This window comes from Rhinolophus hipposideros (assembly GCF_964194185.1).
Source record: "Rhinolophus hipposideros genome assembly, chromosome: 1".
NCBI classification, from domain to species: domain Eukaryota; kingdom Metazoa; phylum Chordata; class Mammalia; order Chiroptera; family Rhinolophidae; genus Rhinolophus; species Rhinolophus hipposideros.
The window spans coordinates 18379898-18481608 of NC_138047.1; the positions used below are offsets into that span (position 1 = coordinate 18379898).

At 37.6% G+C, this 101711-nt stretch overlaps 1 protein-coding gene across 3 annotated transcripts; it reads right to left on the reverse strand.

Moving 5' to 3' along the window:
• Positions 1-21837: 21837 nt before the first annotated feature.
• On the reverse strand, positions 21838-94233 carry SLC39A12 (solute carrier family 39 member 12). 3 transcript variants are annotated; one of them, XM_081033778.1, is made up of 14 exons: positions 94126-94187; positions 93587-93629; positions 92919-93264; positions 83864-84145; positions 77689-77896; positions 72570-72742; positions 68370-68541; positions 62916-63088; positions 60029-60181; positions 55271-55378; positions 52621-52687; positions 48671-48829; positions 46931-47118; positions 21838-22423 (listed from the first exon to the last, which is right to left on the reverse strand). In XM_081033778.1, exons 2-14 carry the CDS (start codon positions 93625-93627, stop codon positions 22295-22297), a joined length of 2199 nt encoding a protein of 732 aa, XP_080889904.1. In that variant the 5' UTR covers positions 93628-93629; positions 94126-94187; the 3' UTR covers positions 21838-22294. The 3 variants fall into 3 exon arrangements, with proteins under 3 accessions (XP_080889904.1, XP_080889903.1, XP_080889905.1); XM_081033777.1 differs by having other exon boundaries at positions 55271-55381; XM_081033779.1 differs by lacking the exon at positions 93587-93629 and having other exon boundaries at positions 55271-55381; positions 94126-94233.
• Positions 94234-101711: the final 7478 nt, after the last annotated feature.

The following is a 101711-nucleotide window of genomic DNA, read 5'->3' on the forward strand; positions in this document are numbered from 1 at the left end:
GTAACATTTCATCTCACTAGAACGGCTATAATCAAGCAGAACAACGATAAGCAAAGATGTGGAGAAGTTGGAACTCTTGTGCATTCTTGATGGAAATTTAGGATTGTGCAGCCTCTTTGGAAAGCAGTTTGAAAGTTCCTCAAAAAGTTAAACAGAGAGTTATCATATGACCCAATAATTTGACTCTTACTTAGGTAGATACCCAAGATAATTGAAAATTATGTTTACTCAAAAACATGTGCATGAATGTTCATAGCAGCATTATTCATGATAATAAAAAGTGGAAACTCAAATATCTCTCAATTGATGAATGGATAGACACAATGTGGTATATCCATACAGTAGAATGTTATTTGGAAATAAAAACACTAAATACTTCTGATACAGATTACCACGTGGATGAACCTAAAAAACATTATGCTAAGTGAGAGAAGCCATTCACAAAAGATCGCTTATTATATGATTCCATTTAACTGAAATGTTCAGAACAAATAACTCATAGAGATGGAAAGTGGATTAATAGTTGCCTGGGGCTTGTGGAAAGGGAATTGGGGGAATTCACTGTTAGTAGGTACAAAGTTTCTTTTTGGGAGGATAAAAAGTTTCTGACTAGAGAGTGGTGATGATTACAAGTAACTACAGACCACTGCATTGTATATTTTAAAAGGGTACATTTTTGGTATGTAAATTATATCTTAATTACAAAAAGAAAATAAATAAATGAAGGCCCTTGAAAGTAAAGTTATTCTTAAAAGGAAATTTATGAGGACATGTATCAATTATTAAGACTTACCACAGTTACAGTAATAAAAATAGTATGGTCTGCAGAAAAATGAACCAATAGAACAAAAAACAGAGGTCAGAGGCAGATCCATGTATATAGGGGAAGTTAATATATAGTAAAATGGCACCAAAAATCAGTGGGAAAAGCATTGATTATTTCATAGCTAGTAGCAGGAAAACTGGACTGCTGTCAGAAGAAATATAAGCCTGAATTACTATCTAGCACCAGGTAGGTAGCTTTAATCAATTTAATCTATTTAACCAAATAGATTAAAGACCTCAAGTTATTAGAAAATGTAGAGGAATATTTTTTGTGACTCGCAATGAGGAAAATTCATAATCCAAACTTCAAAAGTACAAACAATGAAGCTAAAGCTTGAAGAGCTTGATTACATCAAAATTAAGGATGTCTGTTCAGCAAAGAACATGATGGGCAAAATTAATAGATTGAGAAGATAAAAAAGTTACTTGTAGTGCTTCATATCAACAGAGGATTAGTATCTGAGAATACAAGAGACATTTTCCTATCAGCCGAGAAAAAGATAATTTTAATAGAAAAGACAACAAAGGAGCAAAGGATACAAAGAAGCAATTTATAGCACAGAAAAGCCACGTGACTATAAGGCATAGGAAACAAAGATGACACCCAGCAGTAATCAGAGAAATACAAATTAAAAAGAGAAGAAGATAACGCCTAATAAGCAGTCGGCAAAATTAGAAAGTTGGGAAATGACAAATGTTGGCAAGGGTGTGAGGATATCTAAACCCTGGTGCATTGCTGGAGGAATGTAGACTAATGCCATCATTCTGGAGAGTGACAGGCATTTACACACATCGTATGACCCAGGAATCCCATGGGCCCATAAGGAAAGTATATTTCAGTATAATTATCGCAATAGTATTTTTTTCGGTATTGGGAAGCTATAGGCAATCTTACTATATATTACTTGGGAGAATGGATAAGTAAAATATATACTTTCTAAAATTCACATGCACACACACACACACACACACACACACACGTACACACGTCAGGTTGGGATAACACGATTTTCCAAAACCTGCTCTCACCTAAGACACATAGGTCAAAAGAACTGTGCTTTTGCATTTTTCCACATTCTGAATTTCTAGGGCAGGCACAAGCTGGTTCCTCTGGTTTTCCTGAGGGTTCTGAAGACACACTTGATTCTTCTCTATTTTCCTTCCAAGAGACGAGATCTCCCTCTAAATCAGAGCCTCAGTAGAAGCTCCAGTTCTCTTGAATAACTCTCGACAATGGCTGCCCACTTAAACTTCAGAGAGCCAGGCTTCTGGAGTCCTGCCTCCTTCCCTTTCACATTAAGCTCCTTGTCATTCTGCTTAGACTTCTTTCCAGCTCTTGACTTTGATCAGGATAGAGCCTGATGAGTTGTGTTAGACCTTGAATTTGGCCTGGTGCCATAGGACTTACTGGCACCTGGGCACACTCTTCTGTACCTTGCCTTGAGTGGTTCTCCTAGTGTCAGGTCCTGTACATGCCTATTTCCTTTTTATTCTTACTTAAAGAGTAAGTAGACTAAATAATGATCCCTGGGTTAAATCCTTGTCCTACTCCCTGGGACCTGAGAATACTGCCTTGTCTGGCAAAAAGGTACTTTCCAGATGTGGTGAAGGATCCGAAATGAGGGATATTATCCTGGATGATCCAAAGGGACCAGGATAATTACAACAGTCTTTGAAAGAGGGATGAAAGAGTTTGAGTGAGAGGAGAAAGTGATGTGATGATGGAAGCAGAGATTGGAGTGATATGCTTTGAAGATCAGGAAGAGGCCATAAGCCCAGACATACAGGCAGCCACCCAGAAGGTGAAAAATGTAAGAAAGCATTAGAGACTCCAGAAGGAGCCAGTTCTCCTGACATCTTGACTTTAGCTCAGTGAAACTGGCTTTGGAGTTTTGATCTCCAGAAGTGTAAGAGAATAAATCTGGTGTTCATTTAAGCCACTAAGTTTGTGGTGATTTCTTATAGCAGCAATAGGGAAATTAATACACCCAATAATTGCTTTTAAGATGTTACACTGAAGACCTCCTATTCATAAAACCCAATAATCTTTTCCTTTTCCTCTTCCTTTTTAGCTTCTCTTAGGAAGCTGCCAGATAGAGTGGTGGGAAGAACATGAGTTTTAAGGGGGAAAAACCCAGAACTGGTTCTAATTAGTGTTTCCACACAGGAATTTTTTCTTAGCATTTCTTAGGAAATGTATGTTTTCCCAGATCCTGAGAAAAATCAGCTGAGAAATTGGGGAAAGGGAAAATATATTATAATTTTCTAGTAACAATTAAAGCTTAGCAATCAAAACAGGAGAGGAGTATTCACTACCGTAGCTATTGCCATGTTATAAATATATGTGTTTCTGCCCTATCTGCTGCAACAGTGAGTCATTCTGGCACATAAAATAAATATTAATAAGTTTATAAACACTATGCTTTATTTAAATCCTATGAATGACGTTCTAAGAAATAACAAGGTTCAGAAGCAAATAAGTCCTTAAATTGGCAATTTGTCCACAAGATCTTTTGTAGTTCTGTTAACCTTGCTTGGAGATCCAAATATTACATTATTTGAATATTAGCCAGTACTGCTTGCCGGCATTTTCCAGTGTTTGACATTCACTATACTTTACAAATACTACTAAATCTAATATTTCTTATTTATTAAACAAAAATTTTACATAGCCAATAATAATGAATAGTGTATATGAAGAATGTGGGAAGTATTTTAAGAATAACATGATTTGAGAGAAATTCTATAAATTATGACACCTCATTCCTGAACCCCCAAATTAAAATCCATCAGGAATTTGGAAATGCTAGTTCAAATCTCTACCCTATGATTTTATTAGTTGCACGATCTTGGACAAATTACTTTTTTGAGCTTAAACGTCCTCATCAATCAAAAGGGGGCAAAAATATCACATACTTCTGATGCAAGGATTAAATAAGATTATATATGAGAACTGCCTGAAACATACTAAGTCTCAAAAAAAAAAAAAATCAAAGTTCAAGAAAACAGAGTGGTAAATGTTATAACCTAGAATTTGGCAATGGATTCCTGGCTAGACACCAAAATCATGAGCAACTAGATAAAATACATAAATTGGACTTCATCAAAATTTAAAAAAAACTTGCGTGCCTCAAGGGACTTTATCAAGAAAGTGAAAATACAATCAACAATGAGAGAAAATATTTGCAAATTGTATATCTGGTATATATCTAATCATATTTTCAGAGTATATAAAGAACTCTTAAATCTCAACAATAAAAATGCAAAAACTCCGATTTTTTTAAAGGCAAGGACTTGAATAGGTAATTGTACAAAGATACACATATGACCAAAACGCACATGAAAAGATGCTCAACATCCTTAGTAGGGAAATGCAAATCAAAACCACAATGAGATAACCATTTTACACCCACTAGGATGGCTATAATAATAAATAAGTAATAGTAAATGACGAATGTTGGTGAGGATGTTGAGAAACACAAACATTCATACATTGTTGGTAAAGATGTAAATGGTACAGCTGCTATGGAAAACTGTTTAGTGGTTCCTCAAAAAGCTGAAATAGAATTACCATACGACCCAGCAATTCTACTCCTAGGCATAGGCTCAAAGGACTCGACAGGGGTTCAAAGAGATTCTTGTGTGACAATTTTCCTTGCAGCATTATTCACGGTCGCCAAAAGGGTGAAGACGCCCAAGTGTCCATCAACGAGGACAGATGAACAACATGTGATACATACATGCAATGGAATATTATTCAGCCATGGAAAGGAATGAAGTTCTGACACATGCTATGACTAGGAGAACCTTGAAAACATTTGTGGGAAGTGAAATAAACCAGACAGAAAAGGACAAACATTGTATAAATTCATTTATGTGAAATAGCTAGAACAGACAAATTCATAGAGATGGAAAGTACATTAGAGGTGACTGGGGCTGGGGTCATGGCATGTTATTGCTTGACAGCGAGAGTTTCTGTTCAGGTGATGAAAAAAATTTGAAGTGTAAGTGATGATGGTAGCAGAAAACTGTAAATGTAATGAATGCCACCAAATTGTACACTTAAAGCTTAAAGTGGCAGATTTTATGTTAAATACATTTTACCAAAAAATAAAAAGAAAAGGATTTGGAAAACAAGGAAAACAACAAACAAAAACCTCACACAGTTCACTAGGCTAATGAATTTGAAATGCAGTTTGGAACCTTTTTATCAGCATTGCTCTAGGGCAGAGACACAAGTCCCAAGGGTCTTAGCCTGACTTTCGAAAGGAAAATAGACCTTGACATAAGGCCTTTCTCAAAGGTATTTATTTTGAGAAAGGGTTCCCAAGGAATAGGAGGGGAAGAGAGCCGAGAATGAAACAGAAAGTAAGGGCAGCAAGACCATAGTCCATTCCGGGCTCTGTCCTGCCGGGTGCTCGTAGGAGCTGTGCAGAACGCACCCCAGAAGGGCAGCACTTATCCCCCACTTCCCTCCCCACTGGGGATGGGTTGCCTTGTGGACTAACGTGCTGGCATGTCTGGGCTGGCAGGACCGAGTATCTGCCAGGCGCCTTCCCTCTTGTCTTGGCTGCAACATCAGAAGTCCCAGGCCAGAAAGTGGAAAAGTACCCCTGCAGCTGAAGCAAGTGCCATCAGGTGACATCGGAGCAGCAGAGGGTCATAGAAGAGTCTTGGTGCACACAGACATGGGATTATAATCCTTCCTATGCAGCAAAGCTCTTATCAGGAAAGCTTGAGCATGTAGAGCTTAGAAATCTCTACAGCTTGACACCATCTCTCAAATGAAGTTCAAAACTATTAACAGATTTCTGCAGCCTCCACAATTTAGCTCAACTTATGTGTCCAAAATGATCTTCTATGACTCACCTCTACGTACATCAGTTATTTAGCATTCCCCAAACCTGTGACAATTTCCTGTCTTTGCACCTTTGCTTGGCCCAGTCCCACCATTTAGATATCCCTTCTACCTTTTTTAATAGCATTGTATTTTAAAGGAACACATCAAATCTCTCCTCTCTCAGCAGGCTGCCTGGCAGGGCAGGCATGAATCAGTGCATGGCTAATGAATGACACAGGGTGTGGCTAGCCAGGCAGTTTCCTGGAACCTATGTTGACATGGTATGTGGAGCCAGAAGGCTAAGATGTCATGTCCTGAAGAAGCTCAAAGACAGACATGAGAAAGAGGGTTGAAAACTGGCTTTCTAATCCAAGAAGTTTAAATGGAGAGCAGAAATAAAAGCACAACTTTCAACAAGCTGGAGAAACCACAGCATATAAGCAAGGAACAGGAGTCCAAAGAACAGGTTCATGCCAGTGGGGTTGGTGGAACTGAGTCTCTGGCAGGAAGTTCCCTTTTCCTTCTCTGACGCCTGACTGCAGTCTACACTCCTCATATGCCACTCAAAAAACCTTGCAGTACAATGGTGGCTATTGGCACAATTGCTATATTTCCCCTAAAAGATGACAAATTCCTTGAAAACTAGGATCGTGCTTTTTATACTCCACACAGTAAAAGGCACAATGTCTATCAAAATGGAAGTTCAGTACCTACATATGTTTTGAATTGGGTTAGCATCACACACCAACATAATTGTGGCAAAACAAAATGTAGACTTATATTCACAATCTCTTTCCAGGTTTCAGTCAGAGAGGAAACACTATAAATAATAGCTGTGTGGGATATTCAGAAGAAAGTCAGACATTAATATGGCATGTATCACCTATATATCAAACTCTGTGCTATGTATATTCACATATATGTATTATTTCATTTAATCCTAATGGTTGTTCTGTTTGATAGATGGGGAAACTTGTGGTCTAGACAATATCCAAAGTGACACATGTCAAAAGTGGCCATCTGTCTCTAGAGTCTCCGATCTCATTAGCACCAACGTTATCTGGAAAATATGCTCTGGGAATTTGCCAGGCCAGCAGGACACTAAACGTGGGAGCAAGGTCAGAAATACCTTGGGAGCTAGAAATTTCACTTGCCAGCTCTATTGGTACGGAGATGTTCATTGTAGCACTATTCATAGCAGCAAAAACTTGGAGAGAATCTCATGCCATTATAGCAGTGATGACTATGGAGACAGAAAACTTAGAAAGATGTTCATGATAAAATAAGGCATAGAGCAAATGTCCCCCAGCTATGTAATAATCAAGCAGCTGAGTTAACTTTGAAACAGAAACAAAAACCAAAAATGTTGGTGTCTGTAACGTAAGGGTCAGATGATTGTAGATGATTTTTTCCCCCAATTAAAGTTTATTGGGGTGACAATTGTTAGTAAAGTTACATCGATTTCAGATGTACAATTCTATAATACATCATCTATATATCACATTGTGTGTTCACCACCCAGAGTCAGTTCTCCTTCCATCACCATATATTTGGTCCCCTTTACCCTCATCTACCATCCCCCACCTCCCCTTATCCCCTGGTAACCACCAAACTATTGTCTGTGTCTATGAGGTTTTGTTTCTCATTTGTCTGTCTGGTTCTTTTGTTGTTTTTGGTTTACATACCACATATCAGTGAAACCATAGGGTTCTCTGCTTAGCATTATAATCGTATTTCGCGTAGCACTATAATCTCAAGATCCATCCTGTTGTCACAAATGATCCTATTTTATCTTTTCTTACTACAGAATAGTATTCCATTGTGTATATATACCACTTCTTTATCCATTCATCTATCGAAGGACATTTTGGTTGTTTCCATGTCTTGGCCACTATAAATAAAGCTGCAGTGAACATTGGAGCACACTTGTGTTTACGTATAAATGTTTTCAGATTTTTGGGGTAGATACTCAGGAGAGGGATTGCTGGGTCATATGGTAATTCTATTCATAATTTTTTGAGGAACCTCTACACTGCCTTCCATAGTAGCTGCACCAATCTTCATTCCTACCAACAGTGTGTAGGTGATTCTTGAAAAATAAAATTTCTACATTTCCTGCAGTGTTCATGAATTTCTGGTACAATTCAATACAAAAAAAGAGGCCAAGGGCAATCATTTCCATTGAAAGTAAACACCTGATTCATGCTGTTGTACTTGAGTTTATCGGCCAAGCAACACCAGAAAAGTCTGTGTAGGACCTACGAACTTTCTTCCTCAAGGCTCTGCTTCTCCTGCTTTGGAGACCTGTTGCTGATGATGCAATCAGGTCCAGCCCAAACCCATTTTAAGAGGAATAGGGAGCAGCAGCATAAAGCGAGGTTAGAGTTAGAAAGCATCTTGGCGATCAGCAAACTCAGCTTCCTTATATTACAGACAGAAGGCCAGAGAGCCCAGTGAGGCAGGAACCTGGAGTGAATGATGGCCCCAGGCCAGGGATAACGGCTTCTGACATGCCTAAAGCATGCTTCAGCCTGGAGCAAAGGCGGCCCTGATGTTCCTCACTCGTCTGTGTCCCCAGCCTTAGACGCCAGCCACTTCTCCCAGCTTTCACAAACCACTGAGGCCTCACAGTCTCGAGCACACACAACTGCTTGGTTTGTATGAAAAGATAGAAAGGGAAATAAAGTATAGGGGAAGAGAAGATAAGCCACAGAAACTTAAACCTGAAAGGTCCATGGAGATCCCAGAGTGGGAAGAAAACAGGAAATGCCTGAGATTGGCTGACCTGCAATATACAGAGGGTCCCAAAAAAGTGTATACACATTTTGTTTAAACTTTTACTTATTTAAGTGTGTTTTTCCAGGACCCATCAGCCCCAAGTCAAGTAGTTATTTCAATCTAGTTGTGGAGGGCGCAGCTCATAGTGGCCCGTGTGGGGACAAACCTGCAACCTTGTTGTTAAGAGCACCGTGCTCTAACAAACTGAGCTAACCGGCCGCCCCAAAAAATGTATACACATTTTAAAAAAGGAAAAAGCTGTATTAAAATTGTAACACTCAATACATACCAATAACAAAAGATGAATACAAGTCATGTGTATATGATATTTTGGCACCCCCGGTATGAGCTCTCCCAGAGAACTCCCTCACCCCTTCTGCCATGTGAGGACACATAAAAAGGCTGTGTGTTGTCTGTAACCAGGAAGAGGGCCCTTTCCAGAACTTAATCGTGCTGGCACCTTAATCTCAGCATTCCAACCTCCAAAACTGTCAGGCATAAATTTCTGTTTTTGATAAGCCCCCAGACTCTGGTGTTTTGTTTTAGCAGCCTGAAAGCACTAAGACCCTGGGGGTGTGGAGTGACTCCAGCAGAATCGGTTCTCGGGTTGATCCCAAAGGATGTAAGAGCTGGGATGAGAGGAAGGGAATCACAGAAGTTGCGATGATGACGTCTCTGTCCCAACCCCCAGTATTCCCCTGCAAACTTAGTCAACCAGGAGGCTCTGTGACGAGTTAATTGATCACCACACACTATTCTCATCTGAACACATATTTACAGGAGACAATGCAAGCCCCAAAGTAGGAAATGACTTGCTCATCCCCATTCTAGTAGGTTCTAACAGACATGAAGCCAGAATCCCGGGCTGTGTGTCTCCTTGCATCCAGCTGTTTCCCCAGCTCTGCTCCTCAAAGTTCCAGGGGTGAACTAGGGGTGCCCTTCCTAGGTGCTCCAGGCCTCCCAACCACCTCCCTTAACCAGAACATTCTCTGTTTCAGTGGGGCTTCTCCTGAGACTTTGCTTGAGGAAAGGATTCCAAAGCTGGGAGACTCAGAAGGCACTTTCTTCCTGGGTGCTGCCCCTGAAGTTTGCAGTATTTCCTGTCTTAACAAAGACATATTTATTATTCCTTCACCCAGCGACATTTCTTTTATTGTTTCATTTTTCTCATAACAAAAGAAGACCTGCAAAAGGAACCTATAGAAAATCTCATCTGTTCAGGTCCACCAGCATCAGGAACTAACACTCCACTGGCAGAATGGAATAGGAAGTTGGCATGTGAGGTTTCTGACACCTGTGTGAGACCAGAATGGTATTCGCAGTCTTACTGGAAGTACCCCAGTTCCGCTTGGAGAAGTGGGAAACTGCCAGAAGCAAGATGCTGCTGCTCTCTGACTGTTCCCGATAACTGCAGAAATCTGTCAGGACCCCCGGGGTTGGGGGCAGGGGTGGGAAGGAGTGTGGTGGTTCTGATTTGGCCCTGACGAGGCCGAGGCCACAAGTCCCAGGCGCGAGGTGAAGTGTGGCCTCCCCGCTGGTTGTCTGTCTTGTTATCTTTTCCTCATAACAGATTCATTGCTGCAGGAGACCCTGAGCCAGCATATCTGTCACCATAAAACACTAACACGAGTCAGGGCCTACTGCAGAGTTAACCTTATCTGAAAGGCATTATGTGATCAAGGGACACTTGGCAACCTTCACGCGCCCTGCTCCGCGGGAAAGGCTGAAGTGCTGATTTTCGCTTCTCCAGCTCCTCTCGACCCAGCGCAACCAAGGAATAGCAAACAGCATGTCAGTGTGATGTCTGAAGGGACACAAACCAGATCCGGGCTTGCTAAGTTAAGTACATTCAAAGCAGAAATATTTATATTTTACATTTTAAATAGTCCCTCGGGGATGCGCAAGATGTTTTTCATCTCGCGTGTGTTTAAGAACGGATCGTACTTGGAAAGCAAAGCAGGCCCCGCAAGCTGCGGACTCAAATGATAGTGATTTTCTTATCGTGTAGATCAAAATAACAGGCTGTGCATACACACGAGATGTTCTGTGCAAACACACGCAACACAGGTTATTCTGAAGAAAAGGGAAATGAGTGGACCAATGACGCACGCGCCTCCTGTCACTCCCCTGGAGGTTTGGATGCAAGCCTCTAAAAGGTAACACATGTCCCCAGCGTGTCCTGGATGATTATGTAACACAAACGCCCCTTGTCGGAATGTGTGTCCTGGGACTCTGGGGGAACGATATACAGATTTGCACAAAGAGAGAATTAGAAACATTCTAGGAATACTCATGGGAGTGGGGCGAGGGCGAGGGGAGTAGATTTCTGATCTGGGTTCACCTGTAACATGCAGTGTAGGTGAAAATGGGGCTGTTTCACACTAGAAGTCTCTTGAGAGAGACTGGTGACTTTTTAAGGTACCCATGAGATCAGAAAGAGAAAGGGGAACTGTGTGGTTGAGTTGTTCTCTGATAGGCAAAAGACCACCCAAGTAGATGAAGAGAGTGAGAAAGAGACAGAGGGAGGGAAAGGGAGAGAGGAGAGAAAGGGAGGGAGAGAGGGAGAGAAGGAGGGAGGGAGGGAGGGAGGGAGGGAGACAGAGAGAGACAGAGAGAGAGCTGAATATTAGGGAATTCAAAGAAATTACTAAGGAAATGAGGGAAAGCAGGAGCACGCATGAAACCTCAAAGAATAAATCACTCCCCTCACTTCCATCAAGGGGTACACCTTCTACTTCTACTCTGTGGAAAATACCAGCATAATTCGCCATGTACTTCAGGGTGAGGCATGCAGGAATTGGCCAGCCAGGTTTGAGTCCCAGCTTCACCTCTTTCTGTGACTTTCTGTTCTGTAACTTTGGCCCAGTCAATTTCTGTGAGTCAGTTTCCCTATCTGATAAATGGGGGAAATAAAAGTACTTATCTTAAAATTTTTTAAAAATAAATACATATAGCATTTATTATATGCCAGAAACTATTCTAATTACTTATAAGTATTTACTCATTGATTCTCATAACGAAATTTAGATAAGTAGTAAAGGTTGTTGTGAGAATTAGATAACACAGATAATTATTTACAAAACAGTGTCTAAAACATAGAAAGTTCTTGGCAAATGTTGTTAATGTTATCATTATTGCTTTTGAATTTTAGCTTTACTCATTTTCTTGTAACTTGGCTGATAAAAAATATTATTAACAGAAATAACAATGCAATGATAGCTATCATTTATAGAATACTTATGACATGCCAGGAACTATGTTAGGTGGCTTACATGTACCATACCAAACTTGCAAGGCAGAAAGTGAGGAGCTTTCTGGGGTCCTTTTCATAAGAGCACTAATTCCATTCACGAGGACCCCACTCTCATAACCTAATCCTCCCCTAAAGGCCACACATCCTAATACCATGACATTGGCGGTTAGAACACAAACGACATTCAGTCTATAGCACAAGGTTAATAGTTTTTATTCACCCTGTAATACCATTAGAAAAATAACTAAAATATTTTTTAACAATTCACAAAAACACCAGACTAATGCTTGTACAACCACGAGTAAACACTTCAGGTATCTTATTTGTGATTCCATCCAAAAGGTGAGTCTGGCATTCCATTGGATTGGTTCTTTCTCTTTTACTCAGCGGGTTTCAGATATGGAGGGAGATGTATAAATTTTACCCCAGGAAAAGAATTTCAGTGATCAGAGATCAGAAACATGTCCTAATAATCCAAGCCTCCTAAAAGGTTTGCATTAAACCAATTTTGAGAAGAGAATTATATACCCTTTATTTAAAAACTTGCACAAAGTAGGTCTTTGTAGTTGAAAGATTTGCAAAACTCTTCCAGGGATTAACATTTTTCACCATGAAAAGCTCTTTAAAACAATGTAATACCATATTTCTAGACACATCACAGCAAATCAAAAATAACTCTGAATCATCTATGAAGTAACTAGACACTCATCTGGTATAAAGCAAACAGAGGTGGTTTCTACCTTTCACTGTCATTTAAGCAAATTAGATCTGTTCTTTTTTTGTGAAGACAAAGCAATTGGACATGTCTTTGAGGTTTTCCATTTATTTTCAAGTAGGCTATGAAAGAATTTAAAGTCATATTGGTTGAAAAACTATCAATGACAATTGTTAAAGCACTTTAATTGATTCAGCCATTCATCAAACTGTTACTGAATGCCTTCTATGGACCAGGTAAAGATCATGGTTCTGGAAACATCAAGGTGAACAAAACACAGTATCTGACCTCAGGGAAATTACTATCTGGTGGGAAAGAGGGCTGTCCAAACAGTGATTATCACCGAGCCATAGGTGCTCTGTGATAGAGGTTCAATGGGAGGATAAAAGATGGTGAGACAATACTACTGGGTTTGGTGAGACCTATGAGAATGAGGGAAGAATTTCTAGAGGAAGTCATGCCTGAGGCATGCCAGATAGAGGGAACAGGGAGGTAAGACACAGCAAGAGTACAAGGAAAATATACGAGCCGTCTGATTTGGTTGGAGCAATAAAAAAACACAATGAAGGAGGGGCTGAAAATGCAACAGGAGAAATAGAGGACAAATCATGGAGAGTCTTTATTTTATGTTAAGTAACTTGGACATTTTCCTGGAGGCAATAGGGAGAAACAAAATATTTTGAGTAGGGAACTGACATGATCTGATTTGCTTTTTCGACAGTTCATTTTAACACATTTTTATTTAGCACCTTCTAGGCAATATGCTGGGTTCCAAGAATACAAAAATGAATGAGATAGCATTTCTCCCTGAAAGAACACAAAGCCTAGTTCTAAAAGATAGACCAGGAAACAGTTAACTTCAAAACTTCTGCCAAGTGCTATGATAGTGACCTGGCTTTTTGAGAAAAGAACACAGCAGAGATAGTTGGCAAACCCAAAACAGCTCCAAAAATAGATGGGAAAGTGCTTCTCTTTCCTGACTTGTACAAAATCTGAGTCTTTGCAACACAAATACGTTCATTTTCCATTCCTTCCAACAAAATGCCTTCGCACAGGCATAAACTCCCAGACTTGGAGGCGGCCTGAGAAGTCACCTAGCTCCACTTCTCTTTAATAACAGCCTGCCCTGACTGGGGGACTTCCGCATTCCAAGGCAGCTCCGTGCACTGCGGGAAATCAATATGTTAGAAAGGTGATTCCTGCAGAGTATCTCAGGTGATGGATTTCCAGTTCCTTCACCTCTTGTCTGAGGCAGTGTGTGCAGTGGGAAAGTCCCAGGACCATGGATTCACAGTGGCTCTGCCATATACTAGCTGTGTGGTTCCGCATACGTTACTTAAACTTTTTATCTCAAGTCACTCATCTCTAAAATGGTTTAATATGGTTTAAGACTTAAATGACAAGAGAAATATTAAAGGTACAGCAATAAGCAAGTATTCTTGCGTAATGAAGTTCAACGAATAATAGCTATTACTATTATTATTAAAGCATAATATCTGGATATGTCTCCTCACTTCTTAAAAAAAAAAAGCAAACTTCCTTCTAGTATGAACTCTCCAAATGTTGGTCCTAATATTGAACTCATTATCTGGGTTCATCACAGGTGATACTATCACAGCATACTATCACTCTTGAGCAGAAAAATGTTTAGGCAATTTCTGATATCTACTCCCATCTATTTTTTTATTGTGATAGCTGAGCTGGGTGACTTAGTAGTCACAAGAGCATCCATCTTTTCCAGGTTGGCCTGATAGCCAGGTATTTTTACATTTGTTTTTAAAGGGCAATGTGTTTAAAACTCTACATGAGACCAGTTTCTTTATCCATAAAAATCATCCTAGGTGAACTTACACATCTAACATTTTGCAATTGCTCCCAACACTGGTCAAAAGCTCAAGATGAATAAACAGGTTCAGGTTCAAGATGGTGATGTAGGAGGATCCTGAACTCACCTTCTCCCATTGCACTCCGTATCAAAATTCCAGTGGCATTTTTCACAGAAATAGAACAAAGAATCCTAAAATTTGTGTGGAACCACAGTAGACCCCAAAGAACCAAAGCAATCTTGAGAAAGAAGAACAAAGCTGGAGGCATCGTACTCCCTGATTTCAAACTATATTACAAAGCTGTAGGAATCAAACCAGTGTGGTACTGGCATAAAAACACACATAGATCAATGGAGCAGAAAGACAGCCCAGAAATAAACCCATGCCTATATGGTTAATTTACTTATGACAAAGGAGCCAAGAATATCCAATGGGGAAAGATCATCTTTTTAATAAATGGTGTTGGAAAAAACTGGACAAATAACCTATGAAAGAAAGAAACTGGACCACTATCTTACACCATACACAAAAAAGTCACTTAAATGGATTAAAGACTTGAACATAGGACTTGAAATCATGAAACCCCTAACACAGGTGATAAACTCCTTGACATCAGTCTTGGTGATGATTTTTTAGGTTTGGCACAAAAAGCAAAGGTAATAAAAGCAAAAATAAACAAGTAGGACTACAATAAATTAAAAGGCTTCTGCACAATAAAGGAAATCATCAACAAAGAGAAAAGGCAACCTACCATATGGGAGAAAAATATTTGCGTATCAGAATCACAAAAATATTTTGCGTATCAAAATTTGTGAAGAACTCATACAACTCAATAGCAAAAAACAAAAATAAAACAGATGACCAAATAATCCAATTAAATAATGAGCAGAGAAACTAAATACACATTTTTCCAAAGAAGATATTTAAATGGCCAACAGGTACATGAAAAGGTGCTCAACATCACTGGTCATCAGGAAAATGCAAATCAAAACCACAATGAGATGTCACCTCACACCTGTTAGGATGGCTGTTATCAAAAAGACAAGAAATAAGTGTTGGTGAGGATGTGGAGAAAAGGGAACCCTCAAACACTGCTGGTGGGAATGTAAATCGGTACAGCCACTGTGGAAAACTGTTTGGCGTTTCCTCAAAAAATTAAATATAGAAGTGATATATTTAATGACCCAGCAATTCCACTTCTAGGTATTTATTCAAATAAATCGAAACACTAACTTGAAAAGGTATCTGTACCCCCATATTTATTGCGGCATTATTTATAAGAGCCAAGACACGAAAACAACCTCAAAGTCCATTGATAATGGTATGGATAAGGAAAAGGTGGTATACAGTTGACCCTTGAACAACGTGGGTTTGAACTGCATGGGTCCACTTACATATGCATATTTTTCAGAAAATATACAGTGAGCCCTCTATATCACTGGGTTTTACATTCACAGATACAACCAGTGTATTTGGTCAGCAGTTTGGATCCATGGATGGGGAAGGCTGATTCTATGCCTTGTTCTGCCTCATTTTGTGTAAGGTACTAGGAGCATCCACGGACATTGGTATTGTCAGGGAGTCCTAGAACCAGTTTCCCATGGCTACTGAGGGACGACTGTAGTTAAGTTTTTGGGGAGTCAAAAATTATTGTATTTTGCCATGTATAAATGTGTACTTTTTTGCCCAAATCTGTGAGGGAAAAATAAGGATGCGAATTATACATGGGTAGTAGTAATTCCATATCTATATAAGCATTTTTAATTCTTTTATTTATGCTTACGAGTTAAAAGTGTAACTCTAGAAATCCATAACAATATCTGTATGCAAAATAATATCCTGGAATATGATAATCGGTTATGTTGAACTTACGACAAACTTGCGATGAAGAGTTCTTGACCTTCTATGATGGGTAAATATCGTAAATTTGTTACCGGTAAAATTTCTTGTACCATAATATGTTAAAAAATAAATGCTAAAATTCCTTTATAATACAAAAACAAAGTACCTAAATGTAAACAAATAAAAATTTGAATTAAAAAATTAAAAGGAAAAAAATTTTTCCCTGAAAGTCTGGGCCAAAACCATGGGTGCACATTATACATGGGAGCGTATTATACATGGCAAAATACAGTAAACGTGCATTTTCAACTGCATGGGGGTCAGCATCCTAACCCCCACATTGTTCAAGGATAAAGATATATATATTTAAAATGTAGTATTATTCAGCCATATAAAAGAAGGAAATCTTTTCCTTCAACTTGGATGTACCTTGAGGTCATTATGCTAAGTGAAATACGTCAGACAGAAAAAGACAAATATCATATGATGTCCCTTATAGGTGGACCCAAAGCAAAAAAAAAAAACAACAAACAAAACTGAACTCATGGATACAGAGAAGAGACGTGTGGTTGCCAGAGACATGTGTGGAAGTGGAGGAGGAGAGAAAAGGGAGAAGGTGTTCAAAGGGTACAAACTTCCAGTTATCAAATAAATAAGTCATGGAATGGAATGTACAGCTTGGTGACTGTAGCTATATTGTACTGGATATTTGAAAATTGCTAATAGTAGATCTTAAAAGTTCTTATTACAAGAAAAGAAACTGTACCTATATGAGGTGATGCATAGTAACTAGACTTACGGTGAGAATCTCACAATATATACATATGTCATGTTGTACACCTGAAACTAATATAATGTTATGTGTAAATTATATCTCAATTAAAAAAACTTGCTGAATAGATTCTGGATACTCATGGGGGAGAATTTAATATGAACTGGAATAGCAAAAGCAACCACAAATGACTGAGACCTTATAGGTGAGAAGTTTTGACTGGGCAGGACCAGGGAGGATTATAAAGATTAATGTGATGCTGGACTGGAAGTCAGAGATCTGAATGAAGTCTTAGATCAACTCCTTTACAGAGATAAGAGCTTCGCAACCATTTAGACTCCCCAAACCTCGGTTTCCTCTCTGTAGAGGATATGTGATACAGGAATTAAGACCAGACATTGTGGAGCCAGCCTACCTTAGCTCCGTCATGCTGGGCAAGTTAACTGACCTCTCTGGGCCTCAGTTTCTTCATCTGGAAAAGCGGGGTGCAAACAATGTTAGATCTGCATTCTCAGGGTTCTCAACAGAAGCAAATGACTCTCGGAAAGCACTTTTTATGTATCTGACGTATAGTGAGTGCTATAAAAATATTTACTATGATATGGTTATTATAAAATTAAAGAGTTGTATTAAATCTCTGATTCCAGCACCAGCATTATGTGATGCTGTGGGCTGAGTCTACCAGCCCTCTGCAGAGATCCATCTTTAAAGGAAATGCTGAGATAATGAGACACACCTAATCCATAAACCAGAAATCCTAGATACTTTCCACAATTATGAGTGAAGCCACGGGTACAGTTGGGAATCAGTGGGAGTCCAGGTGGGTCACAGCTGGACAAAGCACCCCTCTTTGGACAAAAAAGGAAGAGGAAGGTCCTTTTTCGTAATGTTCATATGATTAGGGAGATAGAGGGTTATTCTGCAATGAAAGAAAGCTTCAGAGAAACAAGAGCCTTAACAAAGCTAATCAAGGAGTATGTGGGAGGTTGCGAGAGGCCCATTATGACAGAGACTCTGTCTTTGAGGCAGGAACATTGTGGCTGGGGGAGGGCGTGGAGTGGGGTGCAGGGCAAATACATTTCATAGGTCCTCCAAAGAAGCGATGGCGTGTGGGGTAAGATCACTTTGGATTTGGGAAATTCTCTTTAGCTTCTCAAATTTCCTATAATTTCAAAGGGGTTGTCAAAGATGCCTATGGAAGGAAGTAAAAGCGTGACAATGTGGGGTCCATCCCCGGACACCGTGGTGGCGGCGGAGTCGCTAGTGCAGGCCCGCGCAACCCCAGGGCAGGCGGAGCCCCGCCACCCATGGCGCCCAGGATCCAGGACAGACTCCGTGCACAGCCAGCAGAGGGCAGCTGTCTGTGTAAACAGGCCAGGCCTCCAGCAGACATGCGCCCTGTTTACCCTGATGGGCAAACACTGCACTCTTTTCAGAGCTGGTTTCATCCCCTGAGCAGGTGCACTGGCAACAGGGGAAATCAAATGAACAACCTGTTCCTCTCCCTGAGCTGAAATTACGTTGTGACAATAACCATGACCTCAGACAGGTTCCTCTTGGTCAGGTTCCATGATTCAACCTACACACCCTCAGACATGGGCTCGGAGTGGAACATAGTAGGTTTTCACTTATTATGAGAGAGAAAGAATAATAGAGAGGGGCTCACGCTCAGTGTAAGCATTATGTCACATGGGCAAAGCCTTCCCTGGGAGACGCACAGAGTGGGGTCAGCCAGAAGGGGCCACCACCATCTCTCAGGCTCTGGAGGTTGAGAGTCAAAGTGAAAAAACGTTAGGGACTTTGAAGGACTGGTGGGGGCTTCTTAGAGGCTCAGGAGAGGATTGCAGTTCCAGAAAAAGGCTTGATCTCCATTCTCCACCAAGACATTTCTGCGACCCAAGGTCCAGCCCTCAGAGGTAAACTGGGAAACTGCGATGAAAGCAAGGGATACTGGTGGTGATGATGATTTAATATGTATCGGACCATTAGGATTTTCCAGACACTGTGCTAATTGCTTCACTAGTATTTATCCTATATGGACTTCACCACAATCCTATGAGGCAGGGTCTGTTTTCAGCCTTATTTTACATGAGAAGAAATGATTGTTCAAAGAAGTTACAAGACTATTAGGTGGCATCCTGGATTTAAGTCAAGATTCTACCTTAGAGCCTGAATTCTTTATAATCTCTCAACAGCCTCAACCTGGCTAGTCCCTCGTGATGTCACCTTTCATTTCAGCTTGGAAGAAGAAAGTCGTAAACGTGCAGTATTCTGAGAGGTGAATGGTAGAGAGAGACACATTCTCTGAAGTCTGGGACCTGGGAGGGGTGTGCAGGGGTGGCATTGGCCACACTGTATAGGCACATTTATGTAACACTCTGGTCCTGGTCAGCACACAGCGGTGGAACCATCTTCCCAGGCCCTGCACTCGGCATCACAGTGACATAGTGCCAATTCCTCTTTCCCTAAAGAAACCTGTCAGTGGGTGATGGATGTTCAAATAAGATTTCTGTGTGATTTGCTCTTTGATTTTTCTCCAGGACCATTTCTAGCTCAGTGACTAACATAAAAATCAATCACCAAGTGGAAATATAAGGAATCCTAAATTTAGGCCTAGTAAACAGAAATACTCTATCTTTATTGAGAAATCTGGTTTCAAAGAAAACACCATTTACCCCAAAGATCAGTAACACACAACATAGATGATTTACTGGGATGACATGTGTAGCCACCCCAAATTTAGACTCTGTCCATATTTAGAAGGCATATAGTAGTCATAATATTTTTTTTCATTGCCACTCAGTTTTGAGGAAAGGAAAATTTCTAGCAATTCTAAGATTGTTGGTGGCTGGAGGTCCAGTTCAGGCTATTGGGTTGCTGACCTGGATTAGCAAATTAATCCACCTGATGTGGGTTAACAAAGAGCCAGTTACAAGGTAGTGTGGGGAGGAGTGGTGAGCGGAGAATGGTGCCCCCGGGAGCCACTATATCACACTGTTTTTAAGATGACCCTTGTAGTTGACCTCTGGTAGCCAGTTCTCTGCGTACTGGTGATAGGCTTGCAAAATGCTCACTGAGGATGTCCCCACAAATCCTTCAGACAACCTGCTGCCTTCAAGCCCCTCTGAACCCTGCCGACCACCTCATCCTAGGAGGCAAATTAAACTCATTCTAACTTGAAGGTTATGGAGTGAGCAGCTTACACCACAAATTTTAATTTAGCTAACCCCAGACTCCTCTAAACTGGAATTTGGAACAAAGCCACCCAGCAGAGCATTTCTAATTAAATTGGCTTACAGTAAAGCTTCATGTGAAAATCAAACCGTGGTCACAGACACCCAAACAAGAATGATGCCAGGTGCTACTTTATGCAACCTCCACACCGTGTTGACCTGTACAAAGGGGTTTCTGTTGAGCGATGAGTTATTCTCTAACAAAAGAAGGGCAAAGCTCCATGTGTCAGGTCTGCTTACCTTTCAAAGCAAATATGTGTGGACTCATCTAGTAACTCCTGTGACTGACCGGATACTCAAAGGCAGGGGGAAGGGGCTCAAGAGGAGGAGCTCTCAACCTGGGAACTCAGATCTAGTTTGTATAGTGTTAACCAAAGTAATGAAAATCACACAGCCCCTGGGCGACCATGTGCGCATGCTCTTTGGTGAAGCCGGGTGTGCCTCACTTCCATCGCACCTGTGGAGCTCAGCAGGCTGCCCAATGAGCAGCCTCAGCATTAATATTACCTGGAAGTAGTTCAAAATCAAGGTTTCAGTCCCACCCTGCTCCCCAATTTACAGAATCAGAATCTCTCGGGATGGAGGCCAACAGTCTGCCTGTTAATAAATCCACCAGTTAATCTTAACAATGTAAACCAATGTTTGAGAACTATTGCATTTGTCACGCTGCCCCTAAAATCAAGCTCTAAAGACAACTGAAGAAGAAACCCACCTCACTGTGAAATCAAATAAAGGTGGTTGAAAAAGACTGTGTGTGGGTGGGACATGGAAAAGAGTATGTATCTACTGGTGAGTACCAGGTAGGAGAGATATATTTGATTGAGTGTCGTGAGTCATTCAGGCAGTAAAATAGGCTTTTTCCCTTGTTAAGCTATATCATAAAAAATAAGAAAAATATTAGGCACCTGTTTTCCAAGAGAAATAACTAAAGCCAGGGTTATTTTGTATTTTAATAATTTTGCTAGGTTATCAGTTATATTGCTTGTATATTTCATGAGCTTAACTACTATAATACTGTTTAGGGGTCTGTTTCCTCAGAAAGAATATTATTCCCCTAAACATACTCTGTTAAATATGTGAGAGCTTCTGTATTCATCTATCACCTGGGTGGGGACAAAGCCCCAAAAACCAGTTTCCAGGCTCTTGGCCTCACAATAGAAAGGTGCTGGCTCGGGTAGTAAATGGCCATCAACTGTGATCAGATGGCCAGCAGCTGTGGCTAGTTGGCCGTCAGCTGTAACCCGTAAGCCATTGGCCACTAATATAATGGCTGTGGCTACGCTAGCAAAGGAAATGGGGGCTAGCAAGAAGATGGTGGCTGGCAAGTGCGGACTGCTGTTAAGCAGATTATGTAGATCCTGCTTCCTGTGTCTCCAGCCCAGCCGCCAGTAAGACTATAGTGGTTTGACTCCCCTACTTATGGTTCCGTGAGTGTTCCTTTTTGGCCTTACCGTGTCCTGCGTTCTTATGTGGGGAGTGGGACCTGAGACCCTGCATGACAGCCTGACTTAAGCTTTGCTATTTTTACAATTTTTGAATTTTATTTTTTGTTTCCAGTTCTCCTTGCCTAGAACAGATTTCACCTGGTGATTGTGTAGAAGAATGCTGACATATTGTCTTTTAGCTTCCCAAGTGTGGTTATTTATAAGCATTTATGAACCGATAGAAATGCTTCCTGGTGAACTATACTATACTGGTTTTGTGACAGTTGATTCAGAATCTGACATCCAATAAAAGAAGGTAATCCAAGCCATCACATTAAAATTGTACTTTATTGCATTTGTTTGTAATTTAGTTTGCTTATGGTGTATAATCTCACAGAAAAAAATATATTATTGACACCAAGGAAGTTGCTGTAAATTTTATCCCAACAGGCATCTGTCCACTTCAAATATTATAAACAAACATTCTTTATTAGGGAAATGATATTTTTTGAAAGCTTACCAGAATTAATTTAGAATTTACTAATGACTATAAAAGGTATGCTTTCCATCATGGTGTCGGAGACTAAAAACAAAATTTCAAGTAAGAACAACCTGACATTTACATACTACAAACACAATTTCACTAAAAAATTAATAAGTTAATGAACTAAAAGACACACATCACCTAACATGAAAAATACTTATTTTACATGACACTACAGAGTACAACAAAAGAAACAAAATGAGGCCATATAAATTCACTTTTGAAGGATTTTGAGAATCAACTTATATTTTAATATTTTGTTCATATATAGCCAAGAGTAACAGAGAAAGCCAACCTAGGGTCAATCCAAAATTCTGCAGGAGAAACATCAACCAGGGTCGTCGTGTTTGAACATGAGTCATTTCAGGAAGCTAAAAAAAGAATAAAAAACCAGAATAAGATCCAGATATATTCACTGCTGGGAAAACTTTGGTGGGAAAACATGAGAGACTGTTATTCAGAACTCAATAACCTTTAAAATTCCCCAAACAATTACAAAATGCTTAATACCTACTCTTACCAAAATTTTTAAAATGTAAGACACATTTAAGCCATTTGATTGTGATTAGAAGTGTCCTAGGGACCCAGAGGTCATAAAATGACATACTTATCAACTGAAAGCAAACCCAACTTTTCTTACTTTTGTGTTCAGAAAATGCTTCAATGTGACATAGGCAATAGATGAATGGTATAATTTTTGACTGTTGTGTTAAGGTTTATAAATCTGCTAAATGCACTGGGTATTACAAATATATATATTTAAATTAAAGTTTCTTGGGATGATAATTGTTAGTTGTTGATCTTTTCCAAAGAGATAACCCAAGGTCTTCCTGACCTTTAGAACAATAAAGGCATCATTTCCTAAGGCTATATTTTATTCTCAGAGACAAGTGGCCACCATTTTATATTTGTGAAATGCCGTAACACCATTTGGAAGGACATGGTCACTCAAGCATCTGTGTGAAGTACCTCAATGTGTTTTTGTCTCACATTCTTTTTAATCCCTTACCCTGAGAGTTCAGGATGAGCATCTCTTTCATATCATGGTCATTTCTACTGGAATACAGGTTCAGGTCAAGACACTTAATCTTGGTGTTATTGACATTTGGGGCCAGATAATTCTTTGATGTGGGGCCTCTCCTGTGCATTGTGGAATGTTTACCAGCATCCTGGGTTTCTACCCACTAAATGTCAGTTGTCCCTCTGCCCCTGGCCGTGACAACCAAAAATGTCTCCAGATATACGAAATGTCCCTCGGAGGATAAACATCACCTCTAACTGAGAACTACTGGATTATTTTATCTAGAAGGAAAAAGGTCAAACATATAAAATATGCAAGGGTTTTAGATTTATGGCAATATTGAGACAGGCTGACATACTTTTTAATGCATGTTCAGGATCATCCTGAATGTTCTGTTTTGAGATGGACATTTCGCCATTTTAATGAGCTCAGTTAGAAGGAGGATTAGGACTGTTGCCACCTGGTATCTCACACCGCAGCATGAAGCAGTGGACGAAGAGGCAAAGTAATGTCCAAAACTGCTCTTCTGGATGGACAGCCTTCAAATATGTGCCCTTGTGGTGTTTTTCTGCCATGTTTAAACATGAGGTTAATTAACCATGCTATCTTAGAGAAATCCTGTATAATGCATTATAAATTTTAAATGACATTTTGAAAATCCATAGAATGTAGTGTTTGTTCTCAAAGAGCTTGCAATTGATAGCATTTTTGAGGGATTAACAAAATACATACATTGGAGCTCCTCAACACGTCTGATTCTCAATAGTTTATAAGCAGTTTTTGATAGTTTATTCCAAGGCCAGACAATATAGGCAACTGGTTTCCTTCTGTTTTAGTAATTTGTATTTCACACTGTATCTGTGAGACACAATTATGCCATCTGTGGTCAAGGAAAGGCTCAAATTTGAGCCTTATTTCCAAATATTGGAATAAGACATTTTGTAGTTTCCTCTCCTTGTTTTCCACACAAAATAATTGATATTCACTTATAAGATGTGGCTGAAATAACCACTCCTCTTACTTCTACTGTCGCTAGTGCCACCTGGCTTTGTTCATCTTTGACAAAGTAATAGTAGTTTCTGGAAAGATTTTCTTGGCAAATATTAATAAAATATGGATCATTTACTGAACCATCATGATTGAATGATTGTTGTGGAGAAAAATATGTTAGAAAATATATAAGCATGATGGTGAAAATGGTTCTGGCTCAATACATAGAATTTGAGATGAATTTTCAACCATCAATATCTTAATGAATCCACATTTAGTAAGCCCATTTTCTAATTTCCATCTTTGCCTCCCACTTCCACTCAAAGTATCTGGCTGGGAAGAAGTAGGTCTTGATTAGGGTAGATTTAATAGCCAAAATTTTTAGATACAAAAACCACAGAGATGGAATTAGTGTCTTGAGAATTTCTGTAAATCTCAATCAGTTTCTGTCCTGAATAAATCCAAAAATGCCACAATATTTTTAAGAAATTGTTTGATCTATTATTTTTCTCATTAGCCTAAGCTTATAGACCTGCTGTTTGCTTGTAGTGTCTGCCACACAATAGAGCTAAATACACATGCTTGTAAGAGCTTCCAATCTCTGCCAATGGCCCCACTCTCAGTGAGAAAATCAATAATCTGTATTCTGAGTATGCAGATGGCATCACCCACAAGAAAACATCATGAGTATTTCACAGTTCCAGGAATTATCATTCACATGAAATAGAATGCTTTCTGAGGACTTTTGCAACAGGTTCCCTACTTTAAAAAAATTAATAAATAAAGATAATTGCCTCTATGATAATGTGCCATCCATTCAGGTGTGTCTTCTAGTAGCATCTTACATTTCCCTCAAGGTCTTTCAGAATTCCCAGACTAAAGGTCTTATGTAATGCTTACTTTCATTTACATTCATTTTATCATGCCCTTTCTTATATCTTTCCCCTCCCCTATTTTCTCCTCATTATCCCTAAAAGAGATAAAATTACTAACTCCTATTAGTTATGAGAAAACATTGGGGAGGAAAATGACATATCCAGTCACACAGATGTGATATTGGCACTAGGACAAGAAGCCAGGTCATCTCATTACTGTAGAAGACATACAAAGACCTGCAAAGACCAGCTCTCTATCTGAAATTCATCTCTATTTTGACCAATATGTTTCTACATAATTAGAAAAAAATGAAAATTGCCAACACTAAAAATGGCCAATTAGGCATAAAGCAGTTACTGCTTGTGATAAAAATATATAATACAATATATAGATATCATGTTGTCTTTGTCATAAAAGATACATTACTGATTCTGTTTTCAAGGCAGACAATACACAGTTGAGAAAAAGCTGTAACAGACTAACACTGTAAGCCTATAGAAGCATACAAACAATGAAAATTATCATTTTTTAAAAGTTTAAGAAGTTTTTCCTGATAAGGAAGCTTTCATCTTAATTTGGGTAGCCTATCTGAACTTTCCATGTCCACACATAAATGGGTTTGGCAAGAAAAGCTAGCTTAGTTTGCTCGCTTTTGAGACAATAGTTGGCTTTCTTTTAAATGATTATGAATGAACATATGAACCATAATATCTCTTGGATTCATACCAAAATACCAGAGAGTCCTACAAAAAATCTTTCCAAAAGATACAAATATAAAATGCCAGAGCTCAAACCACATCTTATTACAGCATTTCACTTGTTTTGAATCTGCCCATATATTTTTTAAACATTTCAGTCAATAAATTTTGAAGGAAAATACAGGTCTATATGAATTATTTTGCAAAAATGTGTATTTTGTGTTTCTCTTTTAAAAATTCCCAACAAGAGTTTAAGTGCCACCATTTTTCCTTGGCTCCCAAGAGAGAAAAGTCCGCTTTTCCTCCAGGGCCATTAAATTCTTTTATTGAACAATTTTACAGATCTTGATTTATACCCTAAGGCTGGAGGGGGTGAAAGATGGATAAAAGGATATTAATATTCAACTAAAAGGTCAGGAAAAAAGAGAAGAAATGTTATAAAAAAACAGCTTTGCCCAGAGATAGAGCTAAGAGAAATGTCCTTTAGATTTCTGCCAGCAACTTAGAAAATGTGAAGTAGAAAGTAACTTCTTTTTTTACCTCCGTGCTTAGCAAGTTCCCCAACTCTAATCAGTGGACGCCAAGCCCTGATAGTCAAGGAGTTGGAATTTTCTGGAAAAAACAATCTTTACTTAAAATGTAACACTTTAACATGCCATTGTTAAGTTCTTTTTTCAATTTTCAATGAGGCACAGGCAAGAAATTTCCTGAGATGCACAAAGTCCACACATTGACTGTGACTTGTCTACAGATAACGGCCCCTGCACGTTGTATTAACTAATTGAGACGTAGTTGTGATGGTCAACTGCTAATTAGGATTTCTGAACATATTAGAAAATTATGTTATGTAAATGTTTGAAACTGGAGTCAGTCCCTGTAATTGTATTCCTAGTCAAGCTGAAGCTGTAACATGAATGCTCACAGAGAATGTTAGAACACACCAGGAGAGAAAGTGGATAAATACTACCATTATGTACTGTGCAATAATTATATTCTAGGGAGGACTTGTCACAACGTAGGATGGTCTACAAAACAAGTTCTGAAACCAAGATTTTTGCCTCTCCTTGTCCATCTAAGCTTCACATTCCTGTGCCATGCAAAGCCTTCCCTGTCTGTAATTTGAAACTCGTTTGTTATTAGTGTCATTAAAGATCTATTACTAGATATGTCAAGGTAAACTTCAGCATGGTTCATAAATGTACATACTGAAAAAAGAAACCTCAGCATCCAAAGCTTCTAAAAATTTCAAAAGCCTGTCATTATTAAAAATTTACAATTCAAACATAGAAATTCAATATTCATTTGTTGAAGACAGTTGGTGATGTCTCTTATGAAGTAAAAATTGTAATTCAAATATTTTTCCTCTCTCAGGAATCTGTAGCTTTTGACATGATCATGTTTTAAGAGAAATAACTTGCTTTTCCATTCAAGCCTCTCAGTTGACAACTGATTTATGCCATCTTCTTTTCAGAGGAACCCTAAAACCCTTTGCACACACAGAATCAGGTATACATTTGCATTTGATAAGACCCATGCTTGTCCTAAAAAATATGATAAGGAAAAAAACACAGAAACTTATTTTGTAGGACAGCTTGATCATGCTTCATTGGGGGCACACATCCCATGAGCTGCTCTAACTCTGTCACATGTGTAAATTATGTCTTTGCAAAAGACACACAACTGGAGACTTGTTAGTGCGAGTCATCATTTGGCTTGCAAGTCTGTAATTATCTGTTTGTATGAGCAAACTTAAAAGTTGAATATTAAAGACTTCCAGTTTCAGGTGTGGCATATAAGGAGATTAGAATTCCACCAGTGTGTCCTAACAAGAAGTAAAAAGCTGGGGAAACTGAAAAAGTAATAACTCTTCTTAGATATGTCAGAGAAGTGAGGTCACAGGGCAAACTGCTGGCTCAAACATTGGCAAGAACGGCCGGCGATACAGAGAATACAAGTTACCAGAGCGAAAACCCACAAACAGTGGGAGCCAGTCCCAAGGCTGGGAAACCTGAACTGTACTTGAGGCATTGTTAGAGGCTCAGTGTAGATAGCCCAAGAGTTAACAATTCCAGGAGGGCCAGTCATAAGAGGCCCTCACATTTCTGGGAATTTTACTGCCAGGAGATCTACCAGATTCTCACAGTGAGTATTGAAGAATAATCCTCTCATGGTTTCTCAGAGCCATTTTGAAATATACCAAGACATTTTATTGTTCTTATCAAGGTTGGCCCTCAGGAGAAACAGTTTTATCAGAGCCTACCTGACCTGAGAAAGGAAAATGTCCACCTCCGTCTTCCTCTTGACATCCTGTCCCACCTAAGTGGGGAGGGGACAAGAAATTCACAATCCAGGAACTGGGGCTCACCGAAAGACTGAGACCTAATCATAGAACTATAGAATGCTTCCCCTCCCCCCCATGCTTTACCACTGTATTACTAAAGGCCTATTGACCACAGTTCTTTTTACCCAGTACTTCACATCATCCTTTCATAAACAAACAAACACACTAATAAGGAATAATAAAAGGCAAAAAACACACACCATGAAGAGACTGAATAAACATCAGACCTAAAGTCAGATGTGGCAGGAAGTTTGGCATTATCAGACCAGGAACTTTGATAAACTATGATTAAAATGCTAAGGGCCTTAAAGGGAAAAGTAGGCAACATATGTAATAACAGATGGATAATATTAAGTTGGTGTAAAAGTTATCGCGGTTTTTGCAATTATTTTTAACGTTTTCGACCGCAATTACTTTTGCACCAACCTAATATAAGCAGAGATGGAAATGAAACAAAAAAGAAATGTTAGAGATCAAAAACACTGTAACAGAACTGAAGAATGGTTTTTGATAGGCTCACTAATAGACTGGACATGACTGAAGAAAAGCTCTGAGCTTGAGAATATGACAGTAGAAACTTTCAAAACTAAAAATCAAAGAGAACAAAAACTAAAAACACACAACACAATATCTAAGAACCATGGGACAACTGCAAAAAGTGTAATGGGAAAACCAGAAAAAGAAAGAGAGAAGAACAGTAGCAAATTAAAAGCAATAATGGCTGAGAATTTTCCCCAAATTAATGTCAGACACCAAACCATGGATCCAGGAAGTTCAGAGAACACCAAGCTGTATAATGCTCCCCTCAGAAAAACTGCTTATAGGCATATCATTTTCAAACTTCAGAAAATCAAAGATTAAAAACAAATTTTTTTTTAAAGAAGCCAGAGGAAAAAACAAAATCACTACCTATAGAGGAGCAAGGATAAGATTTATATCTGAATTATTCTCAAAAACTATGCAAGCACAAAGATGGAAGTAAAATATTTAAAGTGTTGAGAGAGAAGAGCACCAACTTAGAACTCTGTGCCCTCCCCACAAATTTTGCTTCAAAAGTGAAAGGGAAATACTTTCTCAGACAAACAAAAATTGAGGGAATTTGTTTTCAGTAGACCATCCTTGTAAGAAATGTTAAAAGAAGTTCTTCAAAGAGAAGAAAATAATATAGGTCAGAAACTGGGATCTACATAAAGAAAGAAGAGCATCAGAGAATGAATAAATAAAGGTAATATAAAACATTTTATTTTCTTACTCTTAATTGATCTAACAAATTTGTTCAAAATAATAATAGCACCAATGCATTTGATTATTGATGTTTGTGTGTGTATGTGAGCACTTATGTATAGTGAAATAAATGACAGCAATGACACAAGGGACAGTAAGGATGAAGAATACTTTGTTATAATAAGGTATTATATTACCCAGGAAAAGGTATAGAGTTCTGTGAAGGTGATGTTATGTATATACTGAAAACTCTAGGGCAACCACTTAGAAAACTAAAAAGAGAAATATAATTAGTATGCTAAGAAAGGAGTCAAGTGGAATAATATAAAATGCTCAATTAAAACCACAAAGCAAAAAAAAAGAAAGTATGGAAGGTAAAAACAGCAATCAAGAACCAGGGCAACAATTTGAAAACAGTAACAAAGATGGTAGATATTTATCCAACTATATCAGTAATTGCTCTAAATGTCAATGGTCTAAATACACCAATTGAAAGACAGACATTTTCAGAATGGATCAAAAAATAAGAGCCAACTATATGTTGCCTACAAGAAACCCATTTTAAATATAAAGACACATATAGATTAAAAGTAAAGGGATGGAGGAAGATATGTCATGCTAATACTAATCAAAAGTAAGTAAGAATAGCTATATTAATTTCAAACAGAGCTGACTTTAGAGCAAGGAAAGCTACCAGGGATAAAGATGGACATTAGATAAGGAGAAAATAACTCAATACTCCAGTAATCTTTAATGTGTATGTTCCGAACAACAGCGTGTCAAAACACATAAGGCAAAACTAATAGAACTGCAAGGAGACTTTAACACCTTAGTTAGTTAGGGACTTTAACACCTCTCTTTTAGAAATGGACAGATTCAGAAGACAAAAAAAAATTAGTTAAGATCACAGTTGAACTGAAGGGCACCATCAATCAACTGGATATAATTAACATATAAACTATGTCAGCCAATAACAGCATAATTAACATTCTTCTCAAGCTCACATGAAACATTTACCTAGATACCACACTGTGGGCCATAAAGCACACCTTAATAAAATAAAAGAATAGAAATCACACAATGTCCTCTCACAGATAACAATGGAATTAAACTAGAAATCAAAGACAGAAAGACAGCTGGAAAATCCCAAATACACAGATATTAAATAACACACTCCTAAATAATACAAGGATCAAAGAAGAAATTTCAACATAAATTTAAAAATATTTGGAATGAAAATGAAAATGCAATTATCAAAGTTTATGGGATGCAGCAAAAGCTGTGCTTAGAGGAAAATAATAGAAAAGAAAAAAATCTCTAAGATCAATAATCTAAGTTTCTACCTTAGGAAACTAGAATAAAAAATTATATCCACAGTAAGAGGAAGAAAAAAATAATAAAACTCAAAGCAGAAATTAATGAAACTGATAACAGGAAACCAATAAGAAAAGCAACAAAACCAAAAGCAACAAAACCATAAAATCAATAAGCCTCTACCCAGGGTAACTAAGAAAAAAAAAAAGAGAAGACACAAATTAATAATATAAGAAATGAAAGAGGGAACATCACTACAGATCCCATTTAAATTAAAAGGATAATAAAGAAATACTAGGAACAACTCTATACCCACAAATTTGATAACCTAGATGAAATGCACCAATTCCTTGAAAGACACAATCTGCCCATACATGAGAATAAATAGGCAATCTGAATACGTCTATATCTACAAAATAAACCAAATCAATAATGAACAACCTTCCAAAACAGAAAGCAACAGGCCCAGAGGGGTTCACTGGTGAATTCTACCAAACATTTAAGGAAGAAATATGACAATTCTCATCAATCTCTTCCAGAAAATAAAAGCAGAGGAGAGACTTCCTAACTCATTTTATAAAGCCAGCATTGTCTTAATACCAAAACTAGACAAAGCCATTACAAGAAAAGAAAACTACAGACCAATATTTCTCATGAACAGAGATGCAAAAATCCTCACCAAAATAATAGCAAATTGAATCCAGTAATGTATAAAAAGAATTATACCCCACAAGGAGTAGGATTTATCCCAGGTATATAAGGTTGTTCACCATTCAAAAATTAATATAATCTACATTACAACATCAACAAACTAAAAAATAAAACTCATGTCATTATATCAATAAATGCATGAAAAGCACTGACAAAATCCAATACACATCATGATAAAAACTCCCAGCAAAGTAGGAACAGAGAGAAACATCTTCAGACTTATAATGAACATTTATAAAACAAACAAACAAAAACCCTACAGCTAACATCATAGTCAAAGAGAAAGAGATCATACTCACCTCACTTTGAGGCTGGGAGAGAAGAAATGAAAGCATCTTTATTTGTAGTTGACATGATTGTCTATGTAGAAACCCCAAAAGAATCAACAAAAAAGGTCCTGGAACTAGTAAGTATTGATGTCCAGTTTCCAAGAAATACAAGGTTAATATGCAAAAGTCAATCAGTTTCCTATATACCAGAAATGAACAGTAGAATTTAAATTAAAAACATATTACCATTGGCATTAGCACCAAAAAATAAAATATATATAAATGTAACAAATTGGGTACAAGATCTATATGAGAAAACTGCAAAACTTTAATGAAAACTATCAAGGAAAAACTAAATAAATGGAGAAAATTTCCATGTTCATAGATAGGATTACTCAATATTATCAAGATGTCAGTTCTTTCATAGCTTCAGTGCAATGCCAACAAAAATGCCAGCTAGTTTATTCTGTAGATGTTGAAAAGCTGATTCTAAAGTTTATATGGAAAGGCCAAAGACCAGAAAAAGCCAACATAATATTGAAGGAAAGGAACAAATTTGGAAAATTGACACACCCGACTTCAAGACTTAGTGTAAAGCTACAGTAATCAACAGTGTGGTACTGGTGAAAGAATAGACCGACAGATCAATGAAACAGAATAGAGAGGCCAGAAATAGAGCCACATAAATATAGTCAGCTAATCTTTGACAAAGGTGCAAAAAGTAATAAAATGAAACAAAGATAACAACAAATGGTGTTGAAACTACTGGACGTCCACATGCCAAAAAGAAAAAAGAATAAGGTCTATACACAGACCTTATACCCTTCACAAAAATTCAGTCAAGACAGATCATAGCTCTAAGTGGAAAATACAAAACTATGACACTCTAGAAGATAGTATAGGAGAACACCTAGATGACCTTGGGTACGCTGATGCCTTTTTAGATACAACACCAATGGCATGATCCATGAAAGAAATAATCAATAAGCTGAATTTCATTAAAAATTAAAAACTGCTCTGTAAAAAAACAACATCAAGAAAATGAAGAGACAAGCTAGAAGCTGGGAGATATATTCAAAAGACACATGTGACAAAAACTGTTATCCAAAACACATGAAAAACTCTTTAAACTTAACAATAAGAAAGTAAACAACACAATTTTTTTTAAATATTCAACAAAAGATCTGAGTGGACACGTCCCCAAAGATAGTATAAGGCAGTGGCAAGTAAGTGTGGAAAAGATGTTCAACATTATGTCATCATGGAATTTCACATTAAAATAGAAATGTGATATCACTGCACAACTACAGTTGACCCTTGAAGCGATCCACAGTTGGGAATCTGCATATGTGGAGGGAGGGATGTGGTTATTAGGTTGGTGCAAAAGTAACTGCGGTTTAAAAGGTTTAATTTGCAAAAACTGCAATTACTTTCGCACCAACCTAATATATGCGGATTTTCGACTGCATGGAGGTCTGCATCTCAAACGTTGAGTTGTTCAAGTGTCAACTGTGTTAGAAAGGCCAAAAATCAAACACACCACCAAGTGCTGGCGAGCATGTGGAGCTACAGGAACTCTCACTCATTGCTGGTGGGAATGCAAAATGGTGCTACTGCTTTGAAAGACATTGGCAGTTTTTTATAAAACAAAACATGTGATCCAGAATTCATACTCCTTGCTATTCTACCAAAATATATTGAAAACTTATGTTCATACAAAACCCACACACATATATTTATAGCAGCCTTAGTCAGATTTGCCAAAACTTGGAAATACCCAAGATGTCCTTCAGTAGATGATGGATAAATAAATGGTGGTACATCCAGACAATGGAATATTTTTCAGTAATAAAAAGAAATGAACTGTCAAGCCATGAAAAGACATGGAGGAAACTTAAATGCATATTACTAAGTGAAAGAAGCCAATCTCAAAAGGCTACATACTATATGATTCCAATTATGTAGCATTGTGGAAAAGGCAAAACTACAAAGATGACAAAAAATTAGTGATTGCCAGGGGTTAATGGAGAAAGAGGGATGAGTAGGCAAAACACATGGGATTTTTAGAGCAGCGAAACTATTCTGAATGATGTCCACAGAATGTACAACCCCAAGCATAAGCCCTAATGTAAACTATGGACTTTGGGTGATAATATGTCAGTGTATTTTTATCAATTGTAACAAATGTACCACTGTGGTGTGAAATGTCGGTGGTGGGGGAAGGTGTGCATGTGTGGGTCAGAAGTTATATGGGAATTCTTGGTTCTTTCCGCTCAGTTTTGCTGTGAACCTTAAACTTCTCTAAAAAATAAAGTTTATTAATTTTTTAAAAATCATTTCACAGTCACTCTCCACATTTCAAGTGCTCAGTAGAATAGCCACATGTAGATAGTAGCAACCATCGTAAACAGTACAGACAAAAATTTTTTTTAAAAATTTGTTATCTAAGCCTAGTATAAATTAAAGAAACACTCTTGTCTCAGTGGGAACTACACGCCTGCCAGGAGACAAATTATAATGGTTATGTATCATTCTATATTTCTCCTGTCCCACCCACACATGCCTATTATGCTAAAAATAAAAAAATAAAAAAAAAAAGAGGAGAAGAAGGAAAAACTAAAGCATATTTTGAGTTACTGGACAGTTTGGTGTCTAAAGCCAAACCAGATAAGAGCCATTTGAAAGCCTTCTATTTATACTCAAAAGAGGAGAGTTTTTCCAAGTATTTTCCATAGTCTTAAAGCATTAATTATACCTAGATTTTTTTTTCCTCAAATGACCATCACTGCTATGAAGAACCACCAGAACCTTTCTATATTTCCAAGCAGACAAGGGAAAAAAATTAATATTTTGAATATTCACTCATCCACATATTTAGAACAATGTTAATAAGGCATTTATTTATTTTTTCTCTTAATTTTTTGAAGGGTCAGGGTCATTTGATGATTATTCATTGACAACATGTTATCTAAAAATGATTGTAAAGAGACATGTAGGAGTCCTTGATAGGCAGATAGATTTATTATGGTTCTTAATACCCCAAAAGACACCCAAAAGTTTATCCAGTGTTTGCAAAACCTGATACTCAGTTAGTATAATCCTCTATCCATGCACTGTCTCCAAGAGAACTTTCTAAAGAAGTCTTCCATGAGATCACAGCTTGCTGGAAAATTGGTAAATGAGAAAGACTGGCCTTTATGAACCCCAAATATCAATGAACTGACTTTGTTTATCTTTTTTCTCCCATGCACTGGCTGACCAACGTACTTGTGTTAGTCAGTTCCATCACAGAGGCAATCACATGACCTTTTTGCTATTCTCCCAGATTAGTGACAACCTGAAGCCATGCACAGCCCGTCTCCTCATAGCAGTGAGCATCTTATACACTCAATAAACTTCAGATGAATTGAATTTGTAAATTACCTGTTAGTCCTATGAGCAATTAACATTGGATTTGGCATTCACTGTATCACAAACTTTATAAAAATACCAGGGAAGTTGCTCCAGTGAACGAAAAATCACACAAGGATCAAATTTGCCTTACAGTCCTCATTATGAATTTAAGGAAACACCATCCTTTTTAACTTTGAGAGAGAACAGAGGTTTCCTTTATGTACTTATTCTAATTGATGCATGTTCATGCATACAACTTAAAATTGAGGAAGAAGAGGAAAAAGAGGCAGTAGACAGAATTGCAGCAGATTTCTGTTTCTAGTGAGTTCAAAAAACAAAACAAGAGAAATAGGCTTATGCGATTAATAATGAAATCCTTTTGACTTGCAAATGTTTTTAATGAATATAATTTTATTCGCTGTAGGCTTATGTTAAAAAAATGCTATTTATAAAACATGTCTTTCTGTTAAATAAAAATTTGTTGCCCAGTACCAATACTCTTTTTCACCCTCAAGATGTTACAGTACAATACAATTTAAAAATTCAGCAAAGTTGTAAGATACAAAATCAACACATAAAAATCCATTGCACTTCTATACACAATCAATGATCAATCTGTAAAGGATATTAAGAAAATAATGCCATTTGCAACACCATCAAAAGAATAAAATACTTAGGAATAAACGTAACCAAGAAGGTGAATGACTTATACTCCGAAAACTATTAAAATGTTGCAAATAGAAATAAGAAACACAAAGAAAGGAAAAACACCTCATAATCATTGATTGGAAGACTTAATATTGTTAAGATATCAATAATAAGTAAAGTGATCTACAGATTTAATGTATCCACACCAAAATCCTAATGACCTTTTTTTGCAGAAATAAAAATTATCCATCTTAAAATTTCTATAGACTCGTGAGAGACCCTGAATAGCCAAAACAATCTTGAAAAAGAACGAAGTTGGAGGTCTCATGCTTTCTGATTTCAAAACTTATTACAAAGCTACAATAATCAAAATAGTGTGGTCCTGGAATAAAGACAGACTTACAGAACAATGGAATATCATAAGGAGCCAAGAAATAAATTCTTACATACACAGGCAACTGATTTTTGACAAGAGTGCCAAGAAAATTAAATGGGGGAAAATATCCTTTCAACAACTGGTGTTGGGAAAACTAGTTATCTACATGCAAAAGAATAACACTGGACTCTTTAACCACATACAAAAATAAACTGAAGATGCATCAAAGACGTAAATATAAGACTGAAAACCACAAAATGCCTATGATTATAGGGTAAATGCTTCATAACATTAGATTTTTGTGATAATTTCTTGAATATACCACTAAAAGGCAACAAAAGAAAATATAGATAAATTGTGCTTCATCAAAATTAAAACCTTCTATGTATCAAAGGACACGATAAACAGCGTGAAAGGCAACCCATGGAACAGGAGAAAACATTTGCAAATCATATATCTGACGAGGAGTTAATATTCAGAATATATAAAGAACGTACACAACTCACAACAATAACAAACAAAATACAATTAAAAATGAGCAAAGGACATGAATAGACATTTCTCCAAAGTGGATACACAAATGACCAATAAGCACACGAAAAGATGCTCAATATCACTAATCATTAGGGAAACACAAAACCACAATGAGTTATCACCTCACACCCATCATGATCACTATTTTCAAAATAACAGAAAGTAACAAGTATTGGCAGGGATGTGGAGGCAGTGGAATCCTTGAGCACTGTTGGTGGGGGTGTAAAAAGGTGCAGCCAGTCTGGAAAACAGTATGGCTTTTCTCAAATAATTAAAAATAGTATTACCATATGATTCAGCAACTCCACTACTGGATATATACATAAAATAATTGAAAGCAGGAACTTTGAGAGATGTGTGTACACCTGTGTTCACAGCAGCATTATTCACAATAGCCGCAAGGTGAAAGCACCCCAAGCGTTCATTGATAGATAAATGGATAAACAAAAATGGTGTGTGTTTGGGTGTGCATGTACACACACACATACAGACAATGGAACATTATTCAACTGTAAAAGGGAAGGAAATTCTGACACATGCTATGACCTGGATAAGCCTTGAGGAAGTTAAAATAAGCCACTCACAAAAGGACACATTATAGGATTCCACTTATATGAGGTACCTAGAATAGTCAAATTCACAGAGACAGAAAGTGGAAGGGTGGGTGCCAAGGAGTAGGGGGTGGGGGTGATGGGGAATTACTGTTTAATGGGTATGGTTTCAGTTTGGAAAAATGAAAAACCTTCCGGAGATGGACGGTGGTGATGGTTGCACAACAATGTGAATGTAGTTAATGCCATTGGACTGTACACCTGAAGATGTAAATTTCAGATGAAGATGTTAAGATGGTAAATTTTATGTTATGACTATTTTAAAATAAGGGTGCACATACATGTTCTCTCTCCAAGACTTCACAAGTTTTACTTTGATGAACTCTTTAGCTTATTATAGCATCACAATAAGCAGTGCTTAGATGACCTCTAAGAAACTGTGATAGGAAGCGTTGTCCTTTACTTCCTGGTAAGGATTCACTATAATCACTCAGCACTGAGAAACATGAAATTTTACATTATGTTTAGACCTCAAAGTCCCAGAGCATAAACGTTATGGACTGAATGTTTGTGTCCCCTCCAAATTCATATGCTGAAACCCTACCCTGTGTATTAGGAGGTGGGGCCTTTGGGAGGTGATGAGGATTAGAGGAGGTCATGAGGGTGGGGCCCCCATGAAGGGGTTAGTGCCCTTATACAAGTCCTGCGAGAGCTTGCTTCTCTCTGGAGCAATCTCTGTGAAGATACACGATTGCCATCTAGGAACTAGGAGGCACCAGACAAATTTGCCAGCACCTTGATCTTGGACTTCTTGCAGAACAGTGAGAACAGACGTTTGTTGTTTAAGCCATTCAACCTATGGATTTTTTTGTTTTTTGGTTACAGAAGCCTAAATGGAGGATCAGAATACCTTCTGTTGATAGTTGGCAGAGTGGACTCCTTTGGATTTCTTTGTGATGGTCTGCTAGAGATAAGACAGAGACAACATAAAGGGAAGTCTTGAGTCTCCTTTCCTTTAAGGAACCTGGCTGGCCCTTTGGATGGATCTGGCTGGGGAGAGTTGCCTATGCACTGAGATGAGGTTTCATCAGCTTCAAAATCTCAGGAGAGTTCTGCTGGATTTCTCTTTCTATAATATTCTGGAAAATTAAAGTTTTCTCTGGGATATTTGCTGAAAAATATTGTATCAATTCTTGCTTTTCACAATCTCCTAAGATTGTAATTCAGTAAATTTGGGTGTGGCTAAAACATAATCTATTCTTTTGTTTATTATATAAATTTCCCCCCTTTGTTTTATTCACTCATTTTCTTGGTTATCCCTTTTAACAGCAATGTCAAGGGGGATATTAGAGTGTGTTCTCTTTTAGCATCATATTTAATTATTAGCAGTAAGACCCTCAACACAGAGTACTATGTTGATACAATAATATCCTGAAATAGGAAGATTTGTTCCCATTGACACAGTTAGGTCCTGTTTTGAATTTAGGTCTTTTGAAATAAGCACCTATGTTCACAGAACAACCTACTACAGTAGTTTTAAGTTTTCTTATCAAGCAAAAAAGCAAGGACCACAGCTCTCAGTGTATCTGAAATCGCCAACTTGAAAGCTTATCTCAAGTTTACTTCTTAAAATTCAGCACTAGATATTTTACTCATTGAATATTTAAATACAGGATCTTATAGACTTCTTACTTCTCAATGGTATCTTCCCAAAGGAATTCATGAAGCAATTTGCAGAAGATAAATAAAATGTTCTGTTTTGAAACTGAGCTATAAGAGAAAGTCCACATCGTTGTCACACACAATTAGGAGAGACAAAAATGTTACTTGCTTTTCACTTGTATTCAACAATTTTAACTTGTTAATTGTTAACTTGTATTTAACAAATTTAACAATTTAACACTATTTTTTCTTTAGGAAAAGTGATTCACTTAGAAAAATTCTTATTGTATAGCTCAGCAAAGAGAACCATCAGCCAGCTTTGGCATTTTTCTAAGAAATGGATTACTTTGGAAGATATGTATATTTGTGTGTGTGTGTGTGTGTGTGTGTGGTGTCACACACATGTAATTTAAGAGACTAGCTAGAAGAAAAGTGGCACAAGTAGCAGAAAAGTACAAACATTTCTGGTGGTCAATTTTTGTAAATTACAGAGGTCAACATTCATCCAAGTTGGGTCTATTTAATCAATCATTTTCTCAGTAGGAAATATTGATGTGTAGGGTTTGACTGATTTTTAGAGAAAGAGAATAGAAATCTTTCAAAATTGTTGATAAGAATGATTCATCCTTTTTGCTCTTGTGAAGAAATAACTGTGAATGTTAAATTATATTATCTTGCTGCCTGAAATGGTTTTTAAATTCTTGTCATTTTTTTTCACAGCAAAAGAGTATTTGAAATGGTTTCAGTTGCATTCATTGATTTCAAGTACAATGTATGTTGAAAGCAAATATGTATATTGACTTTATTTTATATGACTTTTTCAAAGAAAATATCCATTTTCCATGTGTGGATGTCATTTAAAGGGCACTGTATCTAGATATTGCCAAAGTACAGAAAAAAGATAGCTTAGTAGTTTTTGGATGGAGAAAGGACTCATTAACCAGAGCCAACTTGGTGGTTGTAGATTGGCTGAATTGCACTGGACTTACCTAGACTTCTATGAGAAAGAAAGAATTAAACTCAATAAATTGAAAGATAAAGAATGATAGGGAAGAAGGAATGGGATCAATATCCTAAAAGTATATGATTCTGTTTTTGTTTAATTTTATAGTCGTGTGATTAAGAAGAAGGAGAAGCCTAGCTAGAGAAGTGGCTGTTTTGTCAATTTATGTTCTTTTCACCAAATTCACTATCTTGAAGCTGTAATATTTACTGAATGAATGCTCTTTGTCTGGACTACTGATAATCCTATTTATTGACTGGGATTAATACTCAAATCTTATTTTTGTGTTTTGAGTACATTTTACATTTGATCTTAGCCAAAAGACAGAGAAGGGACAAGTGAGTCCATTTTAAAAGCAGAGGATCTTAAGTTCAAATTCAAAATACTCTTTATCCTACCTTTCATACAAGAAAAAAAATCTGGAAATGGGAAAATGCTCCAGGCAAAGTGTGGCTGTGATTTTTTACCAGGAGGAGATACCTCCCAGAAGCAGGTAGATAAGCCAGTTGCTCTTCAATCTCTCTGTTTTCTTCCCCATTATTATATAAGTGAAATCAAGGTTAAAGGAACATTAGTAATAGTCTTGAGGAAGAGAAGTTTTGGAAGAGCATCCAAAAAAGAATACAGAGGGAATCGGGAAGAGATCAGGAAAACTGTGTAGTATGGGAGATGGGTGGAGGGAAGACGCTTGGAATAAGGTGTATTCTCAACTAATTTGTCTTGATGTTCATGTAGTGGGCACCTCGGTTTTGCTTTGTTTTGTCATGTTGATGAGGCTTCCTTCTCCACTACCTGCCTCTCAGACTTACGGCTTCCCTACTGTCAGCTTGGGTATCATTAACGTATTGGATCCTGGGCAGTTGTCCAGTTCCCCCAATTCTAGTGACATCTCCAGTTACATCCATAGTGACCGTCCCTTGAGGTTTCTTTTCTATGGGCCTGTTGCTATGGAAACAGTGTCACAGGATCTAAAATCTTAGGAAAAATGCCTAAAGGTTTGAAACTTATTCCAGATCCAAAATAAACCTTTATTTGGCATAACCTATTTATGATTTTTAAAATGAATTTATTTATTCTTTAAATAATAAATCATATTCATTAAAAATAAAATCTCTCTCATCCAAACTGCTGGAAAAAAAAGAAACAAGAAAAAACAAAACAAAAAACAATACTGCCAGGTCATGTCTTTTCTTCCTATTGACCAATTCTGTAAGTGTTAGAGAAGGTTGAGCCTAGAAATCTTCCAGAGTTTCAGTTGTGAGAATTCTTACAAGGAACTTTCGGTTCTCAGACAGAGTAAGATACTCCAATATGGCTGCCTCTGTTTCCAAGCACATGTAACCAAGATTAGTAGTGCAGGGATATGTTTGTCTTCAATGGCGGTCGTTAACAAATTATTACTACCCTGGTGGCTTAAAACAACACAAATTTATTATCTGACAGGGTCAGTGGGCTAAGACTAAGGTGTCAGCAGGGCTGCTCTCCATTCTGGAGACCTGGGGAGAATCTGTTTCCTAGCCTTTTCCAGTTTCTGGAGACTGCTCACATCCCTTAGCTTCTGAACCCCTTCCTCCATCTGCAATATCTGCAACACCAAACTTCTCTGACCCTCCTTCTATTTTTACATCTATTTTTCTGACCCCAGATGGTCAAGGTTTTCCACGTTTAAGAGAGTCATGTGATTAAATTGGAACCACCCAGGTAATCGAGGATAATCTCCCCCTCTCAAGGTCCTAAACTTAATCATATCTGTAAAGTGCCTTTAGACATATAAGATGATGTATTCATAGGTTCCCAAGATTAGAACACATATATCTTTGGCTTGGTGGTAAGCCATTATATCTACAGAGAACAAATCTCATGAAATCTTTGTAGCAAACACAGGACTGAAAAAGACAGCAAAACAATAGGTCTGGTTATAAATAAGATTTAGAGAAAGTGGATAAATGGATACTAATCCATTATATCAGATGTTTCTGTTATGTGACACTTCAAATATTCTATCGAAGTACCACCACTTACTTTCCACAGATAAGTGGAAGATAAAAGGATGGAAAAGATATCCCGTGCAGTAAGCAGAAAAGCAGATGTGTCTCCTTTAACATCAGACAAAGAAGACTTCAAGACAAGAGGTTGTCTTGAAGAGGGATTTTTTAGCATGATAATCGTATCAATTTATCAGGAAGACATAACAACCATAAATATACATGCATCTAATAACAGAAATTCAAACACATGAAGCAAAATTGATAAAACTAATAATAGGCAAACCCACAAATATAGGTTTACATTTTAACATCACTTTCTCAATAGTTACTGGAACAAGCAGAGAAAAAAATCAGCACAAAATTTGAAAATATGAATAACACTATCAACTCGTCCGACATTCACGAACCCCACACCCAACAACTGGCTTCGCTCATGTACTTTTGCCGCTATGGAAGGCAGTGTGGAGGTTCCTCAAGAAATTACGAATAGAATTACCATACGACCCAGCAATCGCTCTCCTGGGTATCTACCCAAAAAATCTGAAAGCATTTCTCTATAGAGACACGTGTACTCCAATGTTCATTGCAGCTTTGTTTACGGTGGCCAACACACGGAAACAACCAAAATGTCCTCCGATAGATGAATGGATAAAGAAGTTGTGGTATATATACACAATGGAATACTATTCGGCATTAAGGAAAGATGATATAGGAGCATTTGTGACAACACGGATGGATCTTGAGAGTATAATGCTAAGTGAAATAAGTCAGACAGAAAAAGCAGAGAACCCTATGATTTCACTGATATGTGGTATATAAACCAAAAACAACAAAATAACAAGACAAACAAATGAGAAACAAAAACTCATAGACACAGACAGTAATTTAGTGGTTACCAGAGGGTAAGGGGGGTGGGAGGTGATAGATGAGGGTAAGGGGGATCAAATATATGGTGATGGAAGGAGAACTGACTCTGGGTGGTGAACACACAATGGGATTTATAGATGATGTAATATAGAATTGTACACCTGAAATCTATGTAAATTTATTAACAATTGTCACCCCAATAAATTTAATTAAAAAAAAATAAAGCACATGGGGCCATTCATCAGATTAGATCATAAGCTGGGCCACAAAACAAGTTGCAAAATTTTCAAAGGACCAAAATAATATAGAGTATATTCTCTGACTATGAAGGAATTAAAGTCAATAGCTAAAAGGTATTTAGAAAAGTTCCTAATATTGAGAAATTAAGCAACATACTTTTATATAACATATGGCTTCAAAAAACTTATATGGGAAATTAAAAAAAAAGCATTTCAAAATGGTCAGTATTGAAAACACAACGTATTAAAATATATGGGATTCAGCTAAAGTAGTGCTAGAGGGAAATTTCTAACTTTAAATGCTTATGTTAGAAAAGAAGAAAGATTTCAAATCAATGATATATCATTCCACCTCATAAATAAAGAAAATAAACTGAAAATTAAGTGCAAAATGAAAACAAGGAAGGAAATAACAGAGATAAGAGCTGAAACAATAGAAAAAAATCATGAAGCAATGGAATTGAATCGTTGCCACTTGTGGAACTTGTGTTTCCTGTTCCTACATACTTTCACTCTATCAGACCACAGATCCTTATTCTTGAAGAGAATATACCAGAGAATATTTCTACTGAACTTGAAGCTGTTACTACCACCTGGTCATTTGAGCTCCTCAGGCCAATGGGTCAACCAGTGAGAAAGAGTTACAGTATTGGTAGGAGTAATTGTCACTGGTTACCACGGGGAGTTAGGGTCACTGCTACACAATGGAGTAAGAAAGGACCATATCCAGAAACCCGAGGATTCCTTGAAGCATCTCTTGGTGTTTCCAACAGTGAACAGGCAACTGACTACAGGAAACAGCCTGACAAGGTGAAAGCAGATCTCTCAGTGAAGACCTGGCTTGGTCTCCGAAGAAAGAAATCTAAGTCAGCCAAAGTGTTTCCTGAATGAAGGTGAGGAGAATCAAGACTGGAACACAGAGCTGATAAACATCAAATATGTCCTCAGGACCAGCAGGGTTTGGAGCTTGTTCTACAAATATTTTGTATTAAGTCTTTATGGAGCTTTTTGGCTGGCTACCATTTTGAAGGGACTCTGAGATAGATGAGACTTATAAGTAAAGGAGAGCGTGAGCTTATTTGAGTGGTGGAAGGGGCCAATTGCTCATGGACATCACTTGCATGCTGTTTCATGTTCTCTCAGTGCCATCTTTTACCCCAGCCACTGCTGCAGAGACAGGTCTGAAACAGTGTTGATTCATTTTGCACACAGCCCACACTGCCTTCCTCCTTCTCCTGCCCAGGGTTCTCTGACATGATGTTGTGAGACTGCCATGGGAACTACCTTGGCACTCAGGTAGGCAGAGTCTGAAAGTGTGAGGATAATGCTTGTGGGGCCAGCTCTGAACGATGGGGCAGGAGGCCCTGCAGTAGGTACTATGGTAGGGATCCCCCATAGTGGTGGTTAATTTAATAAAAACACATTGTTTGATATACTCTTCATCCTTCTCTCTTTTACCCGATCTGCTCTTCACCCCTGCTCCCTGGGATTACTCCCCAAATGAACTGCTTTCACTGGAGCCTTTGTCTCAGCCTCTGCTTGGGGGAAACCCCATCTATGACACTGGTCTTTATAACAGAGAATGAATTTCCGCTGGCCACCCAAAGCTACATTCTTAACTTTCTTTAGCAACCATTCAAAGCAACTGGGAGTTAGTGTGCTTGGATAAGGCAATACCACTCTGGACAATTTAGGCTGGCAGATTTCCCAAGAGAAGACTTTCTTCCTGGTTGACCTCATTGCTAATGGCTCCATTTTTGCCCCTAGTTTTTTTTTCTTTACAGAGTTTGAAATAACATACCCAATTTCTTTGAAACAAACAAGCAAAGCAAAAATCTAACGAATCTTTTCACAAGAACCCTGCTCATAAATAAAGGTTTAGTAAATGTGCCTGTATGAAAGTATTCCCCCTTAGTCTTTAGTTGTTGTCATTTATTTTCTTTGCTATTTACAGAGTCTTGAAACCTTGTTTTCTTCCCTTTAAATGACAAGAGACTATTTTCCTTGGCACTGCCCCAGAGCACAGCAATGGTTAAGCTTGCTGCTATGTGAGAGTCCTACTCAAAAGGCCATGAGAGCAAGTGACTTGGATGACAGAAAGTAGCCCCAGGAAGCGCAGAGTATTTTATTTCCTGTCTTTTGGCCAGGATACGGGTTTTTCCTTGGTCAGTAGTAATTTTCAATAAAGTCAAAGCCTTATTCTACTTGGAATCTCATAGGATATCAGCCACATTACTTTCTTACAAGCAATTGCTCACCCTTACAAGATCAGGAGGAGAAACATTGAGGGGGAAACTACGTATTTAGCTTAGGGTTCTATATGACAAATGATTCTTGATAATCTTCTCAGCTCAATTTTGGGAGAGTAGACTCCCTGAAAAAGAAAAATGATTGACTACATGCGAATAGATCCATCACACTTGAAGAGAGATTCAGAAAGTGTTTAAATAAACACCACCACCAACAACAAAAGAACACCCAGAATAAACTTCAAAAAAATGTAACAACTGCCCCCAACTGCTCAGGAAGACAAAAGAAATCAGAAATAGAAAGCTGAAAATCAGGAGCCTCAAGAATGAATTTGAAGACTAATACATAGACATCTTAAACAAAAGTAGCTAGTAACATTTACTGATGAATGACAGTATGCTTTTGAAGTCACAAAAGGCTAGAAATCAAGATTGCTCAAACTGGAAGGATAGAGGGTTCTGTACTTTGACTGTGGTCTGGGGATTGGGGTAGAATTCCTCCCACTTTTAGCTATCTTCACCATCTAGATTAGGCTATTTTCTGAGTATCATAAATAACATGTAAAAACATTTCTAAATTTGGAAGTATATTTTGGTAATTACCTCATCTATTTGAATCTCATGAGATTTAAGAAAAACAACCAGAAAGTCAGAAGACTTCTTTACAATGGAATTTAAAGCGGTGGTGTTCACCTGAAGAGTCCCCTTTTTGAATTCTCCTTCAAGAATAGGGAATATAGTCAATCATTTTGTAATAAGTATGTATGGTGCCAGGTGAGTACTAGACTTATCAGGGAGAATCACTTCGTAAGTTATGAATGTCTAACCACAATGCTGTACACCTGAAACTAATATAAAATTGAATGTCAACTGGAATTGAAAAATAAAGATGAAAAAAAATTCACTGTTATTCTGATTCTATCAGCACAGGTTCCTGCCTTCCAGAATTTTTTCCTTATGATCCGTTTTTCTTTATTTACTGCTGGGGCAATACCTAGATTCTGCCACAGCACTGGTCCATCCCAATGGTCCTGTTACATATATTACCTTAAGGTTGTTTATTGTATTTTTCTGCTCCAGGATACACGTAATCACAGATTTTACTTTTGTGCAGATTGGTTTTCTATTGATTCTCAGTCTTAAATATTTCTTTGGTTAATTCGTCATTTTTATTTGCCTTATTCCAACCCAGAAGAAAAGATCATCATTCTGACTTGCACCTTAAAATATTTAAGTTATAAAGAAATTTAATAGAAGGTGATCTTAAAAAGTGACTGATTCATCTTATGAAGACCACGATTTAAGTGACAAAAAATGGTATTTCCTAGGTTTAATTATTTCAATAAGATTACAAAGGATGAAAAGTGATGACTGAATTATCATTAGTGTCAATAAGGACCTCCTTAGAAAGAATATGTTGCAATTTTAGAGACTCAATATTATAACAATCTTCCTCATTTTACACATAATAACCCTTTGGTAATTAAAACTTATAGATTATATCATTATTTTTTATAGTACAGTGGGTTAAGTTAAACAGCTATTTAATTCAATGGCAAATTCAGTTAAACTATTTTCCAATGTGTAAACAAAAATAGCTGGCTGTTTAACAAAACTTTTCATTTTTTCAGCTGAAAATACAGGCATCACATATAGACGCAAAGTCAGAACAGAATCAACTGATGATCACTTTTTGACAATTATAAAGGTTTCATTCATCCCACTTAAATTCACTAAAAGAAAGTCAGATTTTGTTTTTTCTGCCTACAACTTACTTTCTTGGATTACACAGACTACTTCTTTAATCTTTTATAGTTACCTATATTCTTTTCTTCTACCCGTCGATCCTTTCATTTTATCGCTTTTTCTCTGTTTTGCACTTTCAGTGTTTAGAAAAACAAAATGGAAAAGACATCAAGCTTACCATTTCTACCAAGGATAAATATAAGAACATCCCAGCAGTAACTGTCAAGATCCAGTTTTGAACACATGGATCAGTTGATACTGAGAGGCCAGTGTACAGTCCTATGAAGGCAGTTAGAGCACTTAGGAAATTCATCAGGATGGCAATCTTAACTGGAAGTCCAGAGCTTAGGAGCACAGCAAAGTCTCCTGAAATTGAAGGAAAAAGGAAAATACAATTATCAGTTAACTGGTGATGCCTTTGGTAATGGGCTATCAGGTTGTTTCAAATTTCAGCAACTGGGACCAATTTTGTAAGATAAGCTGAATGATCAGTTATATATTTCCTTATATATTTGGAAATATATACCTATATTTCTCTAGGATTCGTAGCTAACTCATTACACCATTAGAAAATTACATTTCAAGAGCTCTATTCCTTTTACGGCTCCGAAAGATAGTACGTACAGAGAGAACGCTGACATACTCTCTAGTTACTGAGGTCCTGTGGTATTTGCAGGTTAGATAAATGCAAAATAAAGCACTTGCTATTCCCAGGTTTCTAAATCTTTTTGCCTGGAGACTTACCAGGCAAAATCGCAAGGTAGTACACATGTGGGCTTTTCTTATCGACTTATGTAGGAAATGCTTAGGGGAAAGAGAAAACTACTTAATATGAGATTTAAAAATCGTGGCAAAAGTTAATTAGAAAAACAAATTTTGCTTTTAGAAAATGTTTTAAGGCCTTAATGATTTTAGAAAAATCACATTCTCTCCTTTCGTCCAAAAAAAAAAAAAAAAAAAAAAAAAAAAAGAAGAAGAGGCTGAAATTCAATAAAGACAGACTGGGGACTGAGTTTCCTAGTGGCCGGCCTGCCGCATTTGTCACACTCCCCTGCGTTTTAGTTATAGGAGCTAAAAGTAGGACCATAAGATAGGACAGCCAGACCAAGCACATTTCAGTGGAGTCAGGAAGAACCTTGAATAAACTGTTTCAAGAGGTATGGGTCAATGATGAGTTGACAACTGGACTTCAAATAATAGACACTACACACCGGAGGGCAGAGGTAGCCCCAGGGGGCAACGTAGGTCTGAAAATAGTTGCATGAAGAGTAACTGCCAAAAGCCCTCTCACTAGGGCATGTGTGGGCCTGGGTCCAGCTTCTACTTTTTCTGGGTCTGTTTCATAAATGTTTCTATCTCATCCTGGTTCCTGGGAGGCAGGGTTTAAATTATAGCACTATTAAGATTATCCAGAAAAAGAGTCTTTTGCATATCTTCTACCATATGCCTGTCATTTCAATTTTACACTAGGCTTTAGATGTCTTGTATTAATAAGGTTGATGAAACCATGGTTTGGCTTTAATTTAAATGTTATTTTATCACGTTGGCCTATTTGCTGATATAATGGGTAAAGTTCCCCTCTTAATGTTTTTCCCACACTTACTATACAGATTTTAAAGTCCTTGCCAGAGTTCTTTAAAAGGCAGTTTCTCTGAATGACTTTCTCCCAGATAGAATTCTCTAGAATCCAAAGAGTCACTCTGGCCCTGGGAAATATCACAGGGTCTAAGTGAATTTTCTCCCAAGTTATAGGATTTTTTTTCCCTAGTTCTTTTCTGCTGATGTTTAAATAAATTGTGAAAGGAAAGCATTCATCTTTTCATCATATGCTGGAAAAGGAAGCCTAGGAAACCATAGCTAGAAATATATTATGATTTTCTCAACAAGCAAGAAACAATGATTCTACTGTCAGACTTACCCATTTCATGTGGAATTTCGTGACACAAAATAGCAATTGTCGTGGTCACTCCTGCCTCGGATGAAGATGAGAAAGCTGTTCCAATCACAAGGCCATCTGCAAAATTATGCAGGCTGTCCCCGACCAGTATCATTATTGCTAACAAGCTAATGGATTTGCCTAAAGAACCAAATAAAGGTGTGAGAAGCATTAACAGAGCACTGCATATTTCAGGAATCCTTCAGATATGACCACCTTTCCCATCCACCCTTGACCTTCTTAAATTGCATCAGATTAAGTAACCCCACTTCATTTCAGCTTTCACAATCAGCCAAGACTGGAGATGCAAATATGATAACCCACACGGCTTGGATGTTTGTTCACTGCTTTTCTAATGGGTCTAACTAATTATGAGATAAATTATGCACTGGCATTCACTATTCTATCACCTTGTCCAGCTGAATGAAGTGCCAAATGAAGAAAATAAATCTGGTTATAACCTCACAAAATACCAGCATGACCTTTCCAGGAGTGTTTTTCATAAAGCATTCTGAGATAATTTAAGAACTTACCTGCAGAATGTCATTAAAATTAAGTCTGTTTTCCAAAACTGTCCCCCTGAGTCAGACTGTCCCCAGTGTCAACCTGGGGGAGTGCATAGTCTGCCAGTGTGTGGTCATTGTGTTTTTTTGTCTAGTTGGTGCTAATGAGCTTTCCGAAGTGCTTCATTCAACTACTACCACGACAGAACCACTACCAACTCTGTTGATCCCAAAGTTAGCTTTGGAACAGTTACTTAATGTTGTTATCTTTCTGAAAATAACTTTTAGTACTAGACCAGCCTGATGTTGAACAAAACAAGGAGAAGCAGTTTGTGTGGGACTCTATTACATAATAAACATTATCTGATTGGTAGAGAGTCAATGCACTAATTTAGATCATAACAAGTTTAATTAATGGAATAATTTCGATCATAACTGGGTTCAAGTTTTTAATGCACAGAATTTCTGTTTTCAAAAACCTAACGTTGTGTATTAGTATAACACAATTATAGAGTTGGCTGACGAAGAAATATAAAAAGTATTTCAGAGATAATACTTACTCTGACAGTAAACAATCTAGGTATACCATTTGATAAGAAAATCAGTTACCATAGTCTAAAACTTCATTAATTACTCAGTTGCTGTATACTGTGTGACAGGTGTAAATAGTAGCTATTGTTACTGTTAGAAGTGAACACAGTATTCTAATAATAGTACACTCAAAAATAGGAAGAGGTTGCCTCCTGATTTCCATTATATGGTCTAAGACTGCAAGGGGACTGTATTATAATATGATTTGCTGTTTTATTTTGGAAATACAGTTGGACTCATTTCATATCCCACACCATGAAATAAGTAACTTCAGCCGAGCAAACAGCAGATATAGCCCAGACTATCAGCCAGGAGATAGTTGTTTTGACTATGTTACAAAGATGCCCCATGAATTTTGCTTCTGAAAAGCATGCTTTATTTACAATTATCACAGTGCGACTGACTTATAGCCTCTTTGTGGTTTACTAAGTCATTTTATTCCTTACTAAAAATGAGAGGATTCCAGGCAGCAGTCATAAAAACACAGACTACATATCAAATTACTGAATTCAGGGAGTTCTTATTGGCATTGCCTGGAAGCTCTCAGAATCGAATAACGCTACCAGGTCACTTGGCTGTTCCTGCCAATTTTCAGAAATAAAGCTCTTCTTTGTGAAAATATAATAAAATGAAATAATTTAAAGTAATACATTTGACAACATTGCAGCATAAAATAAATTGGATTTCCACATGCTTACATGTAGTATTGATATTAGTAACATATATTCAAATGGAAATTTTTTACTCAATTTATATTCTGCTAAGAAACAGTATTGCCTATTTTTGTTGCCTGTTATTTTATTATCACTGATTATGGGTTTCTAAATGTCAAATCATGGACATGTGACAAGCCACAAGGCAAATACACACTTTTGCATATAAGCCACTAGGAACACACTGTGCATATTAAGATAATTCAAACATTATTCAGCAGAAGAAACAACAAGCTTTCACTGGTAATTTATTCATCACAGAATTATTGATAATATTTTACCTTTCCTTATATACCTGGCAGGCGTATTGAGTTCCACGTTTCTGACTTACTAGAGATTTTTCCATGAAACATGGGCTGGACCTTGTATCATTTTGCTTTCTGTTTATTTAAATCAGACTGTGGATAGGATTTTCGCATCCTGTCTTTTGAAACACTAGCTGAGCTCCACCAATGAGGTAATATGAAACAAGTAATCAAATATTTGAAGCTAATTCAATATGTCCCTGGCAAAAGGGCAATTGAGTAATCGAATTTTGGTTTGTTCATTTTTCATTCTATATGCCAAGCTTGATATCTGAAGTCAAAAGATATGAGGCCTATAAAATATTTAAACAAGACCATGTTACTCCCTGATCTGGTATCCACTCCCTGCTCCTGTCTGTGCAGATCCTCCTTTCCTCTTTTTTCTTTCAAAAAACAAAGAAACAAACAAATGTTTATTGTAGGCCTACTAGGTGCCAGGCATTCTAAAATTTCTCATGAAACTGAAGATTTGGAAGGAACAATTGTGCTAACGATGTCCTGAAAGCAGAACTATATAGACTATATAATTACATATTTTGAATCAAATAAATTACAAGAGTTAATATATCTAACGCATTTAGAATGGTGATTGGTACAATCATGGGTGTTCTTATCAATATTCATAGCACCAACCACATTGCAAACTAGAGATAAAGACCATTCTTATTTTTATTCTCCATTGCATATACAGTGCCAGAAATATGGCACATCTTCAAACATTTCTTGAATGAATGAAAGAAGGTGAGAAAACATGGATGCATGCATAAATGAATGATCACAAAGAAGCTGTTGGTGAATTTGCATTTCCTTAGGTCCTCCATGTTGGAGCTTACTACCTATGTAATCTTGGGCAATGACTTATCCTAAAAATTGGTTTCTTCATTTGTATAATTTGGATAACATTCTTACTTCACTAAATGTAGAAGGATTAAATGAGGTAATCCACGTCTAGTTTTTAACACTGTGGCTGGCATATAATAACTGTTAAATGAATGGAAGCCATTTTTATTATTGGGTAATTAACTCATTATGATAGAATAGGAATAACTAATCATAGCTGTTTAACATTAAAACATTGGGAAATTGTGTCACAAAAGAGTAATATAAATCAGAAAAATGGGGCAAAGATTCAGGAGCAACTGATGAAAGCCAAAAGAGACCAAAGAAAACATTCCAAGAATTATTCAGAAACATAAGCAAGAAGGAATAAATTCCTATTGAAAATCAGTAAATTAAATTCAGAAATAGGGAAAGGCATAGAAATAAATTTATACAAATTAATTATACAAATTATACAAAATGAATTGTACCAATTAATTATAGATTAAAATGTTTATAATGAGGTATCATAGATTTGAACTCCATCATCTTAATGACAATATTACAAATGAGATAGACATTTGTGATCAATTTTTAGAAGACTGTAATAGAAGACAAAAAAAAAAAAAACAACAAAAAAAACCAATCATGTCTTCAGACTTCATAGGAAGTGAAAAGCTCAATCATCACGCAAACATGATTTTAAAGGAGCTCTGATAACCACTTATATATTTACATTACTTGAAGTTTTTAGATCAGTTTTAAGCAATTGTAGAATACAAAATTTTTAAAGAATGGAGTAAAATTGATATGAATGGTGTGTTTGAAAGACTGATAGGAATGAGTCTTTATTAAAAATTCTATTGTAAAGGTTGTAATAATGAAATACATACCCAGTATGAAATTTATATGGTTTTGACACATTTATTTTAAAGCAGACATCACTTTTTTCTATGGCATTTTCTAAATTTAATGTTTAGCTTTTTTTAGTGGGTACTCACCTTTTCTGTTGGAAGCTGTAATAGTGCCTATAGGAATTTCAGCTGCCTGGAAATCTTCTGGTCCTTTCTATTTTAAATTAAAAATAATAATAATAAATGATGAAAGATCTGCAATAGCCATCATTTTACTAGCAAATGAAACATCTGAAGTTATGTTGATTTTTAAAAGATATTGTAATACTTTTTGGAGAGAATATTGTAGAGATTGTAGAGAATATTACCATGTTTCCCCCAAAATAAGACCTAGCCGGACAATCAGCTCTAATGAGTCTTTTGGAGCAAAAATTCATATAAGACCTGGTATTATATTATATTATATTATATTAATTATATTATAAAGACCCAGTCCTATATTATAGTAAAATAAGACTGGGTCTTATATTAATTTTTGCTCCAAAAGAAGCATTAGAGCTGATGGTACGGCAAGATCTCATTTTCCAGGAAACAGGGTAGAACTTCTAGATAAACAAATATAGAAAGTAGGGCTGAGAGTGAGTCTGCAAGCATGCTTTTGTACTATGTGCATTGAGATAAAAATAGCACTCCTATGTAGATCAGTCTCTCATAGAGTGCTAGAAGCTACCGAGACAGTCTGTAATTCAGACTTCTAAATAATGTAAGCCTTCTGAAACCCAAAAATTGAAAAAGAAAAAAAAGATTCTTGATTCTTGACCTAATTTGGTCTTCTCCTGTATAGTGGGTTGTGACCTGATCTCTAAGCAGATCATGCATTGTGGATGGAGAAGTACCCCATGCCAACCCAGCACCTCATTTCACGCATCGTAGGATAATACTGTTTTTGTTGCTTTGCCAGTCAGTAAAAGAAGCTTGATGATTAAGAAAGATCAACAGACTTACAAGAGACAAATATACTAACAATTTTAAAGTCTTCTCATCCTTTCATATGACAGGAAAGTGAGATTTTGAAGTTGACATCTATAATATGAGTTAAGATTACGTGATTTATTTCAGAGACTGACTCACGGTTCAATTTCTGGGAAGTCACCTCCCCTCCTTATGCCTCAGATTCTTATTCTATTACATGAGAAGAATACTTTTTATCTGCCTTTTGAATATGTTCTTTTAAAAGCATGTTCATATAATTCTATCATCCAAAATTGTGGAGACACAAATTTAATGTGTAATGTAAACATCTTTTTTTTTTTAAATGTAAAACAGAGAAAGTAAACTTAAAGTGCACGTGTTGGAATAATAGCAGCTATTCAAAAGATGTAATGACAGGCTATTTTTGGAAAAAAGGATGCTGAGAAGGTAGGACCTGTCAGATATAGGATTAGAGGAAGAAGACAGCCTCTTGCCTGAAATTGGGGGATCTAGAAATAAACAAAAGTATGATCTTTTTACATTATATCAAAAGCCTGATTGTAATCAAAAAGCCCCAGAGTTCCATTAAAACACAGGAGTTCAAATATTTATTTTAGAATTTTTTTTCCCAAAAAGCTATATATTGTCACACTATGTAAAGTCTTTTAGAGGCAAACATCCATGATTCCTTGTTGATTGAAAGGAACTGTAAGTTCCCCTCCTTCCTGAAAAACCGGAAATTGAGCCAAATGGTCCTTAAAGTTCATATTATTTCTATTTGCTTAGGTTGATCTTGCATCTTAAATAACAAAAGAAAGAGTGACTATATTATTAATGAGCTAAAATATTCAAATACAACAAAACTCATTAAGTTAGCATCAGAGATTTGCTTCTGTGCATCTTGGTGTTATGGACCTGTCATTCAAATAGAAGGAACAAGGTCATCATTAGAGTGATTTTAAAACTAATCTCAGTCTGAAGTTAACTTTTTTCAAATTACATATGAAGAATCTAAACAATAAACACTACACGGCTTTCAAAATTGTGTTTTTAAAGGAAATTTTTTGGTTCTTATCGCTGAGTTATCTCTAGCTCTTCAGTCTACTGCCTTCTATTTCGCTGTGTTAATGTCTCAGAAGGAGCTTACTTATCTCTACTTAGTTAGGGACCTATCCACTGTAAACCCCTACCCCAAAGCCATGGTTATAAGGAGGCAAGTTTTCTCACTATCATATATTCCTTTCGTAGTTCTTCTGTCCCTTTATTTGTTACTTTGATAATTAGAATGGGAATATTGTTTGCAATCTGACTGGAGGTTGTGTTCGGAGAATTCATGTGGAACATTTTTGTCACGGAAAATTCAATGTAACAAAGGCCCTTAAGCTATGAGACATCTCATTGAATAGAATAGGTTCTCTCCTGCATTGTGACGTGAACACCCACTCCTGGATGCCCTAACTAATTCCTTGTTCAACATTTATTTGCACCCACCTAGCCATGGCTAAGGATTACTCAGAATGGAAAACTAAAGGTCAAGTGGTTTATAAAAACTGATAAACAGAAGGATCAAGTTGCTGCATATTTTGTCAATCTGAGTCATACGTGTTTCAAAGTAGTGCAGAAAGCAATGATTTAAGTCTGTGGAAAATGCTTTCTATTCTTTAAAACAGGTGTGTGGCAAAGTTTTCCAAACTATTTATTATAGTTGAGAATAGACAAATCACAAGTGGAATCTGTATCAACCCTACTGATTTTTATCTGTTCATCCAGGAATGAAAGAAAGAAGGTAATCAAACCAGTAAAATACTTCAGGTCAGTAACCTACCAACTGGATAGTTGAAGCAGATTTGCTTTTGCTTGACTGGTCACTTAAGTCAGAGTTGAGTGCAAGATGGTGGGAATGTCCCACAGGCCCATTAACCAATGACACGTCCTGCTGGATGAGGATGGTTGAAAATTAGTGCTGAATCCAGAAAAACACAGATGCAGCCTTTTGTCAGTTCCACGGTTCTGTTAACAGTTTGCATATTGGCCAGAGTGGTGGTGACACAAAAAGAGCAATGGGAGGATTTCATCATTAAAAAATTACTTGCTAAAATGTCTCCCCTCAAAAAAAGAACAGGACTGCTCTGAACCAACAACCATTCAAAGCATATTCAGAAAGCTTTAACAATGCAACTCAAAAAATGTCTGGTTATGATTTGAAAAGGCTTAAACAGTGGTGTTTTTATATTGTCTTTAATATTTTTTATTTTTCAATTACAGTTGGCATACAATATTATATTAGTTTCAGGTGTACAACATAGTGATTAGACAGACATCCACAGAACTCATGAAGTGATCACCCCAATAAATCTAGTACCTATCTGACACCATACATAGATATTACAATATTATTGACTATATTCTATATGCTGTACTTTACATCCCCATAACTGTTTTTATAACTGGCAATGTGCACATCTTAATCCTTTCCCTTTCTCACCCACCTCCTAAACCCCCTCGTATCTGACAACCATCAAAATATTCTCTGTATCTACAAGTTTGTTTCTGTTTTGTTTATTTTGTTTTTTAGATTTCACATTTATATTGTCTTTTTTATTTACTACAAAATTAAATTTTGAATTCTTTCTGATGACGGTATCAAAAGGATAATCATTGAAACTGTACTGCACCCTGTAACGACTAAATTATTAGGTTGGTGCAAAAGTAATTGAGGTTTAAAAGGTTAAAAGTAATGGCAAAAACTACAGCAATCAGACAAAAAAAAGAAATAAAAGGCATCCAAATTGGTAAGGAGGAAGTAAAATTATCATTATATGCAGATGATATGATACTATATAGAGAGAACCCTAAAGACTCCACCAACAAACTATTAGAGCTGATAGATGAATCTAGTAAAGTAGCAGGATACAAAATTAATATTCAGAAATCAGTTGCATTTGTATATACCAACAATAAAACATCAGAAGGAGAAATTAAAAAGCAATCTCATTTACAATTGCTTCAAAGACTATAAAATACCTGGGAATAAATTTAACCAAAGAAGTAAAAGATCTGTACTCAGAAAATTATAAGACACTGAAGAAAGAAATGAAAGAAGATACAAATAGATGGAAACACATACCATGTTCATGAATAGGAAGAATTAATATAGTTAAAATGTCCATACTGCCTAAGGCAATATACGTATTCAATGCAATTCCTAACAAACTACCAACAACGTTTTTCACAGAAATAGAACACATAATCCTAAAATTTATATGGGACCATAAAAGATGCCGGATAGCCTCAGCAATCTTGAGAAATAAGAACAAAGTAGGAGGTATAACAATACCTGACATCAAATTATACTACAAAGCTACAGTAATCAAAACAGCATGGTACTGGCACAAAAACAGACACTTAGGTCAATGGAACAGAATAGAGAGTCCAGAAATAAATCCATGCCTATATGGCCGTTTAATCTACGACAATGGAAGCAAGAATCTATAATGGGGTAAAGACAGTCTATTCAATAAATGGTGCTGAGAAACCTGGACAGACACATGCAAAAAAATGAAGCTGGACCACCTCCTTACACCATATACAAAAATAAATTCAAAATGGCTTAAAGACTTAAATGTAAGATATGAAACCATAAAATACCTAGAAGAAAATATAGAAAGAAACTTCACAGACATTACCCGGAGTAAGATTTTTACTGATATATCCCCTCGCGCGAGGGAAGAGAAAAAATAAACATGTGGGATTACATCAAACTAAAAAGTTATTCACAGCAAAGAAAACCATCAATAAAACAAAAAGGGATCCTACTGAATGGGAAAAGATATTTGCCAATGATATATCTGATAAGGGGTTAATATCACAAATCTATACAAAACTCACTCAACTCAACTCCAAAAAAACAAATAACCCAATTAAAAAATGGGCAGAGGACATGAAGAGACATTTTTCTTAAAAGGACTTACAGATGGCAAACAGACATATAAAGAAATGCTCAACCTCACTAACCATCAGAAAAATGCAAGTAAAAATCACCGTGAGATACCACCTCACCCCAGTCAAATGGCTATCATCAATAAATCAACAAACAACAGGTGCTGGCACGGATGTGGAGAAAAGGGAACGTTTGTGCACTGTTGGTGGGATTGCAGATTGGTGCAGCCACTATGGAAAACAGTATGGAGGTATCTCAGAAATCTGAAAATGGAACTACCTTATGATCCAGCAATTCCACTCCTAGGTATCTATCCGGAGAAATCCAAACCTCCAATTCAAAAATCTTTATGCACTCCTATGTTTATTGCAGCACTATACACAATAGCCAAGACATGGAAACAACCGAAATGCCCATCGGTAGATGACTGGATTAAGAAGCTGTGGTACATTTATACAATGGAGTATTACGCAGCCATAAAGAAGAAAGAAATCTTACCATTTGCAACAACATGGATGGACCTAGAGAACATTATGTCAAGTGAAATAAGTCAGACAGAGAAAGACAAATATCATATGATCTCACTTATATGCAGAATCTAAAGAAAAGAATAAGTGAATGAACTAATCAGAAACAGTTTTGGAGACAAAGAGGAAAAACTGAGGGTTGCTAGATGGGCAGGGGGGTGGGGATAAGGGGGAAGTTGAGGGGATTAGAAAACAGTCAGTAACCACAAGATGGCCACTGGGTTTGGAAAATTAATTTGGGGAACGTAATTAATAATGTTGTAAAGTTTTGTAGGGTATCCGATGGACACGTGTCCCATTTGGGTGACCACCTCAGGGATGATGTAGATGCCTGATCACTGCACTGTACACCTGAAGCTAAACAATAATGAATGTCAACTATAATTATATATATATATGTATATATGTATATATATACTTACAAAAAGCAGAGTACAGCACTAAGAATAGAGACAGTGGAAATGTAATGGCTCTGTGCGATGTCAGAGGGATATTGGAATGAGGGAGAGGGGTTCACACAGTGTGAGGGATAAATGATAAACATCTAAGTATTACTTTGTCGTGTGCACTGGAAACTAATTTTAAAAAATCATTAAAAGAAACTACAATTACTTTTGATCCAACCTAATAATATCTCTAGAAATGTATTCATCAATTAAAGCATTTATAGCTTCTAAAATATGCACGTTCTTTTTATTTTATACAGTAGCATGAATCTTGAAATTATGTTCTTAAAACTCATTTTAAGTTCCCTGACAAGTTCAAGGACAATCTGAACAAACTAGATTTTTAGATGGTCAGAATCGATTTCATTCATTTCCATCCTGGTTAAACATCCAACTATTCCACATAGGTTGATATGTTGACTTTGTAATTTAGTTTATGCAGTCTAGGAATGCTGATCTATTGTGTATAAATGCTGATCTATTATTGTTTTTTGTGCTGTTGAGATTTTGTGGAAGTTAAGTACCTAAAATTCTAAAGCAGAGTCATGATCGAAGTTCGCTGTCCTAATTTTCAATTACTATAGCATCCTGGCTTGGGCCTCCAGCCAAAGAACAACCATGCTTCATTAAAACAGAAATTCTTTTACAGGATTTTGTTTAAAACCTGTTTGTTATGAAAAGTTTCAAATATACAGAAAAGCTGAAAGAACTGTAATGTGAACACTCAGATTACTGACTTCTTCCTACCATTGGCATTTGGTTATATCTATTTTTGTCACACATCTATCCATCTATCATCTCTCTACCCACCCACAAAACCGTCTTTTTTTGATTCATAGAATAGAATTTTTGAATAAATTTACAAATGATAATAAACAGGGGCTGATATTTGAAAAGACTACTAAAGTCTGAGCTGAGTATAAGCATTATATGTTATGTGAACATAGACCGTCAGGGATAGGTAAAAAACCATACGTTCTACAAAGCCCCAATACTTTGTAAAGAAAACTTGCTTTATTTTAATCTCCTGGAGTCTTTCATAAGTGTTTACCTTTTTAACCATTCCACCAAAGAGTTCATCTATTTTCTTATAGGATAATGTGTACGAGCAAAAATAATAAAATAAAATAAAATAAAATAAGCCACACTGTATTTTATGCATCATATACATAGAAATTGATCAAATACAAGCACGAGGAAAGCAATGATTCAAGCTACAGAAAAAGATCTGTCACAAATAACATCCCTGAACTTCTTTTAAGTGCCCTGAGAATAGAAAATAATGAGTAATTTTGTGAATTTTCAAAATTTTTGTTTGCTTGTTTATTTGTTGTTGGTTAGGAAAGACATTTGGAACAATGATTAGTAGCTAGGCTCTGGGCCCCCTCACTCTCAGGCGTGAAGTAGTCTCCTGTTTCTAAACTAGCCAGAAGGTCAAATAGCAGGTTGTAACAAGGACATCAATGGTTCAGCAACAGATGTTTGAAAAATTAATAACCATACTTACAGAGTAGCTGCCAGTCAGAATGACCTGTGTATTTTGGAAATCAGAGACCCCTCTCTTACACAGACAACTTCATGAAGATGTCAATTTTGGATAAGTACTTTCTCAATAAAAAATGAATATTATGAAGCCCTACAGCAAAGGATAAATAAAATTTAAAATATACCTTGGGACTTGGTGATACAAGAAGAATAAAACATTTTTCTATCAAGAAAAATCCATGGATGCCTCCAATTAATCCCAACAGTTTCCAAATGTGACCTTTGCTTTCATGGAAATGTCCAGACTCTGAGGCTTCCTGCTTATGTAAACCAAGAACCTAAAAAAATAAAAATAAAAAAGAGAGAGAGAGGCATAAAAAAATAACTTTCGATGACTTAAGTATTAATTAGTAGTTTCCATGTTGAATATACTCGACTTTCATTCCAGAGAACCTCATGACAACTTCTGAAAACATTCAAAGCCCAGTGTGCTTTTAAATATATAAATACTTCTGAGATAGGATTTAATCACAGTAAAAGAAAATGTGTACAAGAGAAAAGAAGGGAGAGCTTTGAGTAGTTTCTACTAATGAACAGAATAAAGCCTAAACTTATTTCAGTAAGTGGCCTAAAGTTTCATACATTCTCAGTCATTTAGCTGAATATTTTTTTCAGGAGTTCAATGTGTATCTGTTCACAGCAGTGTCTTATAACAATCAATCTATTTTATATCCAGAACAAATATAAAGATTCATTTCATCTGGAGTTTATTGTCCCATTGCTCCATTGCAATTAAAGAACACTTTTAATAAATGTCCCAAGAAGTCAGAAATCCACCTGAAAGATATTTTTCCATCGCGTGCATACTGTATACCCACCAATACTGTCAGCAGTCTACGACACAAAAGATATAAGAAGCATAAAAAAGATATAAAAAGCATTAGGAATTTTCCTCTAGTGACTCGTCCCATTGGTTGACTCATTCAAATAGTTGACTTCATGATTTCTTGTGAGCTAGTAAATTGTTATGTACCATATCACGTCCCCAGGAGAGGCAGTTTGGAAAATTGCTCAGTGGTTACCACATTTGGATATTAATGACCATTACATTAAAAAGAGGAAGAAATTATATGTGTATATAGTATATGTGTATATATGTGTATATACATATACGTAGATATTTACGTGTGTATATATATATATATATGCACACACAAGTACACGAGTGAATATGTACACTGAGTTTATGCACATAATTAAAAACCAACATATGTTAGTCAATTTTTCTTCTGGTAAAAACATTAAATGATACCCACCTAATATTTATAACTATCATTATTTCAGAAAATAAAGAAAATTGTAATATCATAAAACAGGAGGAAAAAATCCACAAGCTCAGAATAAAATGTAGGTTTATAAGTTGAATAAAGTTAGTTAAAAAAGGAAATCAAGACCATGACTTCTTTTTCTCATTTCTGTGCCGTCCTTTGAACACCTATCATAGAAAATATCCAAGAACCACTGATTTTTCTAGCTTTCCACCATATTTGTACTGGATCATTCTTCCTCTTCCCAATAGTTTTTGCCCTTGTCTCTTTCCTCAAGTAAAGCAACTGCCTTCCAAATTTCATGAAATCCAGCTAATCTTTTATGTTTTCCTCCGTAACACAGTCTCTGCAGAGTCTCTGCAGAGCCACTTGTTAGTCCCAGTTGCCCCCAAATCCTCCAGCTAACTTGAGCTGTGTGCTCCCCCATTAGGGGAGACCCAGTAAGCTTTAAGGTCCTTTTTCTGTTTCCCAGGATCCTGGAAATAAACAGCTCTGTAGCCACTGTGGTGACCTAGAAAAAGGCCTCGGCTACCGCCTCAAGCCAATAAGCTCTGAACTATTTCCAGAAAATTAGATTACAAGGGAAATTAAAACGAATAATGGTTTGTTTCATTTCTCCAATGCTCACTTTTCAGTTTTCAAAACATCTAATAACTATTGAGCCTCTAAGCAACAAGAGTGACCCTGTAGGAAATTGCCAGAGGCTTGTGGAAATTTTTAATATCTCAGCCTTGGTGAGAGGGAGGGATCATTTGTCCATCATTATCCGCCATAAGAGATTTCAGAGGAAATAGATGCTCTCATCTGAAGACCCTTCTGCCTAAACTCTTTTGCATCTCAGGCCGTAGTCCTTTCATTTTTGACAAATAAAGAACCTCAAAGACTTCAACAGAACCAGCTTCCTGGTGCTCACATTTTTCTTTAGAAAAATTTAGACGCTCTTAGTTGGGCAAGAATGAGAAATTCATTTTGATGGTTCAAATGCAGAAAGGTTAATGATAGTGCTATTACAGAAGTAAGGGCAAAGTCAGAGTATGAACATGGGATAATGAAGCACCGAGAAACGAGCCACCCCAGGAAACCATTACCACTCAAGGCTGAAAGGGCAAAGGTTGGAAGTAATGTTACTGGAGCTCAGTGAGAGGTGGAGCTGGGGAGAAGGCCTCCATGGGGGTTGCAGGACTGCAGGTAGGTAATCAGCTGCTTCTCAAGCAAGTACCAGAGCCAGGAGAGAACTAGGCAGAAATACCCCTGCTGCTCTCTCCTCCTACCCTGACTTTCGGTTGCGCCTCCCATTGGCTGAACCCAAACCACAATCCATCCTGCAAGGGAGCTGAGGCGATGCAATCTTCTGGGGCACAAAAAGCAGCAGAGGAGGGCAGAGAATGGGATGGATGTGGTTTGGGGGTAACTGGAGAAAAACCAATGCAACGTCTTATAGCCCATTCATTTTCTTTTACAGGTAATTAGTAGATGTTTCATGAATTTTTCTTAATAGGAATCTATATCTGATCACCTTTCTTTATTTCAAAAAAATAAGAATATCATAGGGTGAATGTAATGACCAGTCATCTATTTTCTCCTACAAGTGCTTTGGGAGAATAATATTCACTGCCATGCAAACATTGGCCACTGTATCTATTAATATCATCCAACTCACTGAAATTTTGCATAAACACCTCCAGTGGCTTACTGTAAAGAGAAATTAGAAACACTCTGTGTGAAACAGAAAGCAGCAGCTTACCTCAGGGATAAGGTGGAGCAGAGCATCCCCAGAGAGTGTCCCAACAGCCAGGCCCACAAACAGCTGTAAAATAAGGCTGTAGTTCTCTTCACATCTGTGGAAAAGGATCAGTGTGGTCCCAAGCATGGAGCCCAGCGTGAGCAGCGTCACAGCCGCTGTGCTGTAGCCGTATTCTAAGTCAGAAGGAGATTGCGAAGCAGTCAGTGCTCATCTCCCTCTGTGGTGCCTCAGCTAGTGAAAACGCCAAAAGAATCCATCTTACAGTACAGCTGACAGGGATATCAAATTGTTTTATCAGAGTTGTACTGGGCAAAAGGTTTTCATTGTTAAGGAAAAGAAAGATTTTCACCAAATAACCCCATTGGTTTAAAGTTACCCAGATGACGTCTTATTAAAAATCTCTGTGGCAAGATTTCACTCTTTTTTATGGCTGAGTAATATTCTACTGTAGCTATGAAGTCTGACAATTAAGTTCGCAAACTTTGTTGCAACAATGTTGCTAACGTTTTTTTGATATCAGAGGGAGTATTCATTATGAATTTGCACCAACTAGACAAACAGTTAACCAAGTTTACTATTTGGAAGTGCTGTGTGAAAAAGTTAGACGACCTGAACTTTTCGCCAACAATTCATGGGTCTTGCATCACGACAATGCACCAGCTCACACGGCACTGTCTGTGAAGGAGTTGCTGTTCAGTAAACAAATAACTGTATTGGAACACCCTCCCTACTCACCTGATCTGGCCCCCAATGATTTCTTTCTTTATCAGAAGATAAAGGAAATATTGAAAGGAAGACATTTTGATGACATTAAGGACATCAAGGGTAATACAACGACAGCTCTGATGGCCATTCCAGAAAAAGAGTACCAAAGTTGTTTTGAAGGGTGGACTAGGTGCTGGCATCGGTGCATAGCTTCCCAAGGGGAGTACTTCGAAGATGACTCTAGTGATATTCAGCAATGAGGTATGTAGCACTTTTTCTAGGATGAGTTCACGAACTTCATTGTCTGACCTTGTATTTACCATATCTTCTTTATCCAGTCTATTGATGAGCACTTGGGTTGCTGCCATATCTTGGCTATTGTAAATAGTACTGCAGTGAACATTGGGGTGCATATATCTTTTTGAATTACCATATTTCACCCAAAATAAGGCGCAGCCGGACCATTGGCTCTAATGTGTCTTTTAGAGCAAAAATTAATATAAGACCCAGTATTATATTATATTATATTATATCATATTATATTATATTATACCCAGTATTATAGTAAAATAAGACCGGGTCTTATATTAACTTTTGCTCCAAAGGACACATTAGAGCAGATGGTCCAGCTAGGTCTTATTTTCGGAGAAACACGGTAGTGTTTTGGATTTCTTTGGGTAACTATCCAGAAGCAGAATTGCTGGATCATAAGGTAGTTGTATTTTTAATTTTTTGAAGACCCTTCAGATCATTTTCCATAGTGGCTGCACAAATTTGCAATCCCACCAACAGTGTACGAGGGTTCCCTTTTCTCCACATCCTCACTATAGATGCAGAGAACAAACTGATGGTTGTCAGAAGGGAAGGGATTAGGAAATACAAATTAGTAATTCGAAAATTATCACAGGATGTAAAGTACAGCATAAGGAATATAGTCAATAATTTTGTAACAACTGTGTATAGTGCCTGGTGGGTACTAGACTTGTCAGAGGGATCATTGAATAAAGTATATAAAGGTCTAACCACTATGCTATACACCTGAAACTAATATAAAATATTGAATGTCAACTGTAACTGAAAAAAAAAAACAATTTAAAAAAGCTTCAGTGGAGCTTTATTATCTACAAGATAAAATCCAAGTCTTTTTGTTTAAAATAAAACATCTTCCATAAACTGAAGAGAAAAAAATCACTGTGGCAAGCAAAGACCGAGCTAACCTTCTATCTCCAAAGAAATTAATTTCTCTCACTTTAAATTATATCTTCTGCTGAGAGACAGATAATGATTTCCATCTAGTCACATTTACACCTTTTGAAGGCAAAGAAACAGTGTTACAGAGGTAGCATATGGTTTAGGCCCATGTAGATTTATGTATGTATACAAAATGAGTACTTTCTTCCAAAAGTTCTCAAAATTATTTGTAATATCAAAAGTGTTTATCATTCTCAATGACTAAAATGAGTGATTGAGGTAGTAAAAACTGATCAATGAATGAGTAACTGTTGATAACATAAATTTGGACTGCCTACATTTGGGATTATTACTATAATATTTTATAACCTCCAAATGTATTCCATGTTTCTAGGCTTCTAGATTTTAAAAATACATATATTCAGAAAGCACAAGTTTTTAAATTATTCAAACAAAAACAAATGTGTGTGAGAGGAGAAGATACAAAGGAGAAAGGAAAGAGAAAGATTAAAAGAGGGAACAAATGGCTTCCAGAGTCGAGTATAAATGATTTGGGAATAAAGAGTTATTCACACCACTGGTTTCTTTTGGTTGCAGATAATTCAGAACAAATACTGTTTTCTACTTATTTATAAATTACTAAGAAGTCATAGCAAACTGGTTTGTAAATAATGAAGGGAGGTAATTACAAAATTAAACTATCACTTCCTTTAATAACTACAGATAAATAATTAGTTAAATCAAACAATGTAGTTTTCACGCTACTTAAAGCCCATTGTAGATTTTAAGAAACCATCATCTTAAAGTTTGTTATAATAAAAAATACTCCATTCTCATTTTGCTTGTACTTTTCTGGAAGGTTCATCCTCTTAGATCATATGAACAACACTAGCTGGTCATATGGTAATAGACCTGGGATTTTAAGGGGACCTTTACTGAATTATAAGTTATAAATTATACAGGGTCCAATATTAATAGAGTTGGTGATATACTCAGAGGAGACAAAAAACTTTCAAACTTCAATATTCCCAATCTCATCATCATTCTTTTGCCGTGAGGGAACAACTATAAAATGATAGTTGTTCATTGGATATAGAGTTTCAGTTTTGCAAGATGAAAAAGTTCTAGAAATCTGTTGCACAACAATTTGAAAATGCTTAATACTACTGAACTGTCCCCTTAAGAATAGTTATGATAAATTTCCTGTATTTTTTAACCACAATTAAAAATGTAAAAATAAAATGTTTTGGAATGGTCATACACCCGCCTAGAAGTTTCATTCTGTTCTAATTTAGTAAAAAAAATACCTTTGTCATGAAAACATCCCTAGAAATATTCAACCAAGTTTCAAATCCCATTCTTTCACAGGTAGAGTGTGTGGGATTGTCTTTCTAATACATATATTTAAAACATGAAGATTGAAGTTGAACGTGAGCATTTGGGTGTCTAATAAAGTTCAAAGTTCCCACATGTTTATGGTAGTAACTACCGAAGATCCTACGATATCAAGAACTCACAAGGACAAATTAGGGTCTGACATTTCCCAGGCAATGTTTCAAGTTTTTGCGTTCGTCTACCCCCTCCCCATTGTCCTGAGGGCAACTGGAGTGGTGCCAATTAGAGGAGAATGGATGTTTCCTGACGTTAGAACTCAAAGATCTTTTTAGGTCCTCTGTGAGTCAGAGTTCACCTGCTCCCATGTAGCAAGGACATCCTCTGACTTCTGTGGCCACCGGACTCTGCTAACTAACTTAACCCACTAACTAACTCCTACCGAGGTGCCATGACATCTTGATGGGAGTCAGGCTACTCACAGACTTGTGCTATGTAAATGTTTCCCATCGCAACAATAGAATTTGACCTAATAAATTCTTAGCCGCTCATGCACAGCTACTTGGCACGGGTCTGAAACTTGATTTGTACTTGACCGTCATGCTCTTTCCTGGAAACTCAGTTGGAGGTGGTGCTTACAGGTTGAGTTTCAGCACACTGGACATGATTGTCTTAATAACATCTTCCTGTGTCCTTCTCTCTCCATTTTACGTTTCTGTGATTTCAAAAGGCCAAACACAAACACATCCCTTTAGATACTTAATGCAATATTTTAAACTGAGGACTGAAACGTTTTTCTAGGTTTTTCAGTGAGTGTGATGTTTAAATTTTCCTCAGGAAGACTACTCCTTAGAAGAGTCTAAAAGGTCATTAGAAAGACAAAAACTTTTTCACAGATCTTCAGTTCATAAACACACTTCCCAGTGGCCTGTATGTACCGGACACTGGGCCATGTGGTGGGAATAGAAACATGCTCATGGAAACTCCTAGGTACCATGGTCTATGTACTGCATCCATTTTTGAGCCATCACTAACCACCAGGTGCTGAATTATTTAGCTGCTCACTTTTAATGAAGCTTTCTGTCTCTCAGTGAATGTGGAATTTTAGATATTTAAGCCTGGCATATTTTTGTTCACTTAAAATCTTCAAACAAGCCTTTTGATGCCTTGGAATCCACTGTGACTTAGAAGTGAGTAGCTGAACAATTCAGCTAAGATGGATTTTGAAGATTGTCTCAAAGAGAAAGAAAAGCATCTCTGAAAAACATAACGTATACAAGGCCCTCAGATCAATGGTAATATTTAACTGCTGCATAGATTAATGGTCACATTTTTACTATCCATCATGGATGTTCTTAGGCTACAATTAAAAAAAATATATATATATATATATATATATTGCTTTAAATTACAGAACACAGATTTGTGCACATTATCCCATTTGAGCCTGGCAGGTACCCTAGAAGCCTTATAGTAGGGCCCACCTACTGCACTGATCCAATGGGACACAGGTGAGTGCTTATCCAAGGGATACCAGCCAGGTCTGGGGGGCTGATACCTGCCTACACCATTTACCTCTGTCCCAAAGCAGCCTGTTTGGATTATCCCAGAGTGCCTTCATTTTTTTGTATACGTGCCATGCTGTGTGAAAGGATGGAGAGCCATGTAGGACATCACTGCTTTTCATCGTGCAGAAAAAGAGATGGGCTCAGGGAAATAAAGAGATTTCCGAAGATCACAGAGTTGGCTGGGGATAGAAGCCATGACTCAACTCTACATTTCAGATTCTAATATTACATTCTTTCTCTTACACCATGCCACTTCTCAACTATGCACTTTTAAGTTGGTCTATGACTTAAGTTAAGTCACTAGGTCTTAACTTATTTTATCCTACATAGGGGATAAAATCAGTTTATATAAATTGTATACAAAACATAGAATATTCATTGAAAGCTAGCATCATGGCATAGTGGTTAAAAACAAGGACTCTGGGGCCATCTTACATGGGTTTGAATCCCAATTCCATCAATTACCAGCTGTGTGTCCTTGGGCATGTCTCTTGACCTCTATGTGTCTCAGTTTTCTAATCTGTAAATGGGGGTGATAATATCTAGCTCATAGCATTGTTATGAGGATTAAATGATTTGATAAACATAAAATGCTTAGAACAGCACCTAGTATATAGTAAGTATCCAGTGTTCACTGTTATTATTACATAGAACTTACTCTCCAGAGTGGTAGGTGGCAGTTTTGCTTGTTGGTCTTTGGGCAGCTGGCAAGAGCAGCTGAGCAGCTGCTGGATGATTCCTGGACTCATTTGCTTAAAGCCCTCCTTAGAAATTGGTGAAAGGCTGTCTTGTAGAAAGATCTGTACCAGCTGCCCAGCAGAGAAGCAAGTCTGTATGGGAAAAATAGATATTGTTACTAAGCTCAGCGCTGCAAAGTCGCCATCAACTGCCATTCCTGGGGAGTCAGAACTAAACAGAATGGCTAAAATGGACATGTGACGCCATATCGTTTAGTGTTTACACACCAGCTAGTTCACACAGCATTTGCCAATTGACATCACTTCTCCATGAAAACAATGGAAATCGTTGTTTATGCCTACTGATATTTACCTAAATATTTGCAACTTTATATTATATAGGCATATTTATAAGAGATAAGGATTACAAATAAACAGGAAATGCAACAGGTCTCTAAAAATTGCCACAAGGCATTTGTCCATCTCAGAAGTGTTAAAGGCTGATGTTGTGTATCAAAAATTAGATTTAAGGGTGGCCATTGGGCTCAGTGGTTGGAGTACAGTGGTCACAACACCAAGGTCACCAGAGCTGAGCAGTGCCCCCCACAACTAGATTGAAAACAATGATTTGACATGGAGCTGATGGGTCCTGGAAAAACACACTGCACACTGTTCCCCAATAGTCTCCAATAAAATTAACAAAGAAAATTACATTTAAAAGTTTTAGTATGTGGGTGAGAATGGTATATAGTTCCACCAGCACAAATGAAAGTCTTGTATTGAAATAAGACCCCAATACAATATTTTTGTGATCTTTAGTTACAATCAATACCATGTTTCCCCGAAAATAAGACCTAGCCAGACAATCAGCTCTAATGCATATTTTGGAGAAAAAATTAATATAAGACCCAGTCTTATTTTATTATAAGTAATAAAGTAAATATATTTAGTAAATACATATTTTTTAATATAATATATATATGGGATATAGTATATATATGGGATATAGTAAAACATAACGTAACATAACATAACATAATATAATATAAATATAATACCAGCTCTTATATTAATTTTTGCTCCAAAAGACACCTGAGAGCTGATTGTCCAGCTAGGTCTTATTTTCGGGGAAACACGGTAAGTTATTTTTTTTTTTCAATCAGTGATTTAAAAGGTTTGTTTCTTCAGGGCCAAGCATCTGTTTCCATCTGCATAAATCTATTTCTTTCAGTCTGGCCTTCTCTCTTTTAAAAAACACCTGGCCATATAAGCCCAACTCTGAAGTGACTTTTCAGTCCACAAACCCAAGATTGGGTCAACCCTGCAAGTCCTGACAGAGATCTGATTGTTTCAGCAAAGCCACAGATGGGCTCCCTTGGGTCAGACAGCCATCTGGTTCAATCCGTTTTGCCCACAAGAGAGAAGGTGGGATCGTGCTGCTTAAATATGGCTGCTGGCCTCACTCCTGTGGGTGAGGAAGGCAATTCTCAGAAAGGAACTGGGCAAGAACTTCAAAAGGTTTCTACTGCAAAAGGCAACAACAGAAAACTAAACTTGTGGGTTTTTTCCTTATCAAAATAATTTTTGTCAAAGACAATATTCTCTTTTGCACCATCTGTTGCTAATGGAATATAATTACCTCATCATTAAAAGTACTGACATCAGCAAAGAAAAACTAGCAACAAACTTTTGATGATGAATCCTCCATTATAAATATTCTTATTGGAAAATACTTGACTGGGAAGTAAAACAGTGGAGAAACAGATATGAACATGCATCTTTCCCAAGTTCACTGTCAAGAAACTGAATAGTTCCACTTTTGCAGTATCTTCTCATAGAGTAAGGTAATGGTACTCTAATATAAGCTTCTATGCCCTCAATCTTTATTTGCTGTTCCTGTACTATTTGTTTTAAATTTCATTGTTTTAAATTTCTTCTGAAATCACTAACACAAATATCCTTAAAGGTAATACGTCATATTCTATAAAATTTTGAACACGAAGTATTTTTAATAAAGAATAGAATATTTAGATTACCCAGGTAATAACCTTTAAAATATCTTTATTCCTTTACATAAAACTTCAATGTATGTGTATACTTGTGTTGATATTATCAGACTTCCATAGTACCTTTACATATTCTAAAGCAGTAGTTCCTGAACATAAGTTTTGAGAATTCCTTGGAGGGCTTGTTAAAAGACACAGTGCTGGAATCCATTCTCAGAGTTTATGATTTAGAACATTCTGGGGTGGGACCTGAGAATGTGCATTTCCAATGAGTTGCCAGGTGATGCTCATGCTGCTGGTTCAGGGACAACACTTTGAGCACCACCGGTCTACATAATATAGGCAAGATCTTCAGAGTCTCCTATCCTAGGGTCCCATCAATAGTTACAAGGAAAGTGACACGTTAGGGTAAAGTATTGTAGAAGACGTTTTGTTTATTTTGCACAGTCTGCACAGAAAAATGAAGATTACTGTTCTTAGAAGATGCATGGTAATCCCTAAATTTTAAGAAGTATCCTTCATTCTTTATGTAAATAGGGTCTCCACCAGGCAAATTTGTTCCCTCCTAAGAGCTAGCCCTGAAGAGGCATTTAAGGAGATTCACAAACAAGGATTAACATAGGCAGTAACTCTTGTCACCTTCAATTGAATACAACAAACATGAATTTGAAAGAATCAAATAGGTGCCTTTTCACAGAAAAGTAAAGAAGTATTAGAAATTCACTTTTAAAAATATATAATGGCAAAAATTTGTGATACTGCCCAATCGTATATTCATATCTTATGGAAACAGCATTCAGTACTGATAGGACTATGTGAGGAATTTTGCTCTTTTAAAATTTTCTCAATAGGATTGCCACTTATCTAAGATACAAATGATAAAACCAGTTTTTTAAAATCAACATTTCTTAAATAATAGGGGTACTGAACATGCTATCAGACAGCCTATGTATATTGTGTTTCCCCGAAAATAAGACCTAGCCAGACAATCAGCTCTAATGCATCTTTTGGAGCAAAAATTAATATAAGACCCAGTCTTATTTTACTATAAGACCAGGTCTTTAATATAATATAATATAATATAATATAATATAATATAATACCCGGTCTTATATTAATTTTTGCTCCAAAAGACACATTAAAGCTGATTGTCCAGCTAGATCTTATTTTCGGGGAAACGCGGTATATCCTCAGTTTCTGTGAATTTAAGCAATTACTTATTAGCTCTATGCCTCAATTTCATCATCTGTAAGATAGACTAATAGAATATAACCTAAACTGTTATAGTTGTAACAATTAAATGAGTCAGTGCAGGTCAAATAGCACAGTGTCTAATACATAGTAAGTACTCAATAAATGTAAGCCATTATACATCAATCTGTCATGATTTTACATGATTAGGGCCAGGAAGAATTGTATGATCAAAGTTTGAGAAATGCTAGATTCAATAAGATTTAAAAAGTGTGTTTATTAAAGGACTTCCCTAAATACCTTAGAATGCTATAGTGCAATGTGTATCCCCAGCATTTCTCAAACAACTGGACCATAGCACCCCATTTCAATAAGCACCAAGGTAGACTAGTGAATGTACTTTGGAACACAACTTTAGGAAATATGAATATGGTATGTTTACAAGCTCATATATCTCCTTTTCTCAGAATCCATCTCAGAGCTAGCTACCATACTATGCCAATATTTTTCCGTTGCTCACAGTCCAAATTAATCTTTTTATAATCTAATCTAAATTTAAAAATTCATTCATAGTTGTGAGTACTTATGTAATGCCCATATCCTCCTACTACCAAAGCTCCATAGGAGCTTTGCCTATTTTTGTTCAATACCATATCCCTAAATGCCCATAATGGTGACTGGCACATAGTAAAAGCTTAATATATGTATATTGAATTAATTATTCATGCATTCAATATAGACCCAAGGAGGAAAGAGTAATATATATTATTCATCTAAATATCTTGGCCTTGAGTTTATGTTTGCAGAGATCCTCTTATAGAAGACAAAACAGAACAAAACATGACCAGTCTGTGAAAAAAAATATTTTTACATTTAAGGAAATACACATTATCTTTCAAGTTTTCTACAACTCTTATAGAACTTTCATCACCAGGCTTTCTTTGACACTAGCAAATGATTGTTTAAGAGGAATAATGACAATACCTGATCCCAGGAAATTAGACCATCACCTGACTCTTGGTCCATGGATAGAGATAGATTAGGGTAACTCCAATCATGGATTGTTATATTGTTTTGTTTCCTTTTAAGTTGATGGATTTTATCTTTTCTGATGCAGGTACTTTTGGTCCAGAGAGTATTGAGGAGTTGGTCTAGTTCTAGAAATTTCATACAAAATCTGGTGTCACATAGAATAAAGACATGTCAATTTCAGAATAATCACAATTTCACATGGCCACAGCACAGATATTTTCTTAAGCAAATTTGGTTCTAATGAAAAGCCAAGATTTTATTCTGAACCATAATAAGTAACATTTATATGTCACATGATTCCCTCATAAGACCTTGGGTAAGCTTTGGGGCTGAATCAAACTTACAAAGATGTTCCCATAATTTTTATCTCCTGGAGATAATGAAATAATCAATTCCACCAATGGAGTGCCTTCCATTGGGCCAACTAATTAGTTTCTAGGTGTTCCCTATAAAAATGTAAACGAAAGGTGGTCTAATTCTTAAGAATTTTATTCCCCGGAGGCACTAAACATCGATTATAAGTTTAACGTAGTTAAGCCAATCAAATTATTTTCCTCTGAAGTGTTTATGCAGAATAGGGAAAAGAAATAAAAGAAAGTTGAGATTATAGAGACAAAATAGACCTTGTTTTCTAATGCTACTGTGGTATGGTTGTCAGTTCATAGATTGCAGTTTAACTTCCCTTGGTACAGCTCTAGGCTTTTAAAAATTGATTGATGCAAAGAATAATCAATATTTCTTTGAAGTTATCCATCTTCTTATTTATGAATAAAATATCTCTAGTATTTTCCTAAGTGTTACTATCAGTGGCAGGAACAATTACAAACTAGAGTTACTACAATATTTTATTTTAAATAACCAGCTTTCAACCAAAAAAATTATGAGACTTGCAAAGAAATAAAAAAATTTGATCCAGAGTCAGGGGAAAAAAAGCAGTCAATAAATATGTCTCTGAGTGTTCCCAGATGTTGAATTTAGCAAAGACTTCAAAGCAGCTATTACAAGTATGCTCAAACAACTAAAGGGAATCATATTTAAAGAATTAAATGACACTGTGACAACAAGTCAACAAATAGAAAATTTTAATAAGGACATAAAAATTATATAGAAGTCTAAATGGAAATTCTGGAGTGGAAGAATACAGTAATAAAAATAAAAATTTCACTGGAGTAGCTCAACAACATATTTGAGATGGCAGAAGAAAGAATCATTGAACATGAAGATAAATAGAAATAATTCAATAAAACAGAGAAAACATGATTTAAAAAAAAACAAGTCTCAGAGATTTGTGGGACAACAGCAAGTATATCTACATGTATATAATGGTAGTCACAGGAGAGGAGAAAAAGAAAGAAGTAGAAGAAAATATTAGAAGAAACTATTAGAAGAAAAAATGACTAAAAACATTCTCAAATTTGATGTAAAACCTTAATCTACGTGTTTAAGAAGTTCATCAGACATCAAGGAGAATAAATACAAAAAGACCCATACCCAGACACATTATAGTCAAACAGTTGACAAAGACAAAGATAAATCTGGAATATCAGCAACAGAAAAATGATTCATCACATACAAGGGAACACCAATACCATCAATAGCTGACTTCCCATGTAAACAACAGAGGCCAGAAAATAGTGGAATAATACATTCAAAGTGCTGAAAGAAAAAATTGTCGATCCAGCAAAACAACACTTTAAAAATAAACGTGAAATAAAATCATCTTCGAATAAACAATCAGACCTGCCTTGCAAGAAACACTAAATGAAGTTCTTTTGACTGAAAAGAAATGACCCAAATGTTAAATTGAGTCCACAGGAAGAAATGAAGAGCACTGGAAATGTAAATATGTAGATTAATATAAGACTCTAAATTTGTTTTTCCCCATTTGTTCTCTAAACTCGATGAGAAAACAATTATTTTTTCAAAGTCAGGAACATGATGAGAATGCAGACACTCTGACATATGATTTATCATTATTGGAATTATTAACCAATATAATTAGATGAGAAAGCAATAGAGACAATAATTGGAAAGTAAGAGGCAAAACTATATTTGGAGATGATACTATACATCTGAAAAATCTAAAACAAATTAATCAAAAATTAAAAATTTTCATCATGGAGCAGGTTATAAATCAATTAATCTACAAAAATCAGTAACTTTTATATGTACAAACAAAAACCAGTTACAAGATATAATGAAAGAGAGGATCCCATTTAACGAAGCCAAAAAAGAAAGTTAAGTGCATAGGTATAAATGTAGCAGAAAATGTCTAAAACCTATGTGAGAAAGTAATAAAACACTTCACAAAACACACATATAGACATGAACAAACGGAAAGACATATTATGTTGTTGGATAAAAAGATGCATCATCTTATGCATGTCATTTCTTCCTGTTACTTTATAATTTTTCTTTTCTTTTTTGCTATCACAAGGTTTTATCCCACAGCTTGACAGGTTGATAATGTTTGTTAGGAAGAATAAATAAGCCAGAAATATCTTGAAAAGAAGAACATTGAAGAAGGCTAGTTCTACCAGATATTAAAATATACTATAAAGCCACTATAAGTAAAACACTATGGTACTAACACATGAATAAAGTGGGAAAATAGAACAAAATAGAAAACAGAAATAGAACTGACTGCATTATTATTGCATTATATAAAACTTGCACCTCAAATCAGTGGGGGAAATAATTTTCACTGCATGTAAAATAAGAGGTATAAGGAAAACTGTACAGTCACATAATAAAAATAACCTGATCTATTCCTCACAACATACACTAGAATCCAAAATGGATTAGAAATATAAACATAATAAGTACTAGGAGAAAGCATGGGTGAATTCCTCTATAACCTGGAAATGTGGGAAACTTTCTTAACTGTAACTCAAAATCCAAGAGCAATAAGAGAAAAGTTTGATTAACTTGTTTATATTAAGATAAAAAATATTTGGGAAAACAACTGATTCCAGCTCTAGGCAGGAAATGTACAAGATAAACCTGGAATATCATATCCTGGGGAGCAAGGAAGACATAAAATGTTTTAAGGGTTTTGTCAGAAGTACTTAGGAGCCAACTTGAAAAAGATTCCACTGGTCACAGAGGGAACAATCTGAGCACTAATTAGGATAATAATGACAGTAGACTGAGAGATACGAATCATAATGATATAAAAAGCTTATTGTTCTCCTTTGAAGGATGCAAGGAAACTATGCTATTTTTTTTAAGTGGTAAATTAAAAATCAAGGCTATTTTTACTTTGAGAACCTCAATAAAATGAAATCATGATGAGGGGAAGTTTTTCCACTATGGAATTATTATATTATTACGCTAATAGAAGAAGAAGAAATGAAAGAATTGAAAGATCACCATTAGGTAAGCAGTAAATAATTAATCAAACCAGACAAGATTATCAATAGCTTATAACTGCTCAGAGAGACAACTAGATGTTATGTGCCGCCTGATGGAAAGTACCAACTAAAAGATTGTATCCCCAAATAAATAAACAACCTAAAACTAATCAAGCCTCTACATATAATAAGCGATATACATGAAACCCAGTGCATAGAAATACATGTTAAATAACTAGCAATGCAATCAGCAAAATCCAGATGGGATAAACAATCCTCACTTGTTTCCAACAAAAAATTGGCAACAAAGTAGAGAAAGTGGAGTTGGGGGAAGGCATGACAACTATAAAAGAAACTGAAGATACATACTAACAATTTGCATGTTATGGACCTCATTCAATAAAAAAATAAAATATTTGTTTAAAATCAGGAAAATGTGAACATTAATGAAAATTGTTATGGTATTAAGGAATCATTTTTTTAACTGTGATATTGGTAACAAAATGCTTTTATAAAAAAAAATCCTTCTCTTTTAGAGATTCACACAGAAATAATAATGATTATTTGCTTAAAAATAATGAAGTGCTGGGGGAGGAACGGGCCAAATATAACATAAAACACGATCGATCGTAGGATTGCTGGTAATTGTTGAGACTAGATACTGTGCACATGGGGGTTCATTACATTATTGTTTCTACTTTTATGTTTGAGAATTTCTAAAATGAAACATGTTTTAAAATATTACAATACTAGCATACTTTTTTTCCCCTATCCCAAAATACAATTAGTAGCAGTAGAGCTCTAGCTTAGAGGCAGGTGTTAGAGAAAATGTCTTGTGGCATTTTCTGGAATGAGCATCTAATTGCACTGAGATTGAATGGTACTCCAAAATGGAACTTGGAATTCTCCAATGCAAATGTGGCTGATTTTTGCCCAAATGGGCTATACTAAACATCTCTCGTGAGCAATTATTTGGGTTTTTTAACCAGGGTCCACAATGATCGATATCTAAAAAAAACTTGTCTTGACCTTACCGTTATGTTGTTACCTCCCAAAAGGAAGTGTGTTGGCAACAGCATCAGCTATGTCATAACAAACCACGACCCCTCGGTATACAAAGTTAGGCATTTTGATGCAGATTTTAAAAATAAGTCATTTCACTTTTAATGTCTTGTCAAGAACAAAGAAATGTGCTAAACAAACATTCTGATTCCATTCATGTCATTACACGCTCCAAAAGCTGGCCGTCATGAATACAGACAAAATAGATATTTTGTATTACTTTTATTCAAAAAAAAAAAAATTAAATGACTTAACTTTTACAGTTCCAAGCAAACTGCTATCAAGGCTCTTGCACCACTTGGCATACTATTTCATCAATCTACACAATATTTTGCCACCCATCGCTCAGCACTATGTACCAAATAGGAAAGTGTTCAGTTACTACTACTACTACTCTTTTAGCTCGACACCCATTATTTCATCATCACTGCTGAAATGGGCTGAGTCTATATTTTTGCGTCAGCACCATATAAGTACCATTGTAGTATGTTTGCCTTGAAAAGGCCACCCAAGCTGTCTTGCTACATGCGAAGATAAAATGGTGTTTAAAACATACCCGAACAAATTTAGTCCTCGTAAAGCATCAGTCTTTCTTTTCAGCACAATTTATTTGATAGGTGTGACTTGGAGGTTAAATTCATGAAAAAAATCCTTACCTGACAGATGTAGAGTATTTGTACTATTCAAAGAACTGAAAATATATTCTGTAAAATAGTCTGGGGAAGGCAAGTTTCTTTGCCCCAGACAAACACCTTGGAGGGACAAAGCAATGATTGTTGCTGCCAACTGAGGAAGTGTATTTTCATCAGCCCCATCACTGCTTAGGATCCCAGACTTTTTCTGCAGCATTTTGGTCTCCATACACTGAAAACAGACACAGAGTAAGAAGAAAATTGTAACCTCTGAAGTTATTTTAATTAAAACATCTCTAGGATTTTCCCCAAAAACAAGGACTAGTTTTTCATCTAAAAGAAGATGAAATTGTGGGAATATAGTTATCACCATTCTCTAGTCTGAGATATAACTTTATTAGGAAAATGCTTGTTTCTTTCATCTGCCACAACACTGAATTTTCTAACTCCCATCCCACTGGTCCTTGTTTATCTAACCTTTCTCAGTGTTCCCTTAGAGATGTGTTTTCTCCAAGGAGATCTCTCGTTCTTACCATTTACGTCCTTTCCTTTGGTGAATTGTTTCTTTCTAGCTTCACGTACAGCCTGCAGTGTAATGACTTTCAAATCTATATTCCTGACCTTGACTTCACACTGGCTCTGCTGCCTTGTATCGTCATAGAACATGTCTCCTTTCACACCTGCCTTTAGTCTCAAGTTCAATGTGTGCTGTTTGTAATTCTAAGCTAGCATAGTGTCTGTGTTCTTTGAAATCCCATAGCACATAGGACATACGACATCGGACCTTTTTCATGTGTATATCAATTTTCCTCTATTAAATTATCAGCATCGAAAAGGCTAGAATCTTGCCTTACATCCCAGTACTATTACCATTTTTTTATTTAAATATTTATTGAGTGTCTACAGTATGCCAGACACTATGCTAAGTCTTTTACATATATACTCTCTCTTCATTCTCCCAAAGCTCTGTGCAGTGGATACTCTTTTTCACAGACCAACTGACCAATAAATGGCAGAGTCCCAATTTGCCACTCAGATCTACTCCACAACCTATGCTCTCCATATATAGAAATAAATTGAAACCCAGGTGGGTGATGGGACTTACATATCATCAAAGCTAGTGCCACAGAATAGTGCTTGGGACAGATAGCTAAGCCTTTAATACCATCTCTGCTATTTCTAACTGGGTGACCTTGAACAAAATGATTATCCTTGCTAATCTTCACATTCATTATCTGTAAAAATAATGAATATGACAATGCCATCCACCACTTTAACCAATGTTCAAAGTTATTAACATTAGATAATGCATGTACCGTGCTACCCGAAAATAAAACCTAACCAGACAATCAGCTCTAATGCGTCTTTTGGAGCAAAAATTAATATAAGACCCAGTCTTATTTTATTATAATATTAGACCTGGCTAATATAATATAATATAATAAAATAAATATAATATAATATAATAAATATAATATAATATTAGTATAATACAGGGTCTTATATTAATTTTTGCTTAAAAAGATGCATTAGAGCTGATTGTCCAGCTAGGTCTTATTTTCAGGAAAACACGGTAAAACAATACAGTAGTTGGCACACAGGATACAGTTAGCTGATCTCAGCTATTATTATTGTTGTTCCTCGTGTCTAGTAGTACATCTCATAGATAACAGGCTGGAGAAGATGGCAAGATCCAAATCAAGGAAAGCATTATATTTAGTGCCATGAAAAAATTTCCCCTGAAGACTCCAGGGGAGCCACTGAATGATATAAACTAGAGAATAATGCAATAAGGTATTTTATAAAAATATCACTCTGGTGGCAAAGTGGTGAATGGATAGACAGAGGTAGAATTGAAGGGCAAGAAGTCTAGTTAAGACGTTATCAATGAATCCAAGACATTTCTTGACCTAAGATGATAGCACTAGAGATGGAAAGAAGCAGACACACTTGAGGAATATGAGAAGGTAGACTAAAGGACTTGGAGGAGAATGTGAAGGAGAGCAGAGAGTCAAAAATGACTCTGGTTTCTAGGTTTGAAAACTGTATAATGGTAATGCCATCCCAGACCCCCGACCCCCAGTTTTTCCCAAATATCCAAGACCCAGTACCTGGTGCTTTCCTAAGTACTGGAACTGCAATGATGGCCAAGACCAAAAGCATCCCTGCTGTGGAGCTTAAAGTTTAGTGTTCTTAATAAAATAACAATGCGATCAAATATAAGATAAAAACTGTGGCAAAGGCTTTGAAGGAGAGGCACATGGTACAATGAGGGTGAAAACAGACAACTATTCTACCCATTCAAGCAGATCAGGAAGGTTTCTTTGAGATTGTGACACAGACAGATCTGAAGGAGTCGGAGGAAGGAACATTTCAGGCAGAAGGAACAGCATGAACAAAGCTTTTGTAGCAGGAGAGAGGATGGCAAATATGAAGAACTAAGGCAGTAGTGAGAGCATGTAGAGTGAGGTGGTGAAAGGTAAAGGTCCCCTGGCAGGTAATGGATCCCCTTATCCTAAAAATCAACAGGAAGCCAAAAAGGGATTTTGAGCAAGAGATGAGAATGGCGGCTATATAACTGGGTTTGTATTTTGATATGTTCACTCTGGCTACATGGTGGAGAATAAACAGATTGGACAGAGACTCAGAGTGATTACTAGTAGTACAGTTAGAAGGCTATTGCAGTGATCCAGGTAGAAGATGGTGATGATGGCAATGGAGAAAAGTCAACAGGTTATAGAGATCTTCAGGAGGTGACATCGGTAGGACTTGGGAGATGGATTAGACATGAAGGGGGAAGAAATTTAGAAAACTAAATTTCTAGTTGGGCAACTGACTAGATGTTGATGCCATTTACTGACATGGGGAAATACAAGAGGATCAGGTCTGGCCAGGTTAATTTACGACCTTAATTTTGGATATGTTAAGTGTGAGGTGACTTTACAATATCCTTAAAAGAAACACTGTGCAGGATACGTGGGTCTGGAGTCCAGAGTAGAGGTCTGGAATGGAGGTACACTCTTATGTGTCATCTGTATGTATAGATGCCCTAGTCTGGATTCAACATGGAATGACAGGCTAAGACCAAGTCTTAAGGAGCAATAATGCTTAAAAGCAGCATGAAGAAAGAAGAGGCTGCATAGGTAAAAATGGAGGCCAGAGAGATCACAAGAAAACCAGGAATGTGTGGCGTTATATAAGCCAAAGTAGAGAATATTTCCAGAGCTCCAAAAGCAACACCAAATAAAGGACAGCTTCAGGAAAGAATAAGGCTTTAGATTTTTAATATTGAGTTTCAAGTGCTAGGGTGATATCCCAATGGAGATTTCTGCCAGGTTGGTGTATATATGTGTTCACAGCTCAAAAGAAAAATCTGAACCGGCAACAGAATTGAAAGTAATCAGTACGTATTTAGTTGTGCATGAAGTTGTGAAAGTCTATCACTCAGCAAGGGAATGGAGAGAGAGTAAAGGAATAACTGAAGGTGGGGCTGTGAGGACACCAAGATTTAAGGATGGCAGATCAAGTGGATCCTCCAAAAGAACTTGATACAGAATAGCTGGACAAATGAGAAGATAATCAGGAGATATGGGTTGATGGAAAGGAAGAAAAACATGAAATATGGGATGATAGAAATCAATGGGCGAAAGAAAGCTTCATGGAGGAAGGACTTGACAAACGTGAGGGAGCAAAAAGTAGGACATAGATTTTGAAGAAATAAAATGTATGGGATAAAGGATGAGAGAGAACAAAGACAGATAGCTCTCTTATGCAGCTTGGCTACCAGAAGGAGAAAGCGGGCTCACCAAACAAGGAATCCAGAGGAGATTATTGTGTCAATGTTGCATTCTTGTGACATAGAACAGAAGTGAAAAGTGCCTATTGGACTTTGTTTTTAAGTTTGTAATTGGTGGAGAGCATATTCATAGTTGTGGTGTAGAGCAGACTGAAAGGCTGAGTGTCAGAAACCAAAGTTTTTATAAATTTGGAGAAGTAGCCAGAAGTTCCATAAATGAAGACAACAAGTTGAAATAACAGATAGTATGAACCTCAGAGAGATGTGAATTTTTTCCATGGCTGTTTTGAAAGAGTAAGTCGCAAAGTACCACTGAGGAGAAAGGAGCATTCCAACCGCCATTTCCATCCCCAGAGTCCTTAGCATGCATCAATGCCCATCCTCCATTTAAGAGGCAGGGCTAGTGGAGAACACTGTACCGATCCCTGTTCGTCTACCATGGAAACAGCAAACAGTGGAAAGAACAGAGAGGTATGAGCACTAAGAGACTGACTCAGAAAGATGAAACAGAATAGTTTGGACAAAAGAGCATGAAGGAATGGAGGCATCTTTACTTTCTGGGCTACCGGGGAGGATGGCTAGATTAGGTTACAACGGTGCAGAGTCTTCTCAGGAACTGGAGACAGTGGTTTCCTCCAGGAGATAGTAAGCCTAATAAAGGGTTATAACTCAACAAGAGCTCAATTCTTTTTGACTGAATAGATGGTCTACACATGATATTATTTTATTCTGTTCTAGGATGGTTAATCTCACAAAGATTTGGAAGCCCAATTACGTGCAGTGTGTGTTGGATAATCAGAAATCTGTGTTGCATATACACATATCTTCTGCTTTTTAGGTGCTGGGTTTCCATTTCCATTTAATCTGCATCAAAAGTCAGTAACAGATAAGATGACTAAAATCCTAGTGGCTAATTTGAACCAATCTCGTATTATATAGCTATGAAGAAATTATATGTAGGCACACCTCCTTATTTAAGCAGAAAACCAAATTTTACAAAGGAACACCATTTTCTTAATTGGAAATATAAACAAAATGATGGCCAAATTTTGAGATTCAGGAGATTAGTTACTAAGGTGATGTTTGCAAAGTCCTTAGTAAATAGTTTTCCACTTGTTCTGTCAATAAAAAGAACAAAATTAAACATATGTAGAGCAAATTGGAGGATATGTTTGCTGGCTGATCAACCACAGCATAATTGTGCAGGTACTTTGAGGTTCTAGAAGCCAGTATTGAGGCCAAAAATTAAATTCATCAATATATGTTGCTATAGTCTGAATATTTATGCCTCCCCCCCACCCAAATCCATATGTTGAATTCCTAACCCCTAATGTGATGGTAGTAGGAGGTGAGGCCTCTGGAAGGTGATTAGGTCATGAAGGGGGAGACCTCATGAATAGGATTAGTGCCCTTATAATAGGGACCCCAGATAATTTCGTGCCCCTTTCATCACGGCATCTATGAACAAGGAAGGGGTTCTCACCAGACACCAAACCTGTCCACTATCTTGATTTTAGACTTCCCACAAAAACTGTGAGAAATAAATTTCTGTTGTTTATAAGAAACCCATTTTATGACACTTTTGTTATGGCAGCTTCAGTGGACTAAACTATGAATGAATATTTCAAGAGAAAAAAACATGTTTCCCACACGCTTCAGGATATGCTTGTGGCTCCTTAATTAATTCTTTCAGAAATATAGTTTTAAAAAACTTTCGTATGGTCAGAGAACTGTATCTGCTTAAACTTGCCAGTGCAAAGCGGAAAGCCAAAAGGTAATCGGAAGGCCAGCTTTTGCTGGGATAGTAATGAAAGCAACAGGAGATCAAGGACCCATCTCCTAACAGCTGTGAGAGAGAAAAAGCACTTGAAGGGGCCCTGAAAACATGCATCAAAAGCTACAAAAGAGCTATTATCTGTGCTGTCATGAATCATGCTTTTTGCAAGCTGCTTCTTCTGTGAAATAAATAATAAATCCATCTCTCTTAAACTGGCTCTGCCCTCTCTTTCCCTGGCCAGAAGGCAAGACAAATAGACACAACGCCTTCACCACTATGGGTTAGTCCTTGGAGATTGATCCAAAGCTGTGAGTCACACTTAATTTCACGCTCAGGAGGCCTCATGAGAAGAGAGCCGGCACTGTCACCTGGCCGGCCTGCCCACCCACCCAACTTCCAGCTCAAACTCATCCTACAATAATTAAGCACTATATTTCCCCTCTTAGACTTAAAATATTAAATTACATCACTTATCCCATAACGACCACAAACACCTCTTAGAAGTCCTTGAAGTAACGACCACAAACACCTCTCTTAGAAGTCCTAGGAAGAAGTAATTGATGAAAAATAAGGCTCCAAGACTGTGTCTCAGTGGTAAAGTCCGTTGGCAATTTTGACTTTCTTACCTGGCTTCCAGAAGTGTCAAAGTACTGCCTGGTAAAGGCCAAGATATCTTCTGTCTCGTTCTGGGAAAGGAAATAGGAGTCTTCTTCCTGCCTGAGGCTGAGGAGGCTGTGTAGGTAAAATTTATACTCCTTATGGCTCATGTTGAGCTTTGAAGAACAGATCTCCTCCTGATGAATAATGTAATAGAGCAGGAGAAGAGACACTCTCTGGACCACTTCCTCTCTGAGCTGATCTTGGAAATCTCCTCCAGCTATTAGCAACAAGGCATCTGGTTCAAAGCACTGGGCAAAAAAAAAAAAAAAAAGAAAAGAAAAGAAAAAGGAAAAAGCACAAAAACAGAAACAAGGCTTAGCAAGTAGTCCTAGAACTCGAATGCCTAAAGAGTCTCTGCCACTTATAAATGTATCAATAGCTGGGGCAAGTCGGAAGGCTCACCAGCCAGATTCAGATAAGGCAGTAGTCAAGGCTGGACTTTTATGTAACAAAGATGCCCTCCCAGGGAGTCCTTATTCCCTAAGAGTGGTCCCCCCATCTCCAACTACAGTGCCACAAGTTGTCCATTTGCTACCTTGAGTAAAACCAGATGACTCTTTGGCTTTTAAAGCAATGCCCCACTGCATTTACAATGCATTCCAAGCTCCTTACAATTTTCTTCTTGGCCTGGCTCCTGTCTACCCTCCCTCCTCGACCTTATCTTAGCTTCTCTCCACCTCTCTCACCAAACTTCTGTCCCTGTGATTTTTCTGTCAGTTCTACCAAGCTCTTTCCCACCATCTTTCCAGTCTTCTTGTTCCCCTCACTTCTCTGATCTCAGCTTCAAGTGCCACCCCCTCAAGGATGCTTCCTGAACTCCCTGTCAAAGTTGAAAGACCCCAGCCTTGTCTCATGTTCTCCAGCACGGTGCTGTTCAACAGAAATACAACGCAAGCCACACATGTGAGCCACACATGTTGATTCTAGTAGCCATATTTTTACAAGTAAAAAGGAACTGGTGAAGTTAATTTTAATAACATATTGTATTGAAAGTTCTATATGCAAAATACGATCATTTCAACATGGAATCAAAATTTGTCAGAAGACAAATGCCATATGATTTCACTTACATGTCGAATCTAAACAAATAAAACAAATGAATACACAAAACAAAAACAGAAACAGACCCACAGATATAAAGAATAAGCTGATTGTTGTCAAAGGGGAGGGTGGGAGAGGAAGGAAAACCTTAAAATTCAACAGTAAAAAAGCAAACAACTCAATTAAGAAATGGACCAAAGAATTGACCAGACACTTCACTGAAGAGGATAGATTGTGGCAAATAAGTACATAAAAAGATGTTCAACAGCATTAGACATTAGGGAAATGCAAAATAAAGCCATGGTGAGAACCAAGACGTATCTATTAGAACAGCTTTTTAAAAGAAAGAAAAAAAGAAAAAACTGACAATACCAAGTGTTGGCAAGATCCAGAGATACTGTAACATTTATCCATTGCTAGCACGAGTACAAAGTGGTACAGACACCCTGGAAAAGTTGGGTAGTTAATATCTCATAGTTAAACACAATTAATTATTAATGAGCTATTTGACATTCTTTCTGTCCTGCTAAGCCTTTGAAACCTACACCATGTATCCTACACCGACCAGCATATTCAAACGCGCAACCTACCAAGTACCCAAGAGTCATGTACAGCTAGTGGCATCTCATGGCACACACCATTTTTTGGTTTCTTCAGAGCACTAGCATTCTAAAATTACCCTGCCTACTTGTGACTTTTTTCTCTCCCCTTGAGGACAATTGGTCCATTAAGGCCCAATTTCATCTGCTTTGTGCACAGTTCACCTCAGCACCTTGTACGCCTAGCACTTATGAGGTGGGAAAATGGAATGCATGAACATCTGTCTTTCCTTATCCTACCTAAAAGAATTGCTGAAAATGGTTCCATGATGCTTTTATTTGTTTCACAACCCACAGACCAACACATGGTTTATCCAGTCTGGGAAGTTTACCGTGTTTCCCTCAAAATAAGACCTAGCTGGACAATCAGCTCTAATGCATCTTTTGGAACAAAAATTAATATAAGACTTGGTCTTATTTTACTATAAGACACGGTCTTAATATAATAATATAATATAATATAATATAATATAATATAATATAATATAATATAATATAACATAACATAATATAGTATAATATAATATTGGGTCTTATATTATTTTTGCTCCAAAAGAAGCATTAGAGCTGATGGTCCATCTAGGTCTTATTTTTGGGGAAACATGGTGCATGGCAGAAGGAGGTGTTTGGGGTAATATGGTGGGACAGACAGCGAGAAAAAGACACAGGGGCTCTAGAAGGGACACTTTCCCAGCAAGACAGAAGCCGCCTTTCTTTAGAGACAGCTGGGGAGCTCCGGAGAATTCTCCCAGGATCCCAGAAGAAACCCACTGCAGGGCACCAGCCTCAGAACGAAGGCATCTAAGGAAGCAAGTGCTGAGTCCCAGAAGGATTTGTCCCACTGAGGGACAATTTACTATAATATTTTTTAATTGAGATGTAATTGACATATAACATCAATTAGCTTCAGGTATACAACACCATGATTCGATATTTATAAACATTGCAAAATGATCACTATACAGCTAGTTAACATCCATCACCAGACTTAGTAAAAAAATTCTTTTTCTTGTGATGAGAACTTTTAAGATTTAAAAGTCTTAGCAACTTTCAAATGTACAAAACAGTATTGTAAACTATAGTCACCATGCTGTACATGACATCCCCAGGACTTAATTATTATTAAAGGCTTGTATGTTTTCACTCCCTTTACTTATTTGCCTACCTCCTCACCATAATTATAGTATTTATATCTCTCAATCTATTCCCTGAGGTAGAAGTTTCAAGGTTTCTAATTCCATGTCTGCTGTGCACCCCACTGGGTGACATCTGATACAAACTGTCCGAGTCAGGAAGAAACGTGTCCGCCATCTCTGAAGCAAAGCATTAATCACATTCTTCACAAGCCACACAGACTCCAATCTTGCCCCAATTCCACTGCACAGGAACGAGAACTAGCAACAGAGGGCTTCCCAACAAGACCAAGACGTGTACTGAGCTCCACCACTGAAACCATAGCAGCCCTCTTCTGTTCCCTAATTAGCCCACGAGAAAAATCCATGGGTAGGAGGCTGATGGCAGGACTGATAGGAAGACCCAAGGACGGGGTCGGTTGAAACAAGTGTAACAAAACCATTCTTTGTACCAAATGACCTCCTGAAACCAGACTATTGGTAGTATTAGCTACCATTTTTTTGGACGCCTTGTTCCCCAAAACAGTGCTAAGCACCTTATGTGTCCAGGTATTCCTCAGTGGATAAATCTAACTGATTCTAGGAAAGGTGTGAGATAATGAATTTTTCAATGGTGGGAACATTACTGCACTATTTTAAATGAAAATAAATATCCCCAGCCTATATAATAATCTGCCAAATATTTCTGCGTAATATAAAGCATGCAGAATATCAATTACCTGATTATTTAATGCACAATGAGTTAACAGTTACATTTAGATGTAGTATGTAAGGATACTGAACAGAATCAAGCGTAAATTGTGTTTTCCTTATGAGGGAGGTAAACCCACAGTATATGTGGAAATTAAGTTAAGAGACTGCAAATAACATACCTGAAGCCACACAGCTAATAGTGGTTGCCCAACCTTATTTCCTGCTCTGCCACGGATAGACTTTATTCTCTCATTCCATTCTCTGGTGCCATGGAGAAGATAAGCTGTGGACCCACCTACGTACTTCCTCTGCAGCCCCTCACCCAGTCCTTTTCTCTTGCTCCTATTTGGTAGGGAGGCATTTGGCCAATGAGGAGGCGAGGGGTTCGGTAAGGCTCGAATATCAATCAATGAGAACATGGTACAACCAGAGGGCAGAACGAGTTCATGTTCATAGACTTTCAAGTGCTATTCAGGGTGTTCCATGAGGCCGGGTAGGTGGAAAGAAGAGCATCAAGGACACAAGGAATAGGATCTCCGGGAGGCCACGAGACCACACACGTGTAGCCAAGGCTCGGTTGGCAGCACACAGCAGTGATGTGGCCACCCTTCGTCCCATGTGAGGTGCCTGAGACCCCTGCCTACTTGTGGCTCCGCCTCAATGCTCTTGCTAGGTCTCTTTCTAGGGTTGGAATAGGAGGGTGTGGCATGAAGCACCAGAACATAGGGTAAGATCTGTAATCCTGCAGGTGTTCACTGCAGGCTTGGTTTGTAAAAAGCAGACAACTTGGAAGGTAAATTGATTCCTGACTTTGAAAAGTTTTAAATAGTTGGAGAAGCACTTCGTTTTGCCAGACTAGAGATCCTGGTCGTTTTGAATGACTAGATGTTGCCTACCCCTTGCTTTAATTTTTTTGAGGCCTACTGAAAGAAAGCTTAACTGTGAATGAAACGACTAGGGCTAAAAACTGTGTGCTCTTTTATGGTATTCAAATCTTAGACAAGTTCCCTTAATGCAGAATGTGATGGCTCCAGGAATGAATGCTGTAGGGAAAGCCAGCCTAAGAAATGAGAATTTTCTGATCATAGACATGACATAAAGCATTATGGGGGGTTGGAGGGGAAGGCGTGAAATCAAGGGGGAACTGGAATTTTCAGTTGATCACCGCTAGTTTTAGTTGTTAAAGTTTTTGCAGTGACTCAGTTCCATTTGGGAGAAGATGTTTAATAAATTTACAAACACTGGCACCCCCAAAGCATCAAGACCTGTCTAAAGCACTGTCTCTAATGAAGTGATTCTTTGTTCAAGAAGAATGGGCTCATTCAGGAATAATCCATTGATTTTCCCTTTAATCTTGTCAGGTGGAAGCATAAGGTTTAAGGGAGGAGGAAAGAAACATGGATTCGGGGAATTAGTTTTAAAGACTTCATAAACTTTGGGGAAAGACTGGTGAAAACTCAAGAAGCCCTCCTTATTAAGCTAAACGGACTACTCGGATACTTGGTAGAAATTTTCTGTGGTACCCGGTAGCCCATTCAGTTTGCCTCTCCCAGCTGCTTAATTTAGCTGTTTATTGTTTGCCTGCCAGGTGAGGGCCTCAGTGACAAAGAGCGATATGAAATCTTTCTTCTTCTAACATGAATAAGGCAGTTGTAAGAACTGCAGGATAAACATTAAGGGTTTTAGACCAAAACATGTTTAGAATTTGATTTTGGGTTATGAGGTCCACTAACCTCTTTTAAGTTCTTAGATTTTTATAAGATGTGTTTTTCTTTCTTTCTCTTTCTTTCTTTCTTTCTTTCTTTCTTTCTTTCTTTCTTTCTTTCTTTCTTTCTTTCTTTCTCTCTCTCTCTCTCTCTCTCTCTCTCTCTCTCTCTCTCTCTCTCTCTCTCTCTCTCTCCCTCCCTCCCTCCCTCTCTCCCTGTCTCTCTCTCTCTCTCTCTCTCTTTTCTTTCTTTCTTTCCTTTTTTTTTTTTTTTTTGGTGGCGGGGTCTAACTATTCACTGTAAAATACAAGAGGAAAGTTGTATTTCTCTTTATTCCTCCAAACAAAGTTCTGGAAGGATGTCAGCTGATGGCAGGCACTAACTTTCTGTGCATCTGTACTAGATTTAGGGGTATTTCTGACGGAGAAAAAGAAAAGTTTTAACTGAGAAGTGTTAAGATAAACTTGTTAGTTAAACCGGTTAAGAAAAGCACTTTATCCCATGACAGTTGTTATGACAAATGGGGTGACGGGTGTGAATTAAATGCAGGACCTTAAAGCAGTGGTTCTCTTCCTTGAATGTGTCAGAATTGCCTGATGGTCTTGGTTAAAAACCCCAAGGTGCCAGGACAGTTGAGGGGGGTTGGGGGACAGGCAGGAAGGGGTGCTAAGGAATGTCTGGTTCCTCACAGAACTGCAGGTGCTTTCCAAACACTGCTCCAGTGTCCCTGGAAAAGGAGGGATTGGAGATTTCCATGAGGCCCAGGAAATGTAAGGGACAGAGAGAGCTGAGCGCCTGCGTTTAAGCTTATACCTACATGGCCATGTGCCCTCACAGTCTGCTCCCTGAGGAAGGAATCACCACCTGGGTCTCACAGCAGAGGAAGCTGAAGTGTAGCATGCACTAACAGCTCTAAGGTGCCAGAGCAAGGATTCGGCCCTTCATTGGCTGACTCCAGACGCCGGGTTCTGTTTCCTTTGCCATGCCCAGAATGCATGCAGGGTCAGTGTTCTCATTACTGAAGTGGAATTTATTCTTTTGGAGTTACTTAATCTTTCATTAAATTCATTACAACTTCATTCTGACCCTTTTCATGAAAAAGAGAAGCACCCATGATCCAGCAAGACTCTCCCTTTTCAAAGGCTGCGGCTTGAATGGATTCATTTTTAAATGCACAGTGCTCTCAAATACCTCAGATTGATTTTTTAAAAAATGCAGTTTGTATCTAAACATAAAATAAAATTGGAGACTCTTCCCTCCACACACAAATTCAAGATCCCCACTTTCTACTTTTTTCAGACATGTGGGGATATGAACTCACCCTTTAACTCCCTTTGTACCACAGAATTTCTAATGTGAATGCTGCCTGTCAGTGAGCAAAGTCTCTAAAAAGACAAAAAAGATTCAACAACAGCCTGAAGTCCTGTGGTTTGCTCCAAAAGGTAGGTGTTTGTGAAATCCATAGGACACTGTTTCTCCCTGGCTTTTTAGGAATAACATGGGGACATTTTGCTGCTCCTTGCTCATGGGTGATTTGGGTGAACTGTAGCCCTCTGAATAGGTTATTCTGAGATTTTCCTTTTTTGACCTCAGTCTGTTTCACATAGAAGGAGAAATAGCAGCAGTAAGAGGGTAAAACAATTAAACAGTGTTTTACTTCCTAGGAATGGAACTAATTCAAACAGAAGTTAACTTGGCCAAACTCTCAATAATGTCACAGAACCCAAAAAATGCAAAACAACTCCTCCCCCTCCCCAACTGGAAGACAATTTAGCATGTTTACAATCCCCCTACTTAAACTAATATTCCACCAGCTTTAATAAGGCTCTTCATGTCATTAGAGAAGAACATTTCCCTGAAGCAAATTCTCAGAGGACATTAATAAGATATGACTCCTAGTTATTTCCAGTGGGAAGTCTTATGTTGCTATATATATAAATTAATGTCATCACAGAAGCGTTGCCTATTGGAACACAGTTTCTCTGGGAACCCTGGGGAACTGTACTAATTTTTGAATTATTTATTGTTTGCACAGAACAGAACATTTTTCTCTGTAAGACCCTTCTGTCAAAAAACAAACAAACAAACAAACAAAAAACAATTGGCCAGGAAATGTATCCCCTAGAATTAAGCAAGACTGAGAAAGTCTGCCAAAATTTACTGGGGGTGGAGAGGTGGGGCAGTTAGTTGCTTTTATTAATTTTTTGGCATCTTCATTTATTTATTTATTTACTTATGGGTTCATTCTGAAAAATCTCATTGGTGAGGAGGGGAATGGTAAAGTGTATTTTTGTTTTTTTGTTTCTGGTGATTTTAAGACATGGGTTCTTGGGGCAGCTGGATGGCTCAGTTGGTTAGAGCGCAAGCTCTGAACAACAGGGTTACCGGTTCTATTCCCACATGGGCCAGTGAGCTGCGCCCTCCACAACTAGATTGAAGACAACAAGCTGCTGCTGAGCTGCGGCCGGATGGCTCAGTTGGTTAGAGCGCAAGCTCTCAACAACAAGGCTGCCCATTCAATTCCTGCATGGGATTGTAAGCATGGGATTGTGGACTTCGCCCCCTGCAACTAAAGATTGAAAACAGGGACTGTACTTGGAACTGATGGGCCCTGGAAAAACACGCTGTTCCCCAATTGTCATGCGGGGCGACCTGCGTGGTCTCAGCTCCCGCTCCCCACATAAGAACGCAGGATGTGGTGAGGACTAAAAGGAACACCCACGGAGCCATAGGTAGGGGAGTCATACCACTATGGTCTCACTGGAGGCTGGGTTCACACGACGTACGACCTGCTGTTTGCTTTGCTGCCAACCGACCAACTCTCCTCAACTCCCCAACGTAGCCGCGGCAGTTATATTAGTGGTCAATGGCTCAATGGTTACAGCTGACGGCCATCTACTACCCGAGCCAGCACCTTTCCACATGAGGCCCGAGAGCCTGGAAACTGCTCTCTGGGTCTCTGTCCCCACACCAATATTCCGAATAAAATTTAAATAAAGACATGGTGCTCTTGGCAATCCCCACGGTGCTCTTGTGCTGCTCTTGGCAATCCCCCCACCATGCCACCCACCCATCCTAATGGGGACATTCTAATTTTACATTAAAAGCTGGTTTAACATCAATACTAATTTTATATTAAAGTGGCCTGCAGAGATTTTTTAAAATTCCATCCCAGGCATGTTCAATTTCAATCTCTGGAAGAGGAAGCCCCCACCTGGGTATTTTGTGAAACCTGCCCTGGTGACAGCAATGTGTAGCTAGGATTTGAGTTGGGTCTCATTTCAGTTCCTCCTGTGGCACTTCCCTTCCCCAGCTCAGATTCTTCATTTTTTAAGAAGATGATTATCCAATTTATTAACTACTACCCACCATGCAAAATATTAGAAAAAACCAACCAATATCCAGGAGAAAGTACTTAAAAATCCAACATTAGACAAATATCAGATAGCTATTGTTATGCCCAGAAAACAAACAGCATCTATCTAACCAGTCACGTGCACATTCATTGCAAGCTCACAGAAAGGATTAGTAAATCAGAAAGAAGAGAGAACTAAGGTCACACTCACAAATCAATACCTCTCAACCTGCAGAAAGGTTGTAGAAAGGCTTCTACGAACATTACCACTTTCATAAACAAAGAAAAAGTCTCCCCTTCTTTAAATGCTATGTGTAGGTTACTTAATGACCTGTTGTCTCCCAAGTATGGGAGTTACAATACCACAATGCATTGCACACTTGGGTATTGGAAGGTCCATCTTTGATTTTGCTTTACCAAAGTAAATGGCTAGAGATTCCATCGCTCTCTTTTGAACATGCCCTAGAACCTGACTCTCATTCTATGGCACTAACCAGATTGCAATTTCCTTGCATTCTGTTTGTCTTCCGTGGGCAGCCAGTTTTCTCCAACAATGTTTTGATGAAGCTTCTTGAGTGGTTCAGGGGTGGGTGTTTGTCAGCAGAGAGAACTCGGAGTACTTCTGTCAGTTGGCCAGGACTCCAGGTGCCGCTGCTGTCCTGGGTGGAGGGTTTTTCTGTCTCAGTCGAGGGCACAAGGCTGAGTAGAAGGAACAATGGCATCCAAAATACTGAAAGCTTTGTCCAGAGGCACATTTCCACTCTTCCTTTATCTCGAGCCTGTCTTTGATGGAGATGGGTGGGTTGGTGTTCACAGTGTGAACTGTAACTAGAGGAATTTCTGTGGTAAAGGGGGCAAATAAAGGCTTTAATTATTGTGCCTGTAACATGTTTGAAAGGATTCATTAATTGGGTGGCTAAGCTGATTTGCAATGACAAGCTGTTTCTGAACAACAGGGGCTCTGTAGGTCATTTATAACCCCAAACAGCAGGAAACTATCATGGTTGTAGACTTTCAAACTGTAGAACAGCCAAGAAGTTTGTTATATTGCCTCTCTCTGAACTAAACCGAGAGTCAAAAATTAGGAAGAATAAGTTTTTCTGTTTATGCTGCAGGTAGTACAAGTTATGGGACCAGGGACAGGAAAACACCCTCATTTTACCTCATTGTTAAGTAGAACTCCCATTTGTTTGTGGTCCTCATCACTGAGGTAAGTAAATAAAAGAGAAAATAAATTTTAGTAAGTTACGATAGAATGTTGAATGAGAAGGTTTTAGACAAAGAGGGGTACTAGAAGAAAATGGTAACATCCAGAAAACACTGGTCATTTTCTAGATTTTAGTCTATTAAAAGTACAAATTGTCTTTTAAAAACAAAAGAATTTCAAGACCTCGTGAACCCTGATAAATCCAGGTACTCAGTTGTCTCTAAAGGGATGACGGGATGACTTTAGAACCAATCAGCTTTCTGGCAAAAAATTAATCTCTTCAACCAATCGCTTAAGAAATGCAAAATGTCAACAGCGTCCCATGTCAGATCTTGGCCCAGAGATGAGCTAATAATGACTGTGGGTAGTGAGTGACAAAGATACTGGGATTACTTTTATGGCTTTAAAAAAAAGAATAAGAAGTTTAAGATTCTTAGGTTAGCATTTAAAAAATGACAGAGGTTGATACAAACAATTGTAAATCCAGTGCTTACCTTCAGAAGAAAGATAAGTGATTATTTATCTGGAGCTGTGCGGCTTTTTAAATCTCGGAGAGTACTGTGTGGTTACAAAGTCCTCTGTTTTTAAAATTCCTTGACCGTGCGCTGGGAGCTGGAGAGGATTATTTCAGCCCAGCAAGTTTTCAGTTGCTATGGAGAGAGCTGCTCCGAAGGTAACAATGAAGGTGGATAAAAGTGAGAACTTTCTGTCTGGCAGGTTTTCAGGAAAATCAGATAAATGTGACTAGTGAACCCAACTTTTTATATCAATATTTACTATTTTTTTCTTAGATTCATCTACAGTCACTTGTCTTGTAAGGGACAGATTGAGGCCAAATGATTTCACCTTGCAAAATAGAAAGATTTTAGAGTTAGACCAAGATATTTTGTTTTCTAGGTTTAGGAAATAACCTTTTTGCACCCCTAGGTTTAGGAAATAGTTCAAAGAGACTAGAGAGAGGCAGTATCAAAAGTTGAGTTTAGGAAAGGTAAGGACAAGAAACTTGTGCACCCTACGTAAAAGTTTGGACCACCTTATGTGCAGAGCAGAGCTTTTGAAGACTTTTAAACATGGTACCATGCTCATATGTGTGTTTTGAATACATCTGTCATACAGCAACATGGAGGATGAATTGGAAGGGATTGAAACAGTCAAACCAACAATTTGTTGAAAAAACAGGCTCTTTAGAACCCTATTTATTTCACAACGTGCAGAGGTTGAAAAGATTGAAGGCAGTGGTAAATTTGTAAATAAAATATTTTCAAACAAGAGGAAAAGTATTTGTTGGAGGAATAAAGTTCTTATCTGGAAAGTGAATGCAAGTGGGGAACTTTAATTAGCTGTATATGTTCTGATCCCAGAGTCTGCAGCACAAGTGATTACATAGGGCCCTTCAGGCTTTGTGAAACAAGCTCTCCATACATTATTACTGAATAAGTGACTGACAGAACAAAGTGGTAAATTTTATAGGAGGTAAGAAGATAAAACCCAAGATTTCAAAGTGAACAGAGTACACATAAGTGGCACATAGTACATGAAAACATAAAGTGATTCAGAAGAATTGAGGGGGTGGGCAGACTTGTGAGTTCAATTCTATAAGGGGAGGAAGGGATCTACTGTTGAGGAGACAGAAGAAATGAAAAGAGAAAGAAGCTGGGATGACTGGGCTCCTCAATCGCTAACTGGATGTGAAAATTGGGAACAAGACGGTGACATAATCCTAAGAGAATGCTAGTAACACTAATAGAAATATGGAAGGCATAAAAGCTCCCAGAAAATGCCTTGGCCTCTCTTTAATTACGTATCACGAGCACTTGGATTTATCTAAACTCTCAAGGGAAGGGAGTTGGCCTGTTTCTCTGGAACTCTGTGGTGAGATTAATTGGAGTTAGAGTCAAGAATGGTCAGTCCAACAGAGGGGCAAGGAGCTGCTCAAGAGCTTCCAGCTGCAGATGGAGTAAAGGTGGAGAAGTGAGAGGGAATGGGCTCAGGACCAGAAGGGCACTGCACAAAGCATCCTGCCAGCGCCTGTTCATCTCCTGTTGCCATCCCCACAGTGGGGACCACCTGAGCATTATTTGCAGGCACAGCCTCATCTCAGCCTCAGAGACAAGGTTAGGTGGTTGCTAAGGGAAAGTACAGGCATATCTTGGAGATATTGTGGGTTTGGTTCCAGACCACAACAATAAAGCAAATTTGTAATCACTGCTGATTCCAAATGGAGGGTCTTGCCTTCAGTGTGAGAAAAAATAAAAATAAAAAAAGTCAACATCTGTGAAGCTCGATAAAATGAGGAATGCCTCTAGTCCAAAACCTGTTGAGCAAATTACTTGGTTCTACATCATCTGGTCCCTTTAAGTACCTCAGCTTGGCCTTATATCTGGAATCAAGCCCTCTCCTCCGGGCCCAAATCCAATGAACGGGTCCGAAAACCTGCCATCCTGACAGTCCAGCCCAAGTCCCAGCATATAACCTGCCTGGATGCCGCAGAACTGCAGCCAAATTTGCTCTGACCAGTACTCCCAAGACAGTGCTTCTGCTGGGACTGTGGGACATTTTCCTGATTCCCCTGTGCTGGTGTCTGGTCTGGAAGCCCTATATTTCCTGGTCTCTTATTTCCAGTGGCTAGATTCCTGGTAACAGGACCTGGGCAAGTTAGGTCCTGCAGGAATTCTTGAACACCATTCACTTGTCTCAGCCGCTCCCAACACCACCACCATCCTAGCCACAAGCCTGAAGCCTCCCAAAGTGAACTTCTTCCGGTCGTCCGTCACAGCTCCAGTCCGCTCCATCTGCTTCAAGGCTTATTCCACCCTCACAATCATACCTACAACTCAGCCACCCCCGCAGGTTCCTAGTAATTATGTCCCAAGGTGAGCCAGCAACACGGAGGGGCAGGGAGAAGCCCCGGATGTAGGCTGTAAGGCAGGTAAAGCAGTGGACGGCTGTCAAGCAAATGACAAAAAGTGGTGACATAAGAAATGTCCACTTTTGTATTTGGATTTTTATAAGAGTTTTTATAAGAGTTTATTTGAGCCAAACTGACCACATGTGCCGGAGAACAAGATCTTAAATGCTCCAGAAAATAACAGTTTTGCAGCTTCTTTTATGCATTTGAAATTAAGGAGGGAACCTGAGGAAGTTTACATGGAGGTGGGAGAAAGCAAGGTGGGGACTGGATTACAGGATAGTTAACAAGATTATGTGCTTTCTTGGGTGTGGTTATGGTTTATTTCAAAGGTGAGTTAACCTAGATGCATGGAAACAATAGACAGGGCTGGCTTAAAGGCAAAGATACACTTTTTACTACCCACTATGACCTGGCCAGTTAGGAATTTATAATCAGATCACCCTGTGAGGTTCTTTTCCCTGGAAACCCTTTAAACCCAGGAGTAAGAAGGAAACAAAATAGTCAGCTGAACATGGTGGCATCATCTTCTTGGCTTGAGCCCAGGTTGTAGCTTGAACTGCGGGTGCCCAATCTGCCTGCTTCCCCAGCAAGCCTGAAATCAGCCTTTCTTAAACATGGCCATGTTTGCAATCCAAACCAACTTCTAGGGGTAATGAGTTTCACATGTTAACTAACCAACTATGTAAAGAAGGAGGTAAATTTCTCCCAAGGGATACTTCCCGGGCAGTTAGCCCTCAGGTGGGAGCAGTCTCAAACAATGCAATATCTCCTGATATACTCACTTACTTGTGCAATCACATGCAGTGGCCGGGAGATGGGAAGGGAGGAGGGGGCTGCTGACCAATCTGTCCTTCCTTCAGTTTTGATTTGATTCTTTATCTTTTGGTGTGGCCTGAGTTTCAAACTTCTTCTTCAAGTCAGGTAATGTATTTACGTAGCTACTCTACCTTGACCTAAAAAGAATGTAAAGGGGCCCACCAGAAAGGAAGAAAACAAGATGGCAGCAACTGAAGAACAGAGTGAAACAAGCATAGCACCATCTTGTGGATATAGCTCTGGGACACCTACTGTGTACAGTTTTGCAGGTTGGGCATTGCACAACTCTGGGGATCATCATTCACTTCTGTAATCATCACAGATTTATATATTTATTACACTTGCCAGCAAATGTCTTGAGAAGAAGTGTTGAGCTGGTGGAAAGGCTGCATGTGCTTCTCTCCCCCAGTGTCCAGCCTACCCCTATGTGGCCACCTCTGGCAATACCGTGTTTCCCCGAAAAGAAGACCTAGCCGGACCATCAGCTCTAATGCGTCTTTTGGAGCAAACATTAATATAAGACCCGGTCTTATTTTAATATAACATAAGACCGGGTCTTATATAATACAATATAATATAAGACCGGGTCTTATATTAATGTTTGCTCCAAAAGACGCATTAGAGCTGATGGTCCGGCTAGGTCTTCTTTTCGGGGAAACATGGCAATATGAGGTCCTACAACTCTGAGCTACCTCTGGACCTAGCTTCTCCCCATGTGCTGCTTTATACTGACTTCTTTCCTCTTTCTCAAGACACTACACTCTCTAAATAATGATTATAAAATATTGATTAACATTTTTGAGTGTCTTTATGCCTCACATATATTTTCTCATGTAATGTCAATTGAACCTCATGAACTTCTCACTGTACATTTTAGAAGTACTCAGGGTCACACAGCTAGTAGGTGCCACCAGAAATCTGGGCCTGTGAACCTGAAAGTTGGTGCTTATACCACCAAGCGACTGTCTGTTGTGATGCCATCCATGTTTTACTTGTCATTCCAAGCCTCTTTTTACAATGCAGCATGTGAGTACACAAAGGAATCAGCCGAGAGCCCATCATAAAGGAAATAGTCTGCTACATTTTGATTGTTACTTTCTCCCCAAAGCCCCTTCAATGCAAAAATTCTCTGAGGAAAAAAAAAAATTTAAGAAAAATGTAGAACTTTAAAACAAATAGAACCTTAAGCTCTCCTCTTCTGTGATCCTTATGAACAGTACTACCCACCAGACATTTGAAACAAATGTTACTCCTTCTCTGAACTCTATTCTTAGAGGAGAAGCAGACTATTCAACTGAAAAGACAGCGCCTACAGGCAAAGGACCCGTCTTCTACATCTTCTGATTCAGCGACATGGCCAACATCCCTGTATTTCCAACAGTTATAACATGTCAGTTGTTTTGAATTTAGCCATTTAGGTTGTCTTTGATTTGGCACCTGATAGCAAAAACGATTTTTTTAACAAACATACGTTTTATGTGCAACTTTCAAACAATATTTTTCTTCTTATAAAAGCCATATATGATCACTAATTTTTAAAAACCTGCAGAAAATACCTAAGAGTATTAAAAAAGGTAGCCTCTCTACTAGAGATAACAGGTATTAATATCTTTTAGTTTCTATTCTTTAACATAATTTGGATTATGTTGTATGCATGATTTTGAAGCTCATTGTTTTTATTCATTATATTGTCAGTCTTTCTAGAGATGAATCTATTTTATTAGTCATTCCAAAAATTCACCCTTCAGGTTGGCTTTCAGTGATTCTCATTATACCTCGCTTCCCATGTCATTAATTTCTACTCCTTTCTTTATTTACTCCCTTTGTTTTTCTTGTCTTTCCTTGGTTCTTTCTGTGGGAATGCAGCCTTGAGTGGCAGGCTTTGCAGATGTCTAGCTGATATCCATTCCTCCTTCTTCCATTTGTTTAGGGCAGCAACGTGCCCAACTGAAAGCCTTCACTTTCACAGATTCATTAGTCAAGTGACACAGTTTTGAGATTAATGTGAATGGACATCTACTGGGGACATCAAAGAGGGCCTCCTGCCTGGGATACAGAAGTGACACCTCATGTGGCTTCGGTGAGGTAAGGAACAAGAGAACAAGGCACCTTCCCACTCATGTTGGAGGAACAGGAAGACACAGCACAGAGCCTGGGCCCTAAGTTATCATCCACATCACACAGGAAGTAGTCCTGGCAGACTGTGCTTGGTGTTTTGATTGCCTGAAACCAGATGCATCCTTCTCTCCCTTCATCCTCAGGGACCCCTGGCATAATCTCTTTGATGAAAGTTGGCTCTCATTAAAAACAGGAGAAGTCTTCAGTGTCACATAGATGTGCCTTCTCTGTGCAAAACCCCAGATGCAGAGAAGTGCTAAAATCTTATCTTCTTGTTCAGAATAAGGCAGGAAATGGAGAGATTTTTAAAAAAACAACTAATCCCAGAATAGTTAATGAAAGTCATCCTTACCATTTATTTTTTTTTAAAAAAGTTTCCTTACCAGTATAGTTCCTGAAATAATTTCCAGAAAACCTTTAATTCAACAAATAACAATTTAATTCACTGAGCATGTGTTTAAAACCTGCTTTGCACAAGTTATTGTGATAGTTTGTGTGAAGTACAAAGATCTATGCGATCACTGCCCTGCTCTCCCATGCCCTTGGTCTAAGTGGGAGACCTTGACCCATCCCCAAACAATCCTAATACAGAGTGGTTAAGGGTGTGTGCTGTGTGGGAGGAGGAAATACTCGCTCTGATTAAGGAGAAACGGAAGTATTTCACTCTCAGTGAACAACATCCAATGAGAAAAACTCAATCCGGGGATTTCCCTTTGAATTAAACTTTGGAAAACAGGAAGGAAAATAAAAAGATAGTTTCAACTCGGGCTTTGTAAAGACTGGGAGCCAAGAAATGGGGCAGCCCCACCTTGAGTAGTCAGCCTCCATCACATTCACTCTGTGCCTTTTGACCTTTGCGTCTTCTCCCCACATGCTCTTCCCGGACTACTGCCCAACCCTCCAGTGATCAACGGCCTAATCCTCCTCAACTCTGAAGTGAGGATAACAATAGGCACTTACCTTACTTGAGCTGCTGTGAGGGTTTATGCAAATAAATTGAAACAGTAATATAGTTAATGACTTGCACATAGAACATAGGAAGTGCTTGATGAAGGTTAGGCATGACTTAACGTATTTACGTGGTGTCTTACTCAGATATTTCTTTAGTATCTGTTTTGGTCACTGTATATTAGTGATGCAGTGACGAACAGGACAAGATCACTGCCCACAATCGCAGTTTGTCAGAGGAAGAAAGCATGGAAAACCATCCTGCAGGATGCAGGAGAGTAGGTGACAAGGATAAGCTCAGCACATGCTACGGGAACCCCTAACTATGTGAGGAAACCACAGGCCGCTGCTGGCATCTTCAGCATCTTTATAAGCTCTGCCAAGACAGTACTGAGAGTGGCTTCAACCCTTGATTTATTTTTTTTGGTCACCAATAATCTGCATAATCTCTCAACTTTCTTATTGAAAATGGGAAGGTTGGGTGGTGTCCATGGGGTGGTGGGTGTGGCCTTCAGCTCCATGTCAGGTGACTGGTACCTTTGCTATTGACTCAACTCTTCATGCCTAGTGGTGGTCACTGGTGTCTTAGACATGGATCCTTACGGGGAGAGTCTTGAGCATCTCTGTGACAGGAGTGTTGGTTTCTAAGTTCAACTAAATGAATATAGGTCTACTCTCCCTGCTAATTACGAAATAGCCTGCTGCTACCTCCAGGGTGATACCCCTTACAGACGCGTCAAATGTCTGGGGAGTTGTGACCTTACGATTGATATGTTCAGCAGCACAGAGTGTGTGGATGTAACCACTTGCCCTTGGCTAGGTCCCAGCAACAGCTTTACACTGTCGTCAGTTTTCTGCTTTGGTTCTTCACAGCATTTTACTACTTGACACTTCAGTATCAGATGAGGTAGAAACAAAAATTCCATTAGTTGAAGAGAACAAGTTCAGAGCTGAAAAATGCATGAAATATAGATGTTGATGGCTACCCAGGTGTTGTATCTATGATGGAGGCATTGAAACACATTTTTCACTTTGTTAGTCCTTTCTGTGAGTTCCTTAGGGTTGATGGCAGCTATCAGATTTCCTTTGGTTTGACTGGTAATGGGAATTGTTACAGTGTCAGAGGAGGGGTGAGTGTGGCTCTTTCCACCAAGAACATACTCTCATTGTCATTAGGCTTTTTTTTTTTTTTCAATTTTTGTCTCAGCCTGTGTGATATGTGTTGGCAGAGATGCCCTCTTGGCGAAATCATTGTTTCTCACGAGGAAGGGAGGATTTTGTAAGTGG

Bases quoted from the DNA above. Each gene is read 5' to 3' on its own strand.
- SLC39A12 (XM_081033777.1), bottom strand. From the start codon at position 93,627: ATGAGGACCACAAACAAATGGGAGTTCTACTTAACAATGAG. The intron at 60,182-62,915 runs GTAAGCTGCTGC...TTATTTTTTTAG, and splicing joins TGCTCCACCTTATCCCTGAG to GTTCTTGGTTTACATAAGCA. The intron at 52,688-55,270 runs GTAGGTTACTGA...AATTTAAAATAG, and splicing joins CTGCTTCAACTATCCAGTTG to AAAGGACCAGAAGATTTCCA.